Here is a 138,778-nt window from a genome sequence, read left to right as displayed (position 1 = left end):
ACCAGTAGTATACTGGGTTAGAAGGTTGAATAGGGGTTTCTGTTCTTAGATGGTTTAAGGCAGAGCAGTGAATTAACTGGAAACTGGGTTGCCTCATCTCTGATACTGGAACTCTGGAAATGACTCTTAGTATATTTTATAATTATTTTTGTTAATTTGTTGAACCATTGAACAAAAGGAAAATACCATATAAGTTGTGGAATTTGTTTGCCATAATTTGGACTCATTCTATCAAATTAAAAAAGACAATGACTTATTGTTATCTCGTAATCTCGTATATAAAGACATCCATGTGCCCAATATGGTTGTATTTCCGCAATTTTAATTCAAATCTATTATGTTCTAGGTCAATTTGTGAAGCATAGACTAAGTGGGGCATGTGTTGGGATTGTTGAGTTATGTTGAGCTTTCAATTTTCATTGGTTTCGTCGTTGATTTGAATTGGATTGTGGCCAATGTTGGGGTTGTTGAAAAATGTTTGGTTGGGTGTATTTTTTCGTTGTTCAAAAGCAATGTGCAGAAACCGAATTAAAAATAAAAATAAATAAATAAATAAAATGCTGTGTTTTAAACTAAAAGAAAAATTACGCTTTGATGATTATAGTAGAAATAGAATCAAGAAATGTGAAAAAGAGCAATACTATACCAATAGCAAAAAAAGTTTGGATTATTTATATGAGCGTTGATACAAAAATCACTCAAAGATGAAGTATTACAAAATTAATTAGTTGGAAATTGGGAATTTGGAAGAGCGTTATGCGTGAATAGAGATGGCAAATTGAGTTGGAAGAATTTGGAATAGGTTGTGGGCCATCCATAAAGCCCATCAGAATAGAAATATACGTATTGAAAGAATAAAACATCATATATTACAATTAGATAGTACATTTCATAAATAGACAAACTAAAAAAGCTGATATTTAGGAAATATATATATATATATGTGAATCTTAACCGAAACTCGCATGTCATACGGTAACTCGTCCTTAAAATAGACCTTGAAAAACCTCTAAAGACCCGTATATATAGTGTAGAGATAAGTCAAATGCTCAAATTAACAGTTACCATTTATTTTCCTGTAGACTAACCCATTTTTTTGAAAAACTCTCACTGTCTTCTCCAACAATTCAATGCAGTTACTCCAAATAATGAACTCCATTAAACAACTCTTCAAATCCACTACTCATCATTACTAAATGGGGAAATTTGAACAAGATAATCATCTACTTCCTTCTTCACTACTATCACAGTTTTCAAATTCAAATCAGAATGCTATTTCTATTTGCTGTTCTAAATTTCTTGGGTTTAGATGTATACTTGTTTTCATGTTTGGACTAGCTGTCTTGTTGTCTGCTATATTCTTTTGCCGCCGTTTTCCTCCAGGTATAAACATAGATCAGATCTGGATCTCAAGTCGTTGATTCAAGGTCAGAGTTTTACATTTTTTTTTACTTGATTCAGTTTTCTAGGGCTGTTAATACAAGAATTGGCCAATTTTTAGAAAAAAACATTGAAAGGGTCTCCCTTTACAATTTATAGTTAGTGTGAATTTAGCTGCATTATTATAATTACTTTATAATCCCTTGTTATTGTTTGTCAAGAGTCGAAAAGGACCAATCTTTTTCGTAGTTTAATGCAAAGACCTCGTTGTTACAATGGCTCTTGATTTAGATTTTCTAGACAATTCCCCATATCTGCTTAGGAATGAAAATGCAGTGAGATATTCAAAAGGTCTAATATGGTATTGTTGTCGTTTCCATCATAAAGTGTTGGCAACTTCATGGTTGTTTCAGCTGCTCTTCTTTGTATATCAATATTTTTCAGTGAATACTCTATGAAACTGACATAGGTGTATTACAGCTCACGAGGTAGTGGCTAGTTTTAAACTTCAGAGGCCAGTCTCTATGCTCAAAGCAAACATTCTGCAGATTGAGCTTGGTATCTTTGATGAAATAGCGGTTCCCAACACCACGGTACATACACCTTTCTCTATCTCATGCATTATCCTCTGTATTATTTCCCAATTGACTAACACATTCACTTTTCCTTTGCAGGTGGTGGTTATATTTCTAGAGCCTCTGGCAGAATCAAACGCAACAAGTGTGGTGTTTTCCGTTGTGTCAGACTCTAAATCCTCAAATATATCGAACACCAGCTTAAGTTTGCTTAGATCATCTTTCTTATCATTGGTTTTACGCCAATCCTTTCTTCACTTGACCTCCTCATTTGGGGACCCCTTCTCCTTTGAGGTGCTTAAATTCAAGGGAGGAATCAAGGTGATCCCAGAGCAGACCGCATTTCTTCTGCAGAGGCAAACTTTTTTCAATTTTACATTAAATTTCTCAATCCATGAACTACTAGAGAATTTTGATGAGTTAAGGGAACAATTGAAGGCTGGGTTGCATCTTACTTCATACGAGGTTTGTTTATATCACTTTCGTGTTTGTTAATCTTTGTATGTGACACACACATGTACCTACATTTGTATGCACTGTTTGTGTTAGAAGGATGGCAACTTGCATTCACACTTGCTTTTGAGGATGATAGTTATAGCTGATTGTACAGACTGAAAAGTTTGGGAACATTCACACTCTCTCAAATTTCTGATACTTAGTATGTAGCTAGTTAATGAGAAGGATGTTACACCATAACTATGGACAGAAAACGATTGCTGGTTTAAGACCATAAAAATATCTGAGAAAAGTTTTATCTTTTAGCCAATTCTTCCTTTTGTACACACACACATATATAGCTTAGGACATGTTTTTTCAGACGGCCAGAGGCATTGAAGTGCTCTTTCTTGTATATTGGGTATTTGATAATCTCGATGCGGTATATGATTGATGACAATCTGTGGATGCAGAATATATATGTTAGCTTGGTGAATTCATATGGGTCAACAGTTTATCCTCCTACTACAGTTCAGGCAGCTGTTCTTCTAGCGATCGGGAATCGTTCTCCCCCATTGCCAAGGTTGAAACAGTTGGCTCGAACCATAACTGGTCCTCATGCAAAAAATCTTGGCCTGAATCACACAATCTTTGGTAGAGTCAAGCAGGTGCGGCTCTCTTCTGCTATGCAACACTCCCTTAATAGCAGGTCACCTAGTCCAGCTCCTCTACCTCATCCAAGTCACCGACACCATCATCACCACCACCATCACCACCATCACCATCACCATCACCATCACCATGAAGTTCGCCTGGCTCTTTCACCTGCTCCAGACACAAGTTTCGAGGGAAATCCACCTTCAGGTTGCCGAGTTGAATTGGTGGGGAAGGTCAAGAGACAGCTTCATCTTGCCCCTGCTGTTTCCCCAGTGGTCTCTTCACAACATCCACATATAAACAAGCCTCCTGCTCCTGCCTCAAACTTTCTTCCCACAGCTTCTACTTTACGATTCGTGGTTTTGGAACATTCCCAGCCTCCAAACGAGGACAAACCAGCTGTGGAAGCTCCCAGTAGTAGTCCATAAAGTTCACCATTGCCTTCGTGTAAGTTCCTCGTCATCTTATTTTTCTACATTGTTCACAAGTTAAAGATGACACTTACATGTCATCAATGCTCATTGCTCAATGGCTTTGTGGATTTGGTAATTCCCCATCATTTTAACAGGGTTATGGGGATCTGCATGGACAACATATCTTTGTGTTCTCATTGGTTGTTGAACGTAATTTGAGTGAATGACTAATCCTCGCTTTTGTTTTTACAGCTTCTGCAAATCTTATTCATTGGTCATTTGCACCGGTTCTGCTTTTAGTGATACATACATTGTGACAGAAAAGGGAAAGAGTTCAGAGTTAGAATTACTTCTATGCGTGGTTAAGGACTGCGTTAGTTTTGGATATTCGAAATGTAAAGGAAACTGAAGGAGTTTCATTACTGGGAGCAGCTTGAAGAAGCGCCTCGCCTCACATTCCGAGATTTTATTTATTTTTTTCTCCTGTTCATGTAAATATGGTTACAAGTCTGTCAGCAGATATGTTTTCAGGTCAAAGCTACAGAGGTGGCAGGCTCTTGATTACATGTAATATTGCTGTGTTGTACTTGTTTATGACATCTTGTCTTCTGTAGGAAAGTTAAGAGGAAAAAGAAAAAGATTTGGGGCGAACAGCCCTTTGCCCTTATGTGAAAACTATTTTCTATTTGCCCTTAAGCTAAGGACGTGCTCGATGTTATGATTTTTTACTATTTTTAAGAATTCGAATTGTACTAGGAAAGTTATTAGAAGATAAAACTTGTTTGTCACTCGGACTTGGACTGGGACTGGAGAGCATCAGAACAGGAGCGGACTAGAACCAACTTAAACCCATTCGCAGACTATCTTTGTTTTATAATGGTGTTACTTCAACCTCACCAGAATACAAGAAATAGAAATCTCGATGTGTTGATTGTAGGTACAATTACAAGTTGATGTATTATCTTTTGCCTTAAAAACTGTGTGATAGCAATGACCTGACTGTAGGACTTACGAAGCACTGTGCTAACACCACCGGACACACAATAAATTAACAGTATAATTAAGTTATTTTGTTGCAAATAATCCTCTCAGTAATTCGACAACACACATGGCGTCAAACTGATAGTGAATATGAATGACAAACTATGTTCTCTGTTCAGTGGGAACATTTGTCACCAGTCCTACCGCCTAATCTCCGCTCATTCATCCACCCCAACGCAAAAAAATTAGTAGAGCAGGGACCAAAGCTTAATAAGAAAAGCCAATCTTCTTGCTTCACAAATAAATTACAAAGAATAACTCGTTCAACCATCGGAAACCTTTACTTTTTATTGAGAACTCGTATCAAATTCATTACAACGATTGGCAGAGTTCAAAGTTTACCAAAAAAGAAAAAAAAATCGGTATAATGAAATGGAAACGAACACCATTATTTGGGTAACTTGAACGGGACATTCTCTAGACAGACGAGGCTATTGAAATGAGGCACTGCCCCCCAGTTTGATAAACAAATTACACTTCGCGCTTGAGACTTGGTTTATATTAGGATCCTAATCCTAGAACAATTGATTCACTTCACGGAGAATCTTCCTCTAATATTTTACTAATATAATTTGTCTGCCTTTATTCATAATCATCAATAGTTTATATACAATGCAGCAGTTATACAACAACCTACAACAGATGGCAGTACATAGTAGGATTATTACATAACTAACTACAGATGGCAGAACCTATTGAACATGTGTCGATCTAGATGCAGTTCCAGATGGCAGAATCATAGTATCCTAACAGTTTACAATATTATTACATGTATAAAATTATTGACAACTCACAAAAGATTGGACTACATCAAATCATTTCACAATATTGACTCTGTTTATGTTCGTTATTGTGAAATTCATATTCGTCAAGCTAACAAACACCAATAGGAAATCATAAATCAGAAAAGCGAGTTTTCAATAATCGAAGAATACCATTAGTATGTCTCGATGAGCCAAAAGATTTCTGATGTAACTTTGTCCAATACTACGATGACAATTTAATGTATTTTCTCTATAATTACAGCAACGACAACAGTTGATAATGTAGCAAAAAAATTAGTTTTATGACCTATCTGTGCACTCTCCAAACATTTTACATGCGATTGTTTACAAAATCAGCATCATTATTCATTTCGTCTTTTTTCATGGTCGTGTAAAGTTCTCAAGTATCTCTGAAAGAATTACATAACCTGCACCTCCCATGACAAGAGATAGGGAAAATCTTCCTCCTGGAACAAGTGGAGGCAGTTTGAGAGATTCTGAATCATTCGAGTATCTGTCTGACCAAGACATTGCAGCAGGGAGAATTCCAAATAGCACCAAAACTACAAAATATAGATATTTTTGTTGTCGTGACAATGTTAGAAAGATATATAGAGGACAAAGTTAAAATTACTTTTTAGCAAACTAGGATCCTATTAGAGATGGAATGAACTTCCACTTCAATCTTGCATTTATACTTTTATTGTCAAAGATCAATGCATTCCAAGTTATGTATGATTCACTAGTCAAATTCGCATGGGATAGAACTTCACCGAAAAAGTAATCATCCAAAATATTACTCATTTAGAGTGAGAAATGTGACCGAGTCCAGTAACTCCACAAATTCAAATTTGGTGTCAAGCCAAGGTTTAAAAAGGGAAACCTGATGGGGGCAATGTTATGGCTTAATTTGAACATGGAGATTAGTGTGATTTGCTGAACATCCAATGGTTGGGACTTGGGACTACACCCTAATGCACTATCCAGTGAGGGTACTCAAGTCATAAAACGGATAAAATGTTTTTGGTTCCTCCCTGAACTCATTCAAACATGGTAGATTGGTTAATCAAAATCCATCGTGCATTAAGTCTGGAGCATCATCAAATGCAGCAGGGGAGCTCCTCCACAACACTGATCTATCCAAGGATAGAACCTCAGCAACCTGACAACGGGTTTTAGTTCAAGACGACTTATGCAAATAATAAGGTGAAGGACGGAAGGGGTGTCCACCTAGTTGTAATGGTGTTTCTCCTTACGATATAGTTCCTCTCTCTAGATTTTGCATTGCAATTTCCCCCTAAAATCAACCGTTGTTTTGGTTCACTAAAATCTTTATTTGGTAGGGAAAAAAAACGAAAAAGAAATGAATACCTCCATATGTCCCAGCGAAATCCAAGGCTTTGAAAAATATCTCTGGGTCAAGCAACGATAATACCAGTGGTGGAAGCAAAGACAGAACGTAAGGCAAAGGCTTGCTCTGATCAGTAGGGAGTTTAAACACTGAAGATTTGTGATGGATAACAGAAATAGGTGAGCATCATTAGAAAACAAACCAAAACTAAAAGTAATATCAATGACAACATGGTAAATATCGTTATTGCTATTTTCCTATTATTATTACATTTCATAATGTTGTTGTGTTTTTAACATGCATACAATAAAAGACTGTTATCTAAACCCCATGGCCAAATCAACATGGACCTACAAATATAACATGATTTATTATCTATGAAAAAAGCTCGTATACAACGAAAGACTGTTAAGTAACTCCCATGCTTGCATCTGCATGCTATAAATTCTAGAATACAGATTCGAGCATCATCTTCTTCATTGAAGCCAATCTTGGTAACTGGGTAAGTCTATGAATAACAAGTATGGTACGAGATACAAGTAATATACTGAAGAATCCTGATTATGTCATTTAAGTAGAATGGACATTTTCTTACTGTCAACAGAAGAGGCGACGCAAACTAAGACTTACAGTCAGAAAGGAAGTCGGCCAGGCCTAATACAAATCCTATATATGAGGTTGCAATTGCAAAAAATGAGAACGCCTCGACTACTGGCTGCAAATAAGCAAAAGGAAAGAGGTTAGTTTTCAGGTTTACATCTGATTTCATTCATCCTGTTTAAACTTAAGTAAACATATAATACATTACCCCGACAACTCCGTTTGTAGATCGCAACTGTTGTATGGGGTCCACGATCTTGTCAATGTTTGTTGCAAGACCTGGAATGGTTCCGAGAATTACGGCATCCCAAACAAGAAAAAGAACGAGAGGAATAGCTGTGCCTAGGATGATTGCAGTCCTGAGAAATTCACTAATTGATATCAATAGCACATTAATAGATACCATCGTGTGCAGTATTCATAACATGAGACAAGTCAGTAATGACGCATACTTAATGTACTCTGTTGGGATCATCAACTTCAAATATAAATCCATGACTTGGATACTTTTAAAAGGGTTTAGGTCGCATTAACCCCACTTTACACACTAGGAGAGTTATGATCAACACAACCATATTTGCTTTACACTGATGACTATGAAAGATCCAGGAAGAAATAGACTTTTCTCCTCAGTTACACATTATAATGCTCTTGAATATAGGTTTTATAGGATTATCGTGATCTAATTTCTTCTGATTATACAAAAAAAAAAAAACTTTCAAATCAACTCTATGTTGGACTTCTTTTCTTATATGCCAAGTACAGATGATCTAAGAGAAAGATCCAGTCATATCAAAGTTGGAAGGATGGGATTACGATTTTTCACCTTACTTTTGACAGGTTTCCCTCCAGATCCGTACAAAGAACTGGTACTACATTCTGGCAAAGGACTAAAAGAGAAGTGTTACACACCACTAATGGTGAATTTTACAGTAAAAGTATGAGTGTTACCTGGTAAACAAATGAAAGTGCTATAATTGGAATACTTATAGGGACGGCTTCAAAGTTGGCTTTCAAAAGACTGTCCCAATGCAGGCCCCCACCGGCCAGCCCCTAAAAGAACACATCTTACCACTGTTTACAGTTACCAATAACTATAATAATCTTGCCAGCAGAAGTAAACAACTTGAGAGACAGTTTAACTAACATTTAAGTACAACTAAGAGGATACGAGGATTGCTTCCCTCCATGATTTGATTAATTTCACTTATTTATTATACAAATTTATAAATCTAATTACAGAAAAAGATGTTGGATTTAACTGATACCAAAAAAACAAATTGACAGTATACAAGGGTGCTTATTATGTACAAACCAATATTGAACTGTGGTTGACAGAAGACATTTTTTATAGAGAATTACCACAAGCGCTGCAAACGAACTGAAGATTCCCAATACTAGAATCCCATTAATGGCCCCTATAAACCGTTGGCTGCAATAAAATATGACTGTAAGGTTGACTACCTTTGTATGACAGAAATTTGTACCCTTAATAGCAACCAACTCAGATTTTCATCTTCATGATGAACAGCTCATGGCATTTGAAATTATAGGACGATTAGTCAGTTCTTAGTCACAGGAAACCAACTGATAGAGTTAAACCACCTACACTGAAGGATACAAGTTTTTTTAAAAAGGTGGGAGATTCACAGGTTCAAATGAAAGAATAAGCTCAACTTGTATTTTATGCTTCATGATATTGAAGTACATAGGAATTAGGGAATATATAGCACCTAACCTTCCATAGTAACATACACCTCCCAAAACCAATGAAAACAGTGTGGCGCTTTCCCATCTGCAAAATTTAATAGAGATACAAGATAAAAATAAATTAATAAAAGAAACAATGATGACAGCAGCTGAAACAACAACTAAAACAGAGTTTACCAATTTCAACTTTACTATGCATCAGTAACCATATCCAAAAAATCATGTGACAAATAGTAATTCATAAACTAATAGCCACATTCTCCATTACCCATTACACTATGTAATCAGAATGATGACTAGGATACACCTCGAAGCACCAAAGCAAGGAAAATACACAATATAGGTCTTAGCTATCAGCATGCATTGCGCTTACCAATTTACAATGTAAGTTCTGAGTGGATAGAAATAATTTAATCCATCTCATACAAGATTTCTGGAAACCTAAATGCTTTAAATTGTCTCTATTGGACACCAACCACCATAAGATACTAACTCCTGTACACTTGTACCAAACAATACAAGGGTGGATAGTAATTACATTCTTCCAAACTTTATGATTGAATATATTTCTGCCAAGACAAATTCATGAACAGTGTGCTACAGCTAAAAGTGTACAATAAATTTTCAACAGTTTCAAACTTCTCACGAAATTTGGCTAAGCAACACATCGTTGCTTTACATTTGGTATTGATCTTACGAATGACACTTTTTCCTGAACGTCTCCAGATAAATTAAGTTGTTAAAAATTATCTGTACAACAAGCCGAAGAGGCAACTAGGAAGTTCCTGTACATAAATGCTTACTAAGTTTGATATGTGCATAATGGGGGGATGGGGGGATGGGGAGGAAGCTAGAGTCATACAGTGGAATTCCGAGGAAATTTGTCAAAATATCTGAAGAACGAGCCACATATGCAACTAGAAGGGCATAGTGTATAAAGATATATGACCAGCTGCAACAAACCAAATTTTGGTCACATAAAGAAACAAGTATGCACATGGATTTACAAAATATAAGGAAGATATGAAAACAAAGAACCTAAGCACAAAACAAAGAGACAACTTTGCAAATTTTGTTTCTCACTGTATTATACTGTATTGTGATAGGTAATGTATCGTGATAGCAAGCAGGCAAGAATTACATCCATGATAAAAAGCACTTTTAAACCTCCAAATGGAAATAACTAGTGCTTATGTCTTTTTGTTCTGAGCTTCACTTTGTGGCTTTGTGCACAATGCATCAAGTATGTAATTTTAAATGAACTGTCATAAGAAAACCAAAACATGACAAGAGAAAAGGAAATGAGATCTTAACCCACCAAACAATTTGAGCTCCAACTTTTCCCAGAGTTCTTGTGGCCATTGTTACCTGAAATAGTCATAGGCCCAACAACTTTCAGTTACAATACTGAACAAATACTTCATAAGGTAATGGTTTGTTTTTCAAAGTTAAATTTGGGATCTTCTGCATGGCTGGGTCCTAAATTTAAATTTCCGAAGCTCGAAGTGTCCAAAAACCATCTATAGCATAGGTGCCTTATCCTACATCAGGTCTTCAGTTGAAAGCTGGATGTAACTTACTCTATACCTCCAAAGTCCAAACAAAGTCTCACCATGACTGCTCATTGCTAGGACACACAGAATTGAGGAAAGCGATAGAGATCTTTTGACTTTTGTCCAAGTACAAAGTTGAATCAGGTATTACAGATTTATAGATATTTTGACACTGGCCAGAGCACCTTATTATCTTATATTCATAAACTGAAACATTATATAAGAATGAAGTCAGCCAATGGAAATGATATTACCAGAGAGACACCACCAGACCCAAGTTCACGCATGGTGCTTACATTAACTTCTGCGATTAACAACCCAGTCACAACCTGAATTTTGTAAGTAAATTATGATTTCTCACGAAAACTGAACAAGTCATACACTGAAAAGGAGTACAACACCCAAACAAGGTTAAAAATTATGGTTCAAAAGTTCAGCATAATTTCGTGCTCATGATATAACCAGAACAAAAGCAAAAACAAAATGAAGGCATACACAAATGCAAGTTGTGAATGTCTGAAACAAAAAATTTCTTAACTCTTAGACAATCAAGAATATTACCATATAAATCCAACAAAAGATGCATGCTACTGCTGAGGCCAGAAACCCGGCTTCTTGTGTTACTGCAGGGATGGCAAGGATACCAGCACCTACCTAAAAAGTATAATGACATCTTAAAAGGAATAGTAGACAAGGTATACTAATGAAGCTAAAAGAAATGACGAGACACTGTAATATTAGACGAACACAGGCCTTCTATATAACCTGCTTACCCCTTTTCTGATAAAATGTCATCTGAATCCAAATTTGTATAAAACCTTATGAGAGATTATTATTCATTACTCATAAGGGATGAGATTCTACACATTATGTGATTGAAGAAGGTCAAGCCAATAATGAGACGGTTCAGTCAATGTGACGCATCAACCAGCTTACCATCCCCTAGTTAGGAGTGTAAAAGTTGAGGATTAAAAACTCCAAATCCTCATGATGAGCAATGGATTAAAAATGTTTACAAACCAACACCGTAAATGGTCTCAGTAGTGAATAATTGATGTTAAACTGATTTAGTAATAAAAAGAAGGTCAAAATACTACCGTGGTGCCACCAACAAGCAGAATTGCACTGATAAGGCTACCTGAGAAGAAAAAAAGTAAAACAAGTCAGAAACAAATCCATCTTCATGTACATTTAACACGAAGAAGAAGAAGAAGAAGAACCTGGTTCTCTCTTCAAGGTGGTTTGATTGAGGTTAGAAAGGAGTCTATCAAAGTCTTGTGTAGATTGTTTTTGAGAATAGCATCTGAAATTCTTTGAAGGACAGGTGTAACGCAGCCGAAGCGTGTTGTTATTCTTGAAGCGTTTCGGAAGAATAGTGGTGCAGAGTAATGGAGCTGGTTTTCCGGAATGGACTAAAATGGAAGCAGGAACTAGTGATGATGATGTCATTTTCATTTCACTTCTCCAGTTGTGATCGAGTGTCACGGAAGAACAAGTGAAAAACTAGCATCTGAAAAAAAGTTTGTGGTTTTCGTTATGAGTTGTGTCTTTCTTTGAGACAATAATAATAATAATATCCCACAAAAACAAATTCACTTTGAGTTATTATATCACTAAAAACGGTTGTCTATAATCATTTTTAATAGAAACCTCTTTGAAAGACATCTCTGTTGCTTCAGACCTTCAGTTAGGCCAGCAGATTGAGAACTGAGATATGCGGAGGCTAAAAGCATACCCAATGTCTTCCTGAAGCTACAAATAAAAGACGTCAAAAATTGAAAACTATGATGAACCACCACACAAAAAAACGTACATTTATGGACGCCGGTGAATTCACTGCTTTTCAAGGTTTAGTAATCTAAACATGCTTTGCGTACCAAAATATTTGACATGAAAAGAGGATCATGTCCTTGATAAACTATATACAACTATTGTGGGACAAAATACAATTCCTTCTGTTCTTAAATAACGGAAAATCAGAGAGCCATTACAGTATCACCAACCAGTACCCCCCCACCCATTTCCATCCTCTTTAGCAGCCGACCCATTCTTCTTACTAGAATCACCCCATCCAGCATTCTCAGAACCGGGATCTTGTGCAGCAGCAGTACCCTTTGTTCCTGACGAATTCCATTCCTTGCCAGCACCGGTGACGCCATTAACTTTGCCACTCCCCCAACCTTCACTGCCACCACCAGCAGTACCACCAGTACTTCCCCAACCACCGGCTCCACCAGCAGGAGTGCCTCCACCACTCCCCCAGCCGTCAGTACCAGCAGTAGCTGTGCCTCCACCACTCCCCCAGCCATCGGTACCACCAGCAGCTTTGCCACCGCCACTCCCCCAACCATCATTTCCACCACCAGCAGTGCCGCCCCCACTCCCCCAACCTTCACTACCACCACCAGCAGCTTTGCCACCGCCACTCCCCCAACCATCATTTCCACCACCAGCAGCGTCGCCACCACTCCCCCAACCGCTGCCCCAACTACCAGGGAAAGCTTCTCTACCAGGTGAATTTTGAGTTTTGGCACCAGGGAAACTGCTCAAGCCATCATTATCATCCTTGGGTCCTGCATTCCATCTAGATGAACCAAAACCAGAATCTTCCCTGTCACTGCTTCTGTTGTTCCCTCTACCACGTCCGCGACCCCGACCACCATCCCAACCACCATCACGCCCTCCACCTCGATTACCATCTCTACCACCACCCCGACCACCATACGGCCTAGGCGCCCCACTTGGATGCCCATCGCGGCCTCCATTTCTATAATCCTTTGCACCTGCTGAGCCAACAAGAATATTAACCTCAATAGGAGGAAACAAAACTATTTCATGTATAAAGTAAATGCAACAAAATGAATAGATAACCAAATGCATTTCAAATTCTGGTATGAAAACGGAGTCCAACTCTTCTGTGTCTTCCCAAAAGGAGTACTAGTTACTAGGCTTTCTCGTAAAAATCAGTTCACACATAGCAAAACCATATTATTTTCCAATATATAGATGAGCAAGACTGCAAGAGAAGGCCAGAACTAATTAAAACCAGAGAATCTTTTCTCTCTTCTTCTGCAGACTTTCTTCTTCTTCTCTTATTCAATAGCTAAAACAAATTCTACTAAAGAACCTAGAGGTAACCACCAGAACAAATTCTTTTTCCCATTTTTTTAACAAAAACAAAAAGCAATTAAAGAAAAAAAAAACACGCATATCATCCACCAACTGAAATATTTGGACTACAGGAATATGCTATGACATGCATCTAAACATTTGTAACTGCAGAGAAAAGAGCTTCCATTATTCACTACTGTAGACTGACCTGATCTGGAACCAGGTGTAGATGATCTTTCCCTGTCTGAACTCCCATGGCCTCTCCAGCTTCCATCATTGCCATTAGCAGCTGAGCCACTCCAACCGCCACCTGCAGGACTTCTCATAGGTACCATAGCAGCTACTGAGCGGACCGATTGGGTGGAATCAGGAGGCAGATCATCAATGTGTTTCTGAAAATATGCCACAAGCCGGTCGATCTCCTCAAATGTCCGTTTCCGGAATTTGAATCCTTTAGGATAAAGACTAATTAACTCGTGGTGGGGATTTGTGTTCTTTATATAAAATAGAATGAAGGTTCCAGGATGTTCATGTGAAATGCCAAAACAGTAAACTATCCTCATCGGGTTCTCTGATTTCTCATTTCTCAGAAGATCATCAACTTCAGCTTTTGTGCCCCTTCTAAACTTACGATAATTAAGCATGGCCTTCAGGTGTGTTACCAATGGGTCCACATACCGATCCATGACCTACAGTTCACATAGACGGCATAGACAGAAAACAGATGTCAGTTCAACGGAGCAATCCCTTTATTTAAGAAGGCTTGAATATCGATAGATACCACACACAAAACCATATATTCAAATGACAAGTGTTTGCACGCACACAGAGTCACAGACAAGTCAGATACTCAGATATGGACATGCATACAACAACAATATCAACATTGAAAAATATTAAAAATTCAAGACCGGCCAGACCCACACTCCCCAAAAATTCAAGATAAGGTTTTGCAAGTGAGTGCCATTTTATAAAGTAATCTTACCAACTTCAACCTGTTCACAGTCTAGCCTTTTTTTTTTTTCTTTTGAGATAAAAACACAATTATACTATATTTTAAAAAATCTAATATTTTTTATTTCATTTTTTACCAATCTGTTCACATTTACTCGAAGAGGAACAAGTCTATTCGTCAAAGTACATTTTCTTGCAACTATCAGATTAGAGAAAACTCAGAGTGATGCTCAGTAACAAGCCAGGAAAACTTCACATGCCTAAATATACTTCTGTACACACATGCAGACATGAAAACCTTGTGTGTCACATGTATGAGAGGTGTAACGAAACAAAACATGGAAACTAAGGTAACCCTTGAAGTACATGAACAAGTAAAAACACAGGCCGTATAGACATATATAAGACGGTGAGGAGCATCAAACCTCATCTAAATCCTCAAAAGTGTCATCCCCAATTTTCAAAGTCTTCCCAAGCCGAAGCAAGCTTGTGATGTCTTTGTGATCTTTTCCACTTTCAGCTATATCCTTCTGAGCATAAACTCCATCCTCAACTTTCAGGGTTAAGGTCAAACAAGATGGTCCTCTATAACTGGGATGAATAATACTCTCACCCGCTTCCTTGTCTGAGAGAAACTGTTCAGCAGAATATATTAAGATTATCAATTTGCATGCAAAGTGTCAAAGGAAAGATATTATAAGCAGACGAAACAGTATAAGCTGATGTTACCTCAACTGCTTCATCAGCTGTGATGTTTTGGAAACGAGGATGGACAATCATCCTAGACTTGAAGTGCTTCTTCTTTGCAAGCTCTTTTGCTTTCGAGCTTTCTCTTGCTCACTCTGTATACAGACCTCATCAGGATGGTAGAAGGGATCCAAAACAGTATTCCGATACTGGTCTCCCTTCACTTCACTTTCTTTATAGGATAGATACACCTGATGCCGGTTCGTTTGAATGTTTTTGATCATGCAATTTAGAACATCGCCTTCATTCAACTCTAGACTCAAGTCATCAGGCCGCCTCATATCTGAGTAATCATCAGCCGTAAGAATCCCAGTCACTCGAGATTCAAGTTCACAGATTGCTTTCTGAGGTAGCACTTTACGAACTGTCACCTGAACGACCCTTCCTTCAGCAATAGTATCTTTAGTTTCACCAGTAAGCATATAGAATGCCTCATCCTGATTTGGTTCGACATATGGAACGCGCCAATCACGAAATCCATGCAACAATTCCATCTTTATATCATAAAGAGTCTCCCTCTTGTTAAAGACATCATAACGCTCCTCGATACTCTTGGCATAAATGTTGATATCCAGCATTCTTAAAAAGTTTGGCCTCTCCCTCACATGCTCAACTGCCATCTCCTGAGCATCATCCTCGTCATTTGAGTCATCTTGATCACCTTCATGATCAAAGACATCCTTAGCCATATGCTTTGCTAACTCATACGATTCTGGATGAATTCTAGTATCATCCAACAAATCTATAAGTTGGCTGCTGTTAGTCGCCAATCCACTGCGACGGACACGTAAGAAACCAATTGCGTTCACAAACACTTTCCTCTTGATATAATCTCCAAGAATATCCTTACGAGTAGTAATAGCCCCATTTCTAACCAGAGCCTTCTGCAAAGAAGCTGCTTTTCTGGGTCCAAGCCCTGACACAAATTGAAGGGGAGAAAAAAGCCACTCGTGGCTTGAAGCCAAATTAATGTCAATCCCCACTTGATTAGTGACATCTACCATCACCTGTTCAACCATCTCATACTTCTCGTCGGGAGTGATAAAATCCTCGAAAGGGTGAAGCTTCCAAGACAGAATCTCTCTCCCAGGTCCACATAACGTTGCAACCATGGCCAAAGGAGTCTGGAGGTAACGACCAAGAGCTACAGCACGTTTGACAATACCTGCAAACGGAATAGGACATTAGGTGTTGAAAATATCAAACCTTCACAGAATAACTGGACTGCACGTACCAGAATGCCCAGGTAGCTGGTCTGCAGAAATACGTGAATTTTCGTAGAGACGAGGCAAGGACTCGTCCCCAAAATGAACAACTACATCTTCATCTTCCATATCTCTTGGATGTTCCTCCACTACCTTCCAGATGATCTGACAAAAAATGACATAAAATTGCAAGGTTACATGCTTAAACAAAGGAGGTGACATCATATATAAGAAATAAAACAAAAATACTAAGGACCTAAGGTAGTACAGCCCAAAGCCTACAGTATCTAAAGACAACTGCAAAATAGAAGACCAACACATCTTTGTTTTTTGCTTTCTAAAAATGATATCATTTCATGCAACAGTATATGCCTCATGAATTGGGCAAGCCTGTGGGAGCAATTTTAATTTTATGCATATGCTATCATAAACACAGTCAGCTGTTGCAACTGGCATTTAGTAAACAAAGACAATTACAGTACGTACCTCATAAATATCCGATTTCAAACGTGTGCAAATGAAATTAACAGCTCCTAGAACAACAACATGAGGTCCATGGTCTGTAACAAATTTCATGAGACGCTGCTGGTCATTCTTTTTGCGTTGCTCGTCATTAACATTTTGTGATCGACTACTAATGTAGTTAGCTTCTAATACATCGACCACCTCTCCAGATGAATCCAACATCACAAAAGTGGTTGCAGGGTTTCCACGCCCCCAACAGCAAGCCATGACTCTCGGTGCAGCTTCATCATCGGGGCTAACGTCATTAGTCCCCTTCCGCTTATATGGTGCTACAGAAACCTTCGACCATAACTGCTTCCCATATTCCATGAGCAGAAAATTTTTGGATCTAGCAGTCAACACAGAACGCACTTCCTTTTCCATCGAAGGAATAAGAAAATTTGAGAATGCATCCTTCAAAATCAAGCTGCGTTGCTCGTTCCAAATTTTGGCAGCTGCACTGACCTCATCACTGAGATAATATTCAGTAATCTCACTTATCAACCTGTCTAACTCTTCTTGTGGCAGTTTGATAGTAACTTTAAGAAGCTTCTCTTCTTCAGCTTTTTGGATTTGAAGCCACTGTGCATCTTTAAATTCTTTTACTGGCTTATTACGTAACCACTTCACACCAGCAAACTGATGAAATGAATCGATGGCCGCATTGCCATCAGGAGTAGGACTTGTTGAGACTACCGCTCCACTCATAAACTTACCACGGACATGTTTCCTTATACGTGGCTCACAGCTGATTTCCACAGCTGCCTGGAGCAATTAAAAAAACAACAAATTATGAAATGAATACAGACCACACAATTTTGAATCTAGAAATTTTAACAAAGCAATTAGTCCAAATAAGAGTTAGTACTCAAAGACCTACCATGTGCCTAGCACCTTTTAGCACAGCTTGAGGAGTCTCGAACATTGCACAGGTAAAATTTTGAGCTAAATCTTCAGGAGATTCCTTCTTCTCTGCATCATTCAATGGGACTATGTTCTACAATCAAGTGAAGATGAAGCTTAGAACAACAACATTTTAAAGATAAATAAAAAAAATGCGAATAGAGAAATAGAATTACCATCGTCTCTAGATTAATTAGTAGCCCAAGTTGTTCAGAGCTATGTCCAATCTTTCTAGAAACCTCCCAAAGCCCAGCCTTACTACAAATACTATAATGGGATTTTCTCTTAGGCCTCTTAAACTGTCCTTCATCCACACCAACTTCACCAGGAGGAAAATGCAAATTAAATTTTGAGTCGACATCATCAACCTCTCTTTCTGTTTCTGCGGTCTTAAGCGACTCAATGATTGATTCGAAAAGCTTCTGGTTTAAATTGAGTCTGGTTAAATCATACACCCGTCTTGATTCTTCCTCATAACGTTTCTTATAGTATGACTGAAGAGCAATCTTCCGCTTCTGAAGAAGCAGCCACTTCTTGTCCAAATCCTTGATGGCCCAAAGTACCTACAAAGTCGTACCATCAACCGCTCAACATTTAGTTTCATCGCAGATGCAAGTGATGATGAGTCAGTATCCTTCATCTTTACTATGAAAAACAAATTACCTTATGCCACTTCAGTTTACGTGTATCCTTATCCCTATCCTCTGTTACAGTCACTTCCTCGGAAAAATCTTTCAATAATGTGGGGCAACTTTCCTTACGGTACATAGCAATGAAGGGAATCTAAAAAAGGAAAAGAAACAATTAATGAGCATATAATAATGTATACCAACACTAAGAACAAAATAATATAGGATGTACTTACATCACATTTCTCCACATGCATCAACTCCAAGAACCTCGGAATGTCTTCCTTAATATCAGAAGACAATCTGGTTGGTATCTCCTCATCAGAAGATGTTTTAACAAATAAAGAGTTGTAATTGGTCATTAGCTGGTTATGGATCCACACACTCTCCTCTTCTATACTCATTTCATAAGTTGGATAAGGACCAGTGCTTTCCTCTGATATCTACATATAAGAACCAATAGAGAGGTATGGTTCAAATAATCAAAGGCTCGCAATATAAAAAAAGAAAACAAAACTGTTGAGCATGGAATGTGCAAATATACCTGCATCCTCTCAGGAACATCAACATCTCGTATGTGGTTGTCCCTCTCAGTCATATATTTCTCAGAGAGAACAAATGGTTCAAATTCGTCTTCAAGCCTCTTTTCACCGTAATCACCAGAATCATTATATCTACCACTCTTCTGAAGGCCTTGTTTTCGAAGCGCCAAGAGTTCATCAACATCACCAAATATGTCATGAGCTTCCTGCAGTGCTGACGACGAAACCCCATGTGCCTGACGTGACTTTTTCCTGTTTATCTTCTTCCGTCTGGAAAGAAAAGTTGACCAGAAAATAAAAGGTTACTCCACCAGCTGCTTATAGAATAAATCAAATTTCTTTAGGCAAAACACAGTTCACATATACAAAATTGCACCGTGGGTTACAACTGTTCCTAAAAGTAATACATTCCTAAAAGCAATACAAGTTCTAAAAATTAATACCTCACAGGAGCTCCATGTTCATCCACTTCTTCATCCACAATAAAGTCAGCCATCTCGTCTTCGTCAACCAGGTCCACATCCTCTTCTTCCTCTGGTTGTTCGTCCTCTTCCGCAATATCCTCAAGATGTCGACCTAAAAAGAATCAATAAAATGTTTAGCACCATCAAGAAAAATTCACATTAATCAATAAAATCCCCCAGAAATCAAAATTTAGTACCTTCATCATCACCAAACAAACTATGTTTAAGCTTTTGTTCTGCAGTACGCCCAGTACGACCACGTTCATCCAAAACATCATCATCTGAAAAACCAGACGTTTCTCCAATATCATTGTCCCTTCCAGCCTTCTTTAGCCGCTTAAACTTTTTACTCCCCTATAATCACAACTCCAAACACCTCCCATTATGATCAAAGCTACAATATTTCGTAAAATAAACAATTTTGACCATATGGGAGGAAAACTCACAGGTTTAGGGCGGTGAAAGCCAACATTGTTCTCATCGAGCAACATATAATCGTCCTCATCAAGAACATAATTCTTCTCCGATTCTCTAAACCCGCCACCAAAACAAAAGGTTATTCGTTAACAGAACTTTTCTAAAAATAAAAACACAACAGTTGAACATCTATTATTACCTTTTCCTCTTTTTCTTCTTCTTATGTTTCTCTCCATCTCCATGTTCATCATCCTGCTCTTCTTCTTCCTCTTCCTCTTCAACATCATCTACTATAAAATCATCCTTCTCGTATTCATCTTGCCCTTCCTCTAATAACCATCAAAAAACAAACAATACCCATTTCAAAACCCTAATTCACGAACCATAACAATCATTAACCAAAAAAAAAAAAAAAAAAAAACTACATTCAAGGTTAAAAATACACCGTAACCCTAACCCTAATTTTTTTAACATACCGTCTTCCTCATCATCGTCCTCTCTATCAGCAACATCTTCCCCATCACGAATTTCATCTTCTTCGTCATTGATCTCATCTGCATAGTAAAAAAAAACACGGAATTTTACATAACGATGAAAAACCAAACCCTAGAAAGTTGAAAAACCAAAATAATGAGTTAGTTTTTACCTTCGTCGTCTGAAACAACAGTTTTGCCCAAACCCATATTGTTTTTGTGGAGTGAATCGAAGTTGGGGAGAATGGAGATGGATTTTGAGGGAAGGAAATAATGCGGAGAAATTGGAATAATGGGGAATAAAAAATTAACGTGTTGTGATGAGAGAGTTAAACGAAGAGGGAGAAATGAGAGGGTGTTAAAACAGTAAAGTGTGGTGAGAATGGGGTTTATATAGGGACTGTTTGGACACCGATTTTGATTGGGCTATTAATCGCCGCTTAATCGGCCCATAAGTGCTATGTCACTGGACGGATCCGATTAAGAAAAAATTTAGAGGCCTGAGCGGGTGCCATAAAACGGGTGATTTTTCTGCTTAATCTGCGATTAATTGGAAAATTTGTATAAAAAAACGCCAATTACTAAGTTTACAGGTTTTTTTCCAAAAAATCAAGTCCATAAAATATATTGAAAACATTTCCAAAAAAATTGCTCACAAATTTATATATTTGAAAATATCACTTAGGGCATCTCCAATTTAAACCGGGAAAAATAATTTTATACTCCAAAAAAAACTCCCAATAAAAGTGAAAAAACATAAAAAAAAAACTTTTAGGCCAGCTAGCATTCTACCACTCAGACTTATAGTTTTTTTATTTTATTTTGTTTTAGATTGTTATATCACTTATATGTGACATATATATTATAGATTAATTAAGACAATTAATTCCAATTAATCGCTATAAGCTCTTGGAGCGACTTGTTCCCAATTAACGCTTAAACTGCACAATGAGTTTGATTAACGCTCGAAATATCTGTTTTATAGTTGATATTTTGATATTCTCACCCGAAATATATTAACAGCCTGCAACCCAAGTAACCCCATATTCATGCCGACCAATGAATTGATGGTCATGTGCACCATGCTTGTACTTTATATTTTTTTTTTTTTTATCTGTCCTTGAATTCAGATTTGTTGTATATATTCACAGTATAGTATGAGTTCTTTAGCTGAAAACAAATAACGCCTAAAATTGTGATCATGTGATATTCGATATATTCCAACCGACGTTGGCTGAATAGATGACTATGAAAACCAAAAACAAAGCAATGAGCCGGTCATTAATTATTGGTTCGTTTGTATCTTGCCAACCTACCGTCAATAATTCTACACTGATCATTGAGAATTTGACATTGTTGATCAACACAATGATGTGACACTGCAATATCAATGTTGCAATGTGAAAAACTACCATTACAATATTAATACTGCACCATGCACTTGAGAAATATCACTTCGATATTATTATTGCACTATGTTGTATTATGGAAAATCAATAGAATTGATGGTTGATAAAAGAAAAACGAGAACGACAAAATGATAATGGAAAGAGAATAAGTGTTTTGAGTGGGAGAAAAATATATTGTTGGCTCTTATTTTTACCACTATAATATTGATGTTGCAATATGGTGAACATGCCACATCATTGTGTTTTAACTGACAAAATTTCCTGATAATGGAAATTGCCTACTATAGCAAGTTCAATTTTGTTTTTTAAGGAGAAAAAACATACCCCACTAGATGAGCTCTTTATTTTTACCAGATGGGAAATTATTGATTTTGCAACATGTCATTAACTGTTTTAACATAAATGCCCCCACCTAATTAAAATTTTTTCTTTTTGAAAATAATGAGGCGTTTGTAATTTTCAATTGTTTGATTAACCAAATTGCCTACTATAGCAACAGTTCAATTATTGTTTTTATAGCTTTACGAGTCCTATGCATTTCTATTTATATATATGATTTGGTTGTAAATTCCACGCCTGCTCCCAAACCTGAACAAGTCTGAATTTTTTTATCAGACAACAAGACTTGACTTGATATACCAAAAGACTTTAAGCTCAGATTCCATAACATTATATCTATAAAACAAGCCCAACTAATTGCCATTTTTGTTTATCGGATGTGTAGTTCGACCCTAACTTAAAGCATTTTCAATTTCCTTAGTATTTCAAAATATTTAACACTAAGTGCATTTGTTAAAATCACTAACCAAAAGATTGATACGTCCGGTTTATAAAAATATGTTTCTTGGTGATATATAGAGAAACCAAAGTCCAACGTGTTACTTGTATGGAATATAACTCTAACAGTGTGTAAGCAGTTCAGGAACTCATACTGTATCAATTACACAAAAGTAAATTATTCTTTCTTGCCCATACCATCTATTTTAGCCCGGGGAAAAAAATTAATAAAGGAAAAAAGAATGGAGAAAACTTTTAGTAATGATAACTATACAAACGGAGTGGAATGAGAATTGACAGAACACAGAAGTGGTCTATACATGAATGAAAAACAATGTAAATTACATTGGTTGATCTCTGTTTTTATTATGGGCGATCATTATTCGTGTACAAACTACAGGAAAAACCATATTGTCGCCCTAAACTACTACATCAATGATCAATCTCCTTCCTTGCAGCTGCATATGTGGGGGTTGCTCGAGAGGTCAGTGCTTGCCCATTTGCAACATGTTGTTTCTCAGGATATACAGCTCCTTTTTTATCAAATCCTGGCACACCAACTTCTTCCAGGGGAGGATATGATCTCCCACTTCCCTTGACAAGTTTTCTTATCATCAGTTTAAACTCCTTGTCCCCGAGTAAAGTCTCCAATGTCACATGCACACCTGAATAATAAAAGAATATGGAAGGAATGAGGTAAAATTCAGGATACCAATCTTTGGAATGCAAGTTTCCTTTCAGCTGAAATTTTAAGTTTCATGTGCCTATAATACACTAATAGGGGTGAACTTTTAGGTAAAAACTATACGTACGGTATCTCCAGTAATGCTTTGGATTTGTGGGATCATTGATTGTCTCTTCCACTGCAGGCCGTGTTGTGTACTCTTCTTTCAGTGCTAGCAGATCCTGCCCATTCAGCAAAAAGCATGAGTTACATTCATTGTTGAAACAGAAGCAACATAAATGTTGTTCATATTTTAGTTACATGATTTACATCACCAAGGTAAATAACAAGTGTAGGTACCACATTACCTGAAGTGGGAAAATTGCCCACATTGACGGAGCTTCAACATGCTGGCGTAGGATGAAGTAGGATACATCTGGAGTACATTGAGATGGTGGTACATCATTTGATCCCATCATAGTCTTATAAAATCGACATCTTCTATCTTCATCTTCTTCCCACCAAGCACGCATGGTGGAGCAATCATGGCATGATGGTGCACAAACCTATAAAAGGATTGTAACAAATGACCCAGTTTTCATATACCAAAAATTTGTGTCATTATGTACTTAAAAGAGATATGCACACAAATTAGGCCAAGGTTAGAGGAGATTACTGTCATATAGCTGTACTGAGAAGGAATGCCAAACTCCAAATCGGGTTCACTTGGCATACGTTGAATTCGTAAACCAATTAATCCCAACTCTTGCAAAACCTGATTTTTCACACAAATCACATTTTAATAAAAATCTTGAGTTACCACTCAATACTCAGAGTGCTAAAGGAATGAAGGAAAGTGTGAGTGTGTGTGTGTGTGGGGGGGGGGGGGGGGGGGAGGGAGAGAGAGAGAGAGATAAGACTGTTGAAAGAACGTACTGGATGAACACAAGAAGGAATAAGTCCCAGATCTTCTCCACAGGCTAACATATCTGACGAATTCAACAGGACAGGCAGAGTCTTCAGTGCATTTTGGCTCCATAGAAACTCTTGCCGATAGAAATAGTAGTCATAGTAGAATCTTTTGAGTACATTTTTACTGCAGTAGTGAACAACCAGTGAAGAACATTCCATATATAACAAGGCAGAGGACAAGTTCAGAATCTTTTTCATATGGTCCAAAGGAAAAACAACTGTAAGAGTTTTAAATGAAAAAGCTAATGTCTGTTCATTAAAAACTGAAAGTGAGATGAATCTGATTGAAATAGAATACCTGTGGTCATCTAGATCATTAAAACTCAGCGTATCTTCAAGATTAAAACGAGGATAAAATTTCCTCGGATCTTCAGGGTCTCTGATAAGAACAATATTCTGCCAAGCCAACAAAGCAGATATTTGATACTTCAAAATTCTATGGCCAGTCATGGAATTCATAAAACACTTACAGTTTAAGTTGGACCAGGTACGAGTGTATTTGGGAAAAACTAACGTTCTGGGGTTCTAACTTTATTGATACCGTTCACAAGAAAAACATTTGGGGAGTCTTACTGCCCTCTTCTTAACAAGTTATTTAGAATTCGCACCATCCAACCAAAGAAATCATTAGTATATCTCCAAACAACATAGAGCTCAACGAAAGATCTGAAAATGACTCCAGATGAGTAGCAATATCATGAAATATTAAAATGATCTAAAACCACAAAACACAATATAATATCTAGAGGATTCGTCTTAAAAGGACCCTAAATGATTGCCCACTATAAAAGAAACAGAATAGGATGGGGAAACTCAACCAAAATTAACTCACTAGATAGTGTATTTACCTGTAGAAGATCAAAGAGATCACGCCTTATATTTTCTTCGCTCTCCGTCCATAGTGACTTCGCCGTACATGCTTTGAGTTTGGAAGCAAGTTTCTTCTCTGTGTTGCAGTCCTCCTTAAACTATAACAGTATAACACACAACAAAACATTAACCCCCGTGCCAGAAAAGTGTGGATATTTTTTTAAGATTCTAAGTGACGTGTCAGTGTCACTTAGGCCTACACTGACATTGTTTCATGAACATGATAAGGAACTAGACATCCCTCAGAAAAACAAAAAGTATGGGTACAAAGGTCGGGACAAATAAAATCTATTGAGATCCATGATAGTTACCTCATAGCAGGACTTCTCGTATTCATTGAAAAAGATTGAAGCAATTATGGCCCAAGGAGCTCCAAACTTATCCTAAAAGATCAAATGAGTGGCATGAAATTTGTCACCAGACTACATGGCAAAGTCAGTGAGAAACAACATCACAGGATGCCACAGGAAACCATTAACAGAGATGTGACATAAACCTGTAACATCTGTTGCCGAATATATGGACGACTCAAACGATTAAAGTCCCATATTCCCTCTTTCTCAAGTTCTTCCTACAACCACAGAAGAGATGTTGATCTAAACAACCAGAATAGAGAGTTCAACAATTATCAGCCACACACATTCCCGAGCATTCCTTTTCTATTTAATTACAATACAACTATGTGCCCTCTTTCATTTCAACCAATATAGTGTAATCATACCTGACTTAAAGGAATAGATGGTCGAAATTTTCCAACTAGACCAGTTATAGCGTGTTCTGGAAGCTCCCATATTCTAAAGAAACCTAAAATATGATCTATTCTGTATGCAGTAAAGTACTTTGCCATCTGTAGATATTAATTGAAATGACATTCCATGAGGGAGTAATACAGAGGGAAACAAAAAAATAAAATGACTAACAAATTGCTAAATAGAATACGTTACTATAAGAAAGTTAGTTACAAAGAAACCTGTGTTAAACGAGCACGCCACCATGCATAGTTGTCTTTTGACATTTCTTCCCAATTATAAGTGGGGAAACCCCAGTTCTGTCCATTTTTATCGAAATAATCAGGGGGTGCACCAGTAGCAGTGTTCATGCGGAACAAATTTGGATTCACCCAAGTATCAACACTGTTCCTGTCCACACCGATTGGTAAATCACCCTTCAGCACCACTCTTTTATGTCTAGCATATGCCGCTGCTTCTGACAACTGCCAAGTTTAAATTTTAACAGTACATTGCAGAAAGTCAACATTAGTAAGAGAAGCTAATTATTTAACACAAAAATACAAAGGATGAAAATCATTTACTTGTTGATGTAAGTGAAACTGCAGATAATAATGGAAGCATATATTGTCATAATGCACTTTCTCCTCTGAAACAAGCTTCTCGAGCTGACAGCACACAATAATTTCCATGAGAGGTGACAAAAGAGACGGGCTGGAAATTTTACAACAACAGACATTTTTCAAAGGCTTTATCACCTTTTCTTTTGAATAATGAGAAAAGCGACCCCATTGACTGTGATCTGATGTTTCAAAGAAATCCCTCAAGAAACAAAACGCCGCATAGGGTTTTAACCACTCCTAGTACCAATAAAATTCACAAACATAAGTTGTTGAAGTCATTGGAACTGAACGTGTCAACACCACCAAAATAGAAGATGAACGCAGATAAGTATACGTGGATAACAGAAGAAACAATTTGTTTATTGGTACAGTTATTTGATGAAAGACTTAATTTTAGAAAGAGGAAAGAATAATAACTACCTCATTCTCAGAGAAAAACTTTTGAAAGGCAGTAGAGGTAAGTATCAACTCTTTCTCTAGGAAGTAAATCTTTTTGGCAATTGAAAGCTTAGTATCCAGAGTAGCCTCATAATCAACAACCTGCATGTAAGAACTTGAATGATAAGGATGCAGCAGCCAAACATCATTTCATGGAACACATATTGATAGAATTTAAACACAGTTATATTCCACAGCGTAATTAACTCAATTAAGTGTATGTGTTTGTGTTTGTTTATAATATTATAAGTGAGTTCTTTTCACAAAATTCCATAAATTCAGCACTTCACTACTCTGATTTGTGGGAAAAAAATTTCATGCGAACAGGATATTTCCTTCAACCGTTAACAGTTACGTCTGTCAAATACTGGCCTACAGTAACGGTTATTGGGACTCCAGTCCAGATATTTTCTTGAATCATGCCCAGCGAGACGTCAACAATTTAACATTCATCTCTCTGCAGTCTTGAAACCAGTTAAACCAAACTGAAAATATTATGGCGTTAAGAGTCTCTAAGCGATAAGCAAAAGAGGACTTTTCCATATCATATAATAAGCTACCTATGATCCCAACAGTGAATGAGTAAGCTTCCGTCAATATAAAAGGCGTAGAAGGTCTTACGGTTCCATCCAGACGTTCTTTGGCCTCCAAGATCTCTTGCTGTAATTAATGAATGGTCAAAAGTTAAGGATCTACATATGAAATTTAAGGTAAAAATTACATAGATTATCAAGACCTTCAACCTTCTTATGATACTAGAAAAATGGTTAGAAAGACGAACCTTAATTTCAAGTGGTATTTTTTCTGATAGCGCTTGTACTCTCAAATATAATGGATGCAGTGCAAATACCGAGAGAGAGCTGCAGGAGAAAGAATTTAGAGCTGGAAGTCAGTTTGATATCTAAAACTATATGAACATTACAATAACAACACCTAAAATCAACTTCATTGCCGATGTTCTTGCATGAAGTTAAATACACACACTAATTTGCTCCTAGAGAGAGAGCAAATGTAATACCCAGTGACCTACAAAAACTAATGACATCAGACGACAGACAATTGCGCTTTAATGTCGCAATTGGATCCAATGTGACATCCTTGATTTTTTGGAGTGTCCCACGATACAACATCTAACAAGTCAAATGTTTCAGTCTTTCAGACAGTAGAAAGTAGTACTCCATGGATACAGTACATGCATCCATGGATAAAGTACCTGTAATATAAATCCAGTTTTTTGCAATAACAAAGCTAATTAAATTAACAAGCCACCACTTACAACTGTTACTGGCTTTAGAATAATGTGGAGGGGGGCGTGATTGGCATACCTATAAGGATATGAGTCCCACCACATTCCATTCACAGAGGTATCATTGACTGGTAACAGCTGAACCAAATGGAATCCTGACTCAACTGCCAAGTCAACAAGTAATTTCAAATCGAGAAATTCGCCAACTCCAAGATCATCTTTTGATCTAACAGAGAACATAGGGATAGCAACACCCACACCCCTCCATGGCATGTCCTAAGCAAATCAATATTACTGGAATTAGGGTTAACCACAGTAACTGAGAAAAAGTTTCTTTATATAGTATACTTGAAAGTTGATTATTATTAATAAATAGAGAGAGAGAGAGAGAAGAGAGACAGACTCGAAAGATGCCATCAGATAGGAAAATGTATCGCGGTTGACTTGCTGACTTTGAATCAGCTGCCAGATCCCGATGTGTGCCAACTTCCACAGAAACATTTCCTGCCCTGTCACTTAGACAGTACTTATATGTAAATCCACGGTTAAGGAACAAACACCATAAAAGAAGGGGCACACAAATTAACAAGTCTGACAACAGCCAGAAAAAGGATGATTAAGGATTTACGGAAAGCATGGAGACACTAATAACCATTCCTGGGATACTGAAAAATAAAATATGTAAATGTAATTAACTAAATAAATAAAGTGGGTGTTCACAAAAGGATATTTGATGGGGAGGTCCTTCTTTTTCATGACACATTCTGCTTGCCAAAGAGATTCGCGGGCATAACTGAGTTTAAGTCCATCTTGAACCTTCCATTGCCCTAGCAGGCTGGAGCTACCAATCACATAAACCTGCAAAAGACGTGGGAGATATCTATGAGGTCCATAGATGAATAATGCTGGAATGACACATAAGTGAATAGAAACTCACCGATTTGCCTTCTTCCATCTTTGGGCAACTAATTTTAAACAGAACAATAACTGAATCTGTTCAAAGCAATCAATGTGAACAGTGAACACACACATAGATATATAGAATCACCAAATAAAAGATGAGTAAGTGAAGTCTTCCTCAGAGCTAAGAACCTTCTTGATCCAAGTTGCCCTGAAAAGCTCCTGATACTGCTTCAGGCTGCAATGCCTTTTGAAATATGACATTCTTGAATGCACTTCTGTAAAAAAGAGCTTCTGCAGCTGTCTGGACTCACATAATGGAGTGAAATCTCAGGTGAATCTTTTTTCTTTTATCAAATTGCAATATTTATACAAATAAATAAAGTTGTCACATACCCACATGTGAATCAAACAACCATGCTATAGGTGTGTGAGTGCATGTGAGCATACCATCAACGTGTAGATTCATCGGCGCACAAAATGTCTCTTTTTTAAGCAAAGGGGTCACAGAATGTTGAGTGAGGGTACTGATTTCCCGTTTCGATCTTTTAAAAGCCAAAGGCACTGACAAAGTAGTAAAATGAAGCACTGAAGAACAAGGTGTCGTTTGCGTGGTAACACACAGGACACTGTTAAGTGTTAACCACATCTTGGTTCATTGTTATTCCCCTTGAGTAACTGGCTTAAATATTTAAAAAACATTAGCGTTAAGTGGTTGCTTCCTAAGAGTGTGAAACATCAAAGTGTCATAAATATATGATTCTCCAAAACTTTAATATAAGGAAGACAAAATAAATGATCTTTATGTATAAATGAAACAAAATAAACACCTGCCAGAGGTCGCGGAGCTCCACCACTTGTCTGTCCTGAATTGTATCCGGCAATAATATTTTGCGTTTGTTACCAGCCTCAGATCTCAGAACATTTTTATCTTTATCAACCAAACAATAACCATATTGGGCTTGAAAACCAGTAGGGACTGAAATTTTTCCAGACCAGATGAGTTCCTCCCCTTGGAAAGAAGGAGTTAAAGCCAAACCTTTCTTCACATTCCATGAACCAAGCAAAGGTTCCGAACCATACACTAGAATACTCTGACCCCATTCAGTATAATATGGTATTCTGAAGCTTAAATTGATCATCTTTAATGGTTTCAACCTCAGATTCTCCATTTTCAATGGTTGGGTAGAAATAAAAAAAAGTTTGTTTGAGACAAGGAGAGAAACAGAGACGAGTGTTGGATCTCTTTTTTAGTCGACTCATGAAAATATCCAGGGATCACGAGAGAGTGTGACAGTTTTCTGTTTTTTATTTGAGGCCGTTAATTCAGAATCTTGGTGAATACACATGGTATGATTCTAGCTTCCTGGAATCCTGATCGAAAATAAAATAAGAAGATTCTAGCTTATTGGGCTTAAAACCTTGGGCTGAGGCCCATTACATTGGGTAAGAAGACTCTTCCTATCTCTCCAGCATGTGGTTTTGTTGAAGTAGGAATCTCTTTTTGAATCCCCTTTTTCCTTACTGCTTATGTAAATGATTAAAGTAAAGTAGGGGTGTCAAAATGGCCCTCAAACCGTTAGCCCGCCTGTCCCGGCCGAAAAAGCCCTCAAAATGAGACCCTCACACATTCGTGGGCTGGGCCTATCCGACCCTCAAGCCTTTGAGGGGAGGGTAAGGGCCTAGACTTTGAAACTTAAGCCTTCCCTTAAGCTCGGCCCTCATTAGGCCCTCAACATTTATTACATATTTTTAATAGATATTTTTACAATATATTTCATTTTAGCATTAATATGTTAAAAATCACTTAAAATAACGTTTATCTATTAAGTTTGTCAACCTTATAATTTTATTATAATATTATATGAAATGAATTTAACTGATCTTAATTGATTAATACAACTTTAACAAGTTTTTTTAGTAGTTTGAAGATTTAATTGTGAAGTGCATTCGATTTTATCATTTTTAACTAATATTTCTAAATTTATTTTATAAATCAAATGTATAACATAGTATCCAGCCCTTAAGCCCGGCCCTTCAAGCCCTCTCGAGAGGGTTAAGGTGCGGGTAAAGGCTTCAAGATTTAAGCATTGGCCCAACCCGACCCAGCCCTCGAGGTAAATGAGGCCGGTAGGGCGGGGCCAGCCCGACCCGACCCATTTGACACCACTAAAGTAAAGCATGAGGAATGTACAACTAGTTTTAGGCAGTGAAATCAAATAAAACAGCGCTATAGATTTAATCAATGCGAAATGGGCCTTAGTGCTTACTTTACAATCACATGTTTATGGTGTTTTTATATTTTCTTGAGCAAACACCAAATAAGAGAAAGAGAGAAGCCTAGCAATGTGGTACAAGAAGTTACAACTTACAAAGCATGTATTGACACAAGATTAGGTTTCTTGATTCAAAATTACACCCATGTATTTCTAATAGAAAGAATATTTTACATCATGTACGTAACTCTTGGATCTGTACATCTTACGCAAAGAATAGATGATTCCAGGAGTGAAAAGAAAGGGGGTTAAAAACATTGGTATCCTATTTCAGTTAAGCAAGGAACTAGACAACTATAGCTCCAGATCAATGACCTCCAATGGGCATGTTGGCATGTTGCCATTGTCTCCGCAATATCGGCACTAAGAAATGTGAACTTGGAGCTGACATCTAGTGTTGTAAATTCCGCTTAAATTTCTGGATAGAGTTTCAAATAGTTGAAAGCTCCCCCAGTGAAACAGATTTAGAAGAATGCCTACAATCATCGATAACTCTTCCTCCGCAACATAAAAGCCACATTAGGGGGTGATAAAGGGTCGGGCGGCCCTGGCCCTCAAACCATAAAAGCCCTCATGATTGAGGGTCGGGTCACCCAGCCCTCATTTGATATTGAGGGCCGGTCGAAATGTGAAGCATGAAAACTTGGAGCTTTTTTTGAGGGCCAAATGAGGGGCGAATTCGGGGCCGGTCTAATTATACTTCACTAGTTTACTATTTTTTTTTTTAATATATATATATATATATATATATATATATATATATATATTTTTTTTTTGTAATTGATTTAATGATATGTATATAAGTATACAAAACTAATTCTTATATCTTTAGAAAAAAATAGATAGAGATGGTGGAAGAGATGATATTCTTAAAATATCTACATTTTAATACTTAACTATGTTGTTAGGTTGGATTTACTTTATGTATGACTTATATACATATCATTAAATCAATTACAAAAGTGCATATATTATATTATGTTATAATTTATCTATTGAAAACTAATTTAATAAGTTTTTATACAATTTAGATAATTATAGTATAATACATAAATATAATGTAAAATAACAAGAAAATATAGTTTTCCACAAATATATAGTATAATACATAAATTATCACCTCTATTTTGGGTTCACACGTATAATCATAATTCAACATATTTGAACTCTTTTACTCAAATTACAAAATTTATTAAACATCATTTTGTAGTGAAAATATTTAGTTCAAATAGATAATTGTGGTATGCCTAGAATCATCTGATGACTCTTCCTCTGCAACATTATCACCCCTAAGCCACATTGTCAATAAAATAAGGAAAATGGTGTTTTATGTATTATATATTTATTTCATGTCTTTGATTGTAAGGACACTTGCTTATCAGTATACATACATCAAAACAAAGCGAAACTTAAAAGACTAGCTATAGTTTACTCTTGGTATGCAAGTCACAATCCAATTTGGCTCTGAAAATGTCATTTAAAACAAACAGGGACGGAAAGGGTGATCAAAGAAACTAGGTGGGTATTTTCAAGTAATTATAAAGGTAGGACCAACGCGTACCAAACAAGGACTTGACGGATGGCCGCTTCGGTTTACTGCACTTCTTCTTCTTCAGTTCAGCTGCAATGAGAATGAAGACTAAATCAGTAATGAACCAAGTTACTGCAGCTAGTAAATATGCGTTAAGGAGAAGGTCAGGAATGATGTCTGAATAGCAATATTGTTTTCTGTCAAAAAATTTCCCAGAGAAACTTAGAAATGAAAGGAAAAGTACATTGAATAAGCAATTATTATTTGCAAATGCCTAACATAACATATAATGGGATCTCATTTTACCTAAATAATTAAATGTTGAATAATCAATATTATTTGCAATATTGATTTTAGATGTAGATTTTAGCTACATCTACTATTTATTTTGACACAGACAATGTCAACTGCTTTGTGTCCTTATTTAGATAGATTACTATTACATGGTCAAATACAAACACTTTACTATCGTTCCTTTTTTTTGTTCTGCAATGAGATACCATCTCAACAAAAATAATTTGAACAACATCTATATGTATAGCCCCAGGGGAGGGGTTTTAGGGACATATCTTATAAAAATACATAAACAAATTCAAATTTGTTAGGGTCATTTATAAGTTTTAGATTAAGCTAATTTTTTGTAGATGTAATCTCCTAACTATTCTAAACATTGTCATAAATAATCAAAAATTTAGAAATTTCTAAACTTGCCAAATATAATATAAAAAATAGTGAAAATGAACGGCCCATAATTAGCCAATTTTTAGTAATTTCTTTAGTGCATTTGACAAATTTAGATAATTTTGAATTTATTGATTATTTGTGACAATGTTTAGAATAGTTAGGAGATAATATCTATAAAAAAATAGCATGATCTAAATCTTATAAATGTCCTAACTAATTTGAATTTGTTTATTTTATTTTTATAAGATATGTCTCTAAAACCCCTCCCTAGCTCTAATTCAACATTCCGTTTTACCAAAAATGACCAAAACTAAATTACTGTTTTTGTCTCATTATTCACTGGAATAAAATTGCCAAAATCCTAAATCCTAGCAAGACAAAAATATGCCTGTACCAGCATGTAAGCAGCTATAATATTATAAACTTCCATGGCTTGGCAAGTACACGGAAGTGACGGAACTAGCGGCTGTAGACTTTTATTGTAATATTAAAGGGTAGACAAGTTGACAAGAGACCATTATTCCGCCAATAAAAATAGAGTTAAGTCAAGTTGATGATATAAGAGCATCTTTAGGAGAACTACTAAAAAAACACCAAAATTTTGAAACAAAAAAATACCAAACCCAAAAAACACTAAACAATTTTAGGAACAACATCAAAATTTCACCAAATAACTATGCGGTTTTGGCAAAATCACCCCATATAGTCTACGCGGTTTTACCAAAACCGCGCCACTAAAGCCCAACTGACAGGCCCAAGTCTACGCGGTTTTCAGAAAACCGCTCCATTGTATCCCACATTTTTTTTTTTTTTTTTTTTTCTTTGGTTTGGGTTTGAAAACCGCTACATATAAAGGGAAAACCCAAGCCCACGCGGTGTTGGAAAAACCGCGCGGTCGCGTGAGTGATTTGATACAACATCAAATCTGGAACCAAATATTGGCCGATTTGGTGTTTGGTTTGGTGTTTTTTATTGTGTTTTCATCAACATGTAGCTCTCTTGAAGTTGAAAAAACACCAAATTATTGAAAATTTAGAGGAGAATATCACTCCTAAAAATGCTCTAACATTATAACCATTTAGAAGAGGACCATATGACTTTGAAAGTCTAAATTAGTATGTGGTGTATCGCCAGTGACCCACCATGTTTAATAGAGTTTACCTGTCACTCGTAACCAACGCATATGGTCCTGGTCCTCATCTTCTACAACGACTAGAAGAGATGAAAATAATCTCACAGTGCAACTCACAACTCACGGCCAAGGCATTAGGCTGTGTTTGATAGGAACTGTGGCAAATGTAAATCATGGCAAATAATACTATTCACACATTTGCCACTATCTATGTACATAGTACTGTTTGATATATTTGATATGATTTCTGACGTTTTTGAGTTTTGCCACAATTAGTTATTTGTTATGATTTTGATAGCAAAATTTATTCAGAGAGGAACTATGTAAATTTTGCCACAGCAAATTACACACAAATTTGCCACAAACTATTTGTTATCATGTAATCAAACAACAACAAATCTATATTTGCTACAAACTATTTGCAATTACTATTTTGATTACCATGATAAATTTGCTATTGGTAAATTGTGACAAAATTTGTCTTTGCCATAGCTTCTATCAAACACGGCTTTAATTTAGTCTTTCATCAACTTGGTTACATTTTACACTATAAATATGCTATTTGAACTAAACGAGCCGAGCTTCATCAAGCTCATTTGTTACACGAGCTTTTATTTGAGCTCGAGCTCGGCTCATATAGTAAATGAGCGAGCTCGAGCCAAGCCCAAATCGAGCTCCGAGCCCTCGGCTCAAATTCCACCCTTACTTTCATCAACTCGGTTACATTTCTCACTTATTTAAGGGCGTCTCTTTGCAATTCATACTTTGTGTAATGTTAGAGTAGACAATCTTTCAGGTAGTCAAGAGTTGCACCATGCATGCCACATGTGGGACGTATGTACATTGAGCAAGTTGTTCATACATTCATGTAGTCATGTGCAAAAGATAGCTTGTAGTTATAGTTTCAGTTCTTGGCTGATTTAAATGTTTTTTCTATTGCAAATTTCAAACCAAAACAAGAAAAATGTTTTGCCTACTACTGTACGTGCATTATTATTAAACAAAGTACACATTCCCGACTTCCATCGAACTGTTGGTATATATATAGAGAGAGCTACAACGCCTACAAGGGCTAGATAAGGAAGCACATGCATCTCTGTGCTTCAACTGATCAAGGCTGCTTTCACGTTCTTTTCATAATATATAACTCATTGTGAAACCGATAAGCTTCCTTATTTGGTATGGTTGGGTGTTTTGCTCTTTTGTAGATTTTGAAGTATTAAGGATCAGTTCCAATGGAGAGTGTTGATCTTTATAGAGTTAGTAGTATGCGTAGGAACAGTTCTTCCATATGGAGGGATAGCACTGCTGAAGTTTTCCATACGGCGTCTTCTCGAGAAGAAGATGATGAAGAAGCTCTTAAATGGGCCGCTCTTGAGAAACTATCAACTTGTAGTCGTATGAAGAAAGGTATACTCACTGGAGAAGAGGGTATAGTAACTGAAATTGATATTCATAATCTTGGTTTTCAAGAGAGGAAGCAACTGTTGGAGAGGTTGGTGAAAGTTGCTGAGGAGGATAATGAAAAGTTCTTGTTGAAGCTCAAGAATCGCATTGATCGGTAATGAACCTTCTCTTTATGTTTTTCAATCATGTAGTAGCTTGTGTGTCCATGATTTGATGCTTTATATGATTACTTGAATTTAATTGTATATTTTTACAAGGTTTCTGAAGTGTTTAGTATGTTTTTTGAATTTTACCTCAGTGTTGGGATTGATATTCCAACTATTGAAGTTCGATTCGAGCATTTAGTTGTGGATGCAGAAGCTTATGTTGGGGGAAGAGCTTTGCCTACACTTGTTAATTTCTCAATTAACATGTTTGAGGTAGTTCATCTTTGTACTGAATTTAATTATTGCAATCTTCACTCTTGTTTTTATTATTATTACTATTATTAATATTTGAAACTCTTGTACAACATCTCTTCATTGGTTTTGTAGGGGATCTTGGGCTACCTCCATATTCTGCGTAATAGAAAGAGGCCATTTTCAATCCTTCATGATGTCAGTGGAGTCATCAAACCGAGCAGGTAAATATACAGTTTTATGTAAAATTAGATGGTTTTGATATCATCATAGTCCCATTGATTCTCCAAGAGATACCTTATCTCACTTTTCCAATCAAAATTCACAGAATGACACTGCTCTTAGGACCCCCAAGTTCTGGAAAGACTACATTCCTGTTGGCTTTGGCTGGAAAGCTTGACAAAGATCTGAAGGTTTTATTTCATCAATTTCTAATTCCACAGAGTGAAGTTTCAAACATTTTGTTTCCGTTAATATATCTTGCTTTAAAATTTTAACAGGTTTCAGGTAGAGTAACTTACAATGGTCATGAGATGGATGAGTTTGTTCCCCAAAGAACATCTGCATATATAAGCCAACATGATCTTCATATAGGAGAATTGACTGTGAGAGAAACCTTGGCTTTCTCTGCTAGATGTCAAGGTGTTGGAACAGGCTATGGTAAATTTAAACATTACGCGCAGCATTCAGTTTCTAGAACTAATGTATATTAAAGCCTGTTAATCAGAGCGCAATTTAATTGACAACTTTTGGACACTGCAGAAATGTTGGCAGAATTGTCAAGAAGAGAGAAAGCAGCAAATATCAAGCCTGATCCTAATGTTGATGTCTACATGAAGGTTAGAAAGAAACTCCAACGACTTTGTTACTGACAAAATCTACTCAAGTTGCAATAACATCAACCTTCAATGTTTTCTCAAATACTTCGATAGATGTATAGGATTATGTTTGAGTTACAGACCATTTTCAGGAGGTTGAGATTTTTGTCAAATTGTACAGGCGGCAGCAACTGAAGGGCAGGAGGCCAGTGTAGTTACAGATTACATTTTAAAGGTACCAATTCTGCAAACTAAGTTCTATTACCGTTGATTAAATTTTGAGATTTATCAATATTAAATGCCACTCTTAATATGTAAAAATCTAGATTTTGGGATTGGAAATATGCGCTGATGCCTTTGTAGGAAATGATATGTTGAGAGGTATCTCTGGTGGACAAAAAAAGCGAGTCACGACAGGTATATCAATATGGGAATATGAAATTTGATAGATTTTCTGTATACTTACTTCCACACAATTAAAGATTTTGATTTTTGACATAGGGGAAATGCTGGTTGGACCTGCAAAGGCATTGTTCATGGATGAGATATCTACTGGTTTAGACAGTTCAACAACTTTCCAGATAGTGAATGCTCTGAGGCAAACCATCCATATTCTCCATGGGACTGCCATCATTTCTCTCCTCCAACCAGCTCCTGAGACTTATAACCTTTTTGACGATATTATTCTCCTCTCGGATGGTGAGATTGTGTACCAGGGTCCTCGTGAGAATGTGCTTGAATTCTTTGAATCCTTGGGCTTCAAATGCCCCGAGAGAAAAGGAGTTGCCGACTTTTTGCAAGAAGTAAGTTTAGTTCAGAAATGTATCCTTCTTTGTTTGCCACCTTCTTTGGTTTTGAGACTGAACTCTTCATTTGTACGTGTGATAGGTGACCTCAAAGAAAGATCAAAAACAGTACTGGGCGTGTAAAGACGAGCCCTACACCTTCATCCCTGTCAAGGAATTTGCTGAGGCTTTCCAATCGTTCCATATTGGCCGCAAAATAGGAGATGAGATTGCAACCCCATTTGACAAGAGCAAGAGTCATCCTGCAGCTTTGATGACAAAGAAGTATGGTGTTAACAAGAAGGAACTGCTGAAAGCCTGCATCTCAAGAGAATACTTGCTGATGAAGAGGAATAGTTTTGTGTATATTTTTAAGTGCTCACAAGTGAGTTTCACGTTTCTCTGAAAGTTGCTGCTGATTTACGTATGTTATACTAAATATCTATTTCTGTTTCAGCTTACCCTAATGGCATTCATCGGAATGACACTTTTTCTGCGTACTGAAATGCCTCGTGGTAATGTAACTGATGGTGGGATATATATGGGGGCTCTGTTTTTTAGTCTTCTCATGATTATGTTTAATGGTTTGTCGGAGCTTAACATGACAGTTGCAAAATTACCTGTATTTTACAAGCAAAGGGATCTCTTATTCTATCCTGCATGGGCTTATTCACTCCCTACATGGATCCTGAAGATTCCCGTCTCATTTGTTGAAGTTGCCATTTGGGTGTTCTTAACATATTATGTTATTGGTTTTGATCCTAATGTCGAAAGGTAAAAACCAAATAGCATACGCTGTAATACTAGTCCAAAATTGGGTTTGTGTTTACTATGTTATTCCAGGCAATAATCAATTGACTTGTGTTACTGCAGGCTTTTTAGACAATATCTCCTCCTTCTCTTTGTAAACCAGGTCGCTTCTGGAGTATTTCGGTTCATTGCAGCAATGGGAAGGAACATTGTTGTGGCAAATACATTCGGTGCATTTTCCCTGCTTGTTCTTTTGGTCTTGGGTGGATTTGTTTTGTCACGAGGTATATTCTTTTGCCAGAATTAAGTCATTTTTTCTTCTATGGACACTATTTTGAATTAATGTTTGAAGTGCTTGATTTTTCGCTACAGAAAATATAAAGAAATGGTGGATATGGGGTTACTGGATTTCACCTTTGATGTATGGACAGAATGCAATTGCTGTTAATGAATTTCTTGGGAACCAGTGGAGACATGTAGTAAGTGCCTGAAAAATTGAATATACAAAAAAAAAAAAAAAAAAAAAAAAGTGGAAAAAGAAAAAGAAGAAGAAGAGGAAAGAGTAAATCATTATTTAGGCTCCGCCACAATCAGTATGGGTTTCACTCTTTTCATGTTGCAGGTTCCTTCTATTTCTGCCGAACCACTGGGAGTGGCAGTTTTGAAATCTCGTGGAATCTTTCCTGAAGCACATTGGTACTGGATTGGAGTAGGGGCACTAATCGGATATATGTTCCTTTTTAATGGTCTTTTCACAGTTGCTCTTGCTTTTCTCGATCGTATGCATCTTCTTTCAATTCCTTAAATTTGTAAATTTACTATTGCAACTGGAAGTATTATGTTATTCTACTCATGAATCAAATGACTGCAGCATTTGGGAAGCCTCAGGCAGTTCTATCAGAGGAGATAATGAATGAGCAATCTGTTAACCGAACCGGAGAAGTCCTTGAGATGTCATCACGAGGAAAGAGCTCAGTTGGGGGTGGTCAATCATCCAGGTCCTCATCTGCGAGGACCGGAGATATTGAATCAGCTAATCAGAATAAGAAGCGGGGGATGGTTCTTCCATTTCAACCTCTTTCTATCGCCTTTGATGACATTACTTATTCCGTTGATATGCCACAGGTAATAATAAAAGTGCCCTTTGAGAAAGAGGCTTTCTTTCCTAACAGGTTAACTCAATCAGAAAGATGGTCTTCTTGTTTCAATCCAATATCAGGAAATGAAAAGTGAAGGTGTTGTGGAAGATCGTTTGGAGCTTCTTAAAGGTGTGAGTGGAGCATTTAGGCCGGGTGTCCTTACAGCTTTAATGGGTGTCAGTGGCGCTGGTAAGACTACTCTCATGGATGTATTAGCTGGAAGAAAGACAGGAGGATACATAGGTGGAAGCATCACCATATCTGGCTACCCCAAAAAGCAGGAAACATTTGCACGTATTTCAGGATATTGTGAACAGAATGATATCCACTCTCCTTATGTAACCGTCTATGAGTCCTTAGTATACTCGTCATGGCTTCGTTTACCTCCTGAGGTTGACTCTGCTACAAGAAAGGTTGGTTAATTTTCGGATCTTTATCTGTTTATTGTTCTTGCGCACAAAGGAATCTATTGACTGGTAAAACTGATCACTGAAAGCAGATGTTTGTTGAGGAGGTCATGGAACTTGTAGAGCTGGCTCCACTGAGAGAAGCAATCGTTGGGTTGCCTGGTACAAGTGGTCTTTCAACCGAGCAGCGCAAAAGGCTCACAATTGCCGTCGAGCTTGTTTCAAACCCGTCTATAATTTTTATGGATGAGCCAACTTCTGGTCTAGATGCAAGGGCAGCAGCAATTGTAATGAGAGCAGTAAGGAACACTGTGGACACAGGCAGAACTGTGGTGTGCACCATCCACCAGCCAAGCATCGACATTTTTGAAGCCTTCGACGAGGTTCTATATATGTTAAACTTTGAACACCTATAAATTCCTTACAATGGGCCATTATCATGTAAATATACTGAACTACTGTTTGGATTATAGCTATTTTTAATGAAGCGAGGAGGTCAAGAAACATATGTAGGTCCATTAGGTCACCGTTCTTGCCATCTCATCAGCTACTTTGAGGTGAGCCATACAAAACTGTTGACGAGATAGACAGAGAATTTTTGTCTAAAGACTTTCAGACTTTCAGTTGCTTCTACATGATTACTAACAAACAATGTTTGCTCTTCAAGGCAGTGGAAGGAGTCAGTAAAATTAAAGATGGTTATAATCCAGCAACTTGGATGTTGGAGGTGACTAGTGGGGCACAAGAGGAAATCCTGCACACCGACTTCACTGAAGTATATAGAAAATCTGAGTTATATGGGTAGGTTTACTGAGGACTTAGTAATGTCAAAAACTTATTTATTTTTTTAAAAATAAAATAAAATAGTAAGTCACATATATATTTATGGATATATTCTAATTAACTTATCATGTTTCAGGAGGAACAAAGCTCTGATCAAGGAACTGAGTATCCCTCCACCTGATTCACAGGATCTTCACTTCTCTGCGCAGTACTCACAGTCTTTCTATACTCAATGCATAGCTTGCCTTTGGAAACAGTATTGGTCATACTGGCGCAACCCGCCATATGCTGCAGTGAGAATTTTCTTCACAACTATCATTGCTTTGCTGTTCGGTACAATATTCTGGGATCTTGGCTCAAAAAGGTACGTAAAAGATATTAAGTAGGCCGCCAATGCCTTTTGGTTTTGTCCTCCCTAGACAATTCAGCCTTAACTTCAATGCTTGAAAGTACAGGCGGAGGCCGCAGGATTTGTTCAATGCAATGGGTTCCATGTATGCTGCAGTACTCTTCATTGGTGTACAAAATGCTCTATCTGTGCAGCCAGTTGTAGCAGTTGAAAGAACAGTCTTTTACCGAGAGAAAGCTGCTGGAATGTATTCGGCATTGCCCTATGCTTTTGGACAGGTTATCCCATTCTGTGTCTAAGAACTTTACGCAAGACTAAATTACTTGATGAAACAATACATTATTTCTTTGATACTCTCGAAGTCTCCTTACCATCTTCTTATCGTTGCAGGTTATGATTGAAGTTCCACATGTCTTTGTTCAGGCTATGGTATACGGGGTTATAGTTTATGCAATGATCGGATTTGAGTGGACCGCTGCCAAGTTCTTACTGTATATGTTCTTCATGTACTTCACATTATTATATTTCACATTTTATGGGATGATGTCTGTGGCTATGACTCCCAACCCCGAGATTGCTGCCGTTGTTTCAGCTGCCTTCTATTCCATATGGAATCTCTTCTCAGGCTTTATAGTGCCAAGACCGGTAAGTCCTATTTCTGTGCCTTTGTACATGCATCATGCATGTTTCTTTAGGATAGTTGATTGTAATATGTAAGAGATACTGAGGTATTCTTTATTAATAACAGAGGATGCCAGTGTGGTGGAGATGGTACTACTGGGCTTCTCCCGTCTCTTGGACCTTGTATGGTTTGGTTGTTTCACAGTATGGAGATGTAAGCGAGAGATTTTCCGACCCGGGTGAGCAAGAGCAAGTTAAAGAATTTCTGAGGAGATATTTCGGCTTCAGACATGATTACCTACCACTTGTTTCTGTGATGATAGTTATGTTCACCGTGCTCTTTGGTTTCATCTTTGCCTTTTCAGTAAGGACATTGAACTTCCAAAGACGATAGAACATCTTTAGCAGATTTGTATACAGCAATTGTATTTGTTACCAACCAAATAGATCTGAACATTCTGAGGTATTGGAGTTGTACGTAACTACATACGGCTTCCAAGAACTCGTCGTAGCAGATTATGATAATAAAAATGTGGAACTATAAGGTGTTGATCTTGTTAGATACTTTGGCTGTAGAAGTAGCTAAATAGGATTTACTGTCGATTCAAAGCCATGACGAATATAAGAATTTTAGCCATTCCAGTATTTCTTCATGGATTCATAACTTTCATCTGATAATACGAATAGCTTTCTCTTACCATCCTTTGTTTCTTTCAGCGGAGCAGCTAATGTATAGATTGTTTGAGGAACCATTTGCATTTGTTAGACACTTAGACCAATGACCAATCATAAAATGCTTGCCATGATTTAAGATGTGTAGACTGTAATACTACTTAATAGTATTGTTGTACCCATATCTGAAGTTTGAGTACCCATAGAAAGTGACAAGTGAGCAAGTGTGAAATATGTTGATAAATGTCGAAATTACATGAAATTCTTATATATATGGTATTATACTGATATCTTGTTAGAAGACAACGTACAACAAGAGAATGTTGAACTGCTGAATTTACTACTGTATATATCTTACAATGTCGTACAAGAAGTTACAAAGCATTTATTGACACAAGATTACGTTTCTTTATTCAAAATTACATCCATGTATTTCTAATAGAAAGACTATTTTACATCATGTACGTAACTCTTGGATCGGGGTCTGTACATCTTACGCAAAGAATAGATGATTCCAGGAGTGAAAACATTGGTATCCTATTTCAGTAAAGGGACACTGATTTAAGCAAGGAACTAGGCAACTATAGCTCCAGATCAATGACCTCCAATGGGCATGTTGCCATACCGCATTCGGCATGTTGCCGTACCGCATTGGAACTCATTGTCCTGCGGAAATATCAGACAACCAGATCACTAAGAAATGTGAACTTGGAGCCTCTCGACATCTAGTGTTGTAAATTCAGCAGAGCTTATGGGGATTTTGGAGAGACTTCTGCTTTGGGAGGCAAATAGTTGAGAAAGCTCCCCTGTGAAACAGATTTAGAAGAATGCCTAGAATCATCTGATGACTCTTCCTCTGCAACATAAAAGCGACATTGTCAATAAAATAAGGAAAATGGTGTTTTATATATTATATATTTATTTCATGTCTTTGATTGTAAGGGCACTTGCTTATCAGTATACATACATCAAAACAAAGCGAAACTAAAAAACTAGCTATAGTTTAATCTTGGTATGCATGTCACAATCCAATTTGGCTCTGAAAACGTCATTTAAAACAAACAGGGACTGAAAGGGTGATCAAAGAAACTAGGTGGGTATTTTCAAGTAATTATAAAGGTAGGGCGAATGCGTACCAAACAAGGACTTGACGGATGGCCGCTTCGGGTTACTGCACTTCTTCTTCTTCAGTTCAGCTTCAATGAGAATGAAGACTAAATCAGTAATGAACCAAGTTACTGCAGCTAGTAAATATGCGTTAAGGAGAAGGTCAGGAATGATGTCTGAATAGCAATATTGTTTTCTGTCAAGAACTTTTTCTCAGAGAAACTTAGAAATGAAAGGAAAAGTACATTGAATAAGCAATTATTATTTGCAAATGCCTAACATAACATAACATATAAAAGGTATCCTGGGCCTTAATGGTGATTAGAGTAAGGAACAATTTCTACTAGCTTATTAACACAAAAAAGCACCTGCAGAATGACAACGCAGTTGGCGTATCCATCTATCGATTGTCTAACTTCAGAAAGAAATAATAAAGTAAAATTCATTGATCCTTTTGATATTTCCTCAAACACAATGGAAGTGGAAAGTGAATCCAGAGAGAAACAGTATGATATTACAAACAAGAGATGGATGTATTGCACCAGAGTAAAGAAATTACCAATCCCAGGAACTTGATAATCATTTACAATTTCAAAGTTCTTATACGTGTAACCAACAAAATTGATGTCCTTCGACGAGAGCATCTGCAAGTATCAAGACAATAAATAAATAAACTAATATGGACTATGGACATTGAGGCACTTGATAAACACTTCAACAGATGCAGAATGTAAGATTAAGACCAATGCTTCAACAATGAAGCACATAAAGTAAGACATCATGTATTCATAAAGCTACCTTTCTCCATGGGCCTGATTTTGATGAAGTCTCATTCTTGTTGTCAACCTGCAATATGTACCCATAAATTACAACAAAATGAAACAACGCTTGCGATAAAAATTGCCTAAAGATATGAGGATCCACAGATTGATGGCTCTTGACCAACATATTTACCTCTTCAAACTTTTCAAAATTTTGAGTATCCAAATCACCATTCACCTCTGGAATAAATGCAGCTTCCATCTGATATAGCCTATCCCATTCAACACCAGCAAACCATGGATGGGCCTGGCATTTGCATGCAGAAGGATCAATCAGGTAAGTCCGTCAAGTTTTCATTAGAATACAAATTCAACAATTTAGAACTAATAAACCAGTAAACACCTTTATTTCAACAGCGCCTTTTGATCCAAGTCTCTGACCAACATTACACAGGAGTCTGCAGATAAGATCTTTAGCTTCTGGAGATAACTTTGCTTCTTCAGGGAACTTCAAATGAGTTCTCCAATTTACTATCTGCATAGACAGAAGAAACATTTGATGAAATTTATATGAACAGGTTGAGATCTAAAAGGCCCCTGTGAGCCCTGTTGGCATTATGTACCACGCCCAACACCATTATGAGTCCATTGCAACATTACTAGTAGATTACCTTCCTACATGTTGACATCTGTTCATCGGAATAAAAAGGCGGATAACCAACAAGCATTTCGTACATGATAGCTCCAAGTGACCACCTGTGCAAAATAAAGTGCACCAAGTATAAGAGACTACACTAACTCTAAAAGTAGGTTTATTCAATGGTTACTTACCAATCACATTCCATTCCATATCCCTTCTTCAACAATACTTCTGGAGCAATGTAATCAGGTGTACCAACAGTAGAATAAGCCTGCAAGTTTCATGTTCCAACAGTTGAGTACACATATATCTCAAGCAGTCACCGAGAAACTCTGCACTGGAAAGAACTGATAAACTATATATATATATATATAAGAACAAGGCAACAAAATACTGTTTTTTTTTTCCTTTAAACTCGGTCAGCATCAATTCAACAAAACTGCACCTTATTTTCGTAGTAAAAAAAAAACTCTTGAAAATATCTGTTTCTGACAAAAATATTACTACTGCTATAAAAAATTGCAAAATAATCACTCATACAATGTTAGGAAATTCACCAGTGTCCTCCTATTTTTCTGCCAATGTTGCAATTGCTCCATCTGTGTGCGTTTAGGTGCAGCAGGGTTGTTGGCATTTGATTGAGAACTATTAAAACTTTCATGGAGATTACTACAGTCTAACGGTTTGCATAGCCCAAAATCTGACAGCTTCATGTGACCATACTTATCTAGTAGAAGATTATCTGGTTTAATGTCTCTGTTAGATGGATTGGCAGAAAGACTTAGTCATCTGTCTCAAACGACCAGTTAGAGAAGCATATCAAAGGACACACCACCTAATAAATAAATAAGAGTATCTGCAAACCTATGAATGTAATTATGTCTGTGGATAGACGCGATAGCTAGAACTGTTTCCCCAACATAAAATCTGGCCTCATCTTCCGTCAAAGTGTCCTTCCGCATCAGTAAAGTCATCATATCTCCACCAGGTAAATACTCCATAATGAGATACAAGAACTCATCATCTTGAAACGAACAGTATAGTTTGACAATACAATTGCTGTCAACTTCCGCTAGTAGATTCCTCTCGGCTCTGACATGCTCAACCTGATAAAGATTTTGAACAAATAAAGATACAGCACAGGGAAACACAAGCCAAGATTGACAGAGAAATTTGTACCTGCCCTCTGCGAAGCATCTCTGATTTTTTAAGCTTCTTCATTGCATACACATGACCCGTCGTCCTCTCCCTACAGACTCTGACCTGAACAACAAAAGTAAATAATTACCATGAGCACAAAACTTCAGTGAATGCAAGCAGAAGCAATTGCGTAAGAGACGCCAATAATACATAGGAGCTCCAGATATATATTGCAGAAAAAGTAGTGTGGACGATTGCGGGCGTTATGCCTTAGCCCTGAAGCTAGGTACACATGAGAGGATCACTCTTTTGCAGCTCAATAAGCTCCAACCTCACTACTATAGACAATAGTGGATCGTTTATAATCTTTATTGAACAAGAATGTTTTGGCATAAACATATATACTTCAATGTAGGAGACATGGAGAACAGTCATACTTAGTAAACAAATCAACATATATAGCTAATGGAAAACATACCTCGCCAAATGCACCCTTTCCTATCATTGTCAATAACTCAAAATCATCAGCTCCCATTTTATGCCTTTGTAGACGCATATATTCGGTTTCCTTCTTTTCCAAAAACTTTAGTAAGTTGTTTTGGTCTTCCTCCGACACATCCGCATCGGCCAATTTCTTTTCAAGTACATTACGTCTGCTTGAATAGTGGTATGAATATTAGGAATCACGCTAAAGTGCAAAGTTTGATAAGAAACTACGAAAATGCTCACTTTCTGATCAAAAAAGTTTTGGTTTGAAGATCAAAAGTCAAATAATATGTACCAATACTCAATAGTCATACTACCAATAAGATCAACCAGATACAGGACATGATTTATAGACGAGTAAGTTACCATCTAATTATACGCAAATCATTTTAGACAACATAATGGATACACAGAAATTTAATTACTATGTTTCTGTACAATAGTTAGCTCACCAATTGCAATACCTGAAATAATACTTACTTGAAAACATCTATGTCACACAAACTGCCAGTTTCCTTAAACATAGAAACATATTGACATCTTCTATAGTATTTTACCGCACAAAAACAAGAAATAAACCATGTCACCCATATGAACAAGGTAGAATAAATCCTGTCCTATATATTGAGAAATTCAACTTTCAAAAATCACGAAAAGCAAATAACCAAGTTGATGAAAGGCATAACCAATAAAAAACTACTTTAAAGAAGGTACAAAGAACCGTAGAAACCATGCATACCGCTCTTTTCTCTCTTGCAGATTCTTCATCTGCTCCTTATAATGATTCTCTATATATTGTTTAGCCGCAGCAACTTTCTGTTTCGTTATATTAGAAAGTGCTTCATCACTTAATGGTTGTTGTGATCCTTCCATATCCTGACTCGATTCCCTTCTCTTAAATGTCTCTCTTGGTTGAAACTTATGAAACCAACTCCTAGCTGAATCCATGCATGCAGACCACCTTTTCTTTTCCTCAACCAATAACAATATAAATATTTCTTGTATTACACCGTTAGAAATCCATGAAACTATAAACACATTCATGCACCACCTCAATATTCACAATTTCCTTCACTGCATGTGCATTAATCATGTAAAACAAATTCTACCTTAGAAATATTAATATACATAAAATATAAACAGGAAAAAATGTGAACCTTAAAAAAACCGAACAAATACTATTGACGAGATGCAACAAGAAGTCAGTGCCCCAGAAAAAGGGACCAACAAAAAAAAATCCTAAAATATCCAAAGGAAGAAAATGGATCTTTTCAAAAACAACCCGCCATTTTCGCTGCGTAAAATAAACATATTTCCCACGCGATATTTTCATTTAAAAAAAACGATAAATTGAAACTTCGGCCCGTGTTGGTATTAGAAGCCCAAGACCGAAACCTATAAAAACCCAATTCTGCTTCATCAATACCATTGGATGGTTTTTGAGGCCCGTCAGTGACTTGGTCAGTAGAAGATATTGGAGGTTGACCATTAGGCTGAGCTGAAAACCTGTATAACATATTTATAGTGAAAAAGCTCGTTCGTTTAACTATAACTTTGAGAGCTAAAATAATCAACAAAAATATTCCACCCTTAATTGGAGGTTGTCCATTATATATAAGAAAAAAAAAAATCAAAACAAAAAAAAAAAAAAAAAAAAAAAATAATATTCCAATAAACCAACGTTTTTTTTTTTTTCATTACAAAATTATCATTTATAATTTATTTTGAGTCCAAACCCATTAGAGATTGAGAAATGTGTATTTAAATTTTTGATGAGTTATTTAAATGTTTGATGAGTTAATAAAACTAAATCCAAATGCCCAAAACACAACCGGTCAATTTGTATAATTTTAATAACACATAACAAACCTGTAAGCTCTCCCTCTATTTTTTTTTTTACTCTCAATTCTTAAACAAACGTCAAACATCGACCCAACCAAAAACACGAAAAACAATAAACAAATTCGTAAATGACTTGCGGAGCAGCTTGTTGCACGCTTATCATAATTATTTGTAAAACTTGTTATCATTATCAATAAAATTTTAATTAAAAAAAAAAAAATAATAAATAACATTTTATTTTCAATGTTAATATTTTATAGTTTTCTCCACATGATAGTATGATTATATATACTTATAACATTATAGAAAATTAACAATTTGTTTAATTATTGTAAACTTGTAGACTAAATTATGTAAATATATATAGACATAGTAGTATCAATTAATGTCTTAAGTGTTAAACAAGCGTCAGACCTACAAACAAAAAACAAAAAACAAATTCATAAATACTTATGACTTTGTTGATGCTTTGTCTTAATTTTTGTAAAACTTAAAAAAAATTAAAAAATAAAATTTTATTTTAAATGTTAATCTTTTATAATTTTTTCTACATAATAATAGAATTATATAAACTTATAACATTATAGGAAGTTAACAATTTGTTGAATTGTTGTAAACTTGTGAACTAAATTATGTAAATATATATAGACACAATAATATAAATTAATGGCTTAAGTGATTAAGTAGTTAACTTTGTTATTCATATTAAATTATTAATAGTCAACACACTTTAGTTTTGTGAAATGAAATAAATTGATAATTTTTTTTATCTTTATTTTTAGACCTTATAAAAAAAACAAAATTGCAAAATTTTTTTTGGGGGTGTGTGTGCACATAATCTCACAAACTCATTGACTTATAATTTTGGTTTCTTCTCTAGTTGGTAAAAATAATGTCATTTCAAAATAGGGTGGGGGGCAAATAGGTGTCAATTAGTTCACTTATTACCGCTGCACATGACAGCCGCACAACCCATGTAATTTTTTGTCGGTGTGAAACATTTGTAGAAACCGTTGATAGAAAAATTTACACTTTAAATCATATTTTTTTGCAAATGAGTTTAGATCTAACCCTTGAAGACATGGTGAATAAAGAATTTGAGATGAAATCTTATGGGGAGTTAAAATGGTTGGAGATTGAGATGGAGTTAAAAAGAGTGGAGATTGAAATGATGTTGAGATAGATGAAAGAGTTGAGATAGATGAAATTGGGGAGCGGAAACAAAGAAGTCTATGAGACATTTTCACTAGAGATGTTTGCAAATCACACGCCATTGCAATTCCACCCTCGGAAATCCACCACACTATAATAGTTATTGTACATTGTATCTGTCCAAAATACAGAAGGTGTCAAAAAAAAAACTGATATGCTCATAATATCGTAAGCATAATGAAATAGAAATATAACAAATTATTAATTTACTATAATATTATAAGTCTATATAATCATATTATGTTGATAAAACTATAAAAGATTTTGAAAATAATTATTAAAACTTGGTTTGTTTGTTTTTGTTCCACAAGTCCTTTTATTGATAATTGTTTTTTACAAATTGGTTTTTGTTTTTGTTTTTGTTGGGTTGAGTTTGTTTAAGAATTGATAATGAAAAAAAAAGATCACAGTTTACACGTTTTATCGGTGATTTACAAACTGACCTGCTGGGCTTTGCATTTGGACTTCGGGCTATTTGTTTTAGTCTACAGGGCCCTTGTGGTAGTCGAGCCCTTTTCTAATCACAAGTTCACAACCCCGTCCATGTTCCCAGCTGCAAACTTATAGATACGCTCTTCTTCTTCGTCCTGTCCACTGATTTGCAGTTTTCTAGCTGTTTCCTTCTCCTGAAATCACAATTTTTTTTTCTTCATTTTAGAAAATGGTGCTCTGGTCTCGAATTCGTTGTTCAAGAATAAAAAACCTAACAAATCAATGCAACAAAAGAAACTACTACCATTCATCGATTCACATAACTAGTTATTCACCAGCTATTACGAAAGCTAGGATTTTTGAACGACATAGACCACCTCAGCTTTACTGCCCCATTAGATTCTTCGCCGCACCTATTCTGGTACGGATAATGTTTACTCTCTTTCTCTTCATATTGGTTCACTTTGATGTTTTTAACTTGAAATGTTCAGGCTAATCAACCAAAAGCAGAATCGAAAGTTGAGAAACGGACTCGGTTGAATGATCAAATTACTGCAGAATGGATTAGGCTGGTCAGTGACGAGGGTATGATGGAGATTTTAAATTTTGTATCGTAATTGCATTTAACAAACTACTTGATGATGTTATTATATATTTACAGGACATGTAGTTGTTTCAATGCGCGAGGCACTAGACCGTGCAAAGAAGCTTAAGATGGACTTAGTTGAGGTAATTCTTTTTCAACAAGTTTGAATTTGGTGAGTCAGATGGATCCTTGTGTTTCTAGAAGGCTACATTACGTCTTATGATTAAAATCTTGACCACTTGATTAACTGTGTCTATTTGTGATGTACTGAAATTGTGGTTTTATGTTTTGCGGGTTGATCGAGTTGCAAAACCACCTGTTTGCAAAATCATGGACTACCAAAGAGAAAAATACCAGAAGAAAGTGAAGGAAAAAGAGCGAGCCAAGACCAAGGCATGTACTTCTCTTTGTTTTTTCCAAGACTTTTGTTATCCTCTGACTGACAGCAACTTCATTGTTAAAATACTGTGACCAACCATAGGAATGCCTATCTTGTAAAGTTATTGTGATCTGTATCATAAACAGATTCAGACTCGATCACGTTTCTTGTTTCTTGTTTAGGACTTCATTAGTTCCTTTATGTCAAGTTGTCTGTCAAAAGGGCGGTGTCTTTTTTCTTTTGCATCAATAAGAAAAGTAGAAAACTAATGCATTTGTCTACTGTACTCACAAAAAACACTGTATATAGTGTTCCTTTCCTTTCAGTTAGACACTTTGTATTGCTGTTTAGGAATCCATCCTTATTTTTTTCCCTAATTCCAATAACCTTTCTCTATAAACCAGGCAGAGGGGACTATACGTAAAGGATCTCCAAAAGAAATTCGCTTTACGGAGAAAACAGTAAGTTCTTTTCAACAAGTGAAGTATCCTCGGTACTATAAAGGTCTATTTGGCAAGAACAACACAATCTTTTTAGAGAAAATGAAAATTTCCTTACCCGGGTTCATATTGATTTTTCAAGTTCATAGTGATACAAACCAATATGTATATAGTTTTGACTATAATCTTATGGAAATAGTAGAGCTAATTGTGTTGAATGTAGTTTGGTTTTATTTTATCCTGTTTCTTTAATACTACGATTATTATTCTAATGATGTAATCTGGTTAAAATCTCTCTTTCTCTTTCTCTCTTTTTTTTTTAGAATATACAGTTAGAACTTTTATTCCCCTAAACCCTTTATTTCCCTCTCCCCCCAATGAAGGTGGGATTCGAACCCAAGACCTTTGGCCCAACCCCCCAAGTCTTGGCCAATAGGCAATCTGGTGAGTCTGGTAAGTAGTCTTACTGAATGGAATCTGGATGTTGGTAGTTTTTATAACTTGACGTTATTGGTGGTTGAGAGTACATATGATGTACAATTCTTCATGGTTGACTAGTTGTGGACCTGAAATAGTTTGAGCTGAGCTGGACCTGGGCCAGAGCTATCCATTAGTATTCTGATGTTGATTACCATCATTTTGGAGATTGTTGCATAGTTTAACCATCACCCACTTAAAGCAAAGTTATTTTCCTGTTGTTTTTCACCCTCTGAATAAGGGTTGAATATCTTCATTAATGCATAACCTCGGTCATTTTAACATATAATATTTAATCCATAGTTTTGAGTTTGATGTGATTTACAAACAAACGAACAAACAAACAAACAAGAAACACTTCTTTATGTCAATTTTCCGATGGACAGACTAAAACCACCATGACCTATTTTAGATATGTGTTTAATTAAGTAATCTCTTTACTTTATGGCAAACGTTATCTGTTTAATGGCTGCAAGATCTGGCCTGTGGTTGCAGAACTAATATTATATTATATATGGTTGCTTATACTTGCAGGAACAAAAGGACCTTCAAACAAAAGCTGATACAGTGAAGAAAATGATGGAGAAAGGACACCGGGTCAAGGTACTCATCTTTTGCAGAATATGAAATGTGATGGTTGGGTTTTTTTAATAGTCTATTGTTTGTCCTCTTCATGCTAATTTTTTTTATACCAGTCTTTTTGGCTATAAAATGCATCCCATCCTTGTGCAGGATATAGATTCTAGCTTGATATCATCCATGAATGATAATGAAAGTTTTGAGTCACCTTTCCTCTAAGATTAAAGCTGTTTTTTTTTCTTGACATGCTTAGTAAGCTATAACAATGTTTCCATATGTGGAGCAGTGTATGGCTGTGGGTAAGGAAGATCAAGATTTGGGCGGAATGTTAGCTCGTCTATCATCTTTGGTACGGCTGCATTCGTTTTTTCTCCTCTCATTTCTACTTATAGCTGAAAGGCAAATTGTTTACTAGTATGCTCATTTTATTTCCATATCATCCCAGCCAGTTGTACCAACTTCTGACTCATTGAGTTCCTTTTTTTGTGTTTCTAATATTTGAAATCCATTTACTGTTGCAGATAGAAGATGTTGCCATTGTTGAAAGTGGCCCAAATGTGGAGAAAAAGCAGGCATATGTAATAGTAAGACATATGAAGTTTGGTCCAACTAAGAAAGGCTCGAAGAAAAAACTTTCCATGGAAAAATCTTCACCAAAAGCTACCCTTGATTCAGGGCCTGAGCAAGGTCCTCTACTGATGGAAGAAGAGTCAATTGATGCGGAGTCGAATTCAGAATCGGAAAATGATATTCATACTGACCAAAAGCAAGTTCTTGGAGAAAAAATTACAACTTGGTCAACTTTCGATGCAAATGAAGATTTTGAAGAAGTATTTGATCTTGGCGATAACAAGGACGTTGTTTCCAGTTCTATTACCAGACATATGGGTGTTGAAACAAATGGTGTTTTCCCTCCGGAGAATGTTGCCAATGCAAGCTTACCTCACTCCAAACCGGAACTGAGATCTACCCATCCAAAATCACCTTCCTCCATAGGTGAGAACAGATACAGTGGCCGAAATGAGAACAGATACGGTGGCCGAAGTGAAGTTAGGAGCGGGGTCCAGCCTACAAATTCAACGGCAAAGACAGCTTACAATACCAAAGTGTCTGAGTTTTCACCAGCTCATTTGAGCCAAACTAACAGGGCTTCAGGTTCAACAAACACAGTACATCAAGGATCAGACTCACCGTATCAAGGAAGACAATCACCTCCGTTCGTGGGTGAGAACAGATATGCCCCCCGACGTGAAGTTAGGAGCGGGGTCCAGCCTACAAATTCAACAGCTAAGACAGCTTATAATACTAAACCATCTGAATCTCCTGTTCATATGAGCCAAAGTAACAGGGTTCCAGGTGCAACAAACACAGGACATCACGGATCCGACTCACCGTATCAAGGAAGACAATCACCTCCATTCGTGGGTGAGAACAGATATGCTCCGCGACGTGAAGTTAGGAATGGGGTCCAGCCTATAAATTCAACAGCTAAGACAGCTTACAATACTAACCCATCTGAATCTCCTGTTCATATGCGCCAAAGTAACAGGGTTCCAGGTGCAACAAACACAGTACATCAACGACCTGACTCACCGGATCAAGCAGGACAAGCACCTCTGTACAAGGGTGAGAACAGATATGGTCCCCGACGTGAAGTTAGGAAAGGACAGTGATGACTGGATTTATATCAGCTGCTAGAGTACGGGAATTTGTTTTAGTGACTTCCTTGGTGCCTTGGATTCCTCTTTTTCCCTTGAGGCAAATATGTATGTCTGAAGTCTATAATGCAAATGAAGAGGGTACAGAATTTTTATTGATTGTATTACTTGAGATACTATTTCTTTCTTACAAAAATAAAATAGGGTGCACTGCTATTTGTACTATTTCTTTCTTATAAAAAGTGAGGATAATTCATTTCTCTATGTGGAACAAAATCAAAACCTGGAGGAGGCGGGATCCATCAAGTGACCGTTTATGCTATACCAGTTTGATGATGGTATATACTATATAGTAGGAAAATGTAGGCGCTATTTACACGATGATTGTGTGTGAATTTGCTTGTTGAGCTGTTTCAGTGATAAACGATGATAACATAACTCAAATATTACTTTCAGTACTTTTTAAGGTATGAAAAGGTACATTGAGGTTTGTCCTGACTAGAGAACTAGTTTCACGCTCATACAGAATTCTACAGCCTAAGAGGTCCCTAAAACTTGTTACAGATTGAAAAGATGGATGGTAAATATCTGCACCCACCATAGCCAACTGCCCAACTATGCTATAATAATGTCTTTGATGTTATACCTGAGGAGCTTCTCCTTTTGTTTTAACTTCCTTTGTCGCCGTGTTGGATTATTTGGGCCATATTTGGATGTGATCTATATATCCCCTGCTAAAAGTGTGCGAACCTTGTTCTTCACCTCAATCCAACTGCAACCAGGGTTCTTCCTCAAACGGTTCACACCCTCACTCTATTTACTTCTTTCCACATTCCCTTCGCAGCATAAATATTGGAAAGAAGAACATAGTTTCCAGCATTATTAGGCTCTAACTCGAAGATTTGATTAGCAGCAACTTCCCCGAGACTCACATTACCATGCATGAACCCTGCAGGAACTGAGCAAAGCTCCCCAAACACAAGCACCTGGTTCAGATCGCACAAGTTATTGAATCTATCTGGTTCATCTCATTCTAAATAATCATAAGTTATTGAAGTTTAAATGCCAAAAAAAAAATGGAAAAAGAGGAAGAAAGTTAAAGAAATGCACCTGAAAAGAGGAGAGCAGTGAAATGGTACGTGTGCATGTCTTTATATATATCCGTTGGGTAGTAGAGTATAAAAGAAACAAAGGAATAAAAAAAAATGGCCCGGGTTTGTTTGACAAGGAGAAGAAACAGAGACGTGTGGAGAAACTAGGATCACACTCTCGCTCATGAAAAGAGAGAAACGATTTAAATATCACGTACATTTTGGTTTTAGTCGTGACTCATGAGAGTTCACTAGTGCAGTGAGGTGGTAGAAAATATCCAGTGACACCCTCCTTCGCCTTATCATGCCAACACACCCTAGCTTTTCGCGCCATACCATGGGCCATCAGCCATATTATCAGTTTATTATCACACATCCTATAAAATAATTTAGACGCATCACTCGTAAAGAAGATGAACAAATGAATCCAAATTCCAAAGCAAAGCCGATAACCACAGCAAGTCCATGAAACTCTCTACCAATCCTAACATGCAATAACCCCGCACACGTCGCCATTTGGTTAAGAAGTACAGTGAACTGCTAATGTAGTAATGATATATATTCGATTTCTCTCGTCGTTCATAACATCATATTTTATTTTTAGTTTAGCCCAACCTCGGGATCCATTAGCTGACTGTGTATGCTATACCAGTTTGATTTACTTTGATCTATATATAGTAGGGAAATATAGGTGCTATCACCGATGTACACGATAAAATTTGAAGTCCAATCGGGAGATGCTAAAAAGAGGCTGCCACATAGGTTTTCTTTTAGCTTTTTTACATTGCCAAGCCAAATTTGGCATTCCTAACATAAAAAATCTTTTCAATGGGTATGTTATACACTTTTAGGTGCTAAATCCATAGCCGTCCGTCCATTAGTTGTAAACACGAGTGGAAATGTATGGGATAGACAGATACCGACAATTTTTTTACTATCCCTCGAAATTTAACACACATAGTTGCTTTTAACAACCCATATAGCCACCCCATTGGAGTTGCTCTAACCTTTAAAACAAAAACTAATTGAAAACACAATTGAATTGAATTTCCTCCCACTTGATATCCAATACACAATGACATAATAATAAGATTAAAATAGAGATGTGTTATATAAATGAAGTATGGCTCAACCATTTACAGCTAAAGATATAAGTGTTTTCTACTTTAGTTAGTAAAATCTTTGGGTGATGATACCAGAAGTCTGGGTTCGAACCCCACTATACACTATTGACTAACAAAATCGGTAAAACTTTTGGGTGATGATACTAAAGGCCTGAGGGTCAAATCCCGTGGAAATGTATGGGATAGACAGATAGCGACAATTTTTTTTTGTCCCTCAAAATTTAACACACGTAGTTGCTTTTAACAACCCATATAGTCACCCCATTGAAATTGCTCTAAGCTTTAAAACAAAAGCTAACTGAAAACACAATTGAATCGAATTGCCTCTCGTTTGATATCCAATACACAATGACATAATAATAAGATTAAAATAGAGATGTGTTATATAAATGAAGTATGGCTCAACCATTTACAGCTAAAGATATAAGTGTTTTCTACTTTAGTTAGTGAAATTTTTGGGTGATGATACCAGAAGTCTGGGTTCGAACCCCACTATACACTATTAAGTTACTGATCTATTTAAAAATAAAAATTTTTTTTTTAGTGATGATAATAAAAGTCGAGGGTCAAATCTTTCGGTGATCCGCTTAGTATCAAAAAATTACAGATCTCATTTAAAACAGACTTACCTAAAAAATAAAAAAAATTTAGGAGAAACTAAGTATTCTTTGTAAAAAATAAAATATAATATTGGAGATCATAGAGACACGTGTAGTGTGATAAAGAAAACGCCGTTACAGAGTCAAATGAGGAATGGTGGGATCTAAAAACAGCGAAATTACAGTGGGGTTAATAAAGTAGTTATGGAAAATGATGCGGTTCATGGGGGGTTTATAAATAGAACTATAAAAGTACCCCCCACGGACTTTAAAAACCCCATTTAATTCGGAGGACCCAAAATTATAATTTTCCATTCCATAAACAAATCACAAAACAAAGAAAAAAAAAATATTAAAAAAAAAATTAAAAACAAAACAAAACAAAGCAAAAAAAGAGGAGAGAGAAAATCAGATCGAAAAAAGTCGAACCCAAAACCCTAAAAATTTCCTCTTCGATTTCAAACCCTAATTGTCCTCCTTTTTTTTTTAAACAGGTAAGTTTCTTTATTGTACTACAATCTCATTCTTTCCTGTTTTTTTATTTTTTTTATTTTTGAAAGTTATACGGTTTGTTTTCTGGTTTGATTTTGAAAAATGGTTAGATTTTGATGTTTTTTTCTTGGTTTGTTGTGTTTTATGTGTAGATCGGTTTGGAATTATGATTCGGTTGAGAATTTTACGGATTTACTGATTATTCGGATCTGATTGTTTGATTGTTGTATTTTTGTGCATTTGCTGATCAAGAGTTTTTGTTATTAGTGTTCAAATGAGGATTATATAGTTTTCCGGCATCATTTGGAAGGAAAAGATTTTTTTTTTTTTTTTTTTTCCTCTATGGTACTTTTGGGCATAATTGATTGGTCTAATTTATGGTTATAACAATGTGTTGAAGAAATGACATTTGCATGTTATGTGTTGATTGTCGTCCTTTGGAATAGTCCACTAGTTCAGTAGGTTTCGCATTTTTATGATCAACGTTGATAGAAGCAAAGACAAAATTCAGTTCAGTTTTGAGGTTTCGTGGTTTGAGTTCCTAGGTGTTCTAATAGAATTTAGTTTGTGCCTTAATGTAGTAGGTTTCATTTTACTTTTCTTGCATTTTTATTTTGATTTATGGTTTGTTATTTTCGTATATATATCTTTTGGCATTTGACAATACTGGGCTAGGTTTGAGTTCCTAGGTGTTCTAATAGTCACAGTCATTGGCTGTTTAGTTTGTGCCTTAAACGAAATTCGTTCATTTATCATATGAAATATTATAGGACTTAATTCTACATATTGTTTTTAATTTTGATTGCTCTTAATTGGATCATGAGGAAGTCACTTGTTTCAAATGTTTCCCAGTACTGTTCAACATTTTAGTCATTTAATACTTATAAATTATGCAGAGTTATTGAGGTCAAGACAATGTCTCCAGCATCCAAATCTAAGGCCAAGGACAAGTCGTCTGCAAAGACAAACAAGGAACAGCCCAAGGCTTCTTCCAAGCCTTCTGCAAATGGAACAACAGGGAGTGGCATAACAGCAAGTGCATACAATCCACTTTCAGGAACATTTCATACCCTTGAAACAGCACCTACTGCATCTTCCCCACCTCCCCACAGCAATGGCCGATTCCGGAATATAGATGAGACAGATGATCATTCAGGTAGCTCACTTGGCACTGGGGCTGAGTATGATTCTGTCTCCAACAATGGTAGTTGTTCTGGAGAGTCAGAAGATCCGAAAGATAAGACAGCTCCCGCCATAGCTAGGCAGGAGGCTATACCGGTTCTGACAATGACAAGCGTGAGAAAACCCGCCAGAAGAACGAGAGGAAACACCAACGCCAGAGGGAGAGGCGCGCACAGGAGTTGCATGAACGATGCAGTGGTTACCTTATGTCAAGAAAACTTGAAGCTCTTGCTCAGCAGCTCGTGGCAATGGGTTTCTCTTCAGAACGAGCAACAATGTCGCTTATACTGAATGAAGGTAGGATAGAGGAATCAGTAGCTTGGCTTTTGGAGGGTAGTGAAGACACAGCTCAGCATAAGGATTCTAATCTTGACTGTGGCAGTAATTTGAAAATTGATATAACTGAAGAACTTAGCCAGATCACAGTGATGGAGACCAAGTATAAGTGCTCAAAACAGGAGGTGGAAAGAGCAATAGTAACTTGTGAAGGTGATTTGGAGAAGGCAGATGAAACGTTAAGGACACAGAAGCAGGAATTACCTAGTTCTCCACCCAAGCCAGAGGATATTGGGGATCCTTCCATTGTAAATGGTGGTAAGCTAGTAGTCTCTAGTATTCAAACCCTACAGAGACCCCAGTATAAGACCAATCCGCCAATTTTGTTACAACAGAGAAGGGATGATCGAGACTTTAACTACACGAAGGCCGCACCTCCAGTGAGCGCGCCTCCAGAGTCAGCAAACAGAAACTTCCAACCTTTGAGGAGGATACAGCCCAAGGCTGAGTGGATAAGGCCACAAGTGGCTGCACCTGTAGAGAAGAGGTGGCCCAATGGGGGATCTAGTGCTTCGGTTTCATATTCTTTAGCATCGCCTTTACAGGCTGCACCTCCAGCGGCAAAACCAGAGGCTCGGTATGTCGTTGTTGGTAGTGAAGCTAAGAACCTTCCAACAGGGTCCGTCAGGGAGCCAGTGATCATGATGCAACGTCCACAATCTATCAACACAAAGCAGAATCACCCAGTTACAAGCATGAATGCCACCCCCGCTGTGACAGCTGGATGGTATCCGAACAGTGCTGGTGGAGTTGAAATTCTGAAATCAAATGGGCTCCATCCGCATGTTCCAAAACAACAAACTTTACACCAAACAGTTTGAGTGCGCAACAGTTCTATCTCCCATCTAATCATCAACCATATGTGTCAAGCCCTCTGGATACTCCTGCATCTGGCTGGGGAAACTCACATGGCACTACGGGATCATCATCGTCATCAACGTCGTCACTTACTGTCCCAGCTTCTCTGGGTCTGTTTTCAGGTTGGGGTTCTGCAGGAGCATCTGGTTCGTCATCGCCGGTGGACTGGAACACTGGTGGCTCAATGCCACAATGTGATTATGCCAGCATAGACTGGACCTTGGATTCTACTTTACCTTCGAGGTCAAATGGGTTGTGGTTGGGGCTCGCGTCTTTTGTAAAAAACAGCCGGATGTATGATTCATGGTCACCATCAACTTCAGCAGATTCAAAACCTACAATGAGACCAGCAAGTTCAAATGGTATCCCAATTCCTGGCCGGCAGGAGGGAGTAGCTGCAGAGACATCGTCTGCATCGACTTCTGAAGGGCAGAGCGAGTGGACATCTCCTTTTGCTGGGAAAGATCTATTTAGTGTACCCAGGCAGTTTGTTACGTCTCCCTCTCTGTAGGAGGGAGACTTTGATTGATATAAAAAAGTGTCTGGACATGAAAGTGGTTGGATTTGTTGCTTTGGTTATGAATGACTTCTTGATGGTTGTTGCTGCTTTTATCCAAAATGAAAAAGAATCTGAGAGTTCATGGCTGATAGTTGCATTTCTTATATTTGCATCTGTCGATTGATCCCCGATTTACTTGTCAAAAAAAAAATCGATCTCGGACTGTGCCTGACTTTGCTTTCAAAGAAATTTCAGTGAAAGAAAAGAGGGTAGGGTATAATTTGTTTTGGATTTAAGAAATCTCATAATAGGGGCGATTATTAGCAGCAGTGCGGCAAAAAGGGCAAATTTCCATCATCAAAGAAAATTTTAATTTTCACCATGAAACTTTGCTTGAAGTACAAGCTGCACACCTTTGCACACACGGCCCAAAAATTAGAAACAATGAATCTAGAATTGGCAGGATTCATGATTGATATTCCAGCAAAATTAGTCAGAACACATCTGCAGTTAAACTTTTACGCAAGGATGCAACCGAGGAAATGTAGCATGGTCTTGCACCATGAAACTGCGCTCAGGTAAGTTGATGAAAAATGCTTGTCATTTTGATCAAATGGAATTGTTTAGCACAAAATGTTCTACCTGTCCAACCTTTCTATTCCAAAAGGAACGTGTGCTGTGTCTACTGTCAATGGAACTACTAGCTACCATTGTTTGGTACTCTGCTGAAAAGGAAAGTTAAAGTCTAACCCTATTCGAGGTAGTTCTCTGCAACAGTCTGATTAAGAAAAAACACTGAAATGCATTTTGGCTATCCCCATTGAACGTGTACTAATTCTCTTGCAAGTCACGTTTCAAAGTTCCTTCAATAATTATTGCGAGTGATAAATCTAGTGAAGTCTGACTGCCCTTTGTTGCAGTTAATATGGGATTCATCAACCAAAACAAGCCAATGAAATATAAATGAATCACAAATACATATTTCCAGCCTTGCTCTTGAAAAATTCTAAATCAATCGGTTTCTGTTGGAAGCGTCGAAGAAGGCTCTGAATACCACTCGTTCTCTCCACGTGTGAGAAAGGATGCTTCTGCAGAAGCGCAAATGTGAAATGTCAAATAATATATTAAGGTTAATCAGTTGTTAGTGTTAGAAAAATTGTTCCAACATGTCTACTAGCTGATATGGAAGGGCGCAAAACCGACTCAATTGTTTTGCAACTCAATATGGGTTTTATGCTGGCATTGTTCAAACAGTCTGCATCATGGATGAGTTTTAAATGTATGAAGGGTGATGTTAGTGGCACTGTTTTGATGTTTCGTCAAACAATAATACTGTAGCTTATGAACAAGAACTAATTATTTCACACTTTGGCAACTTCAGCTCCTTGAAATCATAGTTACATACCATCCTATGATGGTGCCATTTAGAAAGAACCAGCAGTTTTTTTCAAGATTGAAGTGATTTAGTTACTATTACAGTTCTACGGATATTTCTTAAAATAATATTAGAGTAGTCCCAGAGTTATCCTCAAGAAGAGAATTGTTCGATATGTTGAGGTTTACCTGACCAAAAGACATTCTGGTAATCTTCGTCATCATAAACAAACTGCGGGGGATCTGGAGAACCAATTCCAACAATGGTGCTTCCACTGCATGAGGTATTATAGGAGATACATCATACACTGAACTATGTCATCCATACCCATATCTTATAAGTTAAGCTACTATTTTAGGTAGAACGAGCTTGACGTTCAATTTACCTTCCTGACATGAAAACAGCATCATACTGTCCACGACCAGCTGCAAGAATACGTTGCTTCAACTTTTTCAGGGATGGGAGGACTTCAAATGCAGGAGGCTCTGCAAATAAATTATTGATATGAACTCTGTGAGTAGTTGCATGAACTATCGGAGAAAAGAAGAGCAGATCGAGCATATATATGTTCACAAGTCATTCATACCCAAATCATTGATGCAAACATCTTGAGATATGCCATTTACTGAGATCTTATCTAACAAAGCTAGAGGCTCAACCTTGCTTGTTTGATCCATGCGGAGGTGCTGCACGAGTGAAGAATTGTCTAAATAAGAAAATTAATTGGTGGAAATAATACTGGAATCATTGAGTTTAGCTTGCAGTGCCTTGTAAACTTCTCCGGTTGGGCATGCCTCTTGTGGCTTTATAAGAACCATTGGCACGTCTGTAGGTATTGGAGGAACGTCTTCAACAACCTGGACATGCAATAGCAAACAATCTAGAGGTCTGCTATCTCAAATTCAACATAATCCAGAAAATACGAATCATGCTCATGGGCAGCTCTGAATTCCTGTGTCTAGCTTAAAAGTCAAAGTTAATTGATTTAAATGAACTATTTCTTTTACTTGAGATGGCCTTGGTATGCTCTTCGCTCAAGGGTATTGGTGGATGATGTAGGAAGAAAACAATTGGTGGATTGGGAACTTGGAAGAAGAATGATCATAGCCAAATCTACCCTCAAACGGATTATAATATACAAAGGGAACTTACATGGGACCAAATAATATCGTCAAGGAGTTTGAGACGATAACCATAAACGTCTTTGCCAAGCAAAGCTAATTACATAAAGATGGTTATAGAGAATGGTAAAAGGTGTGAAGCCTGTATTGGAAGGGGATCTTGGATCGCCATAATCGTGAATCTGGCTGGGCGTTGTCCTAGACAGTAAATCCGAAATTGTAGACAGAAGAATTTGGATCTGTGTAACCTAACGCTCCAGGTATAGAGAGCTTGATCTAGCAAAGTCGGTAAAACCTTTGGGTGATGATACCAGAGGTCTGGGGCTCGAACCCCGCCAGCATCAAAGAGTTACTGATTTCATTTAAAACAGGCTTGCCAATCAAAACAAAAATAAAAATAGAGAGCTCGATCAGGGGCTGTAGGTTTGTAAGCACAGGAGCATGCTCAGGAAATATTTCCATCCAAGATTCCCAGGTTTGTTTGGAAGATCTGTAATGGCGTCGCTATTTTTGCGCAAGAGGAAATTGAGATTTGGTAATAGCTGACTTTGTTTTTTTTTCAAGGCAAAAGGTGACCTTGAGCACAAGGTAAAGACGCAACAAGGTATACATATATAAGTAACATAAGTTGACGTAAACTATATAAGCCATAACCATACCTCCCCTCTACCAGTGCAATAAGCTGCTCCATGTGAGAAAAAGAAAGGACAATCTGAACCAATCTCACCCGACCATTCCTGAAGTTCCTTTTCAGAGGCAAGACCACCAGTAAACTGATTAGCTGCCCATAGAGCAGTTGCAGCATTACTACTTCCACCACCAAGGCCAGCCCCAGTAGGAACTTTTTTGTCAAGATGAATCTGCCCACATCAGCACAGGGAGAATAATTCGAACTGTATCAAGTAACAAAGCCACTCTAGAATAGAATTAGAAATTTCTACAGGCTGGTGGAAGGAAATAATTATCAACTTCATTTACCCAGAAGTAGTTGTCACTGCCAGTCCTTTTCCTGTAAAGGTTAAGTGCTTTGATAATCTGCAGATAGAGAAAATTAAAAAAAAAAAAAAAAAATAAGATTTCAAGAATAAGAGCAACAGAACTCAGTATAAATACACAAGACTGGAAATTACCAAATTTTTCTCATCAAGTGGGACTCCTGGCACATTGGTTGATAGCCGATCTTTTTCCTTTGATGGTGATAATGAAAACTTAATCTTATCACCAAGGCTGATTACCTACAGGAGTAACAGACAAAATGCTATATTGATTGTAATGGCATTATCTATTACATTGATAAGCAATTCCTGATATTCTAGAGTTATAACAAAACAATAGCAAGTCACGCATAGCAATCCTCAAAGCTCGACTCTCTCCTTGTGGATAACAAGATGCTTATATGCAATACAATAGTTGTAAATTTCCTCAGTGTTGTGATGATAGGAAATGAATCACAAACAAGAAATGAGTGAATTTGGATGACAAAGCAAAACTTTGACTTACATGAAAAAGTGAAGCTAAATCATGAAAACCATCTTCCCTCTTGTTGGTTATTCTCAAGAAAACATTAATCTGCATTCCAAGGGATACCAATTATAACTTAAATATTTAGAAGAAAAAAAAAAAAAAAATTGATAGTTACCTTGCAAGGTGAGAATAGAGTGAGCCTTGAGAGCCCACTGTTCTTATCCACTTGATCAGCAAACTTATTTATCCTTTCATCTGGATCATAAACTACCTATAATAACCAAACAAAATGATTTGAAACTTTTACAAACTATAACAAATAGCTAAAAGAAACTAAAATAACAAAAAAACATACACACACACCTCTACTTGTTTTTTCCCAAGTTTGGACTCAGAAGCCATTGCTCTAACAAAAGGGGCTGTACTAAATCGAATATTCCTATTAGAATTGCAAGCATAAAAACTAGTCTTACTCTGTCTTGTTCCATTAAAGGAAGAATGAAGAGAAGAGTTGCACAGAAATTGGGCAGTAGCCATTGCTAGAGAAGAAAAAAAAAATGCTAGTTGACTAAAATGTGTCAGCAGACCAAGTCACATTATTTGTATATTGTGATGAACAAGCTACAAAAACTGAGGAGGTAGCTAGAATTTGAAAAGTACACTTTTTTACAGTTTTACAGACGCAGTTTAGTTTTGGTCCTCCTCGTTTCTCATGTTTTAGTAGTGAAATATTGAATCTTTCAACGACTATAATATCATAAAATATCGATTGCAGCCAAACTTGTGTCTGTCTCCTCAAATTCAAACCTTGAAGAAGGCTTCTGGGGCTGCTTTTCTTAGTTTTCTATCTCAGGTTTCTTTTACTCTCACACACTCTTCATATGCTTATATATATATATATATATAGTATTGGCTGTCTACTAGTTTGTGAGTTGTAGATGTTACATGAGGGCTTCTTATATTTCAATCATCAATGGCTATGTTAAAAGACTGAAACTTGTTCTTCAAAACAGTGCCACTCTCCAACATCTTTCTTGTAGAAATTTTGTGTTGCCTTGTTATTCTTATTCTGATAACGACTTGTTTATTATACCCAACGAGTCTGAGACATTTTTCCCTGAGAAGCATGACTTCGTATTGACTACTAAGTCTGTGGAATGTGATGTTAGTGGGAATAAAGAACGAGGCTTTTTTGAACAGAAGAGGTTTGTAAATTCCAGAATACAGAAACAAAGTTTAAAACGGGTAAAATCGATTCTTGTGAAGCGGGGGTGGAATTTAGATCTTCCAAAAGGACAGATGATTGAACTTGAGGATATGAATGTGAACCAGATTTTGAATGATATATTTTACGAGACTTCAAATGCTGCACTTGCTTTTCGCTTCTTCACATGGTGTGAACAATGCAATGGTTCCAAGAATGGGATTCGATCTGTATGTACAATGATACATATTTTTCTGGTATCTGGAAACATGAATCACAAAGTCATGAGACTTGTCAATGATCTTGTTGCAAAGAAAGATGGAACTGAAGAGTTTGATCATTTAATATTTAATGTCCTTGAGGAAACCCATAAGGACATAAGGGGTTTAGAAACTGTATATAGTATGTTGGTTAGCAAATATGTTGGCCAAAACTTGTTAAGCATGGCTCTTGACCTGGTCTGTCGAATGATGATGCTCAACATCTTTCCTGCAAGTGGTGTCTGTAATTCTCTTATCAGGAAACTATTAGAGTCAAAGGAGATGGAAGTAGCTTGGGGTATTTTGGACGAAATGCATATACGTGGGATGGTCAATACTTCTATTATTAGCTTATTTATCCACGAGTTATGTGCCGAAGGTAGACTTGCAAGTGCATGTAAGTTGCTTGTGGAAATGCAGAACTATGGAATTAAACCTGATGTTGTTGCATACACAATTGTCATTCATGCAATTTGCAAAATGGGTCTTCTGAAAGAGGCCACTTCCATGTTATTCAAAATGACTCGGACGGGTTTCTTACCTGATTCAGTTACAGTCGCTTCAGTTGTGAATGGTTACTGTGTAAGAAGAAGGTTAAACGAGGCAGTGACTGTTTTGAAGGTTTTTGGTTTTGCTGCCAATGTTTTTGTGTACAATAGTTTTATCTCAAAGTTATGTTGGGATGGTGACATGGTACAAGCACACGAGCTTTTCCATGAGATGTCTGAGTTGGGCATACATCCTGATTCTTGTAGTTACACTACTATTATTAAAGGATACTGTGGAGTTGGTAATCTGAACAAAGCTCTCATGTTGGTAGGTCAAATGTTGAAGAATGGGTTTAAACTGGCTGTTGTAACATATACTGTACTGATTGATAGCTATTGCAAGACTGGGGACTTGAAATCGGCAGACTATCTGTTTAGAATGATTGAAAGAGAGGGACTGAGACCTGATGTTGTTACATACAACAGTTTAATGGATGGATACAGTAAAAAAGGTTATTTGCACAAGGCTTTTGAGTTGGTAGACACGATGAGACTTGCTGATGTTTCACCAAATGTTGCAAGCTATAATATTATTGTCCATGGCCTTGTTAAGAGAGGTTTTGAAATGGAAGCACGAGCAATCTTAGATGAGCTCGTTAGACGTGGATTTTCGCCTGATGTATTAACATTTACCAGTATTATAGATGGGTTGTCGAAGGCGAGGAGATTTGAAGAAGCATTTCTTGTGTGGTCCCACATGAGTGAACATGGTATGAGACCTGATGTGGTGACATGCAGTGCCCTTCTCCATGGATACTGTCTGTCACACCGTATGGACGAAGCCAATGCCTTATTTTGCAAGATGCTGGATGCTGGATTGGAACCTGACTTGGTATTGTACAACACTCTTGTAAATGGATTTTGCAATCAAGGTAACTTACAGTGTGCTTGCCACTTGGTAAATATGATGGCTGAACGTGGTATCATTCCAAACAATGTTACTTATAAAGCACTCGTTCGTGGATTTGAGAAAAAGTGGTTTGCACATCCAGAGAAAATGCAGCTATTAAGCTGCAGCAAATACTGCTTAGAAACGAGATTGCCATAGATGTGTCTCAATTAACGTCTTCAATGGACTAGTCTTCTTCATGGCTTCCAAACATCCCCTCACAATCTTAGACTCTTTGAGCTGTGAGATCACTTTGATATCTTCTCTCACCCCGTGGAGGTTTCCCCTTCATCCCTTCTGTTACCAAAAGCCATACCAAGTCCAAAGATCTATGGATCTTAATTACGAAGTTAGGTAATCTTCCTTGTTAAATAAGGCTTACCTGTTTTCTGATTTATTTTCCGTAGCTTAGTTGTAAATTCTTTGAGGTATTGTCAGGTGCTCGGTGCTTTTCGAGATACCTACTTGTTAAAAGACATGATTGATCAGTAACGGTGTAACAGCTGCCTGAACTGTTAATGATGTCTAAGAAGTGTGAATGATGAGTGCAGTGACTTATCGTCTTCAGTGACTATCAGAAAAGTTGCCAGAGCCAGCAGCCAGGTAGATACTTTGCATATGCATTTTCCTGGTACCTTCTTTGTGGATATCTTATATGCTGATTTTGTGCTCTTCAGATGGAACTTGTGTGGCAGCAAAAGTTCCAGAGGTTGACCGTGACATGTGTTTAAAAAAGTTTCTTGCACTCAAATCATGCATGCAAAACGTGGTACTATTTCTTTTTTCTTATTATAGAGATTCGCCAGAAAACTAAGGGTAATGATGTTCTGTCTTCTTTTGTAGCTTAGAGGCAAGGCTTAGGGTCATTTTCTTTAATCTGCTAGGAATTACAATCCTGTGGAATAAGGTATTTGGTACATTATATGTTATAGACTGTTTCTTGGAAACATACTTCTCACCAAACTTTTATTTCTGTTATGCACTACAGGTTTATAAGCAGTAGAAGAAGTTCTGTTTCTAGTCCTTTTGTTAGAATAGTAGTGCGAGAGGAGAATAACATGTTGGGAGCAGCATTGACCACTCAATCTAGTGGAGGCTTAAGTGAGTCTGCTTCTCTCTCACATGTTTATATCCAACATCCGCCCTAAGATGCAGCATTCCTGGATCTAGAGGTTTATTTTATGACGATGGGAATTAGCTTTTGCTCTCCCCTGCATCTGATCGGGTAATGTGGTACTACTAGATATGGATTTGTGAATTATTTAGTGCTTATATAATGCATAAACTTACTAATATTCAGTTTCCGCTGCATGGCTTTGCAGGTTTTTGTATGGAAAACGGCTCCAATATCTCTACAGGATGCTCCTAATGTTGATTTGATAGATGAAGGAACAGTCCTATCTATAAGATATTCTTTAGATGGAAAGGTTATTGGGATCCAGAGATCAAATCAGGAAATTCAATTCTGGAATAGAGAAACTGGACAGGATTTTACTCAAAGGTGTAGGTCAGATTCGGAGAGCATACTTGGGTTTTTTTGGACGGATTGCGCGACCTGTGATGTTATATTTGTTAAGACTAGGTATGTGCCACAAAGTCAGGCTCAGGATTAGTGTGTGGAGTTGCTGGTTGTATAGCATTTTGTGAAACAGGGCTCAAATTTTTGGAGCAAACTTTTTGAACATATTATACGCATGTTAATTTGAAAAGGGATATACGCCATTGATACTAACTTAAGCTGATTTGCAGTGGATTGGACTTGTTTACTTATGAATCCGAGTTGAAAGCACTTCGATTTGTGGAGACTAAGAAATTGAATGTGAGCTGGTATGTTTACACACATGAGAGTCGCATGGCTCTTCTTGCTTCTGGAATGCAGTGCAAGACCTTGTCTGGATTCCAGGTACAATGATAAATCTAGCTTTAAGATGCTAAGGTTTCTAAGATCATATCCTGTACTGTTATTTGAGATTCAGATTCAGTAGTTGTTATGTCTCCATTTTTCCTTAGTATTATCTGCATTATAACAGGCTTAGCAATTTATAAAGTTATGGAGGAAGTCTCTATATATAGAGATCTATCCCCACGTTCTTCAGTAGTTTTGGTACTTATGTATCTTCAATTTCTCCGACCATAGAAAAAACTCTTTTTCTTACTCCCCAGTTTGGTTTCACCAATTTCTACCACAAACGAGAATATATATACCATTTGACATTCATAGGAAATTTAAATATATATGCTTGCCATTGATTGAACTATTTGAATCATGCCTTTGATTCCTGCTACTAATTACAAATGAATAGTTTAATTGATAAATCTAAGATATCAAAAAACGAAGTAATAAACAATTTATTGCCTGCACTTAACAAATAAGTTTTACTTATTTGTTAAGTGCAGGCAATATATATTTCGTTCCTCATAAGTTTTTTTTTTCTTTTTTGCATGTGTGGCAGTGAGTCTGTGGATCACATCGTAATACATTGTCATTTACATGGAAAATGTGGTGCTCTTTGGAGGTATTGTCAGGTGCTCGGTGCTTTTCGAGATACTTACTTGTTAAAAGACATGATCGATCAGTAACGGTGTAACAGCTGCCTGAACTGTTAATGATGTCTAAGAAGTGTGAATGATGAGTGCAGTGACTTATCGTCTTCAGTGACTATCAGAAAAGTTGCCAGAGCCAGCAACCAGGTAGATACTTCGCATATGCATTTTCCTGGTACCTTCTTTGTGGATATCTTATATTCTGATTTTGGGCTCTTCAGATTTCTTTGTTTTGTTTTCCAAGCTGTTCAACGATGCGTTTGTGAGAACAGATGGTACTCTCAGGCAAGGTTCCTACAGCTTTATTTTTTTTTTTCATTTTTTTTTTGAGCAATCGAGGCAAGCTCCCAATTTCTTCAAGCATCACCCATGCAGCATGCAACACAATTGAAGAGTGGCACATGCTCTTGTCTACAAATTTGAAAAATCTTTAAAAATGTGACAAGCAAGTGTCAGAACAAACTACAGTTTCAATATGCAATATGCAGTGCCAATGGTTGGCCAAATTCCCAGCAGCTGTTTTCTTCTTGTTCCCCAAGATAAGTGGTAGGCAATTCCCCGGCTACAGTAAATGACCGTCTTATCCACAAGGGAGAGCAGAATGGAGATCTGTAAATTTGAGCTTCAACAAGATGGGATGAGGAAGTCAAATTGCATCACTGGGCTACGCTCCAAGTAAGCACTCTCTCCCCTTTAATATGTTTATTACCTTACAATCATCAAAGTATTTTATGGAATTGCTTCAAATTGCATTTTTGTCCAGCTCATATGATATCTCAACTTCACAATAATTCACAACCATCAAGAAATGTCTCTAAATGCTAATTTTATTCTCTAAATAACACTTTTTATGGCTTCCAGTGCCTATGTTGCAAAGGAAATCCATTTATTTGCAAACAAAGTCATACAATGCGCTCAGAGTTTGTACGCCTTACGGTAATTTGGAACGAGGGGCTTTGGTTGTTCGGGCGTCTTCAGACATAGATGGAGCTGATGCAGGTGGTACTGACCCGCCACCAGAAGGAAAAGAAGAGGTTGTGCGGTTGAGAAACTTCCTTTGGAATCTAAGAAACAGTTGTTGCTTGAGGCAAAGCTACGGATGAAATTGGCAAAGAAGATAAGGTTAAGAAGGAAACGGCTTGTTCGTAAGCGGAAGTTGAGGAAGATTGGAAGATGGTCACATCCTAAGATAAAGAAGAACAAAAATGTATGACATTAGGTGGCAGTCTCCCCAGCCAAGTTTCAAGCTGACACTGTTTTTTCGGCTTAATGTAATTTCAGTTTGCATTTTGTTGCTTTTTACTACCCTCTGTCCAAATATACATTCATGTTGTTTATTAGTTCTTGATTTTTAAGTACTGCACTCGCTCTTCTGTAAAATCATGGTTGATATTTTGGATGAAAAGTTGGTTTTGGATGGACGAATTATCTACGTATTTAGGAGGCTTGAGGTTCTTTCCTTCTTTGACTTCATGACTTGTGAGAACAACTAATTTGTCATTCAAGCTTGTTACGTAATTTTCCAAGTATTTCCTCCTAGACACTTGGTAATTTTAGCATGCATAGCTCACAAGCCTCAAAACTCAACTAAATGTTTAGCTTTATATTTCAAATCTCCTTGAAGTGATATTGGAGACACACCTTTGCTAATTCCTGTTTGGAAGAAGTCTCAGTCACTTCCTCTTTCAGCACAAGGCAAGCAAGGAAAAAAATGAATATCACAAGTAGGCTGCAACGTTTAGATTTTCTTGGCCTTCCAAACACTTTCCCCTGAATGAAGTGAAAAAAATTGATGGTCGAATCGAAGGAGAAAAGACAGCCTTAGATCTTAGATATTCAGAGAAAGGACAACGTCAAACAGCTGTTGCTGATGAATATGTCATCAAGAACCTGAATGTTGAGCAGGTTTTCTTTTCTATTGCAATGGACATAAAACTTCGGAATGAAGACCCAATGCACTTTTGCTAAGCTCACGTTTGAATACGTTAATGTCGTCAACAAAGCTGCATGCCGCATCTTTCTGCAGGAAAGGGTAAGTAGAAAAGCTAAGCTGGATACAGAAAAATGGGATCTGAGGCTTCTGGGCTCATGTTTATCAGGTTCTTGAAGCTTGAGTGCTTTAACCAATTGTTGCTAGGAAAATTTGAGTTCCCAAGTCTTCAAGTATGGATCAAAGTTGTGTATTTTATATTTACGTCTTTCTGATTGTTTGTTTTGTTACATGACTATATTATAGCTTTATGCATCAGGCTTACCTGATGCAGATATATTCTAGTCCATAACTTGTGTCGCCATCTCACTTCTAAGTTCCCCAAGAGTTGAACACACAGAGGTTGCCTCTGAGCGAGGCAGTTTCTTCCTATAGAGAATTAGGAGCATCATAATGCTATTGAACTTTTTCGCATGACATTGACCACAGAGTGTAGCTTCTTAGTAGTTAGAAACACTCAAACTTTGATACTTTTCTGTTGTCACTTCAAGATAGTTTGAAGAGTTAAAGAGATCCAGTGGCAAATTAAAATTGGATTGGTCAAACTAATTGGATTCAGTAGAGTGACTGCTGATGCCTAACATATCAATTAAATTTGACTCCAAGTTGGAAGCCAACTCAAGCGCAACGCAATCCAAGGTATTTGCCAATTATTACACAAAAATAAGCAGATCCATGAGCTTTACACATTACATCCATTCACGACAACCAAGCAACATTTCAAGAACGCAGTAATACAGCTTGGCTGGACGCATATGCCGAGCCTCACAATTCAGCTTTGTAAGCTGCACTGCAATTCTGTACATTCTAAGGCAATTCATTCTTGTAACTGAAAGAAGTACAAATGAAATGGTAATTTGATACCCCTTCGAAATCTAAATCCACTGTAAATTATTCAGAATGTAGAGGAAGCTCATTCTGCCAGAGACAAAGATATAGTGATATACACATTATTCTCCTAAATTCTGTGTGCCTGATACTGTGCCTTGCTTTTTCGTGTGAATAATACATGGCTGGGTTAAACAAAATAAATTATCTGAGACTGCCAGAAAAAAAATCTATAAAGCGTTGGATCCGATTTCTTTAAATACTTCTTAAACTTACATAACTGTCAGCAAATTAGCAAGAAATGGCCTATCACTCAGACCTCCCTTTCTTCTCAGAAAAATATTAACTTGGATTTATCTTCGACTTCTGACTCATTAAGGTGTACAAATTACACCAGCTCGTCACCACTGGCAATATTGTATTTGCAGAGGGGACATGTTGCACTTATCCGGAGCCATTTGACAATGCATTCACAATGAAACAGGTGACCGCAGTGAAGGCTGTGCAGCTTCACTCCATCAACATATTTAGTAAGGCAAATACAACATTCCTACAATAAACATTCAGGAGTAAAACTAATAAGTTTAGGTAGAATTGTAGCAGGGTAACACAAGGAGTACGTACCTAAATAAATTTTAAGCACTTCTAAGAAATATCTAAAATTAAAATACAAATACAAATACACAAACAATTTTCTATTCATCGAGAGAATTTCTTATCCAAAAGACTGCATTCTTTCTCCAACACCATGCTTTTTATAACCACAAAGAGAAGAAGAAGAAGAAGAAGAAGAAAACTCTATTAAAGTATATCAGTTAAAGGCTGTGTGCCTTAATTCCACTAAAGCAATTTGGGAAGATAAATCCCACACACAAAGAAACTGCTTTTTGGGTGTTATACTCCAGAACATAAATTTTCCATACCAAGGCCGAAAAAAGGGAAAGAATCAACTACAACATAATTACATAAACTGATAAACACTCATAAAGATAAGAACAGAAAAAGATAAGAATGCTCACAGAATCCTCTGCCGGAAGAGAAATTTCACTAATGTGATCATCACCACTCTCCATTTTCATCATTGCAGATCCTGAAACCTGTGGTTCATTACATTGACGAAACCTATAACTAGGAAGAATTCTGATGACATCTTCAGATGCACCGTCACGAACTCCAATGGCATAGAGAGCCAATACAAGGCATGGAAAGCAACAACATAGAGCAATGCCAATTAGGCATGCGAATGCAACACAAAGTATTGCGAAGAACACGTCAAACGCTAAAAATATCACTGCTAACCTGCAAATAATTTTAATGTAAACTTTTGTGAGAAGTCTATTTTAATTAAATAAATGAAATTGAAAGTGAAACAACGGAAGAAATTCAGAAAAAAGTGAAACATTAAGGAACTCTCTTACCAATAGAGCCGTGGAGCATCTTGCAAAAGCGCTTGGCCACCCACAACAATCCAATAAAAACCCATCATCCACCAGAAGAATGAAAACATTGTATTCACCGACTCCAGCCTTTTCGCAGCACTGAAGTGAAAACACAGAGTTAACATGGACGTTATTAGACTAATATTACGAGCAGTTCCTAGACTTTATGTAAGTTTCATTTCTAATTGAACAAGTAAATCCTTAATTGGTAGCATATAGCTTATCTTCATACCAATCATCTTTCTACATTGCTATACATGACTATTAACACCTGAAAATAGGTCACTCGAACACAAAACAAGTATTTCGCATTTGGCTTATGCCTATTACATTATGGTAAATATATATTTTATAAAGTGTTTTCAGGGCTTTAGTGGCTTTCTGGTAGGTGGAGCCACTACCAATTTACTCTGAACTTATACTAGCCTACAATGATCAACAAAAAATTATCTTTTGCATAAACCAAGCACAATCATAGCGCCCCTGTGAATCACATTGAGCACAGGACTGATTATTGTCATTATGCATTTAGCACAGTAAATTACAACAAAAGGCTAAAACTTGCTGTTGTTTAGACATATTGAAGTAATTGAACAACCAGGGAGAATTTTTACCTGCCGCGACGATTCTGGGATGATCCATAAAGCAGATCATCATCCCCACCGCCAGAAATCCTCCTTCGATGGTCAAAATAAACAAAGGCAACATGCAAAACACATTGAAAAGCATAACCAGCAATCCAAAGCCTCAATGGGGTCGAAGGGCGTTCTTGGAAAGTGGAAAACAATAAAATAAGTGATACCAATACAAAAGCCAAGTTCCAAAGAACATCAACGATGACTACTGGTTTGGAATATGGCCAATTGGTTTGATAGTCATCTGAGTCGATGGTTGGGCGGTTGAACAAGTAGGAAAGAGTGTTTCTTTGGGTGAGGAAACGTTCAAGGACTAGTTTTGGGTCCATTGCTGCCCACTGAAAGACTCAAGAGTAGTGTCAGTGTGTTTATTTAATAGTGCTGATCATCATTTGGTGGTGGAGTTGTTTTCACTTTTCACATTTTTAATAAATTGACTATTATTATCAAGTCAGTATCATGTCTCTTTACATAAAAATAAGTTTTTTTTTTGTGGTACTTAAGGTTGACACAGTGGATTAGTGGCATTGCAAATTAGTTTTTTTTTATGTTAAGTGTGGATCATCAATCAATTGTAAAGAGAGTTTGATAATTAGAATATGAGGAAATAGTCCACCATCAATGTTTAACCAAGTCAACAAAAGAACATTGATAGCACAGGGTAGTTGCAACTTGCATCTTTATCTTACTGCTAACGTCCTTGAAGGGAACCTCATACCTGCTACGCTGGGACCAACGTGCATGCATTGAGACAGCAACACACATTTGTCTAAGAATTGCATTGTCTATAGGCTATACCAAGGGAGTTCCTACTTGAAAGATGAATGTAGGTTGGGAGTTGGGACCTTATCTTGTAAGGGACCACTGGACCTGTGTTTTTTTTTTTCTGGATTGACAACTACGTTTCTAGCACATCACACACTTCAGCAAGCTTCATAACTGAAATCAGAACAGGGATTTATTAACATTGGCTTCAATTTCCATTAAAAAATAAATATTACAATATGACTTTGGAATAAATAGGCTATACTTTATTTTTCATACTGTTTTTTTTTTTTTGGCTCTTGGAGGGGCAGCATTTACAAGATTATCTAGGTTAATCAGGAAGAAGCCTTATAGACCGGATCGAAGACACTGACGATGTCTGCTTCATCAATACCTTCTTGTTTTCCTGCTTCCATTAACAAATTGAATGAGGTGAAAGAATGTGGAGAAAGTGCGAGATCCATTTCTATCCCTGCATTCTCCAATGAACTTTGGAATGGCACCACCTACACAAGACAAACCAATTGAACATAAGCTTACATATCCAGTAATTGTCATTCGTTTACAGTAATCCTCAGGTAGGTAGTGGTAAAGATTGGCGGTCCAGGAGAATATAGAGCATGGGCAGTACACTTGCTTTTCAGTTAATGTCAACCACAACAAATCTCAAAATATTGAAGCACAATCACATTTATGGAAAAGGGAGGATTTATTTATGAGATGGGACATTCAAAGTACTACCCTCTAAAAGAAACAAGAAGGATCGGGATAAACCCACGTATACCTTATTCGGCTCTTTGAAGGAATTCTCATCCTTCAAATTGCTGGATGTGAGTACGGTTTTTGTTGCCCCAGACAAACCTATCGAGTTCTGTTCTAATCCATCAACAGAGATCTTGAGACTAACTGGATCGCTCCCAAAGTTGACAATCTGCAATTTAACCATCAGAATAATAGTGTATGTTAATGGATGGAAACCAAAGAACAAGATGCAAACAATTGCAAAGAGTTGCCTTGACGAAAAAGTTACACAACTTTCTTGTATTTGTATGACCATTCCTTTTCTTTTATATACTCTCCCCTTTTACTGTTTGTCTTCGTGTGTGTCAGTGGGTGTTTCGGGAGCACAATTTACAGAAAAAGAAAAGATATAATACAAGAATCAATACCACAGAAACAGGCAAGTAGGTCATGACAGGACTGTATTTTTCAAGTTATGAAAAGTTAATTCATGTTGTGCAGTTATGCTTCTTAAAGGTATCCAAGATCATAAGATCACGTTCCAAAACTCATTGCACAGTTTTTCCACAAATTTTTAAGAAGAACAATGAGAGATCTCGAGCTCAAAGACATAAGGCAGTTGCAAGACCTTTATTTGCATGTATTTGTTGTTGTCCTGTGAGTTCTGCCAAATAATGGCAGAGGCAACCAAAGAAGCCAAGGAATTTGATTGGAGAGTAGTATTGAGGACAGTTGCACCACTTGATTTAGTGAAAAACTGTTGCACCCAGTAGCTGGGGGTGCCAAACTGTTGCCATGAATTGAAGACAATTGCATCTGGGTTCCACCTGATATATTTAGAATTTCCAACATCAGAGAGGTCAAGTCGTCAAGGTAACTTCTAATACTAAAAAGTATCATGATAAAAATGAGAAGAAGGTACCGCCGGTCATTCGTATTTACAAAAAGCGGTGCATAACTTGCCATCTCAACAACATCACTGTAGAGAAATTGAAAACTCTCTTAGTAATCAAACATTTGACGCTAAATCAGTAAGTGAAAAAATAGCAACATTTTCTATGGTGAACTGCAAAAAGTTAAAATGTGTAATGAAACTAGAAATATAATACTAGGATAAGAATTGTGCACTCTCCATCCGCGGATGAAGCACACACTCACAAGTTGCAAATCAAAGAGAGTCACCTAAAAACTGAGCTAATTAATGCATGTATCCTCTATTGCCAATTCTCGATCAAGATTCTGTAAGTTGTGGTGAAATGTTTTGAACAACTACCCAAGTGGTAATCGATGAACTGAAGAAGCATGGTTATACAGTTTTTCTACTCCAAATACCAAAAAAAAATTACACAACTATTTTACTAATCATCATTTTGTTGTTATATATAACATACAGATAATTATGTAACAAGGGCAGATATTGGATTGACATAATTATAACTCAACCTGATAAGACGCTGAAAACAATGTAATATTTTGTACCTTTATTTATTTTATTTTCCTCTATTTTTAACCATTTCTATCTGTTCTTTTAATCCTCTCTCTACTCTATTTTCTAAGCAATTGAATGCATGTCAGAAGCTAACGTAGGAGGTAAATAATGCAAAAAAAGTCGACCTGTTCTTTTCCAGCCCAATGAGGAATCCAGCTTCTGCAAGCGCTGCTAAAAAACTTCCTGTCCCGGCATCATTTCCAGTCACGGCATATTCACTCACAAAAGCCTACATGTGTTTACATAAAGCATTATTCCTACAATCAAAAAATAATAATATACTTCATTTAAGGCTAATAAAATACACCTTTGGACCAGTGCGCGATGTATGATCAAATTGCCTAGACATGGAAAACAAACTGCTTGCCGATGTGTAAATCTAAAAAACAAAATTGAAGACTTAGATTAAATCCTAGCAAAGTTGTAAACTGAAGCCAACGGTATTCGGTCACAATCCAAATCAAAATAGAGTTTCCAGTGCTAATACTCAAATTTCTTACATGAAAATCATACATATCAGCTGGATGATCCAACTGGTGAGAGGAGCCATCGCAGTTGGTGATTATTTTGATGTCCGGGTAGGCCTTTTTTAATGCATCATAAAACTTCAGGTAATTCCCTGGTCAATTAAAAGATAATGTGAGTTCCATGTCATACAAGGATCTTATATTCTTTACTTCTCATGTTAAACAACAAACAGACAGAACCTAAATCAAGCGATTAATCTCAATATATAAATAAATACAGACCACTACAACAGAAAAAACATTACCACAAGTGAGTGTCGGAGAGAATCAAATACGCAACTTTGACAAACAGAGACAAGAGGTAACATCATATCCAGCTCATTGTTATTCAATATATCGAAGTTATAAAATAAAATACCAAGTGCATATTTATGCTTTTGGTATAATTAAAATTTCATCCTGTTAATATATTATTATTTATTAGGTTAAGTCTCTACCATATGTAAAGGAAACGACTCAAAACGAAAAACATTGGATCTTTGGATCATTTAGTTTGAGTGATGTGAAAATTTTAGAGTTTGATCACTGAGCAAAAATAACTCTTTATTCTTCAGTCATACATTCAAGTAGTGAAAATTTAGTGAGCAAAGATGTGATGTTAGGTATAATATGGTCTGTAACTATACATGCGATCATAGAAGTAATTTGGATCATACCTCAATATTTATTGTAAATAGGTGCTAGAGTCCTCATTCTCTCTATTTTACAATTCCTTGTTTATATACAACTATAAATTGGTACCACGATACCATCAGGTCAAACAAATTAAAAACTGATGTACTCTTCTTTGCTATTTCAGTAACTACCAGATATTAAATCCAATCGCTACAATTCTTTTTTTCTTTGACTTGGTAATCTATGCATCAATAAACACCATATTTAAACTCCTATGCCTAGCTCTGGCTTGCATACATTTTGTGCTGTTCTATTATCTAATCATAACATTCTAATTATGCATTTGCTTGAACTGAAGGATGTCTGCTTATTTCTAAACCACACAAGATCCAGGTAAGTAAAGATGTTTTGCATGTAACAGAAGAACGCTTACCACGGTAGTTTGGCTTTCCACAATCCTCATTCCCAATTGCTACATATCTCAAGTCAAAAGGTTCTGGACGACCCATTGCTGCTCGAACAGAACCCCATGTTGAGTTAGGAGCACCTCTAGCAAATTCTATGCTGTCAAGCATTTCCTGCATTAGCAGAGTAACAGGGATGTGATTGTGAAATGAAACGAGGTAACATCAACAGATCTGAGTACTAAATCAAATTTCAAGAAGGAACCGAACAATGAGGAGTAATCAAGATCGCAACATAATAAGTGATTGCTGAATCTTCCTTTGTTTGTCACACAATGTTGAGGGGATTACAACACATCAACAATTTAAACTACAACAGCTATAATTAGAGTACGGCCAAGTGAGGAAAATAATGTGACATTGGTTAAAGGCCTACCTGCACAAAAGGCGATATGCTGGAAGTTGTAACTTCGTCCTGATGACTGATTCCTGGGAGAAAAATGGACAAAATAGCATCAAGCCAAACAGATAAAGATCCATGTTTTGTTGATGAAAACATGTTAACTATTTGAAGCAAGAAGTACCATTATTTACTACCCATACTGGCTGCTCCGAGATCCTCTGATAACTACAGTGAATATGTTAAGTATCACATAATTGGCTTCTCCAAAAGCTACTCAGAAGAAAAACTACACCAAGGAAAGACCATAGATACCTACTTGGAGGAACTCAAAGTATCCAAGTCCGTCATCAGTCCAGTACATCCAGACATCACCAAAGTGTCCAGGTCTCTCCTCCCACGAACCAATGCTTTCCTTCCAGCGAAATGCATTTCTTAACCATTCACCTTCGACAAAACAGCCACCTGATAATATAAGGAACAAGGGAAATTTCTGAGTGTCCTCTAGAAATGTACACTTGGTCATTAATTGAAGACATACAATCAAGACCTAATAATCGAGAAAATGACTGTAAAGTATAAGCTAATGCCAGGAGCAATAGATCAAACACTAACAGTTTTGTCGGAATTGCACTCCTACATTTAAACAATCCATGCACATGCTAGGATAATCCTACCAATTCATCTGCAAGTTGAATTTATAGAAGGAAAAGTAAAAATAATTGAAAAGGGTGGATTTTCTTTTCAGCAAAGACTGTTGCATTTCCAAGGTGTATAGACTCCACCTTTAATGAGAGGATGCAGAGACTCCACCTTTAATGAGAGGACAACACTATTGTATTACATTGTTACCTTAGTTTTGTTTTGTTTCATACTATGAGGTAAACTCTTATGCAATCATAGATGTATGGTTCATGTTGCAAATGGTCAACCTATAATTCCATTTTATTTATACCTGGAAATCTGATGAAACGAGGGTTTAGCCTAGCAATCATCTCAACAAGCTCCTTCCGAAAACCATGTCCCTATACCAGTAAAAGGTCAGCATATATACCTACTCCATATATCACAAAGATTTTTCATATAGATTAAAAACATACTGACAATTCTTTAAATGATCAAAACACAATAGAATCTAATGAAAGAGTGGGAACAGATCTAAGAGAGGTTAAAGAATAATACACGTTCCAAAATGCAACAGAGATAATCATGTAAATCAAACAGAGAAAAAATCACTAGTAATATTCACAGGTGAAACAATAACATGAAGACATGGAGGTCTCCCATTTAAGTTGTTTGCTTTAGAAAACAGTTCAGAAGGGGCAAGTACCTTATAAGTGTCCACTGGCATGACTGAAACTTGATCAAACCAAATCACTCCTTTTCTGGTCATCGTCAGTTGAAGTCTTGAATTATGGTCTGTTCCTTTAGCTACCAATAGAAACTCCACTTTTGTCCAGTTTGAAACATCAGGAGCAACACCACTAAGAGAACAAAAGAAATTAGAAAGAGGTTGAATGAGAAAAAACAATTGCCAATGACGTAAGAAAGTATTATCAATGTAGATGTACTTATACAAGTGAAGCTCACATGAGGTAAGCAGAAGCCAGGTTTTGTCCATTTGCACCTGCCAAAGAAACTGAAATGTTGACCGACTCCAAAGACTTAACATGCAGAACCACTTTGTAGGTCTTTCCTTGTTCGATGTTCTGCCATGTAAAATTTATACATACATAAGAATCAAAACTGTGAAGACTCTAATAAAGTATTAATGAGTACAAGTTCTTATATTCAAATGAGGAATTAAGCATGCTGGATCAGACAGGCATGCCCAGCATGTGATTCGGCTATCAAGATAATATATCATCTATAAATTACAAAAAAATTGAGCCAAAGAAAAATCACTATATCTTTTGTTGTAGTCTGATGCATAATAAAGAAACTTATATGGTACTAGACTATTTCTAGATATCTGAGTTAATACTGAATCATGAAAGTTTAAAAATGGTAGAGGTAAACCCATTCTGAGTATAGTCAAGGTTCAGAATGAGGTATCAGCTCCCAGTTTAGCAGATTCATAATAAGTAAAATGATCCAATCCCATCCACAAAGACGAGTGTTATCCAGTCACAGTTAAACGGGACATTCCAATTAAAGTTAGATATAAAATTGGATATACAATTGCGGTATAACGATTTCTTACCATGCCCCAATAACCAGGATTAGATATACCAACACCTCCTGCAGGACAGATATTAGACCCCGTGGTGTCACAGAGTACCTCCGCTCGGAGTGCAACTTTATTACGTTCAAAACAGGATGAACGGTCTGTGGAAACGATTATAGAGGATTCATCCCCAATTATAGTCCAAGGATTAATGTTTGAGGGAGTGTTCTGCCCACCAGCTTCAAAACCTGCAGACCAAACTGTATGAGCACCTTATTGGTATAAACAAACTTGGGGATACAAAAGCCACTGATCTTTCATTCATTAAGAGAAACAACCACTGTACTGATCTCTGACACTTCTAGTGCAATCATAGCATCTCTAGACACCCCCTCCCCCCAACACACACACAGACCCACATAAAAAGAAAAGCAAAATCAAGTATTGCAAAAATAAACAAGAAATAAGAGACTTGCCCAAAGCATGGATTCCACGTGATGAATAGGGTAGGATACGTATGATCTGGTCTCAGATGAATAAGATAGTTGTCATGAGCATGAGGCCCACATACAGTCTGAAGAACTGTATGAAGTTTTACATTCTAGACACAGCATGCTTACTGCTAGGCAGAAAAACCACATGTGTCGCCACATTTCAGGGACACAACAAAGTTTGAAGGGGAAATTTAACAAGAGAACAGCATATAAGGTCCATTTGAAGTGGCATGTAACTCCTTTTTAAGTTGTATCATATGTTCTGGAATCTAGTGGCATGTGACTCATGTTAATAAATAAATATCTGTTTTACTTGCAAACTGTTTTTAGGAATTTAGAATTGACCTCTGTTGCTTACAAGTTCTGCCCATATCCCACCAGCTCCTGCATGATTGATCTCCTGCATGAACCAAAACCAAAAGTGTGTAAGGTAGCAATGAGTCAGGGTTAAGAATTTATCAATAAGCCATGAAAAAGCTTTTTCTTTTTCTGATTGGCAGCCATGAAATAGTTCACCTCAAAGAATATGCCAAATAGTGTTTCAGAAGCCTTCCTGCCTGTTCCTTCAGAAGCGTCAACGACCAAGTATGCCGTCTGGTTCGTCTCTGCTTCTATAGCAGAACATTTGTACAAAGCACACAGAAGAAAGAAGAGACACAAGAAAGTACTCTGAGGATGACCCATTGATTCTTCACCTCATCCAGTCTTTGTGCACACTGATAAGACAATAGACATTATAGACTTTAAACATACTAGTTCAATGACATCAGAGTATCCAGTCAGATATGACATAAAGAATCCATCAAATCCCGAAAGAGCATTTATGGAGCCCATTGGATTGTTGACTGCAAACTTCTTCTCTGCCATAATCTACAATCCAATAGACTCCTCTCTTAAGAGACATGGATGGTTTCAAACATCAAATACAACTTTTTTCCTGAGATGATTTCTTATGTCTATTAGTCTTTATATAGAAACATGATACAAGCTCTTTACAAAACAAGTGATACAATCATGCAATTACAGAAAAATATATATACTGCATTCTAACTTTCTTTGAGCTATAGAGGATCATCATATACATTTCATTTGGAAAGTGATAGAGTTAAAATAAAATATGAAAGCCAGTGACAGAACATGCATACCTTGAGAGAATAATGGTGCCCAGAGATAAAAGAATGAGAACGGGGCAATGCATGTATGTATAGATAATGAAATCAAGAAGCATACTTTATTATTATTGCTGCAATTTTTAGCTTCTGTCTATCAGCTAAGCATCACATCGCTCTCAGCTAAATCTTAAAGAATGACTCAATGTTGGTTATTCGATTATCCATATGATGGGTAACCTTAACACTTAACTTTGTGTACGCAGTTTAGTTTCCCAAGTCAAGTGAACTCTTGTGGTAGTATAATGTGCAACTCAGATACCAAAGCCAGATTGCATACCCTGTCTCACTGTCCGTCGATTTTAGCACGAGGGGAAATTATGGAGAATCTTGACCGTTGAGGGATTTGAAAATTAAAAGTTATGTTGCGTCGTGGTGTATTGGAATAGAGTTGGTTGGTTGAAAAATGATGCGTGGAGTGGTGTTAATTTCTTCATTAAAAACACGCCTGACTTTTACTCCAAGTTGTGGATTTAGTAGGACCAAAATGAATCATCATCCACACGTATCAAATTATCCGTAACTCCCGTACTAATTACTACTCTTCAGAGAGATATGTCCAAAAAACTAAACTAGCTGACCTTGTCATGGATTACTCCCCTCACAAAAAAGAGGCCTATATTGAGTTCTGACTAAGTATACACATTTATTTTTATTTGTTTTTTGTGGCCAGAACTCAACAGGCCAGACTCAAGAAATTGATATACACCTCTCGCCAAGTATTATTGATAGTTTGACCATTCACATAGTGAAATTGATTTAGAGAATCATGTATTTTATATTTTGACACTAAAGTGTGTGTAAGTATTTTCGTTCTCAAACATATCAACACACGTGTTTACACACTAGGTCGTATTTTCACAGCTCGTACATCACTAGGTCGTACCACGCTACTATAACGTAATAACAATCCAAACTCAGGTCGTCTCAAATATCAAACACATCCTAGGGCTGTTAATAGGTTTCGATAACCCAATAACCGATCCGAATCAAACCGATAAAAAACGGTTTGGGTTAGAATAATTTGATTTATTTTCTACCGACCCGAAATCGAACCGAACCGATAAGATATTAGTTTGGTTTCGAATTTGCCCTCCACTGAACCGATATGAACTCAAATCGATAAGATGACATTTTAGTAATATTTATAATTAATTTTGTATATGTTTATCAATTATGTGATTGAAATTAATTAATTTAATTTAAGATTTAAGTGATTTTATAGTTTTCGGTTTGAGTCGGTTTGGGTTCGGTTTGCAATATTTCTTATCGGTTCAGTTTGGTTTCAGATTCTCAATTTTTTTATTAGTTTGGTTTGGTTTCGGGTTCCTAACTTTCTTATCGGTTCGGGTTCGGATTTTCTATAACCCAACCCAAACCGATCCATTGACAGTCTAACACAGCCATATATGGAATCAAATGATCTATCATCCTGAAGCTCAGTCAACCCACTAATCAATAAGATATTTACTTTATAACATCATAAATAATGATGAATCATCAAGATATAACAAAATATAAATCTACACTTGATAACGACTTTGAGCAAATAAATAAAATCAGCTCAAATAACTACGTGAGGCTTGATTCAAGTTAACCAAAAAAACGTAATATGCAGGCAACTCTTATCCCAAACAAACAAGAGTGCAATCGTAAAGTGCATCCACATATCTACATTCTACAGTGTGTTTGGTTTCTCATAATCAAGATTTAGAATTTGTGAAATGTGATGGATAGTTATGTGAATAGAGAACATAAAAAAAAATAAAACGAAAGTGGAAATAGCAGGTAGACTATGGGGTAACTTCCCTGTCTCCACTTGGATCTTCTTCTTCATTATACTTGAATATCACTCTATTTTTATTTTTCAGGAATTTAAATTCCTCTAACCAAACACACACCACAATCTCTCATGCTAGAAGTGTTGTAGTATGTTTAATTTATTTTTATTTTTTTAAATAAACCTATTCAAATATTATTATTAGCTTGGTATCTCTATATAAACACCATGTTTCTATTCAATTGTCAAATATACAATGTTTTTGTCATTCAAAGATTGGCACTTGCACTATAAACTTGGAAAATAGGTGATATGCCCGCCAAATTGTTTATGTAAACCGGAGCCACTGATCACATCGACCGGCTGCAACAGCTCGCGTGGACAAAAAGACAAAAACCATCACTAAAAAGTCGCATAATTGCAATAAAGAAACGATTTTTATCCACTAATATATAGAGCAGTACCTATAAATAACCCCTTTTTAAGCTTGTATTATTACCAGGTCTGAAAGTTTGAGTTTCCAATCAATCGAAGCCAGTAATAATTCTTCAACGATCTGAGCTTCATGGGTCGATCGTTGAAGAATTTGTAAATAAATGGAGCTGAAAGGGATAGTTTCACCAGAATTTCTACGAATTCCATTAGTGTTTGCTAAAAAGCGGAAGCTTAACAATTTTCTTTGTGTTGTTAGGGATTCATCATCACATCAATTCAGGTATATATATTTCCTTACATGGTATTAAGGTGGCAAGTGCCATTTTATTTTCAATTACTGGATTTAGTTTGTGTGATTACGTACAGGGACCATAGATGGAAACCTATTGAAGTCCATTGTAATGATAGTGCACACAGTATCCTACAATCATCTGTATGTACAAGTGACAGCACAACACTGCCTGAGCTTGCTTTTGGTCGCTTACAGACCACTGACCTGGAAACATGTGGTATTCAAAAACGAAGATTTGGTCGATTTGTTGCTCGTGGAGTTGTTTTGGATGAGGAGTATTGGGTGAGTACGTTTTTTTGACTTCTATGTGACTGGTATTTAGATTGCATTCCTATGGTGTGCTCCTACATTTGTGACATATCTTTAAAGGTAGTAGGTTCAGTAGGTCACATTGTTCAATGGAATGGCACCATGAAGTGCAAGGGTGATTTTTTAGAGGATTATATGCAATGTAGATATTTATTTATTCAGGTTATCCTGTTTTGCCTCCAACTTAAATTCTTTAATTACGGAACTTATTGCCACAAAGATGGAGCTTGAGGGCTTGTGCCCCATCTTTTTGGGTTATGTCCCATACTCCCATCTGTGTTGAGGTGGCTGCCTCTTCATGTGCATCTTCCTTTTGAAGCCTCATCATTGAGTTGTTTTCGCTTTGGTCCCTACTTTGAGCTGTTATTTTATCTCGTTTTGCTTTGCAGACAGCATCATGGTTGCGGGCAGAAGCACATTGGGAGTCTGTATCTTACATGAGGTTTGTTTTCCGTTATAAACTTGACCTTCCTTGCAATATTTTTGGCACCTAGTAACATTATTATTTTACAGCTTCAAGTGATTTAATATGAATTCTAAAAAAGAAACTTATATGTTCCCCAGGCATGTCGATAGTTACAAAAGGAAGTGTGCTGAACAGGTAAACCCTCTCTCCCTTTAGGAGGTCATTCAAAAACGTGTGGTGGTCTCGCCTCAGCCTTTTCATTTGAGATTTGACTCAATTTCTACCTCAACACATTCTTTTCCCAAGAGATTTTTTCTGTTTTTACCTGGTCTGTATGGGAAATTACCTTTCTGTTTGTTGTGGTTGCAGGAGTTCTATGCCTTGAAACGCCGGTGTGGTGGGAGGGATGGAAATTCGTTGAGCTGTTTTTGCATGGTTACAGTATGTTTCATCTGACGACTACACTTATTTATGCATTTGATTTCTTGGTTGTAGTTTTTGTATGAATAGTAATGTGAAAATATATATCGTTTATAAGAAGAATAGCGCTGTCGGTTGAAATTGTTTGGGGTGAAATTACAACATGCAGTTAAAGCCTATCTTTGCAACTGACAACTAATTACTTTCTAAATGGGGAAGCTATCCTCGTCCCCAGCTATATACGAATGATCAGTCACATGCTAATGTCAAAGCTTTTTGATTTAAAAAGGTGGCAGTTTTATTGGAATATATCTAATAAGGAAGATAAGACAAGTGGAAGGTTGCTTGGCTTGCCACTTTATGGGTCAAGTTGAAAGGGGAAGAAATATTATCAATTTTTCGAATAAAAATAATTAAAGTGTGTTCTGATATCCACACGGATATTGTTTTGTTAAAGAACTTTTGAAGTAAGTTACACTATCTGCAACTGTTTGCAGAATTGAGTCATTAGTAGTTACAGAAGAGTCTAAATCAATAGCCTGGAGTATTCTTAACTAAGAAAGTCCCTGGTAAAGCTTTGATCCACATTAGAAGTTTCTTTAGTTACTTTGTAATGATGTACAATTTTAAGTGTGGTACGATCCACTTTCTTCATTTCAGGTCAAGGATGATAAAAATGTTAAGCGTACTGTCTTAAATAGCGTCGTAGGAACACTGGACCTCAGCATCCGCCAGTTTTTGCAAGGAGAAACATACCCAGGGGTAAACCTCATGATGTCAACTCCTTCATGTTCTGTTATTTGTTTGTATTATGGATTCTCATCGCTTTGATTCTAATACATCAATCAACATGGTAGCCATTGTCCATATTAAATTCACATCTTATCTCCAGGAACACGAAAAATATTCCGCAGTTTTGGCAAGTCACGAGGCTTATGATATGCACAAGTATGCTTACATTGCAAATCTTTGTGTGTCGAAGTTTGCTCGTCGTCAGGGGATTGCTTCTAATATGTTGTATTTGGCCACAGATATTGCCTCCTTGGCAGGTATACCGTCTTGAGTTCCCAGTACCAGTAGTTATATCCAATTCTACTTTTGTTTCAGAATATTTTGTATTAATTTAGTCTACTTTTGTTTCATTAACAGGTATGAAACAATTATTTGTTCATGTAAATGCCGACAACATACCTGCCCAAGAATTGTACAATAAAACTGGCTTTGAGGTTTGTCCCTAAACCAGTAGTTTTTAACAACATTGCTTTCAAGGATGTTTGTTTGCTACTTAATCTTAACAAGCTAAAGAGACATTCATTTGCAATTGTGCACATTTGTTTGCCAAAAATTTTATGTTCGAGGAAAAAGGTGAAATGCTCTTCCAAGAATTCTTAATAGTCTCCTTAATAGCCTAGGTTCTTTCAGATAAACAAAACCAACTGTGTTGTTTACATTCGCGTTAACTGTTTACTCCAATGGCTAGCCGACACGTCTAGACTATGTGATGACTATGTGCCTCTTCTCAATCTAAATTATTGTCTTTTTTTTTTTACTTACTCTAGGTAGTTAAGACAGATTTTAGTTGTATTGCAGTCCAAAACCCATCTTGGTTCAAGTCTTGTTTTCTTAAAGTTTCTAAATTTATTTGCTGCAGATGGTTGAGGCTGCTTCTTCTCCTTTGTCAAAAGATCAGAGGCTTCTTATGTCCATGCAGTTGTGAGTCATGATAAGCAGGCGGTGGACATGTTACAAAGGCTATGCTTGTGAATAGAATGTTGTGTATTGTAATCTAATATAGAATTGTTTGCTATGTAATTGTTGGCATCCTTAATATTGTACATAACAAATGATAGCTTCAAGTGTTGATAAGTTGATTTGCTTGATAAATAAAATATATACAAATTAAGTCATCTTCAATTTGCAAACTGCAACACAACTCAAATCAAACATAAAAGCCCACCCCATCAAATGAGGCCCATCTTAAGATTGGACCAGTTGAAAGTCAGTTGGGCGTGTTTCGATCTCAAAGTTTTATTCTTTTTCTGAAATCGAAGAAAGTGTAATCTGGGAATGAAAGAGTCGAAGCCTATTTCGACACTGAAGCGCATTTTGATCACTTGTACTGCCCAGGTCAGTTAACGAACCAATTCAAAATAAAGATTTTACATAATACAAATTAACAATTTCTAAACTCCAGGCAAAAGATTATGGAACTTGTGTGGCAGCAAAAGTTCCAGAGGTTGACCGTGATATGTGTTTAAAAGAGTTTCTTGCACTCAAATCATGCATGCAAAACGTGGTACTATTTATTTTTTTCTTATTATAGAGATTCGCCAGAAAACTAAGTGTTGTTACATTCTGTCTTCTTTTGTAGCTTAGAGGCAAGGCTTAGGGTGGATCATTTTCTTTAATCAATCCTGTGGAATAAGGTATTTGGTACATTATATATGTTAAAGACTGTTTCTTGGAAGCATAATTGTCACCAAGCTTTTTTATTTTCTGTTATGGCACTACAGGTTTATAAGCAGTAGAAGTCCTTCTGTTAGAATAGTAGTGCCAGAGGAGAATAACATGTTGGGAGCAGCATTGACCACTCAATCTAGTGGAGGGTTAAGTGAGTCTGCTTCTCTCTCACATGTTTATATCCAACATCCACCCCTAAGATGCAGCATTCCTGGATCTAGGGGTTTATTTTATGACGATGGGAATAAGCTTTTACTCTCCCCTGCATCTGATCGGGTAATGTGGTACTACTAGATATGGATTTGTGAATTATTTAGTGCTTATACAATGCATAAACTTACTAATATTCAGTTTCCGCTGCATGGCTTTGCAGGTTTTTGTATGGAAAACGGCTCCAATATCTCTACAGGATGCTCCTAGCGTTGATTTGATAGATGAAGGACCAGTCCTATCTATAAGATATTCTTTAGATGGAAAGGTTATTGGGATCCAGAGATCAAATCAGGAAATTCAATTCAGGAATAGAGAAACTGGACAGGATTTTACTCAAAGGTGTAGGTCAGATTCGGAGAGCATACTTGGGTTTTTCTGGACGGATTGTGCGACCTGTGATGTTATATTTGTTAAGACTAGGTATGTGCCACAAAGTCAGGCTCAGGATTAGTGTGTGGAGTTGCTGGTTGTATAACATTTTGGAGCAAACTTTTTGAACATATTATATGCATGTTAATTTGAAAAGGGGGATATACGCCATTGATACTAACTTAAGCTGATTTGCAGTGGATTGGACTTGTTTACTTATGAATCCGAGTTGAAAGCACTTCGATTCGTGGAGACTAAGAAATTGAATGTGAGCTGGTATGTTTACACACATGAGAGTCGCATGGCTCTTCTTGCTTCTGGAATGCAGTGCAAGACCTTGTCTGGATTCCAGGTACAATGGTAAATCTAGCTTTAAGATGCTAAGGTTTCTAAGATCATATCCTGTACTGTTATTTGAGATTCAGATTCAGTAGTTGTTATGTCTCCTTAGTATTATCTGCATTATAACAGGCTTAGCAATTTATAAAGTTATGGAGGAAGTCTCTATATATAGAGATCTATCCCCATGTTCTTCAGTAGTTTTGGTACATATGTATCTTCAATTTCTCCGATCATAGAAAAAACTCTTTTTCTTACTCCCCAGTTTGGTTTCACCAATTTCTACCGCAAACGAGAAGATATATTTACCATTTCACGTTCATAGGAAATTTAAATATATATGCTTGCTATTGATTGAACTATTTGAATCATGCCTTTGATTCCTGCTACTAATTACAAATGAATAGTTTAATTGATAAATCTAAGATATCAAAAAACAAAGTAATAAACAGTTTATTGCCTGCACTTAACAAATAAGAACTGCAGGCAATATATATTTCGTTCCTCATAAGTTTTTTTTTTTTTTTTTTGATGCATGTGTGGCAGTGAGTTTGTGGATCACATCGTAATATGTTGTCATTTGCATGGAAAATGTGGTGCTCTTTTCTACCCTCCAATCTGTCTTACTGTCTTAGAGTGTGTGTGTACTCCCAAATGAGTGTGCGCAGAGCTTGCTGTCTTTCTCAATCCCTAAGGCGTGTGTCTAGAATCTAGAGAGGGATAAGTGTCGGTTTGATGGTTTGGGATGGGCTTAGTCAGATCTTTTGTTGTTTGTTTTCATCAAACTTTTAGGAAGAGTTGAGGGTATGCTCTTGTTGTGAGATTGAGTCGTATGTATCTTTCACAAGTGGTAAGGTTAAGCTTTTACTCTTTAAAAAATAAATAAGGCGGTCGACTAAATAAAGGCATCATTGTTCATGCTGTAACATTCGATTGTTTATATAAGTCTTTGTTTTTTTATTTTGCAATAACTTATGCACATGCAACATAGCAAATTTGCTGGTTCTGACATCTTAATCTATAGAGAGCTTCTCATTTCCATATATATCTTGTTTCCGAAGTTCAAAAGCAGACATCATTATCGAAGCTTAAGATAAATACCATTATCATTCAGTCCTTATTATTTCTCACTTGTTAAACCCAAATACTTGTTCATATCATCAGTTTTCAGCTGGAGGAGTCATTCGGGTGCCACGGTTTGATATGGCAATGGCCAAAGCTGAGGCCAACAAGAAACCTGTCCTAGCTGAGGAAGATTTGCATATTGTGACAATGTAAGTTCAATTTTATGTGTTTCTTTGGCTAATAGTCTCATTTTCACCATGGGTTCATTTCTTTTCAGCAGAAGATATTATTTTTCAACTTGCATTTGAAAGTGATTATGATGTATTCTGTCAATATTCACAGCTATGGTAGAATATATTGCTCGCAAGTGGATAGGGTTGCAATGCTACTCCACTTGTACAGATTTTACCGTGACGCTGTTGTACGACAGGTATGTTCATGCCCTCTGTCTGTGGTATGATCTTATCCAAACTCCCAGCCACTTCCAATAATCTGATATGATTAATTAATTATAAACAATGTTAGAGTTATTGAGCTCCAAAGAGCACATTGGTCGCTTCACCGACCCTAAAAAAATCAGAATCTTGAAACTCAGACTCTTCAAGTTGTTTCCAGATCGATTAGGAAATGAAATAAATCTGATAATTGTATTCGGAAACAAATTTAATCATAAATCTTATATGAACCCAGAATGATATTATTACTATTGCCTATCAAATGGTCGTACACCTCCAAATAAGAACACTACTTTTACCGGTGCGTATGATCACACTTGTTAGTTGTGATTTTGTTTTAATCATCCGATTGATATCTAGATTACTTGCATGTAGTACCAAAAGAAGAATAAAAATCAGAGATCAAGTTCTTCTGATCAATAGGCTGATTCAGGTTCAAACGGTGTACTCTCATCACCTCAAATAGGGGCGTAAGGCACATGTCCATGTGGAGATTCAAAAAGGGGGTTGGAATCCCGAGTTGACTGTGTTTGGATCCAATTTTTCGAGTGAATATAATTTACTCTGGAAAGCGCCATTAGGGATCTGTAACACAATCTCAGGATGTTGAGACCACCTTTGGGATCGCAAAACTTGATTTAGAATTTTGCAACAACATATGCATAAAATGTCTTGATCGAGGCATCGACCCGAAAATCATTAATTTGCGATTCTGATCCTTCACAAATGGTAGCCTGGGTTCTTCATTTTTCATTACCATTTTAATAATTTTTAAAATTAGGAATAACATAAGTTTATGTAGTAGACAGCTCACAGCTGTTTTGTGAAATCTTTACCTTCTAAGAATAGAATCATGATCACCTCTATGGAAATTAACAATGGTTTTCCACAATTGTATATTATCCTTCATTATAATTGTTGTTGATTTCTATTTCAGTGTTCATTACCAATATATTCAAGCAAGATTGCAGTCAGTGTGATTGATAATGTTCTTCTAGTGCATCAAGTCGATGCAAAAGTTGTCATACTATATGACATTTTTTCAGATTCCCGAGCACCAATATCTGCTCCTCTTCCTCTTCTGTTAAGGGGATTACCCAGGATTAATGCTTCCACTAGATCTAGTGGTAAAGATGCACTCCATATGGAAACAATTGAAATGACTGATCATGAAGCAGTTGTCTATGGAGATGGATGGATTTTTCTTGTTCCCGATCTGATATGTGATGCTGTTCATGGTAATCTGTGGAGGATCCATTTAGACCTAGAGGTATGTTTGAGGGGTCATGTCTATTTTACTTGTTGAGATTATTAATCCCACATTGGGAGTCTAAACTCTAGCCAATCAATAGAAAAATCCTGGGGCCTCTCCACTCATTACCATTTGGTTTTGAGTTCAATGCCCACTTTAAATAATAATCTTTAAGTATTTAAGGCAACTGCAAAAGGTTTAGGGTACAAAATTGTCCTGATTCTATTACTTTTGGTCACAGATATGTAAATCAGATTGTTTCTTAGATATTTTGAAAATATGACAGACGAACTTCACATTAGAAAATCTTTATTTACTTAAGATTTGAACCCCGAGAACTTGGTTTGGGCATGTATTTTACTTCTTATAGTCTTGGTACTTTAGTGGGCGGCACTCTTTGTTGCAGAATTTTAATTATTTCTTTCTCGGCTAGTTTTTCATTCAGTTACTAGTATGGGTACTTAAGAGTTCAGAGAACCATGATCAACAGTATTTCAAATTAAGTCTTAGTTAAAGCATCCCTGTCTTGTTAAGAAGAAAAGGATGTTTGTTATAAGAAAATAAATTATATTACCACTGCCAAAAGCTGATTCTAGTGAGTTAAGGAGCATATCTTTCTTTTGCTCATAGGCAATTGCTGCCAGTAGCTCAGAAGCTCCTACAGTTCTAGAATTTTTGCAGCGGCGCAAGTTGGAAACGAAAAAGGTAGGGTTTTATTTTATTTTATTTTCTTGGAAGTTGTACACTTTTTGTGTTAAAGCATTCGGCATTTTTATGTCTCGCGGCTAGGTTTTTTCCATTAACAATGTACTCTCTTTGAAAACTTCATTTTCCATTTAGGCAAAGCAGTTATGCTTGGCAATAATGCGAACTCTGATTCTAGAGCGGCGACCTGTATCAGTGGTTTCCAAGGCAATTGATGTACTTGTCTCTTCTTACTCTCACTCAATGAAAACGGAAGCTTCTTTTCCCAGAAGAACAGCTGAAAGCAAGAAGGCTTCAACTTCTAGCAGTCAGCAGTTTGATGGATCTGGGGCAGTAGATGATGAATCTAGGAGTCAGTTGGAGAGACATGGAAACCCCAATCAGCATGGACTTGTGAGTGGGTTGGAAAAAGAATCTCAACATTCCATGTTACGAGATACTGGGAACGAATCTCTAGATTTTGATGAATGTTCTAGAATTAATAGGTTATCACTTTCTTCTGATTCCGAGGACAGTTCAAATTCTGAACGAATTGTTGAAGTTTCTAATGCTGAGGTTGAGCAACCATCTTCACAATCTCGAGCGCGTGGAATAGTTTGCTCTGATGTTTCTGAGGATCGGGACTCACAAGTAACTTCAGTAGCTGTTTCACCAGATGAGATGTACAGCCTAGTCTTTTCTCTCATTGAAGAAGAGATGACAGGAGAACCATCTTACTTGGTTTCTATTCTTGTTGAGTACTTCCGAAGGTACGTTCATATTGCCCTTTCACTTTAGAAAAAAGTCAGCAGCACAAACTTTCACTCTGACACTATCCCTGTTTACTAAAGTAACGCAAGATCTTTTAAATAATGAAATAGCAAGATGGATTCGATGCATTGCAAGTTTCCCATGAATGTTTTCTTTTGATTATGCAGCGCTGCTTCAGAGAAACTTAAAGTACATACAAATTTGAATGTGATGACTATACAATTGCTAGCTCGCAGTGAACGTTATGCAGAACTTGGGTTGTTCGTCATACACAAGGTTTGTGCAAACGTTTCAGTATCAATTGTGAATTTTCTTACAAACTCTTTCTGTTCCAGTGCATGGGGAATGATGAGACCATGTTTCTCTATAAATATGCATGTTCTTGGTTCCGACTTGTAAATTGTGATGTATGAGGATTTTTACGACCACTGTTTTCAAATATAAAACTTATCCACTTCAGAGCGTGAGGTGGCAATGCTCAGAGTCAGGGCATATATGCTGAAAATCATTAATATTTACTGAGGATCTCCTTGTAGATATATATTTCTTCTAAAGACATGGTTCTTTGCCTCCTAGACTAACCAGTTGAATTATTAATGAGTTCGTGTGATGCCTTAAGAGGGATGCATCACATTTACTTCCACTTAACTATGCATCGGTCTAGTTGCTAAGGTTTCTGAGCTAGTACTTCAGTAGATCACTAGTCAATTTTATTATTCTAATGCAGATATTTGAGCCCTCAAAAGAAGTTGCACTGCAACTCTTAGACTCAGGGCGTCAGGATTTCCAGACAAGAAAGTTGGGCATGGATATGCTGAGGCAGCTCTCTTTGCATCATGACTATGTTCTGCTACTAGTGCAAGATGGATATTATCTTGAAGCTCTACGATATGCACACAAAAATAAGGTGATTCTCGATTGGCATTCAACTTTTGAGGAAAAATATAAGTTCTGTCTTTTCTTTTTAACTTTCCAGTTTGCTGAAGTTTAAAAGGGTATATCCTTGCTTCACCCTTTGGGAAATATTGATTTTCATATCCCGGCATAATGTTTCATTTTTTTGGTGCCAAGCAAGTTATCTTGCAGTAGTTAATATACTTCAATATTTTGTTGCTGTCTAGCTGTTCAATGTATCTCTCGTTATTAAATTGTCCCCACTTTTAGTCCTCTTAACTACTACTCAAACTTGTAGCGGATAAACTAAGTAGGGTCTTGAATTTTAATTTCTGTGAAAGTATGTGAGTCTATCTGGTAAGCAGAGCATTCACATTGGCCGAAATGCAACACTCTTAAACAAGATTCCAATAGAAAGGTAGTCAATAGTTCGAAGAGGCTTACTACAAGTGTAGCATATTAATATATTATATACCAGGGGACTACTACTGTTATCCGCATTGGATGCTGTCGTCCAATAAGCCATGCCGAGGCGGAGATGCCAATCAGTTAATATTTTTCTCTGTTGCATTTTGGGCTGCAAGCAGTTGAATGAGTCACACATCACATCACACGTTTCAGTACCTATTGATTTTTCTCCAATATACCATTTTTTTTTCTAAGTGAGCTAACTTTTGTATTGAATAAGAAAAAAAATTTACAGTTACACATGTGAGAACCTTGTGTAGGCACTCTAACAGTTATTGAAGAAGATACAATGTAAAATAAAGTTACATTGTAAATCTGTTCTCCAATATACCATTGTTAAATGTTAGCTTTGTTTACTTTCCATGTATTTGTGTTCTACTTTACTTATTTAACTCTGTTCACTATGCTTTTGTTATCACGTTCAACTTTAGTTAACTCTTTCACTATGTTTTAGTCACTATACTTGGATATGATGATGGTATATAGGATCATCGATTAGAATGTTGAGTGACTGAGAAGAACTTGGTGATATTGCAGGTCAATTCCATCCGGCCCTCATTGTTTCTTGAATCAGCATATGCTTCCAGTGACCCCCAGCATCTAGCAGCAGTGTTGAGATTCTTCGCAGATTTCATTCCTGGCTTCAAGAACTCATCAGAACACAGTACGTACTGCCGCATCTTGAATGAGATGAACACATCGATTGTTGCTTAATGCATTGCCATGGGAAGTCTCATTTGGCTTAATATTCCTGGCTTGAAGAACACAACATATCACAATATGTGCTGGGGGCAATATAAATGTGATTAACTCTTTGGGGAAGTCTCGAACGTCTTCTGAATTTCTACATTACTCAAAAGATAAAAGGTGTTTGCTGAGCCTTAGTGGTTGGGCCCCAAGGTCGATGGGGGGCGGGGGTGTTGAAGTTAAAATAAGTTGAAGTTGTACCAATAAATTCTAGCTTGTAAAACATTGTAGAGCTTCTTTGTCATGCCCATGTAGCTCGTGTAAATTTGGGAATTTAATTAACTATGATGTCAAATTGCTGAATGATCAACGATGCTCTTAATTTTCTTTTGGATCATGCTCTTCGTAAACTGGAAAGTAACACTTTCTTTTTTCAGAATGTCTAGTGCAAATTCACATAAGCTGGACCAACTATGGAGTGTGCAGTTCGCGAAATGAAAAGACAAATGATCACGTGAAAAAACATGAGAGGAGAAGCGAACAAGATCACTGGTTGGGCAAATATAAACTTATTATATTATTAATAACTATTGAAAAGTTATTGTTTCTTTAAAAAGGAAGAGTACAATTAGCAGTAAATAACATATTTTTGCCCCAGTCCTCGGGCAAAAATATCTAACAGTACATTTAAACCAGCAGAAATAACGTTAGAAACAGACTAGCGAGCATGGTAAACATGCATGAAAGCAGTACGCGTTCCTAAGTTTTGACGCACCATTGGATTAAAATGTCCGTGATATTTGGTGTTTTGCCGCACCATTGGACTTGGCCTAAAAAGGAAGAGTACAATTAGCAGTAAAAACCAACTGGCATTAAAAAAAAAACTAGATTATATAATCTAGATAAATAAATAACATATTTTTGCCCCAGTCCTCGGGCAAAAATATCTAACAGTACATTTAAACCAGCAGAAATAACGTTAGAAACAGACTAGCGAGCGATGGTAAATTCAAGCAATGCATTTTAAAACAGAAACCACTTTATACAGTACGCGTAAACATTCATTCACTCCCTTTGAACATGTATTTGTATAATATCAGGACGAACATAGCGAACGCCCTCTTTGACTGGTAAGACCATGACGATCGGTATGGCAATCAAACTAGGGTATTTGATGACGATGATGAAGGTGGGTGAAGGTGAAAACGAGAACTGTTCATTACATCATACCACTCTTTGCAACTATACCTCACTTCTTGAACTTTATGGGCAGGAACCCTCGTGAAGATGTTGAAGATGATATCGACCACAAAATATGGCGCAACCCAATGGCTTTCCTTCTCATCAGAAATGGTTATTTCTTCAAGATTATTCGAATTCTCTATCGATAAATCTTCTGCACAAAGTCATCACAAATGAGCCCAGCTGCAATATGAATATGTATCAAACAAAAAAAAAATAGTTGATAAAACTATCTTACTAAAAAGGAGATTTGGGATTTATAGGACATTGTGTTCCACTATTCTGATGCAACTTAGTTTTGCAGGTCCTTGTCACTTGTACAGGAGGATGAGTTCTTAGTACTATGTGGATACTTAAATTCGCATTGTATGGGGAACTGAGATTCATAGATGCAAAACTTTGAATTATATTTGTGAAATAAAGAAGCATACTTTAGCAATCAAATAGTCAAAGTCGAGCAGAAGAACAAAAATAAGAAATTATTTATTACCAGGCTAATGATCTTAACTAAAAAAAATTTAAATTTGAACAACATGAACAATATTTGTACGAATATGCATACCTATTGTCTTGTCCATTCTATTCTTCAATGATTTCAATTGTTGACGTCTCGTTATTGATGAGTTGATAGTAGGCCAGTATTTGAAGGAAATATCCTGTTCTCATTATTTTTTTTTTTTTCCCACAAATCAGAGTAGTCAAGTGATGAATTTGTGGAATTTTGTGAAAAGAACTCATTTTTAATATTATACACATACACTTAATTGAGTTAATTTTAAATTCTATCGATATGTGTTCCATGAAATGATATTTGGCTGCTGCATCCTTATCATTCAAGTTCTTACATGAAGGTTGTTGATTTCAATTGCCAAAAAATTTACTTCCTAGGGAAAGAGTCGATACTTACCTCTACTGCAAATTTTTTTTTTTCTGTTATCCAGTTAGTTCATCTTCTATTTTGGTGCTGTTGACACGTTCAGTTCCAATGACTTCAACAACTTATGTTTGTGAATTTTATTGGTTATGCGGCGTTTTTATTTCTTGAGGGATTTCTTTGAAACATCAGATCACAGTCAATGGGGTCACTTTTCTCATTATTCAAAAGTAAAATGTAATAAAGCTTTTGAAAAATCTCTGTTGTTGTAAATTTTCACCTCTCATGAAAAATCTAGTGAGTTAATTTTGGTTGAGTTTTCTCATCCTAATTCTAAATAACTTGTTAAGAAGAGGCCCAAACAAGACCTCCCCTAATTTTTTATGAATTTCATGTGAACAGTATCAATTTTGAAGTTAGAATATCCTTTGTTGTTAGTTTTTCCCAAATCACAAATTTTATCCTCGTTTTAATCTTGAAGATACGAATATTGAGTGGTAACTCAAAATTCATTTTTCATTTTAAAACGTGTGATGTGTTTAAAATTAGGTTTTTTGGACCATGAACCCAATTTGTCCTCTAGTTTGGCATTCCTTCTCAGTAAAATGTACAAAAGCTATATGACAGTAATCTCCTTCTATAACCTTGCACCTATTTTGTGTGCATATCTCTTTTCCTTAATTCCTTTACATAATGACAACAAAAATTTTTAAAACGTATATGAAAACTGTTTTGTCATTTGTTACAATCCTTTTGATAGGTTTGTGCACCATCATGCCATGATTGCTCCACCATGCGTGCTTGGTGGGAAGAAGATGAAGATAGAAGATGTCGATTTTATAAGACTATGATGAGATCAAATGATGTACCACCATCTCATTGTACTCCAGATGTATCCTACTTCGTCCTACGCCAGCATGTCCAAGTTCCGTCAATGTGGGCAATTTTCCCACTTCAGGTAATGTGGTACCTACACTTGTTATTGTACCTTGGTGATGTAACTAAAATATGAACAACATTTATGTTGCTTCTGTTTCAACAATGAATGTAACTCATGCTTTTTGCTGAATGGTCAGGATCTGCTAGCACTGAAGGAAAGAGTACACAACACGGCCTGCAGTGGAAGAGACGATCAATGATCCCACAAATCCAAAGCATTACTGGAGATACCGTACGTATAGTTTTTACCTAAAAGTTCACCCCTATTAGTGTATTTAGGCACATGAAACTTGCAATTTCAGCTGAAAGGAAACTTGCATCGCAAAGATTGGTATCCTGAATTTTACCTCATTCCTTCCATATTCTTTTATTATTCAGGTGTGCATGTGACATTGGAGACTTTACTCGGGGACAAGGAGTTTAAACTGATGATAAGAAATCTTGTCAAGGGAAGTGGGAGATCATATCCTCCCCTGGAAGAAGTTGGTGTGCCAGGATTTGATAAAAAAGGAGCTGTGTATCCTGAGAAACAACATGTTGCAAATGGGCAAGCACTGACCTCTCGAGCAACCCCACATGTGCAGCTGCAAGGAAGGAGATTGATGGAGTAGTTTAGGGCGACAATATGGTTTTTCCTGTAGTTTGTACACGAATAATGATCGCCCATAATAAAAAGAGAGATCAAACAATGTAATTTACATTGTTTTTCATTTATGTATAGACCACGTACTTCTGTGTTCTGTCAATTCTCATTCCACTCTATTATCGGAAAATAATAATAATAATAATAATAATAATAATAATAATAACTCATTCCACTACGTTTGACTTTAGCATTGAAGCTTATATTGTTCTAGGGTTTGCCAGTGCAAAAACTAACAAAAACCATTTTCGTATTTTCTACTTTTTGAACAAAGGCAGGTGGATATTAGTCTGATTTTGTTCTCACTGTAAGAACAAGACAGAAGAGAGAGAGAAATAAAAAAAAAAGGCGGGAGAATTAGAGAGATGGCAAAAGTGGAGGAGTTGGAGAATGAAGAGGTCGACGACTTCGGTCTTGCAGTGGTGAGTAATTTTTTTTTTAAATGTTTTTCCTAGTTTTTTTTTTTTTTTTTCTAAGGTTTACATTTCTTATTTGTGTTATGCTTTTTTTAGCTGTTTGAAGAACTAGAGTGTGAAGATGATTATCATTTTTCACTAAAAAAGGTATGATTTATCCTTTGTTTGTTCCATTTTAGTTTCAAATTGACGCTATTTTTATAGATATGTGCTGGTGCGTTGCAGTTATTTGAGGAGCCTGAGGAACAGGGCCGGTTCGTTCTACCCTATAGTAAAATAAGCAGCGGCTTAGGCTCGCTGTCCAAAGGGCCCAATATATCCTAACCTACTTACAGTTCTAAATCTATTATTGTTTTTTTTATGGGTGTGAAAAAAAACTCATTGCTATTTCAATGGTTTTTCATTTATTTTAATCCGGCTATATAAACGATTTTGTTCATTGAAAAAAAAAAAAAAAAAAAAAAAAAATGGCGTAGAATTGGAAATTAGAAAATTGCATTAAACCTATTCGTTTTTTTAAAATGTTTTTATTTCTTTTTTTTTTTTTAAATAAAAAGGTATGATTTATCCTAACTAATTAAATTTCTTCAACACCTCAATATTATTTCTATCATTCTTTTGTCTTATTTGGTTTTTTTATATTGTTTAATTTGTTGTAGAATTCTCTCTCTCTCTTGTGTAATTCTTTATTAAATAAATATATTGAAATTTCAAGTTTGTGATATTGTTGTTTGGCCATGATCTTCTACAATGTTATAGGTGTAGGACATTTTTTTATTCTTCCACTATTCCTCATGTATTTATGGTGTTTTGTTTTAGATCTCTCTGTATGTGAGGATCTCCCTAACAACACTCCTATGTTTCTACTTCATTTTGTATTTCTGTTCTTTTTATCAATAAAATTTAATTAAAAAAAAAGTTTGTGGAGAAACTATTCAAAAAATAATAAAGAAAATGTTAAGATCAATTGTGACCCAATAATTGTTATCTTTTAAATTTCTTTGTTATAAAAAAAAAATGTTTGAGGGGGAGATTATTCAAGAAAGAAAAAATAAAATGTTAGGATCAATTTTTACAATAATTGTTATCTTCTAAATTTTTTGTTATAAAAAAAAAATTTTGTGGAGGAGACTATTCAAGAAGGAAAAAAGAAAATATTATGATCAATTTTTACAATAATTGTTATCTTCTAAATTTTTTGTTATAAAAAAAAATGTTTGTGGGGGAGACTATTCAAGAAAGAATAAACAAAATGTTAGGATCAATTTTGACAATAATTATTATCTTTTAAATTTCTTGTTATAAAAAAAAAATGTTTGTAGGGAGACTATTCAAGAAAGAAAAAAAAATGTTATGATCAATTTTTACAATAATTGTTATATTCTAAATTTTTTGTTATAAAAAAAAATGTTTGTGGAAGAGACTATTCAAGAAAGAAAAAAAGAAAATGTTATGATCAATTTTTATAATAATTGTTATCTTTTAAATTTTTTGTTAAATAAACTAAGCATTTGCATTCATATGAAATAACGTAAACAAATCATATCGATCTATAAGATGTAACAATTTTATTGGAACTTTGCTTAGGGCCCCCGATTGACTTGAGCCGCCCCTGCTGAGGAAGATTTGGTTGTGTATGCTGGAATACCGCAGTTGGCTTCAATCGAGCTCGTGCCCGTTCATTTGTCAAGTGTCATGGATAATCATTATGTGACTAGAGACTTTGACAGCCAGTTGAGTGTTTATTTCTCAAGTATCGTGGATCCTCGTTATGGGGATAGAGAAATTGATGAGCAGCAGAGTGTTTATTTGGTTAGTGTAATGGAAGAGCATGACTTTTGTGTCACTGTGACCTCTGATGTTAAAGTTTTAGATATGTGGTATTTTCGTGCTACGTTTCTCAGAGCTATGGATAAGCGAACTAGTCCCCATAATAGGAGTAAAAGGACCGATGTGATTTGCATCAACATATTTGGCGATAATGAAGTGTTGTGCATGTGTCATCACGACCGAATCATTTTGTATCAATTGGAACATGTGAGTAAAGTTGGTTGTCTTCGGTCCATTTTCAGTGGGTATATGAAATTTGTTACTGATGGTAAGGTCGACTTATCTGCGACGTTTTTGCCGTTCTTGGAGGCAAAATTTGGTTGCCGCTTTCCTAGTTTTCATGTTGAGGATGTAGTGACTCTGGCTATTCAGGATCAGTTTATGCAGTTTTATCATATGGGGGGGTGGAGTTCTGAGGTGTTCTATGCCAGCCAGGGATTTTCTTGCTCGGTTCATGGAGGTTTCAGTTCACGGCTTTGATGTCGAGCGGTGGGGAGTTCTTGGTAACAGGGAAATTTTATCTGCCGTAGTACACATGTTTTGTATAAAAGTTCTCGTCACTTATATACCCATACAAGAAGAAGAAGTGTAGTGAATTTGGGGTTGGTTAGGGTATCTTTTGTTTTAGGGGTTGGAGATTTAGTAGTAGTAAAGTGTGTGATATAAATTACACTTTTGTGTATTGGTAATGAATATTTAGTTGTTTTGTTTGATTATTTAGATGTGTAATGACATTAATATCTGCTCTACTGGAAAGATAATGACTATTCATATCTAAGAAACCATGTTTAAATCTGCTATACTTTTTTCCCCCCAATTATTTTTCGACTTTTATTTTATTTGGTTAATCTGTTCTGGAATCAGAACTTGATTTGAATTTGATATGATGTGATATTGGTTCAGTGATGGGTGTACCTCAAATTACTTCACTGCATATTGGTAATGTTATCATGTGTTTCAATAGAGTACAGGAGAACCATCTTATTTGGTTTTTTTCCCTGTTGAGTACTTCCGCAGGTACGTTGTTATTGGTTTATTGCCTTTTCACTTTAGGAAAAAGTTGAGAGCACAAATTCTCATTCCAACACTATTCCTGTTTGGTTTCTAGTTGTTATTAAAATTAACAATATTATTATTATTATTTTAGGCAAAATTCACTTTGTTTAGTAATAATAATGATTTGTTACATAAATTACTATGTTTTAGTGTCCAAGTCCTAAGTCCAATGTTTTTGTTTCTCTGTATATGTAGCATATCTTATTCCACCTCTATACAATGTACTTTTAATTAACAAAAAAAAAAATGTACTTTACTTTATGTAAACAAAGAGTATAAAGTACAAGAAAGAAAGAAAGAAAATTTATTATTTTGGAGAGAAAACAAGTAGTCCTTGACTTCATATGGTTTCTTTTATGTGCCATAATATGCAATTGTATTCTGTGTACAACCAACAAATAAAACTCATTGGTTTTTTGTGCTTTTTTGGTTATTGACAGAATGACAGGTTTTACTTGCAACTGGTGGTGGTCACTTAGTGTACCTAGATATTGGTGATGGGGTATTGACTGAAGTAAAACATGCTCAATTGGAATATGAAGTATCATGCCTAGACATTAATCCCATCGGTGAAAACTCTAATAGTAGTCAGCTGGCTGCGGTTGGAATGTGGACGGACATGAGCGTTAGGATATTTTACCTTCCTGGTTTGGATCTCGTTACAAAGGAGCATTTGGGTGGAGAAGTTATTCCTCTCTCTGTTCTTTTGTGCGCCTTTGAAGGGGTATGCTTATAAATCTCATTCTGTTGTTTTTTGGTTTAGTTGTAGAACATGTAAAATTCCTTTTGGGCTGGCTGCCGTTAATCTGATGATTTAATGATTTATACAAGGATACTATTACCATATTACGAATTGCATGCCTGCAAGGAATTGTTTATTCTGGGTATAATGAAACTAAGTGCATATTCATAGCAGATGTAGGAACACAATAGAACTGTGGAAACAGTGTAAAAGGTAATAGGTTTAATGGACCAACTTGATATTGGTTTTAGGGGTCTCCTAGATGGTCACAAAGTACAGGTACGAGTTTAAACTTACCAATATAAAAACTCAAACCAGTGAAATTCTTCTTGGGTGGTAATGGAAAATAATACATAAACGGGCTTGAAAGTTTTTGATGCAGTGCAAAAAATATGTCATTCCTTAAATGCGTTAGAGAGATGTTCTTGTTTCCAAACTATCGCACTTTATGACAACCCAAAATCTTTGTTTATTTTTCTTTGGTCTGTTTTATGTAAAGCTTTTTTAACTTTTGATAAGACGGTTCTAGACAGCTTTTCTCTCAAAACTTTGATCTTTTTGTGGTAATGGTGGACTGAATTCAATGTTGGGTTACTTGCATGCCTGCTGCTTCTGTACTATTTTCTTATGTGTTTTCATAGTTTTGAACTGGTCTTTTCTCTCTTCTATGTTTGTCTGGTAAAAATAATATTTGACATGCTTTCTTCTTCAGGTGTCATACTTATTATGTGCCCTTGGAGACGGACACCTGTTCAATTTTCTTTTAAACTTGAGTACTGGTGAATTATCAGACCGGAAAAAGGTTTCTCTTGGAACGCAACCGATTACTCTGCACACTTTTTCATCTAAAAACACCACCCACGTGTTTGCTGCTTCAGATAGGCCAACTGTCATCTATAGTAGTAACAAGAAATTACTCTACAGTAATGTAAATTTGAAAGAAGTTAGCCATATGTGCCCTTTCAACTCTGCTGCTGTGTCAACAGCCTTGCTATTGCAAAAGAAGATGAACTTACAATCGGCACTATCGATGATATCCAGAAGCTTCATATACGAACAATTCCCCTTGGGGAGCAACCAAGACGTATCGCTCATCATGAGCAGTCTCGAACATTTGCCATCTGTAGTATGAAGTATGGCCAGTCAAGCACCGAAGAATCTGAAATGCACTTTGTTCGTTTGCTTGATGACCAAACTTTTGAGTTCATATCAACCTATCCACTTGACACATACGAGTATGGTTGCTCTATCCTCAGTTGTACCTTTGCAGATGATAGCAATTCATATTACTGTCTGGGAACAGCATATGTTTTGCAGGAAGAAAGTGAACCTTCTAAGGTAAGAGAAACTTCCGATCTGCTTATTGTAGCAAGTAAATGTCAGGAGAAGTGGCATTATACGATAGGTGGTCATGTCATTTGTTCTTTATCACATTCATTTCAACCCATTAATGTGATCTTACCCAAGAAATTGTTGTAACTAGCATTACTATTTACATATCTTTTACTTACCATTCAAAGATAATGGATATTCCCAGTAAGTATTTAAGATTATCCTTTAAAAGTTATAAATTTTACATATAATCTCAGAAATGTATTTGATCGCAACTGTCTATTGGGAGGGCATCACCCCAATGCTTAATCACTGCAATATGCTGTCATATATTGGTTACTTTGGGTATTTCAGCATTCTCTTGTCTTCTCCATGTGAATGTATATACAGGATACCAACTGATCAAGTTGTTTGATAGAGTCAATCATATCAGGGTGCGTAGTTTGCTTCCACTTAGGTGCACAACAAGATTATTATCGGAAAAAAAAGTGCACAACACAATGACAAAATCCCTCCTTCCTCCCCCTCTCCCTCACTTAATTTTTTTGGCTTTACCTCATTATAGCCTCCTTTCTCCTCTCTGATAGGGATAAATGCGTTCTTCAAGAATTTTGAGTCTCTAAGCTACTAGATACGTACATATCCTCATTATTGTTTGGGATTAAATTGGTTCTTGTTAACTGGAAATTAACAATGAAAAGTTCGATTTTGGATAAATAGAATTTTTTCATTGACCAACATACGGGTGCACCTGTAATTGGTCCTGCTTCTTAGGCCATGGAAATCTGTTGATGTGGGTGGCTTTGCCATATGTCAGAAGGAAGGAATCTATAGCATCTACAACTAAGAAAGTAGAAGTTCAGAATCATATATGAAGTGAGTTTAGTGTGCTTTGAAGATCTTTTGTTTGAAGTCTATGCTTTCAGTGTATACAATACTTTGATAGAGTTTAAGAGCTTGCTTGTAGCAAACAAATCCTAGAAACGTGAAAGTCTATGCAATCAAAGGCTCACGACCTTCAGCGCATAGTTAGTGTATGCGCTTTCAACTGCATGTTCATGATGTCTATGTGACAACTCTGTCTAGGTTTCTGAATCTCTCTTCTTCTTCTCTTTTTAGTTATAGATAGTTCATGAGTTGACTAATTCTCAAACTGTTTTTATTTTTTTACTTATATTTGGTTTTACTAACTATAGAAACAATTTCAGGGGAGGATACTGGTCTTTGCAGTTGAAGATGGGAAACTACAATTAATTGCAGAGAAGGAAACTAAGGGAGCAGTTTACTCTTTGAATGCCTTCAATGGAAAACTTCTTGCTGCTATCAATCAAAAAATGCAGTTGTACAAGTGGATGTTGCGAGATGATGGTTCACGTGAGTTGCAATCTGAGTGTGGACATCATGGACATATAATTGCACTTTATGTCCAAACTCGTGGAGATTTTATTGTTGTTGGTGATCTGATGAAATCTATCAATCTGTTAATATATAAGGTATGTAGCAGTTTTCTTTTATGTGCTTCCTTGGTGTTTGATCTCTTCCCCATGTCATGAATATGGTTCCTTGTTTTTTGTCTTTATTGTTGGGAGTGTGATCCATAAGATGTGTGAAGAAATTTGCAAATTTTGCTATCTATTGCACAAGACACGGACTTGTGGTAGCTGTCAGATACGGGAATCAGGTGTTTGACAGGACATCTACCAGAAGTGGAATATCGACACACATATTACACAGTTTTATTTTAGCTTATTGCGGTTCAGTTTTCTGCTTACACACACACACACAATGAGAGATAGAGGAATTTATAAACTCAAAAACATGGTAAAAAAATGGAATCTACATCAGACTATGTAGTGTTAAACATCTCTATCTAGAGCAACCCTCAACTTGAAGTCTTTTTGTTGAAGATTCTGAAATAAAGGGTTCCACCACCTTATATACCGGTATATAGGAGTGTGTCAGGATACTCCCCCGTTGCTGATATGGTAAATATATGGCGTCAAGGCATTGGCTAGTGAAACGTGTTTTGAGTACATCTCTTATCTTACAGTCTTTTCTATATCAAAACTTAAGACATGTTTCCTAGTTTTTGTTCTCCTTTTTCTTATTATGTTTTATATCTTTGAAGTTTTGGTAAATTCCTGATTTCGTGGCTCCATCCACCCTCATATATAAGTGATATTGGACGAAAGTTAAAGGGGCCGGAACTTGTCCTGAATAATACATTATTCTTATCTAATTGTAAAGTCATCTCGGTACGAACACTTGGCCTAAGTAGTCAAACTATTGGAAGGTGCAAATCGGTTTATGTACAAACTCCAACTCCAAAAGATTAAAGATGTGACTTGCAAGTTGAAACTTTATTTCCATAGATGATTTTTTTCTTCCTTTTCTGGTTGTGACATTTAGTTATGAAAATTAATAAGCGTCTCACTAATTCTTTAATGGACATCCTTCTTCAGCAGGAGGAGGGTGCAATTGAAGAGCGTGCTCGCGACCACAATGCAAATTGGATGACTGCCGTTGAGATTCTTGATGATGACATCTATCTTGGTGCCGAGAATAACTTCAACATCTTTACCGTCAGGAAGAACAGTGAGGATGCCACTGATGAGGAGCGGGGGCGTTTAGAGGTTGTTGGTGAGTATCACCTTGGTGAGTTTATCAATCGCTTCTGACATGGTTCACTTGTCATGCGCCTTCCAGATTCCGACTGTCATTTATGGCACCGTTAATGGTGTGATTGGGGTCATTGCATCACTTCCACATGAACAATACCTTTTCTTGGAGAAGTTGCAGTCAAACTTGGTGAAGGTCATAAAGGGTGTTGGGGGTTTAAGCCATGATCATTGGAGGTCTTTCAACAATGAAAAGAAGACTGCTGATGCAAAAAAAATCTTGGATGGAGATCTTATCGAGTCATTTCTCGATCTCAGTCGGAAGAGGATGGAGGAGATATCGAAGGCAATGAGCGTTTCTGTAGAGGATCTTTGCAAGAGAGTAGAAGAATTGACAAGGTTGCATTGATGTAGTGAGAGTTTGAGATATGCTAAACCCCATGCCTTAAGATCTGTGTTGTCAATGTTATCTTCTCCTCAGCTGTATCTTATTACGTCTTTTCCTATTTTGTGTGTTTTGTTCAATATGAAAGAATGTAGGGATTAGGGAAGCTCATAGGTAGATCCTTTTTCATCTCTGTACAAATTCTCAGGTGCAAGTAGGAAATGCTAAATAAACAGCTATGTCAATCCTGCTGCGTGCTCAATTCTATTTGGAGTTTGTATGTCCCAGGTCGTGAATCTGAGTCAAACAAAAGATCAGTTGGGTCCAAAAGAGTGAAGAGTGTTTGTGTGAATTATTGTTATATTTGTTTTTGTGGCATTTTATTGATACTATCAAACTTAATCCTTTCAACGTGCAATATTAGAAGAGCTTTGTGGTACTATTTTCGATACTCTACTATTTTTTCATCCGAACTTTGTTTTGCAACGTGCTTGCAGAAACATTGAGACTGTATTTGGTTCAAGGAAAATGGAAGAAAAAAAAATTCTTTCATCGAATTTGTAACCTCTGGTTCGTTTAGTAAATAGTGGAAAACCAAAAAACGGAAAACATATTCTTTAAGTAATAGCTAACAATGGAAAACAACTCACTTTATACAAAAGAAGAAGTTGTTTTCTTCTCTCTGTTTCCTAATACTCTTGATTCCTCTCACCTGCTACCAATGTTTGAATTCTCTTCTGCCAAACTCTCTTGATCTTCTGCTGGGATAGCTAGTGATATTCCACCATTAACCTGGCAGGTAGAACACAAAGTCGAGGGTTTTGGAAGGTGCGAGCTTCAATTTTTAGAAAATTGGGGAATTTGTAGGTTATAATCCAGTGGAATGTGGGGTGTGATCCAATGGAATGCAGGTGTGATCAAACAGTTGTTGAATAGAACTTTTTTTTTTATATATAGAAAGTGTTTTCTTCTCTCAAACCAAACAAAGAGAAAGTGAATTCACACAAAATAAATTCCAGACATATACTTTCTAGAAATATGTTTTCTACGATAAATAGGAATCTGTGAACCAAACACAGCCTGAGAATAGATAAATCTACTGCAAAAAAGAACAAATATGGAATAAGATTTAATATTTGAGCATTTTATTGTAAGTTCAAAGTGTGTGTTAGAAACTCCAAGTTTGGAAGAAAAATGTTATTTGAAAGACACACTCTTCTTCCATCCGGCCACTTGATTATTAGATTGTTCAAATTTGAAAATTAAGGGTCATTACTCATTTTATCCACCCAATTTTATGTTAACACTTTGACATGTTCACATTGACGAAAGACATAGAACGACATGATATTCTCTATTATTCATGTTGGAATTGAATAAATACATTTTGTATGTATACAAACAATCACCTATAAAAAAAATAAAATACTTGGGGAGTATTCTAAGTAGGTGAAGGCATTTTCTTGAAAGAGATTTTTCTTTTTGTATTTATCAATTTATCATAGAACATGTTCATGTGATAAATCTTTTCAAGTAGGAGTAGTGTGTTTTTTGAGGATATATAAACAATCAATCTGTTTTAGTGATTTGATATATATTTTAGTGATTTGTACACATTAGTAATTAGAATAACATTAGTAAGCCGAGCAGTGATGATTTATCGCTAAATCACCATTAATCTAAGAAAACTATTATACAAGCTAGGTCGAATTTAAGATAATTCTATTTGAAAATTATAAAATTACGGATTAATATCCTAAACCACAAAGTGAATAGACTATCTCAATTTGATCTCTTAGTTGCCAAATACTTATGCACTATAATCGTTGCTCATTAACGTATTTCGGTTTATTTTAAATAAAACTATGTTCTGATTCGAAAATTTGTGTGAGACATTTTGTAAAGCTTTTTCAGTACACAAAATATTTAATAGATCCCGGGCGTATGCTTGGGTCCAAAATCTAGTATGTACTGAAGTTGAAGCTGGATTTTATAATGATGGAAAAAGTATTATGCATATATAAATTTTGATTAAAAGATTAAGTGATAATTAGTGTCTTGGCTATCAATCGAGTAGTTATTGTAAATATTGTTATTTGTTCAATAAATACACCACATTGTATTGCTTGGTAATTATACTGTTCATCTTTTTATACATGTTTTAAGTTGTTGTATGGCACACCGTCGTGTGAAGTTATTTATAATACATATATTATATATAATGGGAAAACTTTTCCCGTTTATTAGTCCCCGTATTACCGGTTTTAGACCAATATTTTAAATCACAAGGGTACCCCAAAGTTTCACCCATCACTATTTTTTTTGCTCTTTACATAAAGGGTAAACTGGGAAAAATGAAGTGATAGAATTATCTCTACACTATATGATACCCGGATCTTTAGGAGGAAAATTTCTCAACCGAACTGTGTATTTGTAATCTCTCTATTTTATGATTTTATAACCACCTCCCTTAATTATTCCAACCAACTCCATCATTTTTAAACAATTTGTCAAAAACTCTCTCACTTTATTGAAATTAGAATTAGCTTCATATTATTTAAAATAATTTAGAAAACCTCATTCACGTCACTCAAATTATATTCAACCCCTCATAATGTTTTTATATTATTTTTTAGATTATAACTATAATTCAAAAAATTATACTATCAGAGAGATGTTAGAGCGACAGGTTTAAAGATTTGAAAAAACACCGATGTGTAGCACGGTATCATTGAAATCCCCATCACCAATCCGTTGATCGAAACCAGGTTTGTAAATTCATTCATCGTTGTATCAAGGGCAATGCAATATGCCAAACAAAATGTGAGAGTTACCGAAATTCCAATGCCGGTCAGTGGTAAAATATCGCAACAAAGTAATGTAATGGGCTTTTGTCTAAAGACTCTCTATTTTATGATTTTAGAACCACCCCCCTTAATTATTCTAATCAGCTCCCTCATTTTTAAACAATTTATCAAAAACTCTCTCACTTTATTGAAATTATAATTAGCTTCGTATTATTTAAAATAATTTAGAAAACCTCATTCACGTCACTCAAATTATATTCAACCCCTCATAATGTTTTTATATTATTTTTTAGATTATAACTATAATTCAAAAAATCATACTATCAGAGAGATGTTAGATCGACAGGTTTAAAGATTTGAAAAAACACCGATGTGTAGCACGGTATCATTGAAATCCCCATCACCAATCCGTTGATCGAAACCAGGTTTGTAAATTCATTCATCGTTGTATCAAGGGCAATGCAATATGCCAAACAAAATGTGAGAGTTACCGAAATTCCAATGCCGGTCAGTGGTAAAATATCGCAACAAAGTAATGTAATGGGCTTTTGTCTAAAGACTCTCTATTTTATGATTTTAGAACCACCCCCCTTAATTATTCTAATCAGCTCCCTCATTTTTAAACAATTTATCAAAAACTCTCTCACTTTATTGAAATTATAATTAGCTTCGTATTATTTAAAATAATTTAGAAAACCTCATTCACGTCACTCAAATTATATTCAACCCCTCATAATGTTTTTATATTATTTTTTAGATTATAACTAGAATTCAAAAAATCATACTATCAGAGAGATGTTAGATCGACAGGTTTAAAGATTTGAAAAAACACCGATGTGTAGCACGGTATCATTGAAATCCCCATCACCAATCCGTTGATCGAAACCAGGTTTGTAAATTCATTCATCGTTGTATCAAGGGCAATGCAATATGCCAAACAAAATGTGAGAGTTACCGAAATTCCAATGCCGGTCAGTGGTAAAATATCGCAACAAAGTAATGTAATGGGCTTTTGTCTAAAGACTCTCTATTTTATGATTTTAGAACCACCCCCTTAATTATTCTAATCATGAAGTTTTAAACAATTTATCAAAAACTCTCTCACTTTATTGAAATTATAATTAGCTTCAGATATTTAAAATAATTTAGAAAACCTCATTCACGTCACTCAAATTATATTCAACCCCTCATAATGTTTTTATATTATTTTTTAGATTATAACTAGAATTCAAAAAATCATACTATCAGAGAGATGTTAGAGCGACAGGTTTAAAGATTTGAAAAAACACCGATGTGTAGCACGGTATCATTGAAATCCCCATCACCAATCCGTTGATCGAAACCAGGTTTGTAAATTCATTCATCGTTGTATCAAGGGCAATGCAATATGCCAAACAAAATGTGAGAGTTACCGAAATTCCAATGCCGGTCAGTGGTAAAATATCGCAACAAAGTAATGTAATGGGCTTTTGTCTAAAGGGTTTTATGATTTTAGAACCACCCCCCTTAATTATTCTAATCAGCTCCCTCATTTTTAAACAATTTATCAAAAACTCTCTCACTTTATTGAAATTAGAATTAGCTTCATATTATTTAAAATAATTTAGAAAACCTCATTCACGTCACTCAAATTATATTCAACCCCTCCTAATGTTTTTATATTATTTTTTAGATTATAACTATAATTCAAAAAATCATACTATCAGAGAGATGTTAGAGCCTGTTTAGGTTTAAAGATTTGAAAAAACCGATCGTATAAGCGGTTCGCATACTAAATCTTACTACATGGATGAAGAGATGTTCAATATTGTTGTACGTGTAAGATACTAACCACTAAAATCCCCATCATCAGTCTGCTAATCGAAACCAGGTTTGTAAATTCATTCATCATTGTATCAAGGGCAATGCAATATGCCAAACAAAATGTGAGAGTTACCGAATTTCCAATGCCGGTCAGTGGTAAAATATCGAAACAAAGTAATGTAATGGGCTTTTGTCCAGGGCCGGCCAACTAGGTGGCCGCCTAGGCCCCCAACTTGTTGGTTAAATTTTGGGCCCCAAGTATAATTTTATACCCACTAGACCACATGTAAATGACTCAAGGTTGTTCAGTCCAGTCAAATTATGTGCAGTCCAGTCCACTTAAACATTGGCCCATGTCCCCTCATGTAAAAAACTTGTTTTTTTCTCAATAATATAGGCCCATTTTAAAAAACTCGCCTTGGGCCCCTCAATTTTCAGGGCCGGTCCTGCTTTTGTCTAAAGAGCCCAGCCCAGTTAAAACCCTAGTAGAGCTATAATATTATTTAACAAACAAGAAGCGCCGGTTCTCTCTCTCTCTCTCTCTCTCTCTCTCTCGCAGGTATTCTAATACCTTATTTGTATTTGTCTGCTTTTGCTACTAGTTTAAGATGATGAAAATAGAGATCTGTTATTTTTACTTCGATGGTTTACTTGTTTAAAAATCGACTCAATCGTATAATAAAATCATGTTGTTATTACCCTACTGCTATATTAACATGATGTACCCGTTAAAACGATTAAAGTATTCTTCTTTTTTCAATATTATTACTAATAAATGAATGAATGAATTGTTTGATATATGTATGCTGTTAAGTGAGCTATGTTTAGAGAGTTTTTGCAAGTTTAAACGTTTTTTAAAAAATTGGTATATATTGTTTAATGTATGGGTCAACTGTTATAGCGTTGGTATGATGTTATAAAGTCGTTAATGTTGTTACACTGCAGTTCATCCTGTTTAATTGATAGCTATTTGAGAGATACTTGTAAAATCGTATTTGTATGACAGTCACTGTTTTATTTATTATGCCTTGTGTAACGTGAAAAAGATTTGTGTTTTGTTTATTAAAAGTCTCCCTGACTTTAGGTAAGTCATGGTTAAGCATAACAATGTTATCCCTAATGGTCACTTCAAGAAGCACTGGCAGAACTATGTCAAGACGTGGTTTAATCAGCCTGCCCGCAAGGAGAGAAGACGTAATGGTAAGTCATTGTAGTTCTCTCCCTCTTTTTCCTATTTAATAATTTCTCTACTTTTTTTTTTATGGTTGATGTAATCCTGATTATATATTATTTTCCATTTCCAGCTAGGCAAGCCAAAGCAGTGAAGATTTTCCCAAGGCCTACTGCTGGACCACTTCGTCCTATTGTTCACGGACAGACCTTGAAATACAACATGAAGGTTAGGGCTGGCCGTGGATTTTCCTTGGAAGAGCTTAAGGTGTGTGATCATCTCGTTCCTTGTATATTTATTTCTGATCACGTTAAAAAATTAGCTAGTCTTGCTCTTATGCTAAAATTATGACTAAGCTAGTCTTCTATACTTCTCTGTTTGTTCCATGTCACAAGAATTGTATTGTTTTTTCCTTGTACTTCAGGCTGCAGGGATCCCCAAGAAACTTGCGCCTACTATTGGCATTTCAGTGGATCACCGTCGTAGGAACCGTTCCCTTGAGGGTCTCCAAGCCAATGTTCAGAGGCTGAAGACCTTCAAGGCCAAGTTGGTTGTCTTCCCTAGACGTGCTGGCAAATTCAAGGTATAATTTGTCTGCCTTTCTCTCTATTTGTTTCAATATTGTTATCATTATCTAGTCGTTTCTGTAAGTTGCTTTTGTGTTCATTGCAGCATACTCTAACAATCCATTGTTAATATTGAAATTTTTACTGATTAAGATTAGATGTTGCTATTAAAGACAATATTATTAGTAAACCTGGGTTAAAAGTTCTGTGAGAAATGATATAGGATTTAGTCTTACATTTTACATGTTTAGAAAGTGATCAGTGTAGGATTTAATTAAGAAGGCATTTCCATTGCTATTCAGTATTCAAGTTCTTTTGGTTATGACTCTGAAACTGCTAGTTACCAATTCAAAGACAAAACATAAGGAGAGAAGTTTCACCATAAAAAGAACTGTTTTTAAATAGCTACTTATTTGTCTCATTATGTTTGCTTCTAAAATGACATATTTACCAAATCTACTCTTGTTGCAGTCTGGTGATTCCACCCTTGAGGAACTTGCAACTGCTACTCAGGTCACGGGTGAGAACATGCCTATTGTGGGTGATAAACCAACTGTGGAGCTTGTGAAGCCTACTGAGGAGTTGAAGGCTTTCAAGGCCTATGCAAAACTCCGCATTGAGAGGGTTAACAAGAAGCACCAGGGCACTAGGCTGAAGAGGGCAGCAGAGGCTGAGAAAGAAGAGAAGAAGTGATTGGGTAGACTGTTGGTCATTTTGAATGTTGGAGTTAAACTTATTCTGTGTTTTGAATTTGGAATTTTTAGAAATTTTAAGTAGATCAAATGATGGTCTCAATCTTTATGAGATGAAGTTTCTGAAGAATGTTAATTTGATATTCTGTCATCTGCTAGTTTATTTTACCTTTTTGCATATGTTGATAGCCAAGCTATGCTTCTGCTTACTGTTTGTTTCTTCTTGTTGCATAGGTTGTTTGCCATGCTTTTCGTCTATTTTCTGTTGTGTTGATTTCCTTGCTTAGCATCTGTTTTATGCTTGTTTCTCTTTTTTGCATATGTTAATAGCTATGATGTGTCTGTTTTCTGCTAGTTTATTCTTTTATTGCCTGTTTGTTCCATTATGTTGGCCTATATTTAGATTTAAAGCTCACTGAGGTGTTCCATTAAGTAGCATTGCCAACTTAATGTTATCTACCGGTTAGCAGGCGCTACCAAGGTTATGTTTTCTCCTTATAGTCAAACAACCTTATCTGGTTATTCTTGTAAGCCGAATAATAACCAGAAACAGACGCACCATTTCGAGTTCTTTACCTGTTTATCCAACAAAATAACGAAACTCCATCACCTATCTTTCTTCACCATTTAGACCCCGTTTCCAGATTTGGCAAAAAAGAGATGAAAGTATAACGTACAATGTTCCATGGCGATCTCCAGAAACAGGTTTGCACAATGTTCCATCGCGATCTTCAGAAATAGGTTTGAGTAAATTATACCCATAAATTTTCTTTGTCAAGATCGGGTTTTGAGCGTTGGCACTTGGTCCATGTAGCTTGTGCATTAGTGCATATTATTTAGCCCAAAAAAGTGCAGTAAATTTGGGAATTAATTGTCTGCTGTGAAGACGGAAGATGTATGTTACTATGATCTGAAACGAGTTTTGTGTTTCAAATATCCAGATATCATCTTTGGGGTTGTTGTTGGATTATTTGTAATAGTAATCCAAGAAGACCCCACTCCCTAATTCACATGAGAGTATTTCTGGGAAAACAGGACTCAGCTTCACAAGTTGCAAAATCGTTTTCGGAAAGGAAATTTACAACTCAATTGATCCCAGACTGAGAAGTTACGTACCCCACAGCTCCCCACTACACAGTAGAGGTCTAAAAAGGCTAACTAGAGACCTTGTTTACGGTAGGTTGGTAAAGTGTCCGAATGCTATGGCTGTCACCTTGGTATTGTTTATCATCTAATTAATTAGCCAGTAATGATGTAGCCACTGGGTTGTGTCCTGTGGGGACTGGGGGAATCATTCACAGTGTATCAATTGGATCCTTGCTGCTAATTCTGATTAAAGATATGTTGGCCATGATAATTGCCTACCTGATCAATATTCCAACCGACACCGTAATGGTATAAAAGGTCCAACATAATCATAGAGTGTCACAACTCAACTTTAGCATTTAATAAGAAAAAGGTCAACCTCCTTGGTCTGCATTTGCTAGGGATAAACCAATCAACTTTTGTCTTTTCAATTGGTACTGAATAGATTGGATAATGGCCTCTACCAAAAACAAGAATAGATATATTATATTGAATTGGTGTTGGTAGACCTGTTTTAAGAGGTATGCAAATAGTATCACAATGATGTTACTTGACATTTTAATAAGAAAACGATGGATTACCATGTTGAATTAGCGTGAGGTCCAAATGTACACCCAATTTTTTTTCTCGGTGTTCATAAGAGCATTCCCAATGTAGGGAATATAATGGGAATGTGACCAATATTCATTTTTTTATGGTTCAAAATCTTTATCCAATACAAAAGTGAATATCATAAATAGTGGTTGAATTGTGAACTTTCGACTGGATGTTAGATTCCGTCTCGTATATTTTTTTTAAAAAATGTTGGTTTTACATTCCGTGTCCATCGTGTTTTTTCGATTTTTGCAACCCTAAACCCAACATTCCATCTAAGATTAATATTCACCTTTGTATTGGACAGTCTTATCTTGTTTTTCACCAAAATAGTGAAAAAGAATGGAAATTGAGCCTAGGTGATTATATAGTGTTAGGACAGGTGGCTAGTTTATCAGGAAAGAACCTTAACATTTGTCTTATTGAAAAAAACAAGTGTCAAAAACCCATTCGCCATTAGTTGCAACGAGACTCATGTGACTTTTAGCTAAAAATGCCACCGAAATCAAGGGTGTAGAACAAGGGATGACAAATGACCTGAGGGTTAACAATAACACACAAGTTAGAAAAAGGTTAAACTTTTTGCCAGAGTAGTTGGCCTTGGCCTCTTTTTTTTATAATATATATATATTTTTATAAAGGTGGATGGATTGAAAATGCGGTTACCTTTTTTTTTTTTTTTTTGTTTTTCATCTCTTTCAAGGCAAGCAAACATTAGAGACAGAGAGAAAAAAAAAGCGCGGGTCTCAAAACCCTAAAAACTGTTGAAGAGGAGAAGAAGAAATTTTTTAGCGGTGTAATGGCATCGAATAAACAGAGGAAATCTAGTAATGTGAGGAAATTGGATTCATCAGCTACATTGATTGTAGAGGAGACTTCAACTGCTTCTTCATCAGCAGCAACGCAACAGTATTTATATTCTGAAGGTACTACTACACCTGTTCATAATGCTGGGAGATCTAAAGAGAATGTTACTGTTACTGTTCGATTTCGTCCACTCAGGTGATTTTTTTTTTTTTTTTTTTTTTTTTTTTTCATTTGTGAATTTGTCAAGTTTATTGTTGTAGCTGAATTGTGATTGTGTATTGATGATGATAGTCCAAAGGAAATTAGACAAGGAGAGGAGGTTGCTTGGTATGCGGATGGAGAGACTATTGTGAGAAATGAATTTAATCCGGTTATTGCTTATGCATATGGTATGTTTTCAAATGTTCTATTTCGTTTTTTGATTGTTGTTGCATTTATATCATTGTTAGGATACTACATTATTCCGTTAAAGTTCGCTTCAATTGAGATGCATTCCTAGTGTTGTAGTTATTTTTAAGTGACTTTTACAGTTTACTAGCTGTTGTGGACATTTTCATTTTTTTTTTGTTTCTAGATCGAGTATTTGGACCAACAACCACAACACGCCACGTTTATGATGTGGCTGCACAAGAAGTTGTTGCTGGATCTATGGAAGGCATCAATGGTAAAAATCCAATATCGACGTTTTCCCTTCATTTATTTATTTTATAACCTTTGCGATGAAATTGCCATATCTGTGTTATTCTACAAGTATATATATATATAGTGCTAGTATCCTTCATCGAAGATATTACTTCCTAGTATAGTTTTTACACGTGATGTTAAATTATGGTGGACTAATAGTACCCACCTCATCTGGGAGCTGTTGATGGCTAAATGATAGTTTGTAGGGAACATTTTAGAATCCCATGGAATTGCTTTTAAGTAAGTGGAGGTTAATACTTCCAGCCTGAGAACTTGTGAGTCCAAGCATCATTATAAAAGGCCCTGTCTAGCTTTGAAATAACTCTTTCCAGTCCCCACTGATTGTTGCACCATGTAAATTTAAGTCCCTCCCATTGACTTTCAATGAGTTTATCTGTGCTGACAAACTCATGAAATTCCCTCATAGCTGTTCTACTAGGTGGTCTTCTTCCTTTCTTTTCCTCATTTATCAAAACCACATTAAAGTCACCAATGGCTGTTCCCATGGGGATTTATATTATGTTTTCTTATACTGAAGAAATCATTTTGTCGAAAAAAAAAAACACCCAGTTGGTCTCATTTAGTCTAGCATAAAATAAAGGAAATGGCTCATCTATTTTAGTCTCTAAATTAATTTCTATTTTTGCATATTTTTTCAGTAATTGTTATGTTCGATAACTGCTGTTTGTACCATGTTTAAACTAGTAATGCTTAGGTTTCTCATTCTTCTTGTTTTTCCCTCCTCTCTCTTAAAGGTACTATTTTCGCGTATGGTGTGACGAGCAGTGGGAAAACCCATACAATGCATGTAAGTAAATGTTTCATCCATTTGCTTCCTCTCACTTTCTTTATCCCTCTTATTCTCTCTCTACACATTTATGCATATGCTTGGCTTTATTTGTGTACTTCTATTTTTGTTCTATAATACAAAATACTTACCTTTAGCAAAAATTGGCTGTATGTGTGTGTTTACAAATATGTGTATTTATGAGAAAAGGGCATTGATAAAAGAAAACCGATTTAAATGTGAATTTTTCCTCTTGTTTTGCTAGGCGAAATAATATATCTAGCTGTGCTAGTGCTACATATGTAATAAACTGGAAGTATTTGCATCATTGAAAAATCTTTTATTTGATAATAAGGGTTCTAGGAAACTCACCTTCACATATTGAATAACAGTCTCTTGAGCTGAGATAACATTATGGATCGTGGATGTTGTCATAATTGGACTTGTGGCGTGATTTAAAGTTAATATTCGCATATGGCCATATGGGGACCAAAAGCCATTTGTATTAGTTTCGAAAAGTTGAACTTTGTTGGGAGAGTAAATTTTGTAAATTGCGCTTCTTGTACTTATTATGCTCAAAAATAATCTAAGTTATATTGACAAGGGCATGCAAGTTGGTGTCCAACACGATGATCTACATGAAGTAGGACACGGGGACACAGCTGAGTAAAACAAGAAAACTAATAATAATCTTTAGTTACACAACTTTTTCTCAAGCTAAAGGTCTCAAAGTGACTCCATACAAATAAATTACTATGCAGGTGGGATATCATGGAGTTATGACTGTTAATATATTAATTCTTAGTCTTCTAGGGTTTAAAAGAAACCTTAGTTTGAAATCGTGTGCATAATAATGTGTCTGTGTGTATGACACGAGTGTCCGACACATGCAAACCGGACACAGATTTTTTCATGCATGCTTTTCATTTCTGTATGCTTAAAATGATGTTGTCATTGTGAGTCAAATTTGTCAACGATTTAGAATAATTTGTTGTATAGATTTCACTTAAGATTGCATTGGATAATTCTGCTACTTCTTATGATACGAAAATGACAGGGTGATCAAAGGTCCCCTGGAATCATACCATTGGCTGTGAAAGATGCATTTAGTATTATTCAAGAGGTATTGTACAGTAATACTTTACATCACTTTATTCTTTTCTGCTAACATGTTACTTCTTTCTAGATGAAAAAGTTAATTAATTTATTAATGTGATAGACTCCGAGTCGGGAATTTTTGCTGCGCGTGTCATATTTGGAGATCTACAATGAGGTCAGCATATTGCTGTTTCCCTAAGTTGCCTCTTTCTACCATGCCGATACTATTTTCATTTATTTTAGATATCATACCATGTTGATCAGACAGAGGGAAGAAATGTAAACATATGCCATTCACATGCACGCCGAAATTCAATACAAATTTTTATGCCGTTGTGGAAATGCTTATTTGAAGTTTCTTGCAGGTTGTTAATGATTTGTTAAATCCAACAGGCCAGAATCTAAGAATAAGGGAGGACCTTCAGGTAATTTCTTTAATAAATCTAAACTCTTGGCTGGAGGTGTTACTAGTAGAACTCTGATATTCCCTCAACTTCCATTGTTGTTATTCTCATCTGACCATTTGACAGTTGCTTCTACATCCTCAATTGTTATGGAGTTCTATCATATTCTTGTTAACTTGCAACATGTATAAACGATTGCTATATAAAAATGATGCTCCAGATTGTTGGGCTACCTTATATTTGGTTAGCAACAAATTGCTCCAAAAGGTTTAGTAATTGGAGGGTGACACAACAATGTACATCAAAGGGACCACGTGCGTATCAGGGGGAATGCGCAAGCCTAAAACACCTTGACAACATGCAAGATAAGAAACACGGTTGGTGGTGGGCACATTCCCAACAATAACACCTAGTGCTATTGCTAAATTAGAGAGTTATTTCGGGACCTCTTAAGGCCTATACATTTTATACGGTGTAGCAACCCACTTGCTGTAACTGCATGATTTGTAAGGGGAGGTATGAAATTGGATATCAAGTGTGGAACGACATACTTAACTTCAGTCCCAGAATCAGGCACATGTCCAATAATAAACATGCTTATTAGGAGAGTAATTTGGTATCTATAAATTTTTATAAGGTTGGATCTAAAGCTCCAGGATGGTTTTTAAGATGGTCCTCTTTCAGATGAATTATTATTTGACTGGTCAGGGGTTGTTTTATATTTAGAGACTTCAGAACTGGGATTTTGTGGCTGGTTCACATTCTCTTACTTTGTAGCAACTTGGGCATGTTATAGTTTAAATATTTTCCTTCCAAAGTACCTTACTAAGGGATTATTACTTGTCTCTTCGTTCTGGGTTGGGATAAATGCTGATAAATAACACTTTGTTTTTTACATGTTAGGGAACATTTGTTGAAGGTATAAAGGAAGAAGTTGTCTTATCCCCTGCCCACGCACTGTCACTTATAGCAGCAGGAGAAGGTAGATTTTTTTCATTCTTTCTTATTTTTAAGATCTTTGTTAGGATGTATTTTGACATTCTGTATCCCGCCCTCTTGTTCATGCTTTTATTTTATTTTTTTTGAAGAGGTAAACGATCAATATATATATAAACTATATAAAAGATAATTACAATATAGGATGAGATATCCTGTTAAGAACCGTAAAATAAAAGACAACAACAAGGAAACGCAGAAATACAACAGTGATTAGACATCTCGGATGATATCCTCCCAAGAAAAAGCAAATGACCCGAATGGTATCTCCTTGAACTCCTTCCACCGCTTACGCCAAAGGAAAAGCAATCCTTTGATGTGAAGAATCAAATGTGCAACGTCAAGACTTCTATCCTCGAAATGTCTCCGGTTTCTTTCCAACCATATACCCCATAGTATCGCAAAGGGAATGATGCTCCACAATTTTTTCTTAGTACGGGTGGGGGACCATAGACTAGACCACATCATCAAAAGATCACAAACAGATCGATGACACACCCAAGAGATTGAACTAGATTGAATAAAATAGTTCCAAATGGCATAAGAAAAAGGGCAAAGGATAAGAGTATAAGCAACGGATTTTCCTAAATCATAGCAAAAAGGGCAAAAATTAACAATAATCATTTTCCTTTTCCGAAGATTGTCAATGGTTAAAATTCTACCCAAAACCGAACACTAAGTGAAGAAAGAAGCCCTAGACGGAATTTTAGTCCTCCAAATGAAACTCCAAGGATAAACAAGATATGATAGGATATGAGGTTGGTTAGGTGAGGCAGCAAGGAGGGCTGAATACCAAGATCTAACAGTAAATATACCTTTGACATCACGGGCCCAAGCCTGTTGATCATCTTTGAGAGTGATATTAGGCGGAGACCCTAATCTTGCCATCAAGGTAGCCAAATCATCAATCTCCCAGTCATTGAACGTATGTCTGAGATCAATGTTCCATGAGGCAGTACCATCTATCATAACAATAAAATCCCTAACCGGCTGATTCTTCTTGTTTGACATGGCATAGAAGTTCCCAAAATCCCTACTCAAGGCTCTATCCCAATTCCAAACATCTTCCCAAAATCTGACTCTATCCCCTTTGTTGACTTTATAGGAGATATTCTTCCTATAGACCTCCACTTCTTTCATAATCCCTTTCCACACTCCACACCCATAGAGGATCGTCACATCACGGTTCTCCCACCCAAAAAGACTCAAACCATACCTGGAGACAAGAATTCTCCTCCACAGTCTCTCACTCTCAATACCGAACCTCCACAACTACTTACTCAAAAGGGCACGATTCATAAACCGGGTCTTCTTTATACCAATGCCACCTTGATCCTTATAAGTACAGACCCTATTCCAACTAACCCGATTCATAAACCATACCTTGTTCATGCTTTTATAGGACCTGAAATACTTGAATAGTTCGTGTAGATCCTAATGTCCTATACTTTCTTGTTTTTTTCAAATATGAATTAATTTACAAAATAGTTTTTTTTTCGTTTTTCAGTCTAAACTAGTGCTTATTTTATTCTTGTTTTTCCCTTTTCCAGCTCATAGGCATGTTGGATCCACAAATTTCAATTTACTCAGCAGCAGAAGCCATACAATATTTACCCTGGTAAATTAACTGCAATAAATATGTTCTATGATTTTAATTTAGACTTGTTTCTCAGTAGTGTTACATCCAGATTTGTAACTTTTACATAAAGTATGCATGGGTAGTTTTTAATCCTTGGTACTTCTAGCTAATGTGAATAATATGTGATTTTTACATTTATTAAAAAGAAGGCCTCATTGTAACATTGTTGACATATAGTGATTTTTCTAAGAACTTTTACCGACATTGCTCTATACCTGCAAGGGTATATAAGACAAGTTACAAGTGGGAAATGAGTTGCAGTACACTCTTCACAGAAAATATGTAGATATCTTCTATTGGATAAGTGTAAGTAACAAAATGGACAATCATAAAGTAAAGAGGAGAAATGAGAAATATAAAGGTGGACAACTAAATACATAACCGCAGTAGATATTGATCAGGTTGGATCTCATATCTGTTCATATGAAATGAACTTATCATTCATCTTAAACCAACATATATTATATGCGTCAGTGTGTCACACATATTTCTTGATTTAAGTTATATTGATCCCATCTTTCTTATAATATACAATTCCTTTCTCTTTGGTTTCTAATAATTCCTATGTTTTTTCTTCCTAACAGACAATAGAGAGTAGCCCATATGGGGAGAATCCGGAGGGTGAAGCAGTTAACCTGTCACAATTGGTAAATCTCAAACACCAGATATAGATCTATCCTGTTTGCTTGGTTAGATGTCATTCATGGTTTATTACTTTGGAGGAAATATATTCAGAAATCACACTCTAATATTGTTCACTAGTTCTGTTGTAAAAATATATATCATACATGGGTAGATACACATCATCTGGTAAATCCTTACCTATCAACTGAGCTTAGTATTTGTGAGAATGGTAATTATTATTATTATTATTATTATTATTATTATCATTACTATAATTTTGATCTATAAAATTCAAAAAATGAAGAAAAGAAAAGAAAGGAGAAGAGGAAGAAGAAAAGAGAGAACAACAGAAGGAGGACAGGCATGGGTTGCACCTCTAAATAATTGTATTTACTTACTGGTATTAGTTACTCCAACTACTTACTCTGTACTTAGAGTTACATGCTTCTATTTACACCACACACACCCATAGTACAAAAATGCCGCGATATTCATGAAGTCTGTTAGTTTTTCAGCAAACTGGCACTGAAATGTTACGCATTATGCCATGGTGTGAGGAACTCATTTTACCAGTTATTTTTTGCTAAAATGTTGCTATTTTTTTTGTAAAAATTGTACCGGAAAATGGGAGATATCAGTAAGAATTTGGTTTCTTGGCTCCAAGTTTCAATAGCAATTACCAAACCATAGAACTGAAGTGGGAGAGATGCCATAGAGTTTAATAGAGAGATTAGGCTAACCTCAGTTCTAAATAGAAAAATCTGCTTCAAACTAGCGTTGATTAGATTTAGTATTACCATCCTTCTTAAAATGGAAAGTATCAGAGACGAAGAGAAAATTATTTTGATGGCGTGATGGAGGCCATCAAGGGTTCCTTTTTATTTTTGTTATCTTCGGATTGTGTTGGTTTAGTAATATTTTTATTTTGTTGTTGAACACAAACATATATCCAGTGTGAGCGAATTTAAATTACATAATTGTTACCATAATTTCAGGTCCACTTGCTATTGTGTTTCAACGTTCATTTATGTAGTGGCCCAGTTGGACTTCAGCTTGAAAACTCAGTATTAACCACACTTGTGGTCTCCCCCACCCCCAAATGGTATAAATCAAACTTAATACAATATTATATGCATATTACCCAACCTCAATCTATTGCTGGAAATTTTTGATATATCACGGAATATCGGACAATTACCAAGAAACCAAAGTTACCAAACATCCTTTTACCAACTAAATGAACGATATATCATCTACAAATTTCGGTTTTGGACCAATCTGATATATTGCTATACACATACATATTGGTTAAAAAATTAGATGATCTTTTATCCTTTAGAAGTGCATATTTTCATAGATTTCTTATATGTTTGTTTCTATGTTACTTATACCTGCAGAACCTCATCGATCTGGCAGGTTCAGAGAGCTCTAGGGTTGAAACCACTGGTATACGACGAAAAGAAGGATCCTACATCAATAAAAGTCTTCTTACTCTTGGAACTGTAAGGGCTTCTGCCGCTCTGCCTCTATAAACATTAAGGACTTCTGCCACTCTGTGCTTCTATAAACGTTAATCTTGGAATCAAGAAATATTTGATTCGCTTTCTTGCAGGTCATATCAAAGTTAACTGATGGAAGATCTGCTCATATACCGTACAGAGACTCTAAACTTACCAGGCTTCTTCAGTCTTCTTTAAGTGGTCATGGGCGTATATCAGTAAGCTTCCTTAGGCATTGTTATCACGATCATGTTGTATAAGTGGAATGTTTAATTTATTATCTGAATAATTGCTATTCAACTTTTCAAGTTTGTAAGTAAAACTTCTTCACAAATTAGCATCAGCTCAGTGCACTGACATAGGGACATGATACTTCTTAAACTTTAGGAGCATCCAATTCAAAACCAGCCAGTGATAGGTGGAGTAGCTCGATGAACTATATATTGTTATGCAAGGCTTGAATTATCCATGGAGGGACTATATACTAACATCTCAACGTTTCCCCCTCACGTGGGGCATTACTTGAGCCTAACATGTGGACCTACATACATTAGCCAACTCTGATACCATCTTAAACTTTAGAAGCATCCAACTCAAAACTAATTGGTAACCATGACCTTTTAAAGACTGATATAATAGCTGTGATGCATGAGTACTGGCCAAGTCCCTTGTCGTGTCGTATCAACACCGACTTGGACACCGGTACAAAACAGATTCGTGATCAGAGTGAAATAGAGAGAGATATTTCAACCTTAAAAGCTTTGGCCCTGTAGTCTTGAATGTAAAATAAAATGGGGGTTTTAGTAAATGGGCTGCTTTATCGGACTTTGTACTGTGGGCCTTTAGTAAATTCATGTTTTGGCCCATTCTTATCTGGGTTCTTTAAAAGGAAACAGTATGGACTTCAACAAAGACTTGTAAAATAAAAACGTTATTTTCAAATAATTTTGTTTTAAATATAAAATTAAATTAAATAAAACTAAAATATTAGCTGTGTCCCGAATCCGATATTTTAGACCTTGGTATGTCAGAATCTCTGTTCCGGTTCCAATGCAACACAGGATATTAGTATATTTGAGTTTTAACTTTGTCATACTTGCATTGTTTCTAACCTGAAGTGCTTATGAAATGACCAATTATCAATATGCTTAATTACAATATTTGGAACTACAGCTCATTTGTAATGTTACTCCATCATCGAGCAATTCGGAAGAGACACATAATACACTAAAGTTTGCTCACCGTGCAAAACATATTGAAATTCAAGCAGCCCAAAACAAGGTATATTTCTTCCAAGTCCCCTTCTCTGCAGAGTGTTAATTCTTGACACGTGACAACTACAATCATACACTTTTTCAGATAATCGATGAGAAGTCTCTTATCAAGAAGTACCAAAATGAGATTTCGAGCTTAAAGGAAGAGTTAGAGCAACTGAAAAGAGGGATTGTTTCTGTTCCTTCTTTAAAAGTTGGTGAAGATAATCTTGTGCTCCTAAAGCAAAAGGTACAGAAAACAGTCTTAAATGTACGATCTTACTGTAAAGTTAATGATGGCTTGTTGTTTTTCAGTTCATGCGGGTCTTTCTTGAATTTCATTACTCCCTGCATATCATGCCTCTTCAAAAATGATTCCATCTATACTTTTTGTTCAAAACTATGGTCTTGCTATCAAGACATCTGGTTTTCCAACTGAATGAGATGTAGCTAGAGATAGAAAACAGGAAACTTTATCGAAAATTAACGCTGTGCTTGTTTGTTGACCATTTTGTATGATTTGTACTTTTGGTAAATTTGGAAATTTTAGCCTACTATAGTGGACTCTATTCTACATATACCATCTTCAGTACAACTGGATCAAGTACTATGGGATTCAGTTAATGGATGATCAAGATTGAGTATTCATATGAAAATACAGTATCTGTTAATGACTTAATGTATCAATTATTAGGAGGATAAAAAGGAGGGGGAGGTAACAGTAACAACTATCAAGAGTAAGCAAAAATGCAATATATGAGTAAATGAGATCACATTATCTCGTTAACCAATATGTTGATTTTGCATGTCCATGTTCCCAGTTCTGAATGTATCCGATAAACTTGACATAGTGATCAGTAATGGTACTTGAAAAACAACTCTCTTCAAACACCATATTTAGATAGGAGTCCATCTAATCGCGAAAAATGTAGGAGGTCTTTAGATTCAAATCATGAATGCAGCTGTTTGAGTATGAGTAATTTCATCATTTTAAGACACATTCCACATTGGTTGGGTGACTAGAGAAATAAATAGGTTCTATGGTTGTGCTTCGTAAGATTTTGATGTAATTCATCACTAAGTGAATGGTAATGTTTTACAACACCATTCTGCATAGTGCATAGTTAAGGACCTAAGTTGACATGATGACTCTGGGAGAGTGCTCAAGTATTGCATCTCTCAAAGACATGCACTGTTCTTTCTTCATAAGAAAGACATTTAGTCTTTTAGAACACGTGATACAAGAAACTGAAAGTTGAAGTTGAGAAAAGTATCTCACCAAATTCGTGTTTAACATGGGGATGTTTGATGTTAAACTGAATGCAGGAATCAGTACCTTAAGTTCTCATGTGTCAAGTTTTAATCATCACTGAGCACAGACACACACAATTAACAATCCTGTATTGCTTGATCTAATTTTTGTTTCTGTGATTTGTAAAGCTTGAAGATGGTCAAGTCAAGCTGCAATCAAGACTTGAAGAAGAAGAAGAAGCCAAAGCCGCTTTATTAGGTAGAATACAGCGGTTGACTAAATTAATTTTGGTCTCAACGAAAGCTACACAGTCTTCCAGATTTTCTCAACGCCCTGGTCCAAGGAGAAGGCATTCTTTTGGAGAAGAAGAGGTGGAGTGGCTCAAGTGCTTAATTAATTATTCTTATGGATTACAGAGTTAACTTGTGCTGCGTTTTTCTATTAATACATTGAGCATCTCTAAATTTTTTGGGAATTCTGGATGATTATGGAGTACCTCGATTAACCTAGTTTTCCAGATGCCAGATGTTCTAATTTACTTTTTTGTTTCTGTCTATATTTTTATTGGTCTGATAGTCGTTATGTCAAATTTTGCAGCTTGCTTACCTTCCATACAAAAAGAGGGACTTGATATTGAACGGGGAAAATGTTGACTTATATGTTTCTCTAGAAAGCAATGGTGAAAGCATAGATGATACTTATAAGGAGGAGAAGAAGGGTCGAAAACATGGTCTTCTAAATTGGTTCAAGCTGCGGGTATGGCACAATGGGCACACTTTCATAATACTTAGTTATTACAGGAGATGATTATAAATTTATAATTGGTATTCTGTTTCAAGATTTCGTTAGTGATCTCCTGTAGTGGGTTAGTTTTCAAATTCGTAATGATAATACAGGTTTGTTATCACTTTAACTGGCATTCTTGCATAAAACTTGGTATGTCTATTAGTTGCTTGATTATAATAATTGCTATCTGACAAATACATTTTTCGTTATATGTGTTAAGGGTTGATGGCATCTGAGTCAATTTCTAGATGATGCTCCTAGACACCTAATCTTACATGTGATATTTGTATACTTTTCAGTGTCCTTTTCTTCCTTACATCTAAAACTCATTTTTAATATGGTTGTATCTATCGTTAAAAAACAAAGTTTATGCCATGATTTACAAGGATTGTAGATACAGTAACTTATAATTTATCGAAAAGTTTATTGTAACAGTGTCAGTGATACATCACATGCCTCATGAATACATCTGTTAAGAACCACTTTACTTTGGAACCCCGGGCCTGTGGAGGTTTACCAACAATGTATCAAGGATCATGGACACGACAGGTACACACACCTACCACAACATGAAGGTGGATAGGCGTCCAGCAACACTCCTCCACAAGATCGTGGGTGACGAACACATTACATACATGCCTAACTACATATGCGGGGGCTGGCAAAACACCTGACAAACACTCCCACTCAGTGACACCATGGCGTAGATTTTTTAGATACTGATGGTCAGACTTGAAACTTCAACCTCCTAGGAAAAGAACCAAGTTACTCTAAAAGCCTGATACCTTACCACAATTGAGGGGGAAATGCCTCCGACAAGGCTACAACAGTGTCATTTGTTGCTTATTGACAGTAATTAGAACATAAATGCCATAGTCAAAGTGTTGTTTTACTTTTCTGTTTGGTGCTTGTGTAACATGAGTGGTTTTTGCCTTCAGAAACGAGATAGTGGGTCAGCAACATTGACAGGCACTGACGGTGATAAATCAAGTGGGACTAAATCAGTTACTGCTCCTTCAACCCCACAAGCAGAGAGCATTAATTGTCCCACAGAACCAAGAATTTCCAATTCTTTGCTTACAGAGAGTACTCCTTCAGCAGATTTCTTGTTGGAGGTTGGACAGGATGGAGAAGTCCGCGATGAAAATTATTCTGGACGAGAATTGTCTTTGGTATGTTTTCAGAGCCATTTAAATTTCTTGACGTGTATACTTGTCGAGTTCTTATTTTACTTTTTTATAAAGATTCAGAAGCTTTTAGAACATCGTGCTGCATGTGAGCAACCTTTTATTTCTTATTAGTTTGTTACAATTTATTAAGTAGTGTAGTGCTCCTTCGAGTATGTCCACATGATATTTTACCAACTAATAAAGCAATGAGGCTTTCGGTTTTCATGTAAAATGTTAAATTGAAGTCACATGGTCTTAAATTGTCCAAATTGTCCCCACCTTCAAGGCAGTTCATCTCTCTATAGAGAGATTTTTCTTTCAGTTCTGAAAACATTTGTTTTTAAGTCTATCAAGTAGATTCTTCAATCTTAATGGTTATATTTTTTATTTGTGAACATGTCGCATGGGGATTTATTTAAATTATCATGTCTTAATTGATGCCAGGAAAGCTTAAAAATGGTAGACCAGATTGATTTGCTAAGAGAGCAGCAGAAGTTTTTATCTGGAGAGGTGGCACTCCATTCAAGTGCTTTAAAACGCTTGTCGGAAGAGGCCGCACACAACCCTGAGAAGAAACCGTTACAAGTAATATCGAACTTCATATGTTCTGAAAATTTTTGTTTTGGCATTTCCTGAAAGCATATCTGTTTTCTAATCTTTTAGGTAGAGATCAGACGGCTGAAAGATGAAATAAAGGTGAAGACTCAGCAGATATCTTCCCTAGAAAAGCAGATTGCTGCCGCTATTTTAGCTTCTGGTGACAAGATTGATACCTCTGAGCTATCACAGGTAAAACACCAGCTATTTTGAAGTCACGTACTCACATAATATCCTTTTGCTTATGATTCTGAGCCTATTATCCATCTTGTTTTCACAATATTGCAGTCTTTTGCTGAACTGATGGCACAACTGAATGAGAAGTCCTTTGAACTCGAGGTGATTTAACCATAATAGTCTTCATCAATTCCCTATTACATACATCTAGTCTGCATAATGACAGTTTTTTACTATTAAACAGAATTGTAAGAAGAATAAAACAACATTTTGAGATGTAAACTGCTATTTTTTCTGCAATTTTCTCAATCTCTTAGAAAACCATATCGTGTAATGCTTTTCCAGGTGAAAAGTGCGGATAACAGAATAATTCAGGAGCAACTTAACCAAAAGGTAATGCAATAAACTAATAATGTAATTAGATCTTCATTCTTCTTCAGAAAAAACATAATGCTGACTGAGACGTGATTGTAACATCTTTTTGCTTCCAGATCCATGAATGTGAAGCACTGGAGGAAAGAATTGCTTCCCTGAAACAACAGATGTCTGACTCATCAGAAGTGAGTAATTCCAGCCAATATGTAGTGGATTCACAACATTATAGTGAAGAGAGAAGCTTTGAAAGGGAGATTTCCATGAGCAGAGGAAAGGACTTTAGAGATGACAATGGCGAGTTGCTTATGCAAACACAGGTTATTTTCCCCTTAAATCATGTAATTTGAACAAAGATCAACCTCTGGTTTCGGGTACATGCCAACCTACACAAAATGCCACATAGGGTAAGCTACATTGACACAGGTATGTGTAATCCGTATCCGACATGGCAAAATACCAAAAACTGAGGTATATGACATTGAATGTGTGTGTCGTGTCTGACACAGAATATTTTTAGAATATGGTGTCCATGTAACTTAGCACTTAGAATATGGTGACATACATGAGCAGCCTAGGATTTGTGCATCTCTTTCACAGTTTCCCACATTACACATTTTGGTTCTCCAATGCTAATTTTGTACAATTACTGTAGGATGCCACTTAGAGGATACCATTACTGTTGCATTTAGAAATCATCATCTTAATTTGATTTTCCCTCTTCTCGTACAATGTTTGACCAGACTACACTTGAGATGGCGCTTTCTGTTTGTGGTCCCATGTTATTTTAAAGGCCGGACGGCACTTAAGATGGCTTCCCATTAGTGGTCCCATGTCGTTTTGAAGGCCGTACTGCACTAAAAATGGTTTTGACTTCTATTGTTGATGTATGCACTTCCTTTTACATATTGCATTGGAGAATTATTTTGGGGGAGAATGTGTCAGCTTACACTAAATTGTTTTTAGCATTGCATTGGAGATACTTCAGGATATTACCTAATCGTTATCTTTGCCATGTCAATTCTATATTTGACGCAATCGTGCTGGGGTACATGAGCACTTGCCTCCAATTTCTTATGGATTTTTTGGATTATAGTCGGCAAAATATATTAATACGCCTGGTAACTTGGTGAGACGAGTGACTAATGACTAGTCCTTAGAAATCTTAAACTACCTGGGTCTTCTTGTAATGACACATCATTCATACGCGTGGTGAATTCGTAGAGTGGCAGAGTGCATCGACTTTCGTGTCAAAAACATGTTTTCTCTGTTGTCCTGTCTGACAAAATTTCTTTGTCATGATATAGGCAGCACAAATTGAAGAATTAAAGCAGAATCTAAAAGAGCTGACATTTGCAAAAGAACAACTGGAAACACGTAACCAGAAGCTTGCTGACGAAAGCTCATATGCTAAAGGATTGGCATCTGCCGCAGCGGTGGAGCTAAAAGCCTTGTCAGAAGAAGTTGCCAAACTTATGAACACTAATGATAGACTAACTGCTGACTTGGCAGCAATGAAGCATTCACCCGGTCAGCGTAGAGCCAGTGTTGCAGCAAGGAATGGTAGAAGAGACGGACATGTTAAGCGTCAAGATCAAGGGGGATCACCCGCAGAAATAAGAAAAGAGCTCACAATGAGCCAGGAGAGGGAGCAGTCTCTCGAAGCTGCACTATCTGAAAAGGAACGTAGAGAAGCGGATCTTCAGAAGAAGGTAGAGGAATCAAAGCAAAGGGAAGCTTATCTTGAGAATGAACTTGCCAATATGTGGGTTCTTGTGGCAAAGCTTAAAAAACCACAAGGTACTGGTACTGATGATTTTGATTTAAGGAGAGAATCTCATAGATCGGACAGTTTGGAGATTTGGAATGATTCAACAGCGAGGAAGGTCTCTTAAAAATATTTGACATATTGCATGGAGAAGAGAGAAATGTTAGTTTTGCCATGTATTGCCAATTGGAAACTTCTCCATTACAGGTACTGTGTTCTGGCCTGTTGGTTCAATTCTTTTTTCAAATTTTCCATTTTCTTTTCAAATTTTCCTTGCTTCTTGCGTCCAAAGCTGCGATGGTTGAATTGGTCTGCAGCGGAGGTGATAAGATATCCGCTTCTAAGCACTTTGGTTGGTTGCTTGTTTGTACAAAATGTTCATTTGGCCTTACGAGTACATAATAGAGCCTTTCTTTGTATTTTGATTACTTTAGCCGAGTTTTCTTGATCATCCTAACCTCCTGAACTTTGGGATTTTTAGTTCAACCATGTAAATTTGTTCTATTATAGTGCTTTGTTTGTTATAGTGGATGTGTTTAAAACTGCTAATAAATCATTGCAAATACATATAGATATTCTAAAATAAAGTCAGAAATGAACGCATCATGTAGTTCAAATAGTGCTGGAAATCAGTGGTACTCACTAGATTTGATTAGAAGGAACCAAGGGATATGTATTACTAAAAATGAAATTAAATAAAGGAAACAGGAAACACTGAAGAAGGGTTTTATATTATTTTGGGAGGGGTTCTAGAGACATATTTTATCTTGACATGTAAACAAATTCAAAATCGTTATCGCATTTATAAATTTCGGATTAAGCTAATATTTTGTAGATATGATCTCCTAATTATTTTGAACATTGTCATAAATAATAATCAAAAAATCAAAAAATTCCAAACTTACCAAATATAGCTAACAATTTATAAAATTTAGCTAATTATAAACTGTTTATTTTCACCATTTTTTATACTATATTTGGCAAATTTAGAATTTTTTATTTTTTGATTATTTAGGAGATTATATCTACAAAATATTTGTCTAATCCAAAATTAAAATATCCTAACGATTTTGAGTTTGTTTACATGATAAAATATGTCTTTAGAACCCTTCCTATTTCTTTTGTTGCTAAAGAACATGCTTTTCTATATGTGACATCGCATGGACTAAGGAGGACACTATGTGGCGGGCCTCTTGTTCTGAAAAGATGAAATCTAAAAGGAGGACTCGCTACTTGACTGCGGACTAGAGATCCTATACTTTAATTTAGTTCCTTAGCACACAAGATTATATTTCCTTTGTTGATAACGATGTTATTTTAAATTTTAATCTTGGAAACCAACAGGTCACAGGTCCAGCATAAAGTGGCGTCTTTCTATATTGATCTATACATGAGCTAACTGGAATACTTTCACTTTTATTTTGAATTGTATGGACTATGGAGATTGGAGAGTGTACATGGTGAGTTGGGGACCGGTGAGGGCGGCCTATTTGATGAACAAATGATTGCCAAGTGCCTTGGATTTCCTATAATCATCATGATCAGTGTATATTTGAAGCATGGTTATGCGAAGATTAATTATCGAAAAAAAAGGTTATGCTAAGATCAGTTATATCCATATATATATATATATGTTCATGCACTAGATTATTGAGGAAGTTCACATTGTTTCCTATGTCGACTTAGAGTCTTAGATAAAGGTGAAGGGGGTGACATGGACCACCACCATCCCTGGATTCACAGATTCACTTTCAGACTTTCCAGATAATGCCCAATCAAGCTTTAGTAATACTTTTCTTAATATCTGGTCATTTATTTTAAAGTTGGAATCCATGGTCGGTCGTAGGTGTCGATAACTCATTTGCTATTGCTTTATACCATGCATCTATGACTTTCACTGCTTTTGGAAGTATCCTACAGGGATCGTCATCGAACAAGAGAATCCCTCCTATTCAAGAAAAGCTACTATGTTCCACAGCCCAGCCTTCTGTTTTTCACTTTTATCCCTACTATTCAATTACACTTGGTCCTGTAAAACAGGAAGGTGGATAGCCAACCCAAACTCTTTGCATACCCATATGACACTGCCTAGTATTAGCTACTTAGCATGATGACTTTTGTTAGAACTACTATCTAAAGTGAAACACTAACTAGTGTTTTAAAAGACTATGTTTTTTTGGACGTCTAAGTTCTAACACAAACAAGACTTTATAACTTATTATAAAACCGGCATTTGGCTTTTAAACGGTAGCGTGGTGCTTCTCTTTAAAGAGTAGCCAGTCAATTATCACTTGCCTCTTTATTTGGAAAAAAACCGTGGAAGAGTATACCCCCAACTCCCGGGGCACAGAATCAAGACTTTTAATAAATCTTCTATATCCCACTAGGTACTGTTTTATATATGGTTTATAAATAGCACCACCAATACCTCTTCATTTCATTTCAACTAAGGTAGTGCACTCCAGAAAACTGCTCTACAGTTCTCTTTAGCTTTTTCTTGCAACTAAAAAGGTTAACAGATACCAACCCCTCAAGCTTTCAAGGTTTAGCTTTTCTTAAACATGGCAAGTGGTTACAACTCTTCTTCATACACTCAATCTCCTCCTTTGCCTCTACACTTGTGTTTCTTCTTTGTCATACTACTTTTGTTCATGGGTATCTCTTGGTACATCAACTATGAATCCATCTTTGAGAGTGTGGTTGATCAAGTTAAGTTAGTTGTAATGGTTTCACCTTTGTTATTGTTACTTGCGGTGCACTGGCTTTCAAGTGGAGATAGAGATAGAGTTCCTTTTCTTTTTTCTTTACCAAGAGAAAGAGAATCACTTCACAGGGCTGGTGGATCTCCTTGGGGTGTTGGATTTCTTCTTGTTTTTCTTTTGTTCATGATCTCTTATCAATCTGCTTTTCATGAACGTTGGTTCCCTTTGCTAAGCAAATGATTTTATTAAGTTGATGATGAAGATGTTAGTGGTGGTGGGTCAGGTGATTAGTTGAAATGTTGAATATATGTTCAAGAGCGGGTTTTGTCCACATTTGTATACAAGACTTGCTAGTTGCACTTTTCTATTGTAAGGAGTTAGGTTCTTGTTCAACTGAGAATAAGGTGAATGTTTGGGAAAGCTGTTGTTTGGGCTCCCAGATTTTGGGGTTCTGTAGTCTGTACTGTAATTTATTAAAACTTTGCAGACTGATATCATGTCGCGCCATCCAAAAACTAAGCTTATTATGATTCATTATAAGTGTGCTTAACTATATTGTATAATACACTTATACACATGACGCTGTGGTTCTTAATTACTGAAATATGTTGTGCAAGATCCAAAGAGTAGTTTAATTGAGATTCAGTAGAAATCATGTGTACACTGTAGTACTAAGTACTGTAGACATACTGGGGAGTGGGGGAAAGCAGTCTTGGTGTTTTTTACTCGGTTTCTATAGTTTGGTTTGTCCGTTTGGCTACTAACACCATAATATGCTTGTTGGGGACAACGATACCAATCGATCCCCACTAAGATAATTTATATTTGGACAATCTACTACTCCAATAAAAAATCTAATCTTTCACTACAACCAACAACTACAATCTTAATCTATGGATACAACTATTACAAACAGGCAATAGAAATATAAAACAAGTAAAACATATCATAACACAGTTTTTCTTCTCTTACGCGAACCACACGTAAGTTGACAAAATTACAATATTTCGCAGCGCTAGCATCTGGTTTTTAGTAGTATAATGTGGTCCACTCATAGACGCACTTACTGTTAGAGTAAGTCCAATGGGGCTATATGGGTTGTTAAAGACAAATATAGCACCCCAACTACAAAAATCTTTATATATATATTATAGCTCTACCTTATTCAATTGAGGAAGCGTTTCTAGAGTGTCCACGTGTCATGGCTAATTAAGAAAAAGTAGGAGACAAAATAGGATTTATATATATATTAGAGTTCTACCCTCTTCAATTGAGGAAGCGTTTCTAGAGTGTCCAGTTTTTCCTAAACTCTATTACTAAATATAAAAAAGTGTGATATAAATAAGGAAACAATCCCATATAGAGTTTCACATACTTTCTAACTTTTCCTAAACACTGTAGCTAATTACGAAAAAAAACAATGAGTTACAGAATCTCCAATTTTTCCTAAACAATATAGCTAATTACGAAAAAAAAAAAGGTGACAAAAAACTAAATTGCTAAAAACAATAATTTCCACCGAAAACAATTTTCCTAAAACACTTTCGATTTGATGTGCCATCCACTATGTGATTTATACATTTATTCAGTTAAAGATTCAAAAAATCACAATTACGGCCACAATAATTATGACATATTCTAATTCTTTAGATATATATTATAGTTATACCCTTGCCAATCTATTTTTTTGGAACACTCGTAGGAACTCTAATTTTTTCTAAACTCTATTACTATTTATAAAAAAAATAGGATATAAATAAGAAAACAATCTCATATAAAGTTTTAGAGAGTCTCTAACTTTTCCTAAACACTATAACTAATTATAAAAAAATAATCCCATCTAGAGTGTCACACAGTCTCCAACTTTTCCTAAACAATATAGCTAATTACGAAAAAAAAAAATATGAGACAAAAACTAAATTGCTAAAAACAATAGTTTCCACGAAAATGATTTTCCTAAAAACCCTTTTCGATTTGATCGCCATCCACAATGAGATTTAAAATATTTATTCATAGTTAAGGATTCCAAAAATCACAATTCTAGTCACAATAATTATGACATATTCCAATTAAATTTATAAATTTTCAACACTATATATATATATATATATATATATATATATATATATATATATATATATATTATATATATATATATATATATATATATATATATATATATATATATATATATATATATATATATATATATTTTGATGTAACTGCATTGAACTAATCTTAAAAATAATTAACGGAAATCGAAATCGGATGCAA

The 138,778-nt window shown here is 36.2% G+C and overlaps 16 protein-coding genes, 2 long non-coding RNA genes and 2 pseudogenes across 32 annotated transcripts; 12 read left to right on the top strand and 8 right to left on the bottom strand.

Annotated features, from left to right (window-relative positions):
• Positions 1–1,066: 1,066 nt before the first annotated feature.
• Positions 1,067–4,127, top strand: LOC147485113 (uncharacterized; annotated as a pseudogene). The gene is made up of 5 exons (XR_015202446.1): positions 1,067–1,427; positions 1,861–1,973; positions 2,055–2,420; positions 2,864–3,494; positions 3,713–4,127. The product of XR_015202446.1 is annotated as an uncharacterized LOC147485113 (transcript).
• Positions 4,128–5,415: 1,288 nt separating this feature from the next.
• LOC147485112 (uncharacterized) lies at positions 5,416–12,144 on the bottom strand. Of its 3 annotated transcripts, XM_086575071.1 has the most exons (15): positions 12,130–12,144; positions 11,700–11,989; positions 11,577–11,617; positions 11,041–11,133; positions 10,734–10,808; positions 10,245–10,294; positions 9,789–9,878; positions 8,955–9,011; positions 8,579–8,648; positions 8,168–8,269; positions 8,043–8,095; positions 7,425–7,575; positions 7,247–7,331; positions 6,637–6,765; positions 5,416–5,828 (listed from the first exon to the last, which is right to left on the bottom strand). In XM_086575071.1, the coding sequence occupies exons 2-15, from the start codon at positions 11,932–11,934 to the stop codon at positions 5,647–5,649; spliced, it is 1,413 nt and encodes a 470-aa protein (XP_086431197.1). In that variant the 5' UTR covers positions 11,935–11,989; positions 12,130–12,144; the 3' UTR covers positions 5,416–5,646. The 3 variants fall into 3 exon arrangements, with proteins under 3 accessions (XP_086431197.1, XP_086431198.1, XP_086431199.1); XM_086575072.1 differs by lacking the exon at positions 12,130–12,144 and having other exon boundaries at positions 11,700–12,059; XM_086575073.1 differs by lacking the exon at positions 12,130–12,144 and having other exon boundaries at positions 10,734–10,783; positions 11,700–11,990.
• Positions 12,145–12,269: 125 nt separating this feature from the next.
• Positions 12,270–20,835, bottom strand: LOC147485111 (transcription elongation factor SPT6-like). The gene is given in 18 exon segments (XM_086575070.1): positions 12,270–13,262; positions 13,799–14,279; positions 14,970–15,179; positions 15,274–15,348; positions 15,351–16,456; positions 16,526–16,661; positions 16,983–17,765; positions 17,881–17,997; positions 18,080–18,466; positions 18,567–18,686; positions 18,769–18,975; positions 19,077–19,344; positions 19,518–19,650; positions 19,736–19,892; positions 19,985–20,069; positions 20,155–20,284; positions 20,432–20,509; positions 20,602–20,835. Coding segments are annotated over 18 exon segments (5,298 nt in total). The 5' UTR covers positions 20,639–20,835; the 3' UTR covers positions 12,270–12,474.
• Positions 20,836–22,857: 2,022 nt separating this feature from the next.
• Positions 22,858–30,415, bottom strand: DPE2 (disproportionating enzyme 2). 2 transcript variants are annotated; one of them, XM_086570428.1, is made up of 22 exons: positions 29,886–30,415; positions 29,248–29,359; positions 29,093–29,148; positions 28,886–29,013; positions 28,559–28,688; positions 28,235–28,431; positions 27,691–27,769; positions 27,531–27,569; positions 26,892–27,011; positions 26,607–26,708; positions 26,433–26,516; positions 26,091–26,333; positions 25,842–25,967; positions 25,617–25,691; positions 25,432–25,503; positions 25,099–25,218; positions 24,549–24,646; positions 24,215–24,374; positions 23,955–24,053; positions 23,647–23,844; positions 23,427–23,520; positions 22,858–23,279 (listed from the first exon to the last, which is right to left on the bottom strand). In XM_086570428.1, exons 1-22 carry the CDS (start codon positions 30,225–30,227, stop codon positions 23,047–23,049), a joined length of 2,907 nt encoding a protein of 968 aa, XP_086426554.1. In that variant the 5' UTR covers positions 30,228–30,415; the 3' UTR covers positions 22,858–23,046. The 2 variants fall into 2 exon arrangements, with proteins under 2 accessions (XP_086426554.1, XP_086426555.1); XM_086570429.1 differs by lacking the exon at positions 29,886–30,415 and adding an exon at positions 29,452–29,479.
• Positions 30,416–35,445: 5,030 nt separating this feature from the next.
• Positions 35,446–42,697, top strand: LOC147485109 (pleiotropic drug resistance protein 1-like). The gene is made up of 23 exons (XM_086570427.1): positions 35,446–36,239; positions 36,384–36,504; positions 36,619–36,707; positions 36,812–36,896; positions 36,984–37,143; positions 37,246–37,322; positions 37,483–37,536; positions 37,628–37,718; positions 37,803–38,104; positions 38,190–38,471; positions 38,544–38,860; positions 38,960–39,120; positions 39,209–39,315; positions 39,459–39,615; positions 39,708–39,961; positions 40,056–40,388; positions 40,475–40,765; positions 40,856–40,939; positions 41,050–41,183; positions 41,302–41,529; positions 41,621–41,792; positions 41,905–42,159; positions 42,263–42,697. Exons 1-23 carry the CDS (start codon positions 35,914–35,916, stop codon positions 42,527–42,529), a joined length of 4,347 nt encoding a protein of 1,448 aa, XP_086426553.1. The 5' UTR covers positions 35,446–35,913; the 3' UTR covers positions 42,530–42,697.
• Positions 42,698–43,126: 429 nt separating this feature from the next.
• Positions 43,127–48,057, bottom strand: LOC147485108 (uncharacterized). Its single transcript, XM_086570430.1, has 13 exons — positions 47,681–48,057; positions 46,934–47,108; positions 46,495–46,578; positions 46,180–46,421; positions 45,873–46,071; positions 45,507–45,586; positions 45,347–45,431; positions 45,079–45,210; positions 44,869–44,982; positions 44,713–44,760; positions 44,474–44,558; positions 43,944–44,003; positions 43,127–43,663 (listed from the first exon to the last, which is right to left on the bottom strand). The coding sequence occupies exons 1-13, from the start codon at positions 47,983–47,985 to the stop codon at positions 43,557–43,559; spliced, it is 1,716 nt and encodes a 571-aa protein (XP_086426556.1). The 5' UTR covers positions 47,986–48,057; the 3' UTR covers positions 43,127–43,556.
• A 3,266-nt stretch (positions 48,058–51,323) lies between these two features.
• LOC147485107 (uncharacterized) lies at positions 51,324–54,771 on the top strand. Its single transcript, XM_086572527.1, has 5 exons — positions 51,324–51,410; positions 51,801–51,853; positions 52,844–52,912; positions 53,175–53,237; positions 53,410–54,771. The coding sequence occupies exons 3-5, from the start codon at positions 52,886–52,888 to the stop codon at positions 54,559–54,561; spliced, it is 1,242 nt and encodes a 413-aa protein (XP_086428653.1). The 5' UTR covers positions 51,324–51,410; positions 51,801–51,853; positions 52,844–52,885; the 3' UTR covers positions 54,562–54,771.
• Positions 54,772–57,714: 2,943 nt separating this feature from the next.
• Positions 57,715–60,878, top strand: LOC147485106 (Ubiquitin-associated/translation elongation factor EF1B protein). The gene is given in 4 exon segments (XM_086571638.1): positions 57,715–57,854; positions 58,749–59,128; positions 59,131–60,171; positions 60,174–60,878. Coding segments are annotated over 3 exon segments (1,968 nt in total). The 5' UTR covers positions 57,715–57,854; positions 58,749–58,767; the 3' UTR covers positions 60,740–60,878.
• A 696-nt stretch (positions 60,879–61,574) lies between these two features.
• Positions 61,575–65,385, bottom strand: CDPMEK (4-(cytidine 5'-phospho)-2-C-methyl-D-erithritol kinase). Its single transcript, XM_086570369.1, has 11 exons — positions 65,051–65,385; positions 64,863–64,958; positions 64,724–64,792; positions 64,354–64,458; positions 64,202–64,258; positions 63,883–64,083; positions 62,870–62,959; positions 62,689–62,788; positions 62,488–62,587; positions 62,291–62,376; positions 61,575–61,815 (listed from the first exon to the last, which is right to left on the bottom strand). Exons 1-11 carry the CDS (start codon positions 65,222–65,224, stop codon positions 61,739–61,741), a joined length of 1,155 nt encoding a protein of 384 aa, XP_086426495.1. The 5' UTR covers positions 65,225–65,385; the 3' UTR covers positions 61,575–61,738.
• A 68-nt stretch (positions 65,386–65,453) lies between these two features.
• Positions 65,454–70,801, top strand: LOC147485104 (Pentatricopeptide repeat (PPR) superfamily protein). Of its 6 annotated transcripts, XM_086570364.1 has the most exons (10): positions 65,454–67,942; positions 68,027–68,191; positions 68,266–68,357; positions 68,432–68,495; positions 68,577–68,813; positions 68,911–69,170; positions 69,338–69,491; positions 70,042–70,279; positions 70,354–70,417; positions 70,508–70,801. In XM_086570364.1, exon 1 carries the CDS (start codon positions 65,633–65,635, stop codon positions 67,745–67,747), a length of 2,115 nt encoding a protein of 704 aa, XP_086426490.1. In that variant the 5' UTR covers positions 65,454–65,632; the 3' UTR covers positions 67,748–67,942; positions 68,027–68,191; positions 68,266–68,357; positions 68,432–68,495; positions 68,577–68,813; positions 68,911–69,170; positions 69,338–69,491; positions 70,042–70,279; positions 70,354–70,417; positions 70,508–70,801. The 6 variants fall into 6 exon arrangements, with proteins under 6 accessions (XP_086426490.1, XP_086426489.1, XP_086426491.1 ...); XM_086570363.1 differs by having other exon boundaries at positions 70,354–70,801; XM_086570365.1 differs by lacking the exon at positions 68,432–68,495 and having other exon boundaries at positions 70,354–70,801.
• A 2,240-nt stretch (positions 70,802–73,041) lies between these two features.
• On the bottom strand, positions 73,042–75,707 carry LOC147485103 (E3 ubiquitin-protein ligase At4g11680-like). The gene is made up of 4 exons (XM_086570402.1): positions 75,004–75,707; positions 74,369–74,488; positions 73,970–74,249; positions 73,042–73,500 (listed from the first exon to the last, which is right to left on the bottom strand). The coding sequence occupies exons 1-4, from the start codon at positions 75,351–75,353 to the stop codon at positions 73,339–73,341; spliced, it is 912 nt and encodes a 303-aa protein (XP_086426528.1). The 5' UTR covers positions 75,354–75,707; the 3' UTR covers positions 73,042–73,338.
• Positions 75,708–75,960: 253 nt separating this feature from the next.
• Positions 75,961–83,949, bottom strand: LOC147485102 (alpha-L-arabinofuranosidase 1-like). Its single transcript, XM_086570401.1, is given in 19 exon segments — positions 75,961–76,295; positions 76,574–76,720; positions 77,159–77,357; positions 77,453–77,509; positions 78,145–78,248; positions 78,327–78,398; positions 78,520–78,638; positions 79,595–79,739; positions 80,002–80,054; positions 80,150–80,175; positions 80,177–80,193; positions 80,285–80,430; positions 80,921–80,990; positions 81,296–81,449; positions 81,556–81,674; positions 82,169–82,380; positions 82,972–83,026; positions 83,143–83,342; positions 83,772–83,949. Coding segments are annotated over 18 exon segments (2,034 nt in total). The 5' UTR covers positions 83,311–83,342; positions 83,772–83,949; the 3' UTR covers positions 75,961–76,124.
• Positions 83,950–85,691: 1,742 nt separating this feature from the next.
• On the top strand, positions 85,692–89,344 carry LOC147485101 (GCN5-related N-acetyltransferase 6, chloroplastic-like). Its single transcript, XM_086570403.1, has 9 exons — positions 85,692–86,290; positions 86,377–86,584; positions 87,001–87,053; positions 87,176–87,212; positions 87,387–87,458; positions 88,098–88,199; positions 88,330–88,486; positions 88,587–88,663; positions 89,089–89,344. Exons 1-9 carry the CDS (start codon positions 86,172–86,174, stop codon positions 89,152–89,154), a joined length of 891 nt encoding a protein of 296 aa, XP_086426529.1. The 5' UTR covers positions 85,692–86,171; the 3' UTR covers positions 89,155–89,344.
• An 81-nt stretch (positions 89,345–89,425) lies between these two features.
• On the top strand, positions 89,426–97,491 carry LOC147485100 (C18orf8). 4 transcript variants are annotated; one of them, XM_086570400.1, is made up of 14 exons: positions 89,426–89,564; positions 89,632–89,673; positions 89,809–89,863; positions 89,951–90,173; positions 90,271–90,530; positions 90,678–90,831; positions 91,983–92,092; positions 92,226–92,313; positions 93,276–93,608; positions 94,221–94,295; positions 94,431–95,044; positions 95,213–95,321; positions 95,773–95,952; positions 96,945–97,491. In XM_086570400.1, exons 4-14 carry the CDS (start codon positions 90,006–90,008, stop codon positions 97,119–97,121), a joined length of 2,268 nt encoding a protein of 755 aa, XP_086426526.1. In that variant the 5' UTR covers positions 89,426–89,564; positions 89,632–89,673; positions 89,809–89,863; positions 89,951–90,005; the 3' UTR covers positions 97,122–97,491. The 4 variants fall into 4 exon arrangements, with proteins under 4 accessions (XP_086426526.1, XP_086426524.1, XP_086426523.1 ...); XM_086570398.1 differs by having other exon boundaries at positions 89,632–89,730; XM_086570397.1 differs by having other exon boundaries at positions 89,632–89,733.
• Positions 97,492–98,179: 688 nt separating this feature from the next.
• Positions 98,180–99,545, bottom strand: LOC147485099 (uncharacterized). 2 transcript variants are annotated; one of them, XR_015201665.1, is made up of 3 exons: positions 99,244–99,545; positions 98,899–98,992; positions 98,180–98,490 (listed from the first exon to the last, which is right to left on the bottom strand). It is a non-coding gene; the product is annotated as an uncharacterized LOC147485099 (long non-coding RNA). The 2 variants fall into 2 exon arrangements; XR_015201664.1 differs by having other exon boundaries at positions 98,899–99,536.
• Positions 99,546–99,976: 431 nt separating this feature from the next.
• LOC147485098 (uncharacterized) lies at positions 99,977–100,861 on the top strand. Its single transcript, XR_015202106.1, has 3 exons — positions 99,977–100,168; positions 100,287–100,381; positions 100,528–100,861. It is a non-coding gene; the product is annotated as an uncharacterized LOC147485098 (long non-coding RNA).
• A 296-nt stretch (positions 100,862–101,157) lies between these two features.
• Positions 101,158–109,418, top strand: LOC147485097 (DNA damage-binding protein 1-like; annotated as a pseudogene). Its single transcript, XR_015201250.1, has 7 exons — positions 101,158–101,214; positions 101,305–101,355; positions 102,862–103,488; positions 104,543–104,818; positions 105,549–106,174; positions 107,377–107,661; positions 108,631–109,418. The product of XR_015201250.1 is annotated as a DNA damage-binding protein 1-like (transcript).
• Positions 109,419–114,296: 4,878 nt separating this feature from the next.
• Positions 114,297–116,388, top strand: LOC147485096 (large ribosomal subunit protein eL13z-like). The gene is made up of 5 exons (XM_086573088.1): positions 114,297–114,340; positions 114,866–114,981; positions 115,086–115,219; positions 115,377–115,535; positions 115,990–116,388. Exons 2-5 carry the CDS (start codon positions 114,873–114,875, stop codon positions 116,209–116,211), a joined length of 624 nt encoding a protein of 207 aa, XP_086429214.1. The 5' UTR covers positions 114,297–114,340; positions 114,866–114,872; the 3' UTR covers positions 116,212–116,388.
• A 2,104-nt stretch (positions 116,389–118,492) lies between these two features.
• Positions 118,493–134,326, top strand: LOC147485095 (P-loop containing nucleoside triphosphate hydrolases superfamily protein). Its single transcript, XM_086570527.1, has 23 exons — positions 118,493–118,892; positions 118,989–119,086; positions 119,272–119,361; positions 120,137–120,189; positions 121,226–121,291; positions 121,388–121,441; positions 121,632–121,691; positions 122,574–122,652; positions 124,217–124,284; positions 124,890–124,952; positions 126,327–126,431; positions 126,542–126,646; positions 127,602–127,709; positions 127,788–127,931; positions 129,122–129,304; positions 129,531–129,689; positions 130,658–130,891; positions 131,333–131,473; positions 131,552–131,677; positions 131,774–131,824; positions 132,008–132,055; positions 132,154–132,354; positions 133,342–134,326. The coding sequence occupies exons 1-23, from the start codon at positions 118,690–118,692 to the stop codon at positions 133,927–133,929; spliced, it is 3,027 nt and encodes a 1,008-aa protein (XP_086426653.1). The 5' UTR covers positions 118,493–118,689; the 3' UTR covers positions 133,930–134,326.
• Positions 134,327–136,128: 1,802 nt separating this feature from the next.
• LOC147485094 (uncharacterized) lies at positions 136,129–136,996 on the top strand. The gene has a single exon (XM_086571431.1). It carries the CDS (start codon positions 136,364–136,366, stop codon positions 136,742–136,744), a length of 381 nt encoding a protein of 126 aa, XP_086427557.1. The 5' UTR covers positions 136,129–136,363; the 3' UTR covers positions 136,745–136,996.
• The last annotated feature ends 1,782 nt before the right edge of the window (positions 136,997–138,778 follow it).

This window comes from Coptis chinensis, chromosome 7 (genome assembly GCF_015680905.1).
Source record: "Coptis chinensis isolate HL-2020 chromosome 7, ASM1568090v1, whole genome shotgun sequence".
NCBI classification, from domain to species: Eukaryota; Viridiplantae; Streptophyta; class Magnoliopsida; order Ranunculales; family Ranunculaceae; genus Coptis; species Coptis chinensis.
The sequence above is the reverse complement of the archived record's forward strand: the minus strand, read 5'-3'. Positions and strand labels throughout refer to the sequence as shown.

Bases quoted from the DNA above. Each gene is read 5' to 3' on its own strand.
- LOC147485100 (XM_086570400.1), top strand. From the start codon at position 90,006: ATGTTGGGAGCAGCATTGACCACTCAATCTAGTGGAGGGTTAAGTGAG. The intron at 92,314-93,275 runs GTATGTTCATGC...TTTCTATTTCAG, and splicing joins GTGACGCTGTTGTACGACAG to TGTTCATTACCAATATATTC. The intron at 93,609-94,220 runs GTATGTTTGAGG...TTTTGCTCATAG, and splicing joins GGATCCATTTAGACCTAGAG to GCAATTGCTGCCAGTAGCTC.
- CDPMEK (XM_086570369.1), bottom strand. From the start codon at position 65,224: ATGGCTACTGCCCAATTTCTGTGCAACTCTTCTCTTCATTCTTCCTTT. The intron at 64,459-64,723 runs GTAAGTCAAAGT...TTACTCCTGTAG, and splicing joins ATTTAGCTTCACTTTTTCAT to GTAATCAGCCTTGGTGATAA. The intron at 62,789-62,869 runs GCACTGCAAGCT...TCACTCGTGCAG, and splicing joins CAACCGGAGAAGTTTACAAG to CACCTCCGCATGGATCAAAC.
- LOC147485108 (XM_086570430.1), bottom strand. From the start codon at position 47,985: ATGAATGTGTTTATAGTTTCATGGATTTCTAACGGTGTAATACAAGAA. The intron at 44,559-44,712 runs GTAGCTTTATGA...TGATACTTGCAG, and splicing joins AATCAGGCCCATGGAGAAAG to ATGCTCTCGTCGAAGGACAT. The intron at 44,004-44,473 runs GTAATTTCTTTA...TTCTCATTGAAG, and splicing joins TTATCAAGTTCCTGGGATTG to CTGAACTGAAGAAGAAGAAG.
- LOC147485104 (XM_086570368.1), top strand. From the start codon at position 65,633: ATGAGGGCTTCTTATATTTCAATCATCAATGGCTATGTTAAAAGACTG.
- LOC147485103 (XM_086570402.1), bottom strand. From the start codon at position 75,353: ATGGACCCAAAACTAGTCCTTGAACGTTTCCTCACCCAAAGAAACACT. The intron at 74,489-75,003 runs GTAAAAATTCTC...TTTTCACTTCAG, and splicing joins TCCCAGAATCGTCGCGGCAG to TGCTGCGAAAAGGCTGGAGT. The intron at 73,501-73,969 runs GTGAGCATTCTT...TGTTTATTGTAG, and splicing joins CTCTTCCGGCAGAGGATTCT to GAATGTTGTATTTGCCTTAC.
- LOC147485109 (XM_086570427.1), top strand. From the start codon at position 35,914: ATGGAGAGTGTTGATCTTTATAGAGTTAGTAGTATGCGTAGGAACAGT. The intron at 37,719-37,802 runs GTATATCAATAT...TTTTTGACATAG, and splicing joins AAAAAAGCGAGTCACGACAG to GGGAAATGCTGGTTGGACCT. The intron at 40,766-40,855 runs GTTCTATATATG...TTTGGATTATAG, and splicing joins TTTTTGAAGCCTTCGACGAG to CTATTTTTAATGAAGCGAGG.
- LOC147485095 (XM_086570527.1), top strand. From the start codon at position 118,690: ATGGCATCGAATAAACAGAGGAAATCTAGTAATGTGAGGAAATTGGAT. The intron at 121,692-122,573 runs GTAATTTCTTTA...TTTACATGTTAG, and splicing joins GAATAAGGGAGGACCTTCAG to GGAACATTTGTTGAAGGTAT. The intron at 131,678-131,773 runs GTAAAACACCAG...ACAATATTGCAG, and splicing joins ATACCTCTGAGCTATCACAG to TCTTTTGCTGAACTGATGGC.
- LOC147485112 (XM_086575071.1), bottom strand. From the start codon at position 11,934: ATGAAAATGACATCATCATCACTAGTTCCTGCTTCCATTTTAGTCCAT. The intron at 10,809-11,040 runs GTAATATTCTTG...TACAAAATTCAG, and splicing joins TCTTTTGTTGGATTTATATG to GTTGTGACTGGGTTGTTAAT. The intron at 10,295-10,733 runs GTAATATCATTT...TGACTATTTCAG, and splicing joins GGTCTGGTGGTGTCTCTCTG to GTAACAATGGCCACAAGAAC.
- LOC147485107 (XM_086572527.1), top strand. From the start codon at position 52,886: ATGATGGAGAAAGGACACCGGGTCAAG. The intron at 52,913-53,174 runs GTACTCATCTTT...TATGTGGAGCAG, and splicing joins AGAAAGGACACCGGGTCAAG to TGTATGGCTGTGGGTAAGGA. The intron at 53,238-53,409 runs GTACGGCTGCAT...TTACTGTTGCAG, and splicing joins TAGCTCGTCTATCATCTTTG to ATAGAAGATGTTGCCATTGT.
- LOC147485101 (XM_086570403.1), top strand. From the start codon at position 86,172: ATGGAGCTGAAAGGGATAGTTTCACCAGAATTTCTACGAATTCCATTA. The intron at 87,054-87,175 runs GTTTGTTTTCCG...TATGTTCCCCAG, and splicing joins GAGTCTGTATCTTACATGAG to GCATGTCGATAGTTACAAAA. The intron at 87,213-87,386 runs GTAAACCCTCTC...TTGTGGTTGCAG, and splicing joins AAAGGAAGTGTGCTGAACAG to GAGTTCTATGCCTTGAAACG.
- DPE2 (XM_086570428.1), bottom strand. From the start codon at position 30,227: ATGGAGAATCTGAGGTTGAAACCATTAAAGATGATCAATTTAAGCTTC. The intron at 29,360-29,885 runs GTGTTTATTTTG...ATGTGAGTCCAG, and splicing joins AGCTCCGCGACCTCTGGCAG to ACAGCTGCAGAAGCTCTTTT. The intron at 23,280-23,426 runs GTACGTATAGTT...TTTATTATTCAG, and splicing joins AAAGCATTACTGGAGATACC to GTGTGCATGTGACATTGGAG.
- LOC147485094 (XM_086571431.1), top strand. From the start codon at position 136,364: ATGGCAAGTGGTTACAACTCTTCTTCATACACTCAATCTCCTCCTTTG.
- LOC147485096 (XM_086573088.1), top strand. From the start codon at position 114,873: ATGGTTAAGCATAACAATGTTATCCCTAATGGTCACTTCAAGAAGCAC. The intron at 114,982-115,085 runs GTAAGTCATTGT...TTCCATTTCCAG, and splicing joins CAAGGAGAGAAGACGTAATG to CTAGGCAAGCCAAAGCAGTG. The intron at 115,536-115,989 runs GTATAATTTGTC...CTCTTGTTGCAG, and splicing joins GACGTGCTGGCAAATTCAAG to TCTGGTGATTCCACCCTTGA.